The sequence below is a fragment of the Macaca nemestrina genome, chromosome 15, assembly GCF_043159975.1.
Source record: "Macaca nemestrina isolate mMacNem1 chromosome 15, mMacNem.hap1, whole genome shotgun sequence".
Taxonomy (NCBI): Eukaryota; Metazoa; Chordata; class Mammalia; order Primates; family Cercopithecidae; genus Macaca; species Macaca nemestrina.
Window position 1 is genome coordinate 41,098,762 of NC_092139.1, and position 144,179 is coordinate 41,242,940.

Below are 144,179 nucleotides of genomic sequence, written 5' to 3' on the forward strand. Positions count from 1 at the left end.
GGGGCTCCAGGATAGTAAGAGTGGACTGAAATTGCAAGAGTTGCAAGACACAGACTCTATTTAAGAGGTAGTTTCTAGGGAAACCCAAAGACAGCAAGAGAGACAAAAACAAGAATTCTAGAAGAAATGTAAGTTTCTGAACCTTCAGCTATAGCAAATATTAAACACAGTTTAACTCCTAGCCAGTAAAACATAAAAACCACACCAGGCCGGGCGCGGTGGCTCAAGCCTGTAATCCCAGCACTTTGGGAGGCCGAGACGGGCGGATCACGAGGTCAGGAGATCGAGACCATCCTGGCTAACACGGTGAAACCCCGTCTCTACTAAAAATACAAGAAAATTAGCCGGGCGAGGTGGTGGGCGCCTGTAGTCCCAGCTACTCGGGAGGCTGAGGCAGGAGAATGGCGTGAACCCGGGGAGGCGGAGCTTGCAGTGAGCCGAGATCGCGCCACTGCACTCCAGCCTGGGGCACAGAGCAAGACTCCGTCTCAAAAAAAAAAAAAAAAAAAAAAAAAAAACCACACCAAAATCCTGTTTACCTCAGTTCCTTTTCCCAAAGTATCATGTCTGAATTTTAATGGGAAAATTACAAGTCATGCTAAATAACAAGAAAGACATCACAATCTTATGAGACAAAGCAGGCAACATCAAAACCACACTCAGATATCAGACAAGATCTAAAAATAGCTGACGGATATGCTAAGGGATATGAAGGAAAAAGTGGACAACACGCAATAACAACTAGGTAATGTCAGCATGTAGGTTGAAACTCTAAGGAGGAATCAAAAGTAAATGCTACAAATGAAAACACGTTAATGGAAATAAAGAATATTTTTGAAATCCCAAGGATAGATCTTCAATAAAAGATGCTGGAAGAACTGGAAACCACAAGCCAAGGGGAAAAAAAACAGCGAGAAGAAGCCTCAACCTAAATCTTATAAATTATACAGATATTAACTCAAAATGGACCATAGATTTAATTGTAATGTGTCAACATGGCTGGGCTATGGTACTCAAATATGTAGTTAAACATTATTTTGGATGTTCTATGAGGGTACTTTGGATGAGAGTAACATCTAAATGAGTGGACTTTAAGTAGAGCATATTGCTGTACTTTATATATATACACATATATATGTATTGTATTATATGTATTTATAATATGTATACATACTGTATATACTATATATACTATATAATAGTATATATTATATATTTATTGTATATTTTATATTATATTTTATATATGATGTATATAATATGTGTATATATAATATAATAATATGTAACATATGTATATATGTGTATATATGTATATATAAAATGTATACTATATTTATTTTATATATATATGCCCTTATTCTACTCTATTGAATATATATATAGGGAGTGTAGAGGCTGTTGCTACAGGAACAGAAGACCCGTCAAATTTAGGAACTCACTGTCCCCAGCTTCCCTGATGTCTTCTTACACATCCCATTCCAATCTTTAGGATACCATTCTGTCTCAATCAATTCCCTCACTTGCACAGTAGACATCCTAAGAAGCAGGCAATGCAATCTGCATGGTCATTCAGCCACTAGCAGGCTGAGATTTTGGGTTTTGCCTTCAGCAATCTTAATCCTGCAGCTACAGGAGAAAAGGGTTTCTTCAAGGGCATAGAAGTTTTCAATGTATATATATATATACACACACACACATATACAAACACATACAACAATTTACTAAAATTATTTAGTAAATGAGTGTCTATTTTATTCTCTAGGATAGAACAAAAACATACATATATATTTTTATATGTGTATGCAAATTATAAAATTTCTATTATATAAATACATACATGTATATATGTTTATTCTACCTAGAGAATAAAATAGATGTTTATTTACTAAATAAATTTTGAATGAATACATATTCTCCTGTATGTTTAAAAAATCAAGGGCTAAATAATGCCCTCTAAGATTTTTAACCTGATGCTCTGATTTGAGGAATTAAGTATATACAATTTAATAGTGTCTTCTTCGATAAGAATAATTCAGAATTATTCTTCCTTTTGAAAGTTTGTTGCTTGATATCCAAATGGACAGTTTCTGCCCAAGTCAGTCTCTGGACACTCCTCCCATCTTCAAAGGAGTGTACTTATACTTTTTCCCTTTCATCAAGGCAAAACAATTTATTTAGCTAAGTAGGCACTGGGCAAATAATTTCACAATGTCTAAGTAGAATATCTAGGCATTCAACTCCTGTATTTTTATACATCTTTCTTTACCTACCAGCAATTTATGCCTAGTGATGATAATTTTGCTTATAAATCCAGGCTAAATGTTTTCATAGGAGACTAAAACTTGCTTCTTAGCCTCAGGTAATCTGTAGAGAAAACTAAAGTTTGCAAGGATAGAGGAGATTAAATCTAAAAAAATAAACAGATCCCTTTTGTGTGATTCAATTTGAATCTAGAGAATCTTTGTTCCAGTTCTCAACGGCGAGCCATTTATGTATGAAAATCAAATTGCTTCCCTTATGCTAATTAAATGCTTCTCAGGAATTCATACTGTGTTTGTTTGCTAGACTCTTAGAAATTCCAAATAATCCATCAATCATTTGTCCTCTCATTTTTTGCCTTCAAAGGTAACTTAAAAGAGATGACCTCTTGGGAAATATGTTGTCACTATCTGAAAATACTGCATATAAGTACATGGCTAGAATTCGTTCAGAAAAAGAGGTGGAAAAAGCTATTTGGGTGCAATTCTAAAAAGATCTTGCAAAATGTCTCCCTGTTTTGAAATTCCCAAAGGGATGATTCTCATCCCTGCCCTTTACCTTTTGGATATAGAACCCATAAAAGAAAAGGAAATGTCTTCATTTTCAAATGAGCACACCAGTGTTCTCCATATTTTTTGTCAAGATTTTGTTTCTGGCAGGAAATTTGAGAAAAACCTAAATTAACCCAGCTGCAGGTGTGCACAGATAATCCCTTCTTCTCTATGTTGAAGAGGAAGAAAAATGTGGTCGTTTTTACTCAGTTTAATGACCAGGCGCTGCTTTATCTCTCCTTGAAGGACTTGAGAAGAAGCTCTTCAGTGGCTGCCATGGAAAGGATTTGGTTTTGCTGATTTCATGGCTGGGAAGCTTGTATTAGGACTGATTGGAAAATCTGTTTTATTGTTTTGCCCTTTCATGTATCTCTGCATTAGTAGTAATATGTAACTAATAAAGTAAATGGAATAGAGCAGAATGAAGTTTAGAACAATCCTAAACCAAATTTGTAACTAATTCATCTAATTAAAAGTTGGCTTTTTTTTTTTTTTTTTTTTTTTTTTTTTTTGAGACGGAGTTTTGCTTTTGTTTCCCGGGCTGAGCGCAGTGGCGCAATCTTGGCTCACTGCAACCTCTGCCACTCGGTTCAAGAGATTCTCCTGTCTCAGCCTCCTGACTAGCTGGGATTACAGGCACACACCACCAGACCCAGCTAATTTTTTGTATTTTTGGTAGAGACGGGGTTTCATCAGGTTGGTCAGGCTGTTCTCAAACTCCTAACCTCAGGTGATCTGCCTGCCTCAGTCTCCCAAAGTGCTAGGATTACAGGTGTGAGCCACCGCTCCCGGATTTGTTGGCTTCATTTCTATCATATGTAAAATTGTTGACAATGAAAACAAATACATATGCTACTTACATGCCAAGCGGCTGTTGTTTTACGTTAGTTTTCTTTAACCAACTAAACTATACATTGTTTTGTTTTTTTTTTTTTTTTGGCATGGTATCTCTCTGTTGTGCAGGCTGGAATGCAGTGGCTCGATCTCGGCACACTACAAACTCCTCCTCTCAGGCTCCAGCAATTGTCCTGTCTCACCCTCCCGAATAGCTGGGACTACAGGCACATGTCACCGCGCAGATCTCATTTTTGTATTTTTATTAGAGATGAGGTTTCACCGTGTTGTTCAGGTTGGTCTCGAACTCTTGACTTCAGGTGATCAGTTTGCCTTGGCCTCCCCGAATGCTAGGATTACAGGCATGAGCCACCAGGTCCGGCTGAATTTTGTTGGTTTTTACTTTAAATTTTATTTTACTTTATTATTTTTCTTTTTGATAATTGACAGCATAAATTTGAGTTGTCAAGCTATAACTGTGTGAAGTCTAATAATGTACATTGTGGGTTATATAAACTCACAACTTTTTTTAACTTCTTTCTCTTCTGTTGTTTTGTTTCTTATCAATCCCTCTCAAAAAAAAAAAAAAAGAAAAAAGAAAGAAAAGAAAGAAAAACAGAGAATGAGGGAATATAAAAACAAATTAGTCAAATTCATTATGGTTTTGCCTTGATGAAAGTTTGGAGAAGATAAATAATGGGAGATTTATGCTTTATTATATTTTTGAATTATTTGTGCTATAATTTACTTTTTTACTTTCCTTCCTCATTTCTCTCTTATTCCATACCAGGTCCTTTCTATATGGGTTTTGCATTTTCAGCTTGGATAAAAAGAAAAAAGATACCTTCAGTATGGGTTCTTTATTTCTGTAATTTAAATAAAATACTCACAGTCATATATATGAGTATACTTTTTTTTTCTGGTTAAAAAGGTCTGTTAGAATTTTATTAGATTCATTTTTAGCTATGCCATTTTTATTATTACATAGAGTATTAAAAATGTGCTTAGATTTGCCTTTTATTTTGTACAAATTTATGAGGTACCTGTGCAATTTTGTTACATACATAGATTGTGTCGTGGTCAAATCAGGGCTTTTAGGGTATTCAACACTCAAATAATGTATACTGCACCCATTATGTAATTTCTCATAATCCTACCGCCTCCTGCTGGCTCATGCTTCCAAATTTTCATGGTCCGTCATTCCACTCTCTACACTGGTACACACAGAGTATTTTTTACATTATCCTGCTCCCATTTGAGGCCACTCAACTCAAATTCCTAGCTTGTTATAATAGTTTTCTCCATTTCCAATTAATTTCCTTGCATTACTTGAGTAGATAACTAAATCAGCTAGAAACAATAAAAATGTGTCCCTCTCTTTCCATTCAAAGCTCTACATATTATTTCTTGCCATATTACATTGGCTGAAACCTCCAGAGAAATTCTTGTTCATAGTAGAAAGAGAGGGTGTGTGGGGCTTTGGAATTTCTTATTTAGTACTCAAAACTCACATTTTGAATGGATCAATGACATGATTTTACAACGAAGGCATTACAATTGGCCTCAGCCAATTTTCACTTTTCTATTCTAAATGTCTGCTAGGATTACCATGTGAGGGTCCTAATATGAAGTTTGTAAGTTTTAGAAGTTTTTGATTTTCTGAAATAGAGAGCTTCTGCCCTCTATCATGCTTGTGTGTGCGTGTGTGTGTGTATGTGTGTGTGTATAAAAGAGAGAGAGAGAAAGAATATGACCAAAAAGAGAGAAAATATTACCTATCTCGAAGGTGTAACATATGATAAAAGAAATCTCTAAAAAAGAAGATAAAATAAAACATGGAGATTAACCAATAACTATCAAGGAAATTATTTATAAGTACTAACCTTTCTAGAGCTGAATGACTGAATGACATATATTTTAAGATTTAAGGTGCCTATAAACTGCTGAACAAAATATATATATTTTGAAATACTTTGTACGTAACTTGTGAATTTTCAGAACACCAAGAGCACAGAAGCTCTTAAAATTTCCGGAAAGAAAGTAGTGACCTCTTATAAAGAAACATAAATTGTTTTCACAAAATGAAACCATACTTCACTGGCAATTCTGGGTCTCAGAAATAATGTTTTCAGTAATGTTTTTACTGATCTTAGCAAAGAAAAAAAATTTTTTACCTAAATTCTAAAACCAGCCAAAATGTCAGGGACAAAATTAAAGGTGTTTTCTTATAATCAAAGCCTCAGAGTTACTCTCCATTCATGCTTTATTAGCTTGTGCATGTACTTGACAGCAAGAGAAACATAAGAGAGAGAAGACAAATATAAATTAAATATAAGGGAAATAGCTACCCTGAAATGCATTACTTTTTCTTACCATCTAACTCTGAGCTAACCTGACACTTTTAGATTTATTTTTTAAAAATCTCACATACTTTCCATGTGAATTCATGAACATGGGTGATTTTATTTATTTGACATGATAATTAATTCATAACATTAGGAAAGAAAGTTACTTTATAAAGGAAATCTTGGTTTACATAAGATTTGGTGGTGGAGCAGACAAGGAATGTTTAACTTATTATAATAAACTGTTATTCTCAAGCACTTTTAAAACCACATCAGCAGTTGCATCAGTAATCAACAGACTAGGAAGTAAGCATGTTCTGTTCATCGTAAGGGTCTCAGCAGGACCCTTGCTTAGGTAGACTGTTGTTGAAAGTGGATCCTCATTACTGCCCTCAGTTGAAAGTGAACATATGGTGCCTCTTTTAACATTTTCTTTGTTTCCAGATTCAGGCCAACCCTCCTTGCAATTATTTTGAATGGGTGGAATTGTGGTCCATTTGTTTCTTGAGCATTTTATTAATTTTTTTTCATTATGGAAAAGAATGTGACTCCACATATCCTAAGAGTAAAAAATACAAGGAAATAATCTCATCTAAGTAATTTGTGATGTCAAATCACACAATCCAGAAGTCACGCTACAGTAAACCATAAAAAGAATAAGCTTTATTAAAAGCCACTCTATGTTACAGGAAATTGCAATTAGGTGGGTGTATTACTAGACATTTCATAAGACATTTCCATGAGATGTAAAGGCAGATTTCCGGTCTTTCTATGACCCAAGTACACTTTGAATACACTATATCTTATTTAACAGATTTAAAGTTAAAATATGTTAATAACAAAGGTTATTAAAGTGTGTCCAGCCTGTTTTCACAGAAAATGATGAAACAAAGCAGAGAGAAACAAAATCCTGGATCTGTCTTGGCAAACGGTTGGAGGAAAAAGCGTAGTGCTACCTAAGAAAATTTAAAGCAACATCTGTCAATAAAATCTGTTAAAAGAGTCAGGGGTAAGTAAAAAAGCATTTCCCTAAATTAATGTATTTTATGAAAATTTAAAGTAATTTACAGTGAGAAGAGACAGCAGGGACACAACTCATTGTACATATGGTATAAATATAAGAGTGTTATATACACACAGAGATAAAGAAATCGAGTGTATGCATATCCATATGTGCACACATATATTGCATCCTCTCAGTAACTAAGCTGCACATATAGAAAATACAAATATATGATCCCCTATATAGATTGTATATCTGTTATCCAGAAAGAATTTAAGACAACTAAAGGTTTTCCATAGTTTCCAAGAGTTTATTTGTATGCTTTTATAACCCTGCCAATAAACATACAAATGCAGAGACCAATTTTGTCAACACTCCATACCTACCATCCGGACTTAACAGATGATGTTGACATTTGAGTATATTTGCTTTCACATCATCTTCTTCTCTCAAATAAATACAATGTGACAGATCTAGTTGGTGCCACCCTTTCTCTCAATTTCTTTTCAGAAGCTACTTCTAAACTGAAACTTGGGAATACCATTTCCATCCAAGGTTTTATGCTTTTGCAACCTACGTGTGTGTGTAAACAATCACATTTTCCATGTGTTTTTTATTTGACTATGTTAGCATCCTTATGTATTCTTGTACCACTTGTTTTATTCACTCAATGTATCATTACTTTATGACATTTTATTATATAAACAGACTACAATTTATTCCTCTATTGACTTACTGGTGGCATTGAGGTTGTTAGCAATTTGTGGAACTTTTAAATTATGTAATTCATACCTTTAAACATGCCTCAGTGAGCACATGTTCAAAAATTTTTCTGCAACACATAACTCAAAGTGAAATTGATGCATTATCTACTAGAAATATCTATTTATTAGAAATTGTCATATTGCTTTCCAAATGGTTATTCATGTTTACATTCCCATAAGAATGAAATATGAAAGTTTGTATTGTTCCATGCCTCACCAACACTTGGTATTAGTTTTCCCAGCATATATAGCACAAATACAGAAAGAATGTTATTTCTGTGTGTGTTTGTGTGTACACATACACATACAAACACATGAGCTTAAGGTTTTTTAGTCGAATGAGTGTAATATAAAATGTTTTAACAAGAGAAATGCACAGAATTTAATGAGTATCAAATATGAATGTCTTCTCACTTTATCAAATGTTATTTTCCATTTTATTTTGAAATAGTTTAAGTGCACCAATTTATTGGTAAATAAATAACATTTTAAGAAAATTAGAAGAGTTACCCAGGGCTGCAGAGCTTTTGTGAGCATTTTTGGGTCAGAGTGTTTGTTTTCAGAGCCTGTTTGTTTTCCTCTATCTCAGAATATATAGTATATGTGCCTCACATTTTATGAAACACATTTGAGCCTTGAATAACAGGTGTTTGAACTGAAACCCCTGAGGCAGCAAGGCCGACCCCTCCTCTCCTCTTCCGTCACCTCCTCAGCCTATTCAACACGAAGATCATGAGAATGAAGACCTTTATGATGATCCACTTTCACTTGATGAATTGTAAATATATTTTCTCCTCCTGAGGACTTTCTTAACAACATTTTACTTTCTCCAGTTTACTTCATTATAAGGGAATAGTGTGTAATACATATACAAAATATGTATTAATTGACTTTATGTTACAAATAAGGCTTCAGGTCAACAGTAGGCTATTAGTAGTTAAGTTCTGGTGGAGTCAAAAGTTATACACACATTTTCTACTGCACGAGGTCAGCACTTCTAACTCCTGAGTTGTTCAAGGGTCAACTGTACTTTCATATATTGTATTGACCTTGCAGGGAAGATGTTCTATTTAGACTTAAAACATGTTTCCAGTGTAAGGCCTACAATATTTTATTTTAATCAAATTTTATAAAATCCTAAATATATTAAGTATCCTTTCTAAAAAATCAGAAAACAAAACTCATATATGAATCACTGATTTAGGAAAACATAAGTGATAGATGTAAGATTTGAGCATAGTCCTGCTTCTGAGTCTATTTCTGTGGGCTTTTATTTATTGCTTTCATTTTGTTTCAACCAAGAAAACTAAGAGAGTCATCTGCAAGGACTTTGTCACAGGGAGCATTGCTTAAAGATGAGCTTAATTTTTAAAAGAGAGTGTATAAGGAATTTTTGGGCTTTCTAAGTCAATGGCCTAGAAAAGTTAAGACAGAGCTTCAGACTGAACAAAGACCTTGTAAGATACCCTGTATGTTTGTAGGGTTTGAGTAGGTAAATATACTTAATAGTATATTTCTGATGTTAAAAGAGAAAGCATTTGCTTAGATCCAGGCATGATAACAAGAATTGACCCAGATAAAAAGAAAACCACAAAGCACTATTTGTTCCTCATGAAAATTATTAGAAAACCATCCCAGTCGCCAGACATTATGATAAATCTCCATGTGGCAATTTGCAATTTATCCTTAACTCTGAGATACTAGAATTTGTCCCACAAGTAATTTGCCTTGTTGCTTAATATTTGGCTACTAAATGCAGAAGTCCCCAAGAATGTTTGTGTTTCTTCTCATTTTTCAATACATGAGAGAACATGACGTCTTCACTTCTTGACTAAATAATTATAAATACACATAAGCAGCAATATAGCAGAGTTTTTATAAATGCTGGTTCTGGAATACCAGTGCTGCATGCAATCATGACTCCAACACTCACAAGCCTACAGAACCTGGGATACTTATGCAAACTCTTCCAGCTTTGGTCTTCTCATTTGTAAAATGAAGGTTTTGGTGGTTAATATGTCATGAGGGTTAAACAAAATTAAGCATATAAAATAATTAGCAAAATGCCCAGCACCTGATAAGCACCTGTGTTAAACGTTATTATCATCATTTAGATCTACATGTATACATTGCATAGTTTTAAATAATAATCACACACACACACACACACACACAAATAGCCACTAGAGTGCATAAAATCACTAAAGAGAGTTGAGCATGCAGAACTGTAAACCACACCTTGACAAAATTCATATAGCAGGTTCTTGGAGAAAGATAGTGCGTGTGTCAAAAGCTTTCAATTTCAAAAGAATTAAAGAGTTTCCAGTAACAGGGAATTTATTTGGATCAAGATAATGAATTGTATCTCTTTACTCACTCCACTCTGTTGAAGTGATAGAAAATAAAATGTAAAAGGAAAAATAAATAAATAATAGGCATAGGGAAAAAAAAGGGGGTATGTTTATTAGGTTAGAAACTTTTCAGAAATTTCCAATAGATGGAAGATGGCATGCAAATAAGGAAACAATTAAACAGGGAAAATAAAACCCAAAATACAGGAAGCAGAAATGTCTAGAGGTGGTGAAAAGAGCATTTACTAACTAAGCCTTAGAAGAATCTCCCCAAATTCAACAGGATCCAGAGTGGCTGAGGGGTGATCATCAGGACAGTTCATTTAAGGCTGAGTTTGAAAGAGATGTTCCTTATCTATTTTAGTCCACTGACTTTAGAGGCAGAACTATTTTCTTTCAGCACAAAGTTATTTCTAAACAGGGATGAGAATTAGCCTAAGGTAGGTGTTTGTCATGAGTTTGGGGACTGAGATATTGAGCAGACCCTGAATCAACTACAGACTGCATTCTTCCTTCAGAATAAAGCTCTTACTACCAGCTTAACTGTGTTGGCCTCACCTAGAAGACCTACAAGGTGAGTATTTGACTAGAGAATAATGTACAGCCACAGGGAGAAATCAAGAGTGCCCACACCTAGAAAGTTTCCTGCCGTCCATATTCTACTGAAGGTCCTGCCTGTCCCCAACAAACCATACTAAAATAAGAAACTGAATCCACCAATGCACAAATAGGAATATTCTTTGGGTTAAGAAAGAACAACCCAGATACCTATTTAATTTTAATCCTGAAACAGTTCAATTATATATGTGTTCACAGATATGATTATATATCCCCAAATCACTGAATGTTAAAATAAAACAATTATTATCAAAGAAAGCCATCATCTGCAAATAAATTCTCTACAAATTAGTCTTCACAGTTCTTTAAAAACCTATTACATCCACTAAGAACAGATGAATTATGACAAAGAAACAAACTGTTAGCATTCTTAGAAATATATATGTATTTGTGTATATACATGCCTATATATGTATGTATGTACATACAAAATTATAGAATAATATGGAGACTGAGTTACAAAAATGATAATGGAATAGATCAAGAGGAATATCCTCTTTTTAAATTTCTCTTATTTCAATAGATTTTAGGGGTACAGATGGTTCTGGTTATATTTATAAATTCTTTAGTACTGATTGCTGAGATTTTAGTGCACCTGTCACATGAACCCAATATATAGTCGTTTATCTCTCACCCCCCTTAAAACCTTCCTCCATGAGTGCCCACCTTCCATTACATTATTCTTATACTTTTGCACCCTCATAACTTGGCTTTCACTTATAAGTGAGAACATACAATATTTGGTTTTCCATTCCTGAGTTACTTCACTTGGAACTATGACCTCCATCTCCACCCAAGTTGTTGCATAGGACATTATTTTATTCATTTTTATGGCTGAGTAGCATTCCATGGTGTATAGATACCACATTTTGTTTATCTATTCATTAGCTGATGGGCACTTAGGTTGGTTCCATATCTTTGCAACTGTGAATTGTTCTTCTATAAACACGCATGTACACGTATTTTTTCATGTAATTATTTATTTTCCTTTGGATAGATACCCAGTAGTGGGATTGCTGGACCAAATAGTAGTTCTACTTTCAGTTCTTTAAGAACTTTCCATACTGTTTTTTGTAGTGGTTGTACTAATTTACATTACCCACAGCAGTGTAAAACCATTCCCTTTCTGCCATGTCCATGACAACATCTATTGTTTTTTTACTTTTAATTATGGGCATTTTTGCAGCAGTAAGGTGGTATCTCATTGTGATTTTAATTTGCAGTTCCCTGATGGTTAGTGATATTGAGCATTTCTTCATATGTTTGTTGGCTGTTTATGCATCTTCTTTAGAGAAATGTATATTTGTGTCCCTTGTCTGCTTTTTGATGGGATTATTTGTTTTTTCTTTGCTGATTTTTTTGAGTTACTTGTAGATTCTGGATACTTGTCTGTTGCCCAATGCACAGATTGTGAATATTTGCTCCCTCTCTTTGGGTTGTCTGATTACTCTGCTGATTATTTCTTTTGCTGTGCAGAAGCTTTTTAGTTTAATTAGGTCCCACTTATTTATTTTTGTTGAATTTGCCTTTAGGGACCTAGTTATAAATTCTTTGCCTAAGCTGATGTCCAGAAAAGTTTTCCTGATGTTATCTTCTAGTTTTTGATCCATGTTGAGGTGATTTTTGTGTAAGGTGAGAGATAGGATCCAGTTTCATTCTTCTACATGTGGTTTGCCAGTTTCCCTAGCACCATTTATTGAATAGGGTGTATCTTCCCCAATTTATGTTTTTGGATGCCTCATCAAGGATCTGGCTATAAGTATTTGGCTTTATTTCTGGGTTCTCTATTCTGTTACATTGGTCTATGTGTGTATTTTTATACCACCACCATGCTGTTTTGGTAACTATAGCCTTGTAGAATAATTTAAAGTCAAGTAACATGATCCCTCCAGATTTGTTATTTTTGCTTAGTATAGCTTTGGCTATGTGGGCTCTTTTCTGGTTCCATATGAATTTTAGGATTGTTTTTTCTAGTTCTATGAAGAATGCTGATGGTATTTTGATGGGAATTCCATTGAATCTGTAGGTTGCTTTGGGCAGTATGATCATTTTCACAATATTTATTTTTCCCACCCATGAGCATGGCATGTGTTTCTACTTGTTTGTGTCATCCATGATTTCTTTCAGCTATGTTTTGTAGTTTTCCTTGTATATTTCTAAGTACTTTATTTTTCTGCAGTTATTGTAAAAGGCATTGAGTCCTTGATTTGATTCTCAGCTTAGTCATTGTTGGTGTATAGCAGTGGTAGTCATTAGTGTACACTGATTTTGTATCCTGAGACTTTACTGAATTTGTTTATCAGATCTACAGTTTATTTGGATTAGTCTTTAGGGTTATCTAGATATAGGAGCGTATCATTAGCAAACAGCGACAGTTTGACTTCGTCTTTTCCATGTGAATGCCCTTTATTTCTGTGTCTTGTCTGATTGTTCTAGCTAGGACTTCCAGTACTATGTTAAATAAAAGTGAAAGCGGGTACCCTTGTCTTTTTCCAGTTCTTGGGGGGATGCTTTCAACCATTCCGCATTCAGTAGAATGTTGGCTATGGGTTTGCCATATATGGCTTTTATTACTTTGAGATAAGTCCCTTCCATGCCTATTTTGTTGAGGGTTTTTATCATAAAATGATGCTGGATTTTATCAAATCTTTTTTTCTGCAACTTTCGAGATAATCATATGGTTTTGTTTTTAATTCTGTTCATGTGATGTCACATTTATTGACTTGCATATGTTAAACCATCCCTGCATCCCTGGGATAAAACCCACTTGATCATGAAATATTATCTTTTTGATGTGGCATTGGATTTGATTAGCTAGTATGTCAATGAGGGAGGTATATTCTTAAGGAATGAAAGATAAAATTTTTAAAGTGGAATTTATGAGGGAAAGCTAATATATGTGAAAAAATAACATCTTCTGACATCTGTGTAACAGGAGTTTCAAAATGAAAAAGTAAAATAGAGCAAGTTATGAATTTAATAGGGAATCATTACTAAGGATACATATTTTCATATTAAATCTTTAGATTATAAAAGCCTAGCAAAACCAAAACAACAAAATTGGGATGGGGTGACACTCTCATCTGAAACCATCCTACCTCAAAAAGCTTTGTTATGTGAGAAAAGTGAAACACTGGATTTGTTTGATCCTGTTTTTTGACATTGATTCCTGGTAGATTAATGGACAACCATAACTCATTTTATCATGTTTTACTTCATTGCTCTTTACAGATACTGTATTTTTGCAAATTGAAGGTTGTGGCAAGCCTGCATCAAGCAAGACTATTGGCACCATTTTTTTTCACATAGCCTATGCTCACGTCTGTTTCTGTGTCACATTTTGGTAATTCTTGCAATATCTCAAGCTTTTTCATTATTGTTATATCTGTTATGGTGATATGTGATCAGTGATCTTTGATGTTACTATCGTAATTGTTTTGGGAGGCCATGAACCATCCTCTATAAGATGGAGAACTTAATAGATAAATGTTGTGGTGTTTTGACTGCTCCACTAACAGGCAGTTTCCCCATCTCTCTCCTTTTCCTCAGTCCTCTCTATTCCCTGAGTCACAACAACATTGAAACTAGGTCAGGTAATAACCCTATTATAACCCCTAAGTATTCAAGCAAAATAAAGAATTGCATGTCTCTCACTTCAAATCAAAAGCTAGAAATTAGTAAGCTTAGTGAGGAAGGCATGTTGAAACCTGAGATAGGCTGAAAGCTAGGTGACTTATGCCAAACAGTTAACCTAGTTGAGAATAAAAAGGAAATGTTCTTAGAGGAAATTAAAAGTGCTACTCCAGTGAATACATGAATGATACAAAAGCAGAAGCTGCCTTATTACCAATATGGGGAAGTTTGAGTGGTCTGGGTAGAAGATCAAACCAGCCCCAACATTCCCTTAAGCCACAGCTTAATTCAGAAAAAAAGCATTAATTCTCTTCAATTCTGTGAAGGCTGAGAGAGGTGAGGAAGTTGCAGAAGAAAATTCAAAATCTAACAGAGGTTGGTTCATGAGGTTTAGTGAAAGAAGCCATAACCATAACATAAAAGTAAAAAGGGAAATCACAGTGCTAATGTAGAAGCTGCAGCAAGTTGTCCAGAAGATCTAACTAAGATAATTGATGAAGGTGGCTACAATAAATAACAAATTTTCAGTGCAGACAAAATAATTTTCTATTGGAAAAAGGTGCCATCTAGGACAGCTGGAGAGGAGAAGACGTTGCCTATCTTCAAAGGACAGGCTGACTCTCTTCTTAAGGGTTAATGCAGCTGATAAATTTAAGCCGAAGCAAATAACTCATTTACCATTCCAAAAATCACAGGACTCTTAAGAACTATACTAAGTCTACTTTCCTGTGCTCTATAAATAAAACAACAAAGCCTAGATGACAGCACATCTGTTTACAGCATATTTTACTGAATATTTTAAGCTCACTGTAGAGACTTACTGCTCAGAAAGAAAGAATCCTTTCAAAATACTACTGTTCATTGACAGTGCACCTGGGCACCCAAGAGCTCTGATGGAGATATACAAGAAAACTAATGTTTTCATGCCTGCTAACACAACATCCATTCTGTAACTCATGGATCAAGGAGTATTTAGATTTTCAAGTCCTGTTATTTAAGGGAAACATTTTGTAAGGATATAACTGACATGGATGGTGATTCCTCTGACAGATCTGGGCAAAGTAAATCGAAAACTTTCTGGAAAATATTCATCATTCTTGAAGCCATTAAGAACATTCTTGATTCATGGGAGGAGGTGAAAATACCAACATTCATAAGAGTTTGGAAGGAGTTGATTTTAATTCTCAGGCATGAGTTTGAGAGCTTCAAGACTAGTGGAGGAAGTGACTGCAGATGTAATAGAAATAACAAGAGAAATAAAATTAGAAGTGGAGCCCAAAAAGTGTAACTGAATTGTTGTAATCTACTGGTAACACTTGAACAGCTAAGGAGTTATAAACAAGTGAAGGATTGGAGAATATATCACACTACAATATGCCACTTTGGCATAATAATTATTTTGAGCTGAAGGCAGTTGAGAAGAAGCAGATACAGAAAAGCTCTCTACCTTCCTCTTATTTGCCTAAAGGCAGGACACACATTTACAAAGGTGTTCCTCCTCTACTCTTTACCAGGAAGGGAAAACATTGATCACAGAAGACAAATTTAGACTCTCATCAGCCCAAACAGATGGAAGCTCTATAATAAGCTTTACTAAGTAGTCTTTATCCACTATTAGTTCCCCAGTTGTTGCCTTCCTACAATTTGCCACTCCTAGAAGCTCAAGGACCTTTTCCTTTGTCTTGTCACTTTCAAAGAATTTTTTGTTCTTTGTTGAAGATACTATGTAAGCTAGAGTTCTAAGCCACTGCTCTAAGAGTTACTCACTCCCTGGGTGTCCCTGACATATACATGAAATACACATGCTAATAAATAGGATCAGAATCCTGAAAGACACAATTCTGACTGCCATAATCCCAAATATTGACATTTCTAAAGACCAAAATTCCCAAAGTCTAAAATCCCTAACATCTAAAATCCCCAAAATCACAACCACAGAATAGTTTTATCATGTTAAGTAGAACTACTAACTTGTTATTGCCTTTATTTGGAAATTAAGTATGGCTAAAGAGATGTGTATGGGTGCCAAGTTGACAAGAGGTGGAGTTAATTTTAGATGTCAGCTTAACTGGATTTAGGAATACTTGAAACTTGGTAAGGCATAAACTTGTCTGTGTGTCTGTAAGAGTGTTTCCAAAGAAGATTCATGTGTGAATCTGAGAGGATTAGGTAGGGAAGACCTGCCCTCAACATTGGTGGGCAACATCCAATTTGCCACAGAGTCCCAGAGAGAACAAATACCGAGCAAACTGGTATCTCTCTGAGAGCTGGGACAGACTTTTATTCTGTGTCCTGGACGTCAGAGCTCCAGGCTTGCCAACTTTTGAATTCTAGGACTTATACCAGGGGTCCCAGGGTCCTGAGGCTTTCAGCTTTGAACTGAGAGTAACACCATTGGTTTTCCTAGTTCTCAATGTGAAAACATTAAAACTTCTTCAATAGGTAAAGAGATGTTCTTATCATACATCTGCATTTTTGAAAGATAAAATTTCTCCAGGTCTCAGCGCTTTGGGTGACTGCATATGCATTGATTACCCTTTGAAGTTTTTGATCAATCTTGTCAAAAGACTTGTCTGTCCATCACAGCATTTCAGATAATCACAGGCATAAAGCTGAGTGCACAAAATTGCCAACCATACTGATAGGCATTTATATATTTTGCTTTTTCACTTATTTCTTTATGAACATGGTTCACTTGCTTGATACTCATGTGCCTGTCATTTGTGTACCCGAGTTTATGTTTGAAATAATATGTATGTTATATTGCTGTTTTTGTTGTGTAAATTATGTATGACATGCTCTGATGTGTTTTATATGTTTCTCAAATAAATTGCCTTTTAAAAATATAAATAAATGTCTTTTAACAAATTTTTTAATTATTTTTTCCAGAGTTATAGTTTTGGAAATTTGATCATGTGGGATTTCAACATTCAGGATCATGACATTCAGAATTGCACCTCTTGGGATTAAATAAGCTCCTTTAATGAACTTCTATTTGTTTTTCTCTTTCAATATGAAAGAAAGAGTAAAGTTGATGACAGTAAGAGATTTCAAAGTGAAAGTTTTTAAACAGGTTAAATATTATATAATTTCCGATACAAATGAAAGTAACTTTTTTGACACAAAATAGTACATATAATTCTAGACTAAAATTTTGATAATCGGTATAAATAATGACATATATAAAATTATGTTATTCAAATACACTCAAGGAGATATAAAAATATGAATACAACACAGAAGGAATTATAAAAGTTGCCAGAGATATAAGGAGATTTGTACAAGAATATTCATTACTGCTATGTGTGTAGTGTTAAAATATTGGTCCTCTAGAGGAGATTGGAGAAATAATATTTCAGTTCATTTAAACAATACCAACATGAATAGACAACAGATACATCTATATGATGAATATATGTCATTAAATGTATTTCATTAAAAATAGCGTAAGGTATACAACATGATGTCATTTGTATAAAATGTTATAATATGTAAAGCAACTGTACACACATATCTGTATATAGTTGTTGTTGTATAAAAATTCATAGAAATTATAACCCCCAATTTCTTTACTAGTGGATACTATTGCAAAATAGTGGATACTATTGCAACAGTGCTGGAATGCTATCGAATAGTGGACACTATTGTGAAAGTTTTGGAATTTAATTTGGATAATCATGGGAACTTCAACAGATTTTCTTTAAAAGAACCTGAAGCAAAAGGATAAAATGTTAACATTTTATGAAGTAGTTTAATAGACATTTTATTGTTATTTTCTATTAAATTTTGTATATTTAAAATACTTTAAATAAATATCTATCCAATAAGAATCAATATTAAATTATCAAAAGTATTAGCAAAGTGAATTAGCACAACATACACAGATATAAGCACAATATACACACAAAAAATAGCTTTTCTAATGGGCAGAAAAATGAATTAGAAAAATAACAAAAATCACAATAAACACTTGAGATACTAGTAACTGCTCAAACAGAAATGTATAACTAATATGAAAAAGTACACATTTTTATAAGAAATCTTTTATTTCAACATGGGAAAATGTATATTATAAAATTTCCATTTTTTTATTCAAATAAATGTATAAACAAACACAACTTTAAAGCATTTTTTGCTTTTTATGAAATACATAATCTTTTCTAAAGTAAATAAAGAAAAGCCATCAAAACTAGTATTTTCAAAAATATGCCCATAATATAATTGATAAACTCATTCTAAATTTGATCTTGAATAAAAATACAAAATTACAAAGACAATTTTGATCAACATACACAGTTTGCGACTTGGCTTATATATATGCATTTTGTAAAACAACAATAATTAAAATAATGTTGATGGATACATATGCACACAAATAGAATGTTGAGACAAAAGCAATATCCAAAAAAAAAAGGCCTTTGTACTTATTAGAAGATTGCTTTTATCCGTGGAAAAAATAAATATATCTTTTTGATACTATATTTAAACATAAATTCCAAAGGTAATAACTGTAGGAGTGAAATCTTTTGAGTAAATGATGGAAGATATATGATATAGAAGAAAACTGCAAGAGTTCAACTTGGGTTTGACAAGGCATTTTTCCATTGTAAGGAGAGGGAAGAACAAAATTCAAGAAGAATTTTGGATTTGGTGGCAGAAAAATGAAAAATCAATGGGATCCATTTCCTTAATCTCATATACTGTGTGGCCTCAAAGTTAGGAAACAATCAGACAAACTTCACAACATTTGTCTTCTTCTGTCATATGCCTGCACTGCTAGGAGTAAAGATGAGAAGCCAAGAATGTTATTGATCCACAAGTTCATTTGCATACTCTACAAGAACTAATAATTGACTGCCTATGAATCACAAGGTAATTCCTGAATTGTACCACCTTTCATTTTAAGACAAGTTTTCTGTTTATTTGTTTTCATTTTTTGTTGTTGCTGTTTCCTCAAGAGTGAGGTTTTTTTTTAGTTCGTGGACTTTGGCCCTGTAACAGGTTGGTTACATACTATAGCTAGCCTGAACATTTCTTCAAATACAATTATTCTAATTTTTTTAAAGGCTCAAATAAGTTCAGTTAAGCTTTCTTGTTTAATTGTATGTTTTGGCACGTAGTAGTTTTAGTGAGGCACAGAAGTAAAGCTATCCAAGTATGTGAAAAGAACCATTCTCTTGTTCTTTATGACTGATGGTGATTGGGCAGAATGAGAAACCTTGCAGGAGAGCACAATCTTTTGTCTTTTGCAGACCAGAGAGGTTTGGATAATGTTCAGAGGAAAACTTAAACCTTGTGTTGTTTATCTATATTCATGGGTTAACCTTCTAGATCCACTCATCTCAATAATTGCATGCATTCTACCAAATTTCCCTATGGGATTTCTATGAAATAAATTGTTCTTGGTAGCATTTCTGAAATAAATACTCTCTTTGGGAATAAATATTTAAGCAAAATCAAGGATGAGTGTTCCATGAAAGAGTTTTAAGAGAAGTTGTAAATATTTGAGAAAGAGACCACTAGCTTTTGAAACTGATAAAAAGTCGATTTACTAACATGATTATATCAATCACTGAAATCTAGCCATTTGCAAGCCTAATACTAGATTGCATATGGTCCATTTCAGGGGCTAATATATCTGTCTCTACTTTATGGAGATTGCCTTAAAGTGGTTTTGGCATATAGTAAGTTACTCAACCCAAGAGATGAGTGATAGGTTTTGATTTAGTAAGTTCTTTCCTTCCTTTTCATTTAGTGTTCTATAATTTTCGAAGAACCAAGAGACTGAGAGAAGTAAAAATGTCCATGATCAAGAACACGGAGTTTGAAAAAAAAAAAAGTCATTTGTTAAGACATTTTGAGGACAAAATTCTAGAGGTGCCAAATCCAACCAGTTAATTGTTGAGCTATCCAAGTAATCTATGATTTAAAAACTTAACTCTTCAGTTACCAACAAAAGAATTCAGCTGAAAAGTTTGTGTAATAGGTTAATGTTTTCTTTTTAATCAGTTTGAATTGAATTGAATGTGGTAAAATAATTCAGAAATTTTTGCATAATTGCTTTATAAATTCTTATTATTAAGAAACATTTAGTTCTTAGTTTCTTGAAAACAATTTAATTTGAACTTTATCTTTAAATAATTTTTTTCTGTTTTTTAACATCCTACCTATTTTTAAAGGCAGAGCTCATAATCTGTTTTTCACTGCATCCTCTGATTCCTCCCATCCACAGTAATTTATTTTGCCTTTGAATTCTTATAATGTTTCATATTTTACTCTGCAAAAAAAAAAATTCAAATATGATTATTCTGTTTAAAAAATGACTTCTTCTAAGGTTAGAATATGTCCCTCACAACATTAATGTGTTGGAGACTTTGTTCCCAGTGTAAGAGTGTTGGGAACTGGGACCTGTAGGAAGTTATTTGGTGATGGGGCCTACATGTTTATAAGCAGATTCGTTCTGTTATTGTGGGAGTGGGCTAATTATTCTGGAGTGGTTCGTTTTATAAAAATGACTGTCTTTCACACATATTCTCTTGCCCTGCTTCTCTTCTACCATGTTATAACACAGCAAGAAGACCCTCACCAGATGCAGCCCCTTGATTTTGGACCTCCCCCCCTCCAGAGTTGTAATCCAAATAAACTTCTATTGGTTATAATTTACTCAGTCTGTGGTATTTTGCTATAGCATTAGAAATTTACTAAAACAAAAAATTAGTACTGAGAGGTGGGATTGTTGCCACAATAAATACCTGAAAATGGGAAAGCAACTTTAGTCCTGGGTAATGGGTAGAGGCTGGAAGAATTTGGGGAAGCAGGCTAGAGAAAGCCTAGATTGCCATAAACAAAGCCTTGAGGACAATTCTGGTAAAAGTTCAGAAGAAGAACAGACTAGGGAGAGTCTGTAACTTTTTAGAGATTACTTAAGTGGTTGTGATAGGAACGCTGGTTGAAACATGATTAGAGGCCATTCCAATGAAGTCTCAGATGGAACTGAAAAACAAGATATTAGAAATTGGAGCAAGGACCATCCTTGTTATAAAGTAACAAATAACTTGTCTAAAATGTGCCCATGCCTGGGAGCTTAATGGAAGGCAGAATTTAAGACTGACAAACTAATATATCTGACAAAAGAAGTGTCTAAGCAGCAATGTACTCAGATTGCTGCAGAGTTACTTTTAATTGTTTATAGTAAGATACAAGAGAATACAGAGTGGTATAATTTGGAAAATTTGCAGCCTGGTCATGTAGAGTGAAAAAGACTATTTGAGTGTGGCCAAGGAACCATATTCTAAAGACATTATTATGGACAGAAAGGAGCCAGAGGGTATTCATCAAGACAATGGGAGAAAAGACTCCAAAGGCATTTCAAAAATCTTTAAAGCTGCCCCTCCCATCACACGCCAAGAGTTCTAAGAGGGCAGAACTGTTTCTGTACATGGGCCTTAGCAGCCCTCCACACACTCCCTGCCCAGAGCTGCCTTGAAACTCTGCTCCCTGTATTCCAATGCAGTGCTCGTCAGATTACCCAGCCATAGTTCAAGCAAGCTCCCTTGCTGTTCTGGCCACTGCTTCAGAAGGTACAAGCCATGAGCCTCAGTGGTGTCCACATGGTGTTGAGTCTGCAGGCATGCAGAATGCAAGAGCCATGGGAGCATGGCTTTGTCCACCTAGAAGTGAAAAGATGCTGTGGACCAGGAAGCCCAAGAACAAACTTGCCCAGGGTTTGGGGGATCTGCCACAGAAAATATCAATGAAAGCAATGGCTAATGGAGCCCTGGGAGCAGGGCCACTCCCAGGATTCTGAAACTGTAGGGCCACAAGCACGCAATTCCAACCTGTAAAAGCTATAGGCAAAAGACTCCAACCTCAGATGGCTGCTTGGGTTAACCCCAGCCAAGCTGTAGGAGTGAGGCTGCCTAAGCCTTTGGGGACCCAAAAGCTTCAGTGTGCACAGAATGTGGGACACTGAGTCACAGAAAATTATTCTCCAACTTTGAGACTTAATGTCATTACTCTATTGAATTTGAGCTTACTTGGAATCAGTTACCTATGTCTCTTTTTTAAAATGAGAATTTCCTTCCTGTGCCGGTCCCACCATTGTATTGTGGAAGCAGATAACTGTTTCAATTTCACAGGCTCACTGCTGAAGAGAATTCACTTCAGAATGAAGTGTTTAGTCTCACTAACATCTGACTCAGATGAGACTCTGGACTTTGGACTTTTGAGTTGATGCTAGAATGAGTCAAGACTTTTGGAGCTATTGGGATGGAATCAATGTATTTTGCATTGTGAGAACATAAATTTTAAGACGCAGGGACTTTATGCTATGGTTTGGATATGTCCTCCAAAAGTTCGTGTGTTGGAAACTTGGTCCCTGAATTAACAGTGGTTGGAGGTGGGGCCTATGAGAGGTGATTATATCCACCTTCATGAACGGATTAATGCCATTATTGTGGGAATGGCTTTGTTATCACAGGAGTCTCTGTTATAAAAGTGAGTTCTTTCATATATGCAGTCTCTTGCCCTTCCACCCTTTCACCATGTTATCAAACAACAAAAAAGCCCTTACCACATGCAGCACCTTGATCTTAGATTACCTAGCCTTCAGAACCATGAGTCAAATAAACTTCTGTTGTTCATAATGTACTAATCTGTGGCATTCTATTATAGAAACAGAAAACTTTCCAAAACAATTCTCTTCCAGAGGAATAATTCAGGAATAATTCTCTTGTTTTAACACACACACACACAAAAACACTCTCAGCAAAATCAATGAAAAACACATATTTCTTCATTAATTCCTTGCTAAATTTCAAAATTAGACTTTAGATTTTGAATTCAAAATAGGAAATGATCTTTTCCATTATCAAGTAGAATTGAGACAATGCCAAAAGACATCTCAGCAATACCACATCAATTCCTATATACAAAAAAATTAGATAAATTTCACATCCTGCCCTGTGATTAAGTTATCATCTGGCTTCTAGTAATTAGTCCCCAACTAAAAACAGCGTTGGTTCCAAATGTTCATATACAAATTCATTATTTGAGGATAAAACTCTTTTTTTTAACCCTCTGAAAAACTAATAGAAGATGCAATTTGATTTTCAGACCAGCCTTTAAAACTCTTCATTAGATTGTGTGTTTGTTGCATTTGTTTGCTCAGCATTTATCTCTTACTTCTGAGGACAATGACACCCTTCCTCATATCTCCCTTCCTCAGACCACTTCCTGATGTGGGAATCATTTGGTTACCTCTGGCCATAGTGATTGGTTCTTAAAGGGACACATGATTTATTTTGATTAATTAGCGAAAATGCCAGGAATTTTTTTGGAAATTGCTATAGTTTAGATATTTGTCCCCAAACCTCACGTTGAACTTTGATTTCCAGGGTTGGAGTTGAGATCTAATGCGAGGTGTTGGATCATGGGAGTGAGCCCATCGTGCACAGATTGATACCTTCTCCGTGGGAGGCAATGAGTGAGTTCTCACTCTATTAGTTTCTGGGAGAGTTGGTTGTTACAAAGAACCTGGCACCTCTCCTTCTCTCTTGCTTCCTCCTTCACAATATGATCTCTGACCACGCCAGCTCCACTTCACCTTCTGCTATAAGTAAAAGCAGCCTGAATCCTTCACCAGAAGCAGATGCTGGTACTATACTTATTGTAAAGCCTGTAGAAGCATGAGCCAAATAAACCTCTTTTTCTTTGTAAATTACTCATCCTCAAGTATTCCTTTATAGCCACACAAATGTACTGAGACAGAAACATTAGGAAAAAAAAAAACCCTTTCCTCTGAGGTTGCCAAATTGACAGGATGTGAGTTCATTTTTATCTTGCCAAGAAATTGGGAGGGTTTGCATGGAAATGAAACCAACACAGAAGAAAGAAAACTGAGAGAAGGAGATTGAGAGATACCATGTCCTGAAAGTACACAGTATTCTGGATCTATTATAGTAGTAGCTGAAATCCATGTGCAGGTTTTGCTGTTATATGAGCTAATATTGTGTCTTTTCTCCTTTAAGGCACATGGGGTTTGATTTCTATCACTTGCAATAGAAATTGTCCTAAGTCGTAGAGGTCATATCAATATGAAATACTGAAACATTTTATTTAAAGGTGTTATCCATACCATTGCTACAATGAAATGTAACTAAAAATATATAAAAACGTCAAACTTAAAGCTCTGGGTTGAAAGAGAAAATAGATATTTAGGCTTTGCTTCTTCAGACAAAGGTTGAAATGGACAGAATTTAAATACTTATGACATTTAATTAAATGAGAGCTAAAGCAAAATACTTCTATGTTCTGAAGTAACTCTTTGGAATCTACGAGCTCAAACTTACAAATTTGGTGAATTAGGTTTTCTTAAGCATTCTGTTATTTTTTGCAAACAATTAGATTGTACAATGCCTTTACATTTAAAATAATAATTCTCATATCAATTATTTATTTTAAGTTGAAATCATGAAGTTAACTTGCCAGGTACTCTAATATGTCAGGTCCTCTTAAAATTGTGAACCCTTTTATGAAAACACACAGGTCATTCCTAAATATAACAAGAAACTTCTTAATAGTAAGGGTCTGATTTATTTAATCATCTCATTATTTAACTGTAAGTCTTCCAGTTGATTGTAAAATGATGGATTCTAAATACTTAAGGAGCAATACCAGTCACTGTCTCATAGTCCCAATGTAACAAACTCAGAGGTAGTAAAACAATTCAGTAGTTATCCGCCAGGTGGAAGTTAATAAATTCATGCCCTTTTTCCATCTGATCTGCCTTTTGTCAGATGATTTTTCAGCACACCTCAGAGGGCAAAGGGAAAGACTTCCTCGGTCCCTGTACTGCCACGAACAGGGCCCCCATTATCTATGTGCTTTTGCTGGGATTATATTTTCTTCCCTCATCACTTGGACATTTCATTAATCAATGTATTTATTTATTAGTTCATTCATTTATTTATTTTCTAGACCAGGTATTGCTCTGTTTCCCAGGCTGGAGGGCAGTGGCATGATCATAGCTTACTTGATCTCTTGGGCTTATGTGATCCTCCCATCTCAGCCTCCTGAGTAGCTGGGACTACAGGGATAAGCCACTGCATATGAACCAACTTGGACATTTAAAATTATCCTTTCTAATTCAATGTTTTATCTCCCTGGTTGTGCTAATTACCTTTATTACTCTATCACATGCAACTACCACTTCATTGCCTAATTTGATTTTGCACTATGTTTCCCCTTGTCTTTTCTGGATCTTGCTGTAATTCTTTTGCCATTTTTTGAAACAAGGCTTTTTAAAAAGAGACTTGCATGTTGTAACACTTAGGGATTGCATTTAGATGCCTATAACAAACATCCAACTATCATGGTTAAATCAGGGGTTTTTTTTGTTTGTTTGTTTTTGTTTTTTAAGACAGAGGAAAAGACACTTCCAGCTTCTGTTGATCTCTAAGGGCATTTAATTCAAGACACTTATACCGTGCAGCCATATTTTGGAGTGAAGTCTCCTTCCCTCCTTCATTAGTTTGTCCTTTACAATAGATCAGAAGTACTTTGAGGAGAAAAACAGAAAATGATAATTAAAGCAGAAAAGGTCACTTTTTAATAATGAAAAGATTTTGGCTTTAGAGATGTTAGTTATGAAGGGGGAGATCTTCAGGAAGTTGGAAAGAGATTATTAGGACTTGGGAACACGAATTGTTCATAAGAGTAAATCTCTTCCCTATTTAATAAATGGTGCTGGGAAAATTGGCTAGCCATAAGTAGAAAGCTGAAACTGGATCCTTTCCTTACTCCTTATACGAAAATTAATTCAAGATGGATTAGAGGCTTAAATGTTAGACCTAATACCATAAAAATCCTAGAGGAAAACCTAGGTAGTACCATTCAGGACATAGGCATGGGCAAAGACTTCATGTCTAAAACACCAAAAGCAACAGCAGCAAAAGCCAAAATTGACAAATGGGATCTAATTAAACTAAAGAGCTTCTGCACAGCAAAAGACACTACCATCAGAGTGAACAAGCAACCTACAGAATGGGAGAACATTTTTGCAATCTACTCATCTGACAAAGGGGTAATATCCAGAACCTACAAAGAACTCAAACAAATTTACAAGAAAAAAACAAACAACCCCATCAAAAAGTGGGCAAAAGATATGAACAGACATTTCTCAAAAGAAGACATTCATACAGCCAACAGACACATGAAAAAATGCTCATCATCACTGGCCATCAGAGAAATGCAAATCAAAACCACAATGAGATACCATCTCACACCAGTTAGAATGGCGATCATTAAAAAGTCAGGAAACAACAGGTGCTGGAGAGGATGTGGAGAAATAGGAACACTTTTACACTGTTGGTGGGATTGTAAACTAGTTCAACCATTATGGAAAACAGTATGGTGATTCCTCAAGGATCTAGAACTAGATGTACCATATGACCCAGCCATCCCATTACTGGGTATATACCCAAAGGATTATAAACTATGCTGCTATAAAGACACATGCACACGTATGTTTATTGCAGCACTATTCACAATAGCAAAGACTTGGAATCAACCCAAATGTCCATCAGTGACAGATTGGATTAAGAAAATGTGGCACATATACACCATGGAATACTATGCAGCCATCAAAAAGGATGAGTTTGTGTCCTTTGTAGGGACATGGATGCAGCTGGAAACCATCATTCTTAGCAAACTATCGCAAGAACAGAAAACCAAACACCGCATGTTCTCACTCATAGGTGGGAACTGAACAATGAGATCACTTGGACTCAGGAAGGGGAACATCACACACCGGGGCCTATCATGGGGAGGGGGGAGGGGGGAGGGATTGCACTGGGAGTTATACCTGATGTAAATGATGAGTTGATGGGTGCAGCACACCAACATGGCACAAGTATACATATATAACAAACCTGCACGTTATGCACATGTACCCTACAACTTAAAGTATAATAATAATAAATTTAAAAATAAATAAATAAATAAATAAATAAAAAGAGTAAATCTCAACTCTTTTTTTTCTTCTCTTTTTTTAGTTATAGTAATACCCAGATGTAGGTTCCAAAGGTAACCAATTGAGGAAAAAGAAAAGAAAAGAAAAAGCAAGTGAAAATAACTACCAAAAGATGGGAGAAGGGGACGGTAAGGGGCAATGTGAGATTACAGTCTTTTATAGGAGAAAGACTACAGCTAAGTTTTATATTAGATAGGCCAAGTAAAGATAATATAGAAGTTACTTGACTGAGCTTCTTACTGGATTCACATCTCCTGACTCAGTTAACATAACTGTCATTTTCCAATGTTAACTGAATCCCTCCAGTTGAGCTGTTTTCTCAAACCTGATTATAGCAGTTGAACTGTGTACTGCAATTATGTAATTAAATTAAATCTTATCTATTCTGATAAATGAATAAAGGCAGAGGGTTTTTCCACAAAAAGGTGATTCTAAATGCTTTGGAAAAACTTGATAAATTTGAGTTCATTAAAATAATATTAATAGAGTAAAGATAGATGAAACAACTGGAAAATTAGGGAAAATGATTGAAGTACGGAAGGATTTGGTTGTTATATATTTGTGCAGGTATCTAAATTCTGTATCCACTTTTAAGAAAGAAAATCTGTATATTATAGAAGTTGTATTCTGGAATGACTGATGGAGAAAAAGCAAAGCAGAATTCCATTCTGCAGATGCATATTCCAAGAACAGACAAAGGGTGTAGTAATGTGTAGATGTCATCCTGGTAACTTACGAGAAATTCACACCTTAAGGGCGCTGAGAGGCTTGCTTTTAACGGACTCTGTAGAAAATCTATTTTAAATTGATATTTTTGACATGAATAATAACCTGATAATATGTTTATTGTACAGATGTGGATTTTGAATAGTAGGTTTTCTTACAGCAAAGGCCAGGGTACATTACTTCCTGTGTGGCATAAATGTCAATAGATCCTCCTTGTCTCCTAAAGGAGAATGTCCAAATCCCCTTGACAGGCATGGGGTGGGGGATTTTATGTACTTGACACTATTTGCATCACTTCATTCCCTACCCTGTACTCCAGTGAATCCAAACTGGTCACTTGTCAGGAGAAAATTTCCTCTTGCTTGCCTTGCTTTTGTTATATGTGCTGTTCATTTTTTCCAAAACATTTTTCTCCCCAACTCTCTGCTTAGTAAATTCTACTCTTGCTGCCGTATTCAATGTGAGTTTTTAATTACTTCTCTGATGTCATCCCAGCTCCTCCCCCTACCCACGTACATACCTCACACTTGTCACACACAGAATTAAGTGCTTCCTTCTTTCTGAATTCATAGAATGCCATAAATGCTTCTCTTTTATCATTAACCCTTGCTGGATAACTGGGATTTATTTGATCTTTCTTTCAACTAGACTCTGACATGGCAGAAGCCAAGGTTTGTACATTGTTCAGTCATTTAATCCCTGTCTCCCAGAGCAGTGCCTGGTCCATAAGAGTTCTGCTATTATTATTTTCATATTCAGCTGTTTTTGGAACATAATGCCAATATTATGTGATCACGTCAAACATTTCCAGTGCTTTTTAACCCTAGCATTTTACCTGGAAAAAAATTATATTATTTCACATGAGACTTTAGATAGTTTTGTTTATTTGTTAACTCATAATTGCTCAGAAATACCTGAAAAACCTAATAAAGCCAAGATGTATCCTGACTGAGAAAAACTATTATTGAGACTTCTTCACTCATCCAGAAATAAAATTAAAACCACAATGGGATACCACTACAAATCCATCACGATAGCCAAAATTAAAATAGAAAACTAAAAAAAATCATAATGCTTTTGGCTAGTATATAGAACAATCAGAAATTTCAAATTCAACTGCTAAGAGTGCAGATTGATACAACTACATTGAAAACCATTTGGCTGTTTCTAAAACTCAACAAGAGCATACCCCATGCCTCATAATTGCACTCTTAAGTGTGCATATGACATATATGTGTACATATATTTAGTAAAAGACATGTATTAGAAAGTTCATGGCTGCTATTCATCATAGCCACAAGCTGAATACTACCCCAAAATTCGACAATGGAATGGATAACTAAATTATAGGAAATCAAACATGGAATATTATACTAGAGAATGAGTCATCTACAATTACACACAATGGCGTGGATTAATCTCATAAACTTGATGTTGTCTGAAAGAAACCAGCCACAAAGAGTATACTATATTTTTACATTTTTATGCAGTACAAAAATGGGCAGAACTAATTTATGCTGCTAGAAGTTGAGGTAGTGATTACCCTTGGCCAAGAGTAGACTGTAAGGAGGCACAAAGGGAACGGCAGGGACACTGTGATGTTCTATTTCTCAATGCAGGTACTGATTCAGTTTGTAGGAATTCATCAAATGTGAATATATTCCTTATTGTATGTATGCTGTACTTCAATTAAAAAATTGTAGACTTTGAGAGGTGGCTTACGCCTGTAATCCCAGCACTTTGGGAGGCCAAGGTGGGCGGATCACGAGGGCAGGAGTTCGAGACCAGCCTGGCCAACATGGTGAAATCCCATCTCTACTAAAAATACAAAAATTAGCTGGATGTGCTGGCAGGCACTTGTAATCCCAGCCACTCGGGAGGCTGAGGCGGGAGAATCATTTGAACCCGGGAGGTGGAGGTTACAGTGAGCCGAGATCAGGCCATTGCACTCCAGCCTAGGTGACAGGGCAAGACTCCGCCTCAAAAAAAAAAAAAAAAGTAGTGCTATGGAATGATGTACACTCTGTAGGGTACATATGGGTCTATGGGTCCAGAGGTTGGTTTAATGTCATCTATGTCTGTGGTTCCCAATACTTTATACATACAACAACTTCTTTGTTTTTACTTTTTCAAACTCACAGTTTTCTTTTAATTTTTAATTTTTGTGGATACATATTCGGTGTATATATTTATGAGGTACATGAGATGATTTGGTATGGGCATGTAATTTGTAATAATCACATCATGGAGAATTGGGTATCTATCACATCAAGCACATCTCTTTTGTGTTATAAACAGTCCAATTATAATCTTATTAGTTATCTTTAAATGCACAATTACTATTGATTATAGTCACCCTATTGTGCTATCAAATCGTAGATCTTATTCATTCATTCTTTTATTTACACCTATTAATCATCCTCACCTCCCCCTTACACCTCCCACTACCTTTCCCAGTCTCTGGTAACTATCCTTTTACTCTCTATGCCCATGAGTTCCCTTGTTTTGACTTTTTGATCCCCCCAACACACACAAATGAGAACATGTGATGTGTGTCTTTCTGTACCCGGCTTATTTTACGTAATATAATGAACTCCAGTTCCATCCATGTTGTTGCAAATGACAGGATCTCATTCTTTTTAGTAGCTGAACAGTACTCCATTGTGTGTATGTATCACATTTTCTTCGTCCATTCATCTTGATTAACTCTTAGGTTGCTTTCAAGTCTTGGCTATTTTGAACAGTGCTGCAACAAATATGGGAGTGCAGATACCTCTTCAGTATACTGATTTCCTTTCTTTGGGGTTACCTGAGCAGTGGGATTGCTGGATCATATGGTAGCTCAATTTTTATTTTTGGGGTGAATATCCCAACTCATTTTTTTATAGGTTGTACTTTCCCACCAACAGTGTATGAGCTTTCCCTTTTCTCCACATCCTGGCTAGCATTTGTTTTTGCCTGTCTTTTGAATATAAGCTATATTAGGCTGTTCTTGCATTGCTATGAAGAAATACTTGAGACTGGACAAAATATCAAGAAAGGAGATTTAATTGGCTAATGGTTATGCAGGCTGTACAAGCAAGGCACCAACCAGCTTGAAGGGAGAACTCAGGGAGTTTTTACTCATGGCAGAAGACGAAGTGGGAGCAGACACATCACATGGCAAAAGCAGAAGCAAGAGAGCAAGGGGGAAGGTGTTACACACTTTTAAATGACCAGATCTCATGAGAACTCACTCACTATCTCAAGGACACTACCAAGTGGGATGGTACTAAACCATTCATAAAAAATGTGCCCCCGTAATTCAATTAGCTCCTACCAGGCTTCACCTCCAACCCTGGAGGTGGATTATGTTTTAATATGAGATTTTGGTGGAGACACATATCTAAACCATATCCTAAGCCATTTTAACTGGGGTGAGATGATATCTTGTTGTAGTTTTGATTTGCATTTCTCTGATGATCAGTAATGTTGAGGACCTTTTCTAATGCCTGTTTGCCATTTGTATGTCTTTTTAGAGAAATGTGTATTCAAATATTTGGTCATTTTTAAAAATTAGATTATTAGGCTTTTTCCCACAGAGTTGTTTAAGTTCTTTATATATTTTGGATATTAATCCCTTGTCAAATGGATAGTTTGCAAGTATTTTCTCCCATTCTGTGGACTGTCTCTTCACTTTGTTGATTGCTTCCTTTGTCATGCAGAAGCTTTTTAACTTGATATGATCCCACTTGTCCATATTTGCTTGGTTGCCTATGCTTTTGGAATATTATTTCAGAAATTGTTGCCCAGACCAATGTCCTGAAGATTTTTTCCAATGTTTTCGTTGCGTAGTTTTGTATTTTGATACCTTAGATTTGATTTGTGTATATGGTGTGTGTATATGGCATGCAATAGGAGCATAGTTTTATTCTTCTGCATATAGACATCTATTTTTCCCAGCACCATTTATTGAAAAGACTCTCTTTTTGCCAATATGTGTTCTTGGCACCTGTGTCAAAAATGAGTTCACTTTAGGTGTGTGGATTGTTTTTGAGCTCTGTTATGTTCTGTTGATTTATATATCTGTTTTTATGCCAGTACCATGCTGTTTTAGTTACTAGAGCTCTCTAGAATAATTTGAAGTCAGGTAATTTATTCCTCTGTTTTGTTCTTTTGCTTAAGATAGCTTTCATTACTCTAGGTCTTTTATGGTTCCACGTAAATTTTAAGATTGTTTTTTCTATTTCTGTGAAGAATATCATTGGGATTTTGATAGGAATTGCATTAAAGCTCTAGATTGCTTCAGGTAGTATGGACATTATAACAATGTTGATTCTTCCAATCCATGCACATGGAATATTTTTCAATGTTTTGTGGCCTTTTTAGTCTCTTGTATCAGTGTTTTATAGTTTTCATCATAGAGATCTTTCACTTCTTTAATTCATAGGTATTTGTTTGTGGCTATACTAAATGAAACTACTTTTTAATTTTTCAGATTGTTCACTGTTGACATATAGAAATGCTATTACTTTTTGCATGTTGATTTGTGTTCCACAACTTTACTTAATCTGTTTATTAGTTCTACTACTTTTTTGGTGAAGCCTTTAGGTTTTTTCAAATATAAGATTGTATCATTTGCAAACAAAGATAATTTGACTTCTTCCATTACAGTTTGGATGCCCTTTATTTTTTTCTTTTGTCTGATTGCTCTAGCTAGTACTTCAGTACTATGTTTAATAACACGGATGAAAATGGGCATCCTTGTCATGTTCTAGATCTTAGAAGAAAGGCTTTCAGTTTTCCCCATTCAGTATGATACTAGATGTGCATCTGTTGTATATAGCTTTTATTATGTTGAAGTATGTTCCTTTTATGCCTAATTTTTTAGGGTTTTTATTATGAAGGGATGTTGAATTTTATCAAATGCTTTTTCAGCGTCAATTGATATGATCATGATTTTTGTCCTTCATTCTGTTGACATGACGTCTCACATTGATTGATTTGCATATATTGAACCATACTTGCATCCCAGAGATAAATCCCTCTTGGTCACGAAGAATCATCTTTTTCATGTGTATTGTATACAGTTTGCTAGTATTTTATTGAGGAAATTTTCATCAACATTCATTAGATATATTAGCCTGTTGTTTTCTTTTTTTGATGTGTCTTCGGTTTTGGTATAAGGGTAATACTGGCCTCATAGAATGAGTTTGGAAGTATTACCTTTTCTTTTATTTTTTGGAATAGTTTGAGTAGGATTAGTATTAGTTCTTCTTTAAATACCTGGTAGAATTCAGTGATAAAGGCCTCGTGTCTCAGGCTTTTCTTTACTTGGAGACTTTTTATTATTGCTTTGATATCACTATGTGTTATTGGTCTGAACAGGTTTTGGATTTCTTCATGGTTCAATCTTGGCAGGTTATAGGTGTCTAGGAATGTGTTCAATTCTTCTAGATTTTTCAATTCATTGGCATATAGTTGCTCATAGTATCCACTAATGATTCTTTAAATTTCTGCTGTATCAATTGTAATGTCTTCTGTTTTCATTTCTGATTTTATTTATTTTATTTGAATCTTCTTTTTTCCTTAGTTAGTCTGACTAAAGGTTTGTCAATTTTAACTTTTTTTTTAAAAAAACTGACTTTTTGTTTCATTCATCTTTTATATTGTTTTATTCAATTTCTTTTATTTCTGCTTTGAATTTTATTATTTCTTTTCTTCTATTAATTTTGGGTTTGGTTTGCTCCTTCTTCGCAAGTTCTTTAAGATGAATCATTAGGTTGTTTATTTTAAGTTTTTCTTCTATTTTGATGTAAGCACTTTTTGCTATAAACTTCCATTTTGGTACTGCTTTTGCTGTATCCTGTTAAGTTTTGGTATGTTGCATTTCCATTATCATTTGTTTCAAGAAACTTTTCAATTTCCCTCTTTTTCTTCGTTGACCCACTGGTCATTCAGGGGTATATTGTTTAATTTCCATGTATTTGTATAGTTTCATTTTATTGTGTATAGTTTTATTCCACTGTGGTCAGAAGAGATGGTTGATACTAGTTCATTTTCTTTTGAATGTTTGAAGACTTGTTTTGTGACCTAAAATGTGGTCTACCCTTGAGAACAATCTATGTGCTGAGAAAAAGAATGTGTATTCTGCAGCCATTGGATGAAGTTCCACTTGGTCTATAGAGCAGATTAAGTCTGATGTGTCTTTGTTGATGTTTTGTCTGGAAGATCTATCCAATGATGAAAGTGGAGTGTTGAAGTCTCCAGCTATCATTGTATTGGAGTCTCTCTCTCTCTTTAGCTCTATATTTGTTCTATTTATCTGGGTACTCCAGTGTTGGGGGAATACATATTTAAAATTATATTCTGTTGCTGAATTGACACCTTCATCACTGTATTGTGACCTTCTTTATCACTTCTTATAGCTTTTGTCATGAAGTCTATTTTGTGTAACTACTCGTGCTCCATACTGGTTTCTGTTAGAAAGGAATACTTTTTCCCATCCCTTTATTTTCAGTCTATGTGTTTATTTATAGGTGATGTGTATTTCTAATAGATAATAGATCATTGGCTTTTGGATTTTTAATCCATCCAGCCACTCTGCATCTTTTGATTGGAGAGTTTAATCCATTTACATTCAATGTTTTTATTGATAAGTAAGCACTTACCCCTGTCATTTTGCTATTTGTTTTCTGTTTTTTTTTTCTTGTCTTCCTTTCCTTCTATTTTTTTCTTCCTGTCTTTCCTTCAGTGGAAGTGATTTTATCTGGTAATGTGATTTAGTTTCTTGCCTTTTTTTGTGTATCCCTTGTATGTTTTTTGGTTTGAGGTTACCATGAGGCTTGCAAATATTATCTTATAATCAATTATTTTAAGCAGATAACAACGTAACACTGTTTGCATAAACAAACAAGCAAAAAGAAAACTAATAAAAATTCTACTACTTAGCTTTGTTTAGTTTTTGATAGGTTCATTGTTTAATCTATTTAGGATAGAAGTAGTTTACACACCACAGTGACAGTGTTATAGTATTCTGCATTTTTCTGTGTACTCACTATTATTAGTGAGTTTTGTGCCTTCAGGTGAGTACTCATTGTTTATTAACATAGTCTTTTTTCCTACTCCTTGTAGCATTTCTTGTAGGACAGGAGTGGTATTGATGAAATCCCTCAGGTTTCATTTGTCTGAGAAAGTCTTTATTCCTCCTTTATATTTGAAGAATATTTTTCCAAGATATACTATTCTAGGGTAAAAGTTTTCTTTTCTTCAGTACTTCAAATATGTCACACTATTCTCATCTAGCCTGTAATGTTTTCATTGAAAAGTCTGCTGCCAGATGTATTGGAGTTCCATTTTATGTTACTTGTTTCTGTTCAGTTGCTGTGCTTAGGACCCCTTCTTGATCTTTGAAAGTTTGACTATTAAATGCCTTGAAGTAGTCTTGTTTGGGTTAAATCTGCTTTGTGTTCTATAACCTTCTTGTACTTGGCTACTGATATCTTTCTCTAGGCTTGGGACGTTCTCCGTTGCTATCCTTTTGAATAAACTTTCTACCCCTACCTCTTTCTCTACCTCCTCTTTAAGGCCAATAACTTATATTTGCCCCTTTGAGGCTATTTTCTATATCTTGTAAACATGCTTCACTGTTTTTAATTTTTTTCTTTTGTCTCCTCTTACTGTGTATTTTCAAATAGACTATTTTCAAGCTCACTATTTTTTTCTTCTACTTGATCAATTCTACCATTAAAATACTCTGATGCATTCTTCAGTATGCCAATTGCATTTGTCAGCTCCAGAATTTCTGCTTGATTCTGTTAAACTATTTCAATCTGACTGTAAAATTTATCTGATATAATTCTGAATACTTTCTATGTGTATCTTAAATTTTTTTGAGTTTCCTGAAAACAGCTGTTTTGAATTTTCTGTCTGAAAGGTCATATATCTCTGCTTTTCCAGGATTGGTCATTGGTACCTTATTTAGTTCATTTAGTGAGGTCATGTTTTTCTGGAGTGTTTTGATACTTGTAGATGTTCATCTGTGTCTCGGCAATGAAGTTATGTATGTATTGTAGTCGTCACAGTCTATGGTAGTTTGTACCTGTGGTCCTTGGAAAGACTTCCCAGATCTTAAAAATTTCTTGGGTTTTGTGATCTAAGTTATATCTGCTTTAGGGAGCACCCCAAGTGTAGTAACACTGTGGTTCTCGCAGACTTGTAGGGGCACTGCCTTAATGATCTTAGACAAGATCTGAAAGAATTCTCTGGATTAACAGGCAGAGATTCTTGTTCTCTTCCCTTACTTTCTTCCAAACAAATGGGGCTTCTCACTCTGTTCTGAGCCACTTGAATCTGGGGGTGGAGTGACACAAGGACCCTTTTGGCTACCACCATTCTGTTCTGGATCTGACTTGAGGCCAGTACAGTGCTGGGTCTCACCCAAAACCTGCTGTAACCACTCCCTGGCTACTGCCTATGCTTTCTCAAGGCCCTCAGGCTCTGCAATTATCAGGTGGTAAATTCAGCCAGGGCTGTGTCTTTCACTTCAAGGCTGTGAGTTCCCTAGGACCTGGGTGGGTATAGAGGTGCTGCCCAGAAGCCAGGGACTAGAGTCTAAAATCTTAGAATTCTATCTGGTGTTCTATTGTACTGAGGCTGGGCTGGCACTCAAGCCACAAGACACAGTCTTTCCCACTCTCCTCCTCACTTTCCAAAGGCTGAGGAGACTCACCCCATGGCCACTGCCACCACAGGCCACAAGGAGTACTGCCAGACTGCCACCTATGTTTCTTTAAGTCCCAAGGGCTTAACCTGTGGAAATAGCTGTGGCAAATGCTGCCTGGCCTGGGACTTACCCTTCAAGGCACTGGGCTCCCCTCTGGCAGAGGACAGGTCCAGAAATGCCATCGAAGAGTCAAGTGCTGGAATCAGGGGCCCCAAGAACCCACTTGGTCCTCTACCTCATTTTGGCTGAGTTGGTACATATGGTGAAAGACAGAGTCCCCTTTATTTTCCCTCTTCTTTTCTCAAACAGAGGGAGTCTTGCCCCATAGTCACCATAGATGGGAATGTGTTGAGTCTCACCTGAAGTCGTATGTCTCAGAGTTTCACCCAAGGCCCTCGACTAGTACCTAGGTATCACTGCTGGTTATTCAAGGCCCAAATACTCTTCAGTTAGCAGGTGATGAATGCCGCCAGGACTAGGTCATTCCCATCAAGGCAACAGGTTCTCTTGTGGCCCAGGTTGTATCTAGGAATATCATATGGGAGCTAGGGCCTGGAAAGGTGGCCTCACAACTCTGACTAGTGCCTTGTCCTGCTATGGCTGAGCTAGTATCAAGGATGCAAGATAAAGTCCTCCACACTCTTCCCTCTCCTCTCCTCAAGCAGTAGGGAGGGATCTTATTAGAAGCCATGAGCTGTGTAGCCTGGGGTTAGAGGAGGGGTGATGGCAACACCCCCTTAGCCCCACACTGACTGGTGTCTCAGGAGGTTGCATGTCCCTTCAGTGGTCTGGCTACGGGCCCAGTTCAGCACTAGGAGTCACCTGGAATTGCAGCCTAGAATGCCTTTCAAGTTTATTTAGAGCCCCAGAGCACTTTAGTCTGTAGTGGCAAGGCCTCTGGGTACTCAAGTTCTGACCGCGGGATCAGCAATTCCTCTCTCACTAGGGCTGGTTTAAATGCTCTCTCTGTGAGCTGGTGGCAACTGAGTTTGGTCCAGTTTTTCTTTCTGCTATAGTAGCACAGCACTGACTTCAATGCTTCACAATTGCTGTGCTCTCCCTCCTCCAGCATACAGAAATGTGCTCTTCCTTCTCCAATGCACGGAAACACTCTCCACAGCAAACTGCTGATTCTGGGAAACAGAAGAGGGGGTGGTGAAAGCAATTCAAGACTGTTTTTTTGTTCCTCTTTCAGTCAGTGATACAAAGTTAAAACCAAGTACTCTGACTGCCCACCTGATTTTTTGTTCTTGTAAAGGTGCTGTTTTTGTGTAGATAGTTGTTAAATTGGTGTTCTTTTGAGGGGGTAGGGGAATGATTAGTGGAGCCTACTGTTCCCTGATCTTTCTCCACATCAAGCTCACTTATTTAGCACTTAAATGAAAGACTTACTGTTTTGAAATCTTCTACTGGATAATAGCTGCAATGTATTGAGAGATTCCTCTACTTCAACCAGGTTAAGCTCAAAGATACAGAGCCAGCGAATGGCAGGCCTAGTATCTATATCCAGCTCTCACTTCAAAGCCTACACTCTATAAAACACCTTCTAACAGATAATCTAAATTTACTCACTAGAAAATAATTATTTTCCCATGTTTATTAATCAAGGGTATTTAATTTTCCATTAGGTGAATGCAGCTAATATTTCCGTAAGAGGTTGATAGAACTGCAGTACTAATGAAGAAAGCCTGACCCATTAGCTTTTACGTCTCCCTATAAACAACTACATTATTTTTCTTCTGCCTTTGATAAAATTTATATTGCTTTTCCTATCCCTTTATTTGCACATATCCCTAAGTATCTAGTTATTTGGATGGGAAGCCAGTATTTCTGGAGTTATGCTACAAACATCCCCAAAATCTCAGTGCCTCACAATAAACAAGTTTAATTCTCACTCATAGACCATATGAGTTGTGAGTCTATTTCATTTTCGTTTATCCTGAGGCAAGATAGGGTAATCAGTTTCTTTCTGGGTGTTGTTAAGCTTGTGGCCAAGAGAACATTCAGTAATAGCAGACTCATGAAATGGCTTCTCACCCCTCTGCTTGGAAGAGGCGTGCTCACTACTGCCAACATTTTATTGGCTGGAATAAGCCATGTCACCTCAAATAACTCTAGTGGAATGGGGAGCTTTAATCTCCCCACTAGAAAGGACACCACAAAATTATAGGGCGAAATCATCTATCAGCCACTAGGTAAGGGACATAGGACAGCAAACATTTGATAGTAGTGATACAGGATACTGGAAACATTTTAAGTACTATTTAGTTTCCACTGTATAAATGAAATAACTTATTTTGTCTATTAACCAATGGAGAGATAGCTATATTATTTTGCATTTTATTGTTACAAACAGTGCTTACAAATCTTTCCTTATAGGCATTCACAAGAGTTTCTCTAAGATAAACATTTAGAAATGCAGCTGTGGGTAGTAGTTTCATATGTATCTTCTACTTCAGTAGATCTTGCCAAAGTTTCTTCTAAAATGTTTAACTTTATCCTCTTACCTGCCATACACAGGAGTTTCAGATTCTCTACATAAAATGTTTCTATATGTGCTGTTACTAGGTTTCTTTTAGAAATAAATGTTATAGAATGTTAAATCTGGGTGACAGTGACTATGCATTCTATTTCTTTTCTGTATATTTAAAATTTCTCTTAAGTGCTAATCAACTTAATATTTAGTAAGAGTATTTTTAAATAAAAATAAAATAAAGAGCAGCCATAGAAGCAAATCGTTGTGAAGAATTCCTAGAAGTCTCTTTTCATTATCTTCTGAATCATTGAATGATAATAGATATTTTCTTCTAAATGTTCACACATGCCCTTCTATTATTTCCTCCTCTGTTTGCTAAGCATTTCTTCAAGTACAAATATCCAATAGAAACAAAAAAAGACTATTTCTTTGCTGTTTTACGCTACTTAAACTACTACTAGATAGAGAAGAAATTGACGCCCCTTTTTCCATGTTCCTTGGTCACCTGTGCTACTGGAGTGTGTGCACAATTCTGGGGCATATGTCAGTTTTTTTTTTTTTTTTCTTCTTTAAGCTTATGCATCTCTCTGCCTGAAGACTTCTTCTGACTTTAGGAGTATGCTCAACAAACAAGTGGCAGATTAGAAGTGCCAGGATGTCAATGTTCCCAAAAACCACCCTCAACCAATTGGCAACAGCTCTCCCAGATTCCTGAGACTCTGCAGGGAGAGTGTTCTAGAATCTCTCCAAGTGTTCTCTGAAGGATTGAGCCTCAGTGGTCCATGGTGGTGACCTGCCCATTTCTGTACCCTTTTTGGTCTTCCTTTGTCAAATTTGTCCTAACATGCATTAAAGTTTCTTCATGAAGACAAATATACCTGAGAACTGACTGCCTTTTAAAACGTTTATGACATTTAATTAAATGGGGACTAAAGCAAAATACTTAATTAAATAAGAGCTAATCATTATAGATATTTAATATACTAAAATTAATTTATAAGTGCAAATTATTGAATTTTCATAAAAATAATTTATTTTAAACAAACTTAGAAAGTTGAACTTCACATTCTAAAAAATACTGTGCCTTTAAATTTGCAGCCTTAGTGAATAGAATATCATTTATAACTCAAATTATTCAGAAGCTGTTTCCATAGAGTAGTCTTCCTATAGACTTAAAATAACTCACATTCATACTTTTCAGTGAAAATGCAGAGGTAGAATAGATTTTTTAGAACAGGATTAATGAGAAGTATTTTATGTTATTTCATTTTAATAGGGTAGAGGCAACATAGATTTGTTTAAAAAAGGAAAATGATATAGTTTAACTCTGTATCCTCACCCAAATCTCACCTTGAATTATAATGATCCCCAAGTGTCAAGGGCAGGACCAGGTGGAAGTAATTGAATCCTGGGCATAGCTTCCCCAATGTTGTTTTTGTGATAGTGAGTTCCCATGAGATCTGATGGTTTTATAAGGGGCTTCCCCCTTTGCTCAGCACTCATTCTCTCTACTGTTGCCCTGTGAAAAGGTGCCTTCCACCATGATTGTAAGTTTCGTGAGGCCTCCCTAGCCATGCGGAACTGTGAGTCAATTAAACCTCTTCTCCATAAATTACCCAGTCTTGGGTATTTCCTCAGAGCAGCGTGAGAATGGACTAACATAGAAAAGAAAAAGATGACAGAGAAACAGAGATTGAAGACACACACACATGCGCACACACACACACAGACACACACAGACTCTTTTCCCTATGTGATAAAAATATAAAATAAATATTTTTGAATGAACAGTCAGTCACTGTATCTGCATACAACTTTTGAGGAAGCATTGACCTAACTGTAATAGGAGATGACAACTTAAGTTAAACTATGAGTGGAAATTCTGATTATTTTATCTTTGTGACTGGAGCTTACCATACTGGATGCTGAAAAACTCTTAGTGAAATTGTTTTGATTATCTGAAATGTTGCATTACTCAGGTTGATCATTCTGAGAGTCATATTTTATATTCTTATATAATCTAGAGGTATGGAAGCAGTAAGACAGATGATTTAAAATACATTGATCAAGAAAGTAATTTAAAATAAAAGAAGAATCTCAATAACTTATTGGTACTTATGTCACATACACTAAGCACAAAGCAAAGCAAAATTTATTTCACTGATTTTTATTTACTAAAGGTATATTTTCTCCATGTGATATATCTGCTAAAAATAAAAGAAGATGTTAAATTAGATAGACCATATAATTGTCTGACATTATCTTCCCAGGTAGCAAGAGTGTATCTAAAAACATTTTTTTCCCCTTTTCTATACTTCCTTTTTTACCAACCCTCTCCCCTTCTCAGTCAGATGAAACCACACTACCTCAAGGAAAATTAGGTTTGTTAAAACAAAAGAACAAAGAGAAAGGCAGGTTTGTTTTTTAGTTTTTTTAGTTTTTTTTTTACCTCCAATACATGCTCCTGAGAATCCAAAGAGAAGGCCCTGGTGGAACTGAGTATGGAGCAAATAGAGAAAAAAGGGGAGAGGTTGAAAAACCTGCCCTAGCTGTCCCCCAAAACCCAATGCATGAGGCTTACCCAGGTTGAGAGAGCTCATGCACAACCTTAGGAAGGTGTTGCTCAAACACTAGCATGTGTTAAAATCACCTAGATGACTTGACAAGATGCAAGGTTTAGTCAACCTCTGAGTTTCTGAAGTAGATCTGGGGTGGGGCTCAATAATTTGCATTTCTAATTAGTTTCCAGCCAATGTTGATACCGTTAATCTACAGACCATGACTTGAGAACTAGTGATTTAGGAGAAGGAGGAATGGCCTAAAGTCAAGAAAAGGATTTAAAAAATCAACTTCCAGATGAAGACTTTATAATGGCTTGCTCTGGAACGCCATGTAAAAATGCAGCCAATGCATACAGAATATATCACAGCTGATCAAATAAGAATTTATATCATCTGGCAAGAGAAGATATTCTCTAGGTCCCTGGGAATTAGGGCTCATCAAAGTTGCCAACTGCTAGCATTTGGTTATTTTAGTAAAAGTACTTGGCCATATGCTGTAATTTGACTAAATCCCATGTAATCTCTTGGGAACTCACTGTTTTTAAGGATCTAAATTAGTTGAAAATACCTGAAAGCAAAAAAAAAAAAAAAAAAAAAAAAAAAATGAGGCTCTTGATAAACAGACATATCAATACCAAGGTGGAAAAGAAAGTCTCAGCACCATATTCGGATGCAATTAGATGTAGCAAATTACCTCTCATTACACTCCAAGGCTCCATTCATGCCTTACATACTCTGATTCTGTATCTTATTTGTAAATGTTCCAGTCTACCTCTTCTCCTTATTCACGATTTTCCTTAATCTTTTCTTATCTTTTTATAAAATCTACTCCTCTCTGGCATTAGCTAGAACCATCCGAATGTCCTGTAGTAAGAGGATATTTAGCAGTGATTAATTCCAATAGCCATCATTGTTTCCCATGAATGTATTTTGAAGTTTTTCTGTATCCTACTGCATCTTTTTCTTCAAAGTTCATATTAGCACAGAGAGGATGCTGTTAAATATTTTCAAGACTATGGTGTCTAACATAGTCTTTTGATTATTATCCAAACATCCTCACCAGTCTTGATCTTCAGGAAGACACAATCAACTCACTGCTGCTCCACAGATGTCAAACAACAAGTTATGCCAGGGAAGTATCCATGCTGGTCCATCTGGAACAAAATGTAAACACAAAATCTACGTTTCCTAACATCTCCTTCCAATCATATGACAACTTGGATCTGGATTTAACATGTGGACATCAGGCAGTGAATAAACCCTGATGGCCTATCTGGCAGTCATCGTCCTGGATAAAGACTGGGAGGAAAAACAGGCCATGAGGAAGCTGTACTATGTCAGAGCTTAGCCCACCCTTTAACCTGGGCCCATGCCATGCAACTTGCATCCAAAGGGAAAGCTTGGTCCTGCAAAGAACCTGGAATAAAGAGAATAAGCATATCTCGATTTGTACACATATTCATGACTTCTGCATGGGGTAGGTTATTATCAGTCTGATTAAGGACCAAGCCATGTTGAAGATGAGATACACTCTAAAATTTGTGGTCCTTATGCAGCTTTTTGGGACTACTGACATTGTAATTATAATATTGTCTGATCAGGCCATACAATTACCAATGGTCTGAGGTATGAGGCAATGTAAAATCTTTGAAGTAGTTCTCTTTTCTGCAAATACAAAATGTTGTGAGAAGAAAAGAAACTTTCCAGGTGATAAATGCCATCCATCTACTGGTAAACAAAGTTTGTATGTGTGTATATGTGTATTACTGCATAACTCATCACTCAATAAAACAATACGTATATTATTATGTTCATGGATTCTGCAATTCAAAAATTTCAAAAGAGCACAATGATGATTTTGTGTTTCTGCTTTGTGATGTCTCAGGTCTCAACTGGAATCTTCAAATACTGCAGGTGACTTGACCACTGGGGGCTTGAATCATCTGAAGACGTTTATTCATTTGTCTCGAGGCTAATACTGGTGGTTGGTTCTCTACTGGGTTATTGCTTGAGCACCTACATAGGTAAGCTCATGGGTCTGCTTAGGCTTTCTCACATCATGTTGGTTGTGTTCCAAGAACAGGTGCTCAAAAAGAATCAGACAGAAGATGCATCACCTTTTAGGAATTAGCATTGGCTTCAATTTGGTCAAACTCATACACCACCCACATAGAATCCCCCCTCTCGATGAGACGGGTGTCCAATCCACAGTCTAGGAGTGCGTGAGATGGGATAATTTTGCAGTGATCTTTGGAAAAAGATAACCTGTCAAGGGACCATCTCACTTCTCTGAGTCACACTTGCTTTTCACTATTTGGATGATTTTCTTCTCTTATTACAAAATGTTGGGACTGCCTTACTGTAGCACATCATGTTTCACTCTGAAAACAGAATCCTTACTTCTCAAGTTTAATTTGCTTTGATGGACACAATTAAGATTCCACAAGACACATGCTGGATGTTGGGAATGTATCTTAATGGGAGAAGACAAGAGGCCTTTTTAGTAAGCAAAAAGAAATGACTCACTTCTGTTGGTCAAACGTGAAAAATCTTTATGATTTATCTGGACCTGTGACCCATCCACTTTACCTTGGGCTAGGTGGAAAAACATACTTAAGATGCGGAAATTGGGTTAAAAATTGCTTTGTCTGACTGCTGCTAACAGTTGAAGAAAAAATATTTAATGAGCAAAGCAGTTTCTAAAACTAGAATCGAGTTAATTTGTGCCCAAATCTGCACCATTATTCGATAAGCCTGTATGTTTCATAGAAATTGAATACCTTGTCCATAAGAGGTTGCCTACTGCATCAGCTAACCCTGGTTCAATACAAGGCTATTTCCCGTATGGAAAGTTCTCTTGAAAACCCCAAAGGTCTCAAGATTCTGAACCTGGGGGTCCTAGGTAAAGGCTTTGGGCTTATTTGCATCTTTCTGTCTCTTTCCAAACTCTGCTAATGATTCTAAGGTCCCTCACCTTTCTGTGAACTTTACTAAAATGAGTGTGCCTGAGTGAGTTGGGCCCCTTTCCTGAGTTGCGCTCTCCTCTTTCAGCAGCCTAGGAGATGAGACAATGGGTTAATTGAGGTAGCTACCTGCATGCAGCTTCTGGACGAACCTATCTCTCTGTTGTTTTTGGATTATAGTCTAAGTAACTGCCTCAAAAATATTTTTTCTGAAGCTTTTGCCAATATTGCAATTTTCCGCCAAGGATTTTGAGGAAAATGAAACCATCAGAGAATTGTTCATGAAAAAGCAAAACTAATACACCAGTAACTTTAATTATATTTTATAATGTATTCATATATGTTATATATATATAGCACTTATATAGATAACATTTATAAATATATATAGTACTTATATATATAACATTTATAAATATATATTGTACATTTGCCCTTCTTCCATTATGGTACACTCTCTAACATGTACCTTGTAGAATCTTAATGATGTGCTCCAAAGTAATTCATCCTTTAGAATTAAGGGTCCTATCTTCACAGTGGGAAAGGTCATGCTAAAATAAGGGTGTCTCTCTCTCTCTCTCTTCCTTTCTCTCTACATATACATATCATAAGGTGAGAATAGCACCCTCCTCTATGATGGGATGACAGTTAGTTCAAGGACAGTCTCATCAGTTAGGAAAATTAACTTCTCCCCTGTCTTCTAAAACAACTATTTCAGGAAGATACATACATTAAACCACTGTTCAGGAGGATATGGTCGTTAGACCTCACGTCTTTGCCTTCTTTCACTTTTAATGAGGGTGAACATTTGGATAATAGTACTGAAGATATAAACATTTCTATGATTTACAATAGAGGTTCTCAAACTCAGGGTGCACCGGAATTATTTGAGAGTTCACTAAAATGCAGATTGCTTCTGGGCGCTCCACTTTCAGACCACTGCTCTACAGCCTTACTACCCTAAGTATGGTCTGTGGACCAGCAGCGTGGGCAGTCACCTAGGAGCTTGTGAGAAACAAAAGATCTCAGGCTCCAACCTAGACATGGAAAATCGGGATCTGCATTTTAGCAAGAACATCAGGTGATTGGAATGTCCGTTTAAGATTGAGAAGAAGAAGCGCTGTTCTAGAATCGTAGTTTGTAGCCATTTCCTGCTGTTCCTATTTACAATTGTATTATAATATGTGCCTATGGTCATACCTATTGTTACAGGCAATTTCCACTGTACCCCACTTAAAATAGCCAAAAAAGTATATTCTGTATCCAAGGATTTAATAACACTATTAAAGTCATAATTATTCCCTACAATTGTTTTAATATTAGTAACAAGTAGACCATAATATAGCCCACGATTTTTTTTTTTTTTTTTTTTTTTTTTGAGACAGAGTCTGGCTCTGTTGCCCAGGCTGGAGCGCAGTGGTGTGATCTTGGCTCACTACAACCTCCACCTCCCAGGTTCAAGCTATTATCCTGCCTCAGCCTCTCAAGTAACTGGGATTACAGGCATGCGCCACCATGCCCGGCTGATTTTTGTATTTTTAGTAAAGACGGAGTTTCACCTTGTTGGTCAGGCTGGTCTTGAACTCCTGACCTCATGATCCGCCTTCCTTGGCCTCCCAAAATGCTGAGATTACAGGCGTGAGCCACCACACCCAGCCCCACAATCATTATTAATACTATAGTTAAACCTACAAAAGGTCTGGGGCTCTCTTTTATTCCAGACAAGAGTTAAAAATAGTGGTGGACAGCACTGATTCATAAATGGAACTCAGAACAAGAACTTACAAAAGTAAAAAATAAAGAAGGAAATCACAGAAGTGTCTAGACAGAAAAGCACAAATTCCCAGGTAGACTAGATTAAATCATGACAAAAATGAGCATCATTATCTTCATTATCCTATTAGATGGAATGTCCAACAATATCTCATGGCTAACTTAGCTGGCTCTACAAAAAAGAGAAAGATTCAGTTTACTGAGATAATTTGGAAAATATAGTCAAAATTTAAAAGCCTTTTAATACAAAATTTTCCTTGCTAGCATATGTTTTTATTTTCAAAGGACAGCTTCAGTGTAAATTCAATACAGCAGATACTTTTACAAATTTATGTATGTATGTATATATGAGTTAACAGAGTAAAATGTGTAATCCTAAACATTTTGCTTTAGGAACTAAAAGAAACACTATTCTATTGAATCAACTTACTACTAAACTTTAAAATATACATATTTAGGCCCAGTGTGGTGGCTCACACCTGTAACCCCAGCACTTTGGGAGGCCAAGGCAGGCAGATCACTTGAGGTCAGGAGTTTGAGACCAGCTCGGCCAACATGGCAAAACCCTGTCTTTAATAAAAATAAAAAAATTAGGCAAACATAGTGGCACACGCCTGTAATCCCAGCTACTTGGGAAGGTGAAGCAAGAGAATCCCTTTAACATGGGAGGTGAAGTTTGCAGTGAGCGAAGATCATGCCACTGCACTCCAGCCTGGGCAACAGAGCAAGACTCCATCTCAAAACAACAACAACAACAAAAAAACCAAAACTCCCTTATATTTAGAAGATGCCAGATGGCTGCTGAGCTCCCATGCATAATATTTCTTTTTTCCCCATGCCTTAATATTATAGAAAATAAAACCTTGTAAGTTAAAAAAAACATGGGAAACAGAAACCCTGAAATATTTAAGAACTTAAGAACATTTTATAATCAGATTAAGAGCAAAATCTCATCAAGTTAACAAATCTGCAACCCCATAGACATTTTAAATGTGAGTTTCCCCAAAAACTCTTGTGGAAGGGGTGCAGGAGTAGATCTGAAGGAGTAAGGATTAGGAACAGAAGAGAAAGTGCTGTGGGACAATTGGACCGCCGTCCCCATACTGCAACTGAAAGTGTTTTTCTTCAAGAGAAAATTAAGACAATGGTTCTCTAAATCAAGTTTCTCTACATTGATTTCTTTTACAATTTTTATATCCATGTGAATCCTATGAACATCTTACTGAAAGACATTCTGATTCACGAGGTCTGAGTTGATGCCAGACACTGGACCTTTCTAACAATCTCCCAGGTAATACCAATGCTGCTGCAACATGGACTGCTCTTTGAATACCAGGGTCTACACCATCAATAACCAACTAGAAATCATAATGAGAGAACGCCATCCCATCCACAATAACGATATCCCAGAGTATCTGGAATAGATTGGAAGAAGAATTCACAAAATTCAAATAAAGAAATATTTTAAATTTTTTTTTTAAATTAAAGGAGGTAAAGAAAATTATCCATGTCAATGCAGTAATAAGATAAAGGCAAAATGGGCTGACTGAAGACTTCTGCCTCTACCTAGCTGTGTGACTTTGCAGACTTACTGTGAGTCTTCATTTCATCATCTGAAAAATGAAAGGGACCAAATTCATAACTTAAAGTCTCCAATAGTCAAATAACTGGGTTTTTAAATTTTTTAATTGAGAGTCCATGGAAAGTGGTCTGAAGACATGAACCAAAAAAATACATATTTATTTTTTTCTCAACTCTAATTGACATCTAACATGTCCTTCAATTAAAAGTGATAGCCCATAGTAGTAAAGGCAGAAACTGTTTTGTAGTTACCAATATAGATCACAGATATGTTCCTATTACGTTATACTTATTGCAAATGTCTCTTACTGTCCTTTCTACTCATCACTGTTTTAAAATTATGGTAGTAGATTGCTAGTTAATAAATGCATTTCACCACATAAACAGAATTAAAAACAAAAATCATGTGATCATCTCAGTAAGTGCAGAGAAAATTTTCAGTAAATCCCAACATCCCTTTACGATAAAAATTCTCATCAAAGGAACATACCACAAAATAATAAAAGCTGTCTATGACAATTATAAGCAAAAACTAGAATAAATGGAGAGCAAAATCATGTTCATGCATGGGATAAGAAATCATGGTAATTTTGTTGATAAGGTCTTTGGTGTCACAAACTCAATGACTTGAATTACTTATCTGAGTTGAAAAATGTTCTAAGTGGCTCTTTCTTTGGTGTTCATTATTGAAACAAACAAACAAAAAAAGAAATACAAAATCCTTAGGGGAAATGGTCACTGGGGAAATTTTAAGTAATAATTTCCACTACAATTTTTAATTATGATATAATTCTTCCTGGGCTATATGGATTATTTGACATGGTCATGTACTGCAAGACTCAGCCATTTTTGCCCAACAGGTAGCTTTCTTGATGGTATTTTATATAATATTATTCTTTAAAAACTAGTTTTAGTGGTGATTTTAAAAGTGATTATCAGCAATCAATTGATATCTCAGGAACACAGACCTGGAACTTGATAGTGTGGAGAAATATGTCAGTTGTAGTTCAAAGAATGAGTACTTGTGAGATTTTTCTAGGGACTCATTCCACTACTCAGGAACATGTGTACATCTGGCTTCGAAGACTAGAAAGTAGTAAAGTTTTCAAGTGCTCTTAATGAAAATATGGAAAGCTAAAAGCAAGAGAATAACTTGAGAAGTATGACTAGGGCCTGAGAAGGATTTCTGCAGGGTCCTGAAAAGACACTGGAGTTGAGCTCAGAGACAAAGCATTGCTTAGAATTTTGGTTTTGCTTCTTGTTAGTTGTGTAATATTGAGACATTTTTATTGTGCCTCCCTAAGCATATGAATTTTACATCTATAAAATGGGCTGATACATCTCCTTGACAGGATTGTTGTAAATACTATATCAGGTAATATGAAAGAAAGCCCTATAAAACTCTTTGGGAAACAGAAGGGGCTCACAAAATACTTACTGTTGTTCACACTGGTCCTCTTTCCTCTCCTTCCTCACTGAGGTGCCCATGAATTGAACTGCACATCAAGTTTAAGAATGTGACACTGAGATGAAAAGTAGCAATCAACATTTGTAACCCTCAAAACACATGTGGATCAGTGTATGTGTGATTCACTTTTCTTCACTCTTGATATAAATGTGGGTACTTCTCAGGTCATCAAAGACATTTGTCAAGATACAGTATTCCAAAGTCTGGTTAAGTTAAAGCTGTACCTACTTCCATAAAAATGCATGTTGATGGTCAGAAAAAAATGTTTACTAATGTGTCAATTCATGCCTCTACCTCAGATTCCTCAACGAGGGACACCAACAATACTACCTACTTCATAAGGATGTTTTGGTATTGACTAGGCACTTACTAGAGTTCACAACTTGTAAAAGGTGCAAGTAAGCAATCTCAATTATTGTACAGCAGACAGACCAGACTCAGCAGACTGTCACAGGTGGAACAGGTCAGCTGGAACTTTCAGACTCACAATGAGTGAACAAGAAAAAAGCATTGAGTGTAACAAAACTTGCAAGTAAAAAAGTCACTCTCAACTCTAGAAAAAAACAGGTCAGGAGGAGACATTTTTAGAAATACAAATAACAGTGAGTTTATCTGCCACTTAATTTCCATGGGGACCTATATGTCCTTTAGCATACCTTTAACTATGAAGCATACTATTATACAAATCCAGGCTTTCAAATGCTAACCCAGAATCTGTGACTTATTAAGCTCATTCATGCCTGAAGGCTTTCCATTCACAGTCTTGTTGTTTCCACAGAAATGTCAGGAATATATCCTTCAAAGTATATTTCCAGTTTCTGCTAATAATTTTATGGCATCTGGACTATATCCTCTGAAAGAATATAAAACACCTTTAGCTTAATATCAGCCATCACGCAAATGTTCTCCTCATGTCCCAATGACCCACTGTTTTACCTTTTCCCATCAGAAAATAGACAGCTATTGTAGTAATAAATGTGTGGGTTCCTAACAGGAAGCTGAGAACAAGGACATGAGGTGTTGTGTAATAACAGTAGGTAGACAAGGCACCTTAAGGATGTATCATTGAAGCAAATTATTTTAGGAATATTTAAAATTAAGATGTATTGCATCATGCCATCTTTATGCATCTTGTTTCCATCACCAAACTTTACTATGGTGATGAAGCTAAGCAGGAAGATGTTGGAAGCACTCTCATCCAATATTTGCATCATAATCCAAAATAGTAGATCATTTATATGAAGAAGTAGCTATAACAAGAAAAGTATTTTCTCTTTGATTTGATGACCACTTATATCAAATTGTTAAAACAGCTTTTTCTACTTATGTATAATTAAGACAAAGTTTAAAATAAGACAGCTGGTCTAAGTTGAAAAGTTTTTAAGCTTAATGAGTGTATTTGTAGAATATGCATATTGGAACAATCCTTGGTGGGAAGGAGGCCTGCTCAAAAAGTAAAGAACAATGCAATTTTGGAATCTGTCCCCTCACTGCTCTGAACCAAGGATAGGAAACAGCAAAACCAAGGACACATGGAGTGTAGGACACACAGAGCATTTTTCGTAGTTCTGGGACTACACAAGTAGCCTTCCTTTATTGTGAGTGAGCTATCTGATTTGAGAACCAGCAGGTATTTGCTTTCTATTTGCCTTTTTAGCATTTAAATGACTTGAATGTCAGCCTCCCACTGATTTTATCTTATTGTTATTAATCTGACTTGTAGAAGAAAATATCTTTTGGGAAAATCCATCTGATATAGACCCACTTTACCAATAACAACAACAACAAAATGCTCTACTTAGGGTTAGGCATTTTATAAAGTTTTCAATACTTGTGAAAATAACATTTTAGAATTAAGAGACAATATAAAGGGGACCTGTATTAGTCTGTTTTCACACTGCTGATAAAGACATACCAGACACTGGGAAGAAAAAAAGGTTTTAATGGACTTACAGTTCCATGTGGCTGGGGAGGCCTCACAGTCATGGCAGAAGGCACATCTTATGTGGATGGCAGCAGGCAGAAAGAAAGAAAGCTTGTCCAGGGAAACTCTCATTTTTAAATCCATCAGATCTCATGAGACTTATTCACTATCATGAAAACAGCGCGGGAAAGACCCATCCCCATTATTCAATTACCTTTCACAGGGTTCCTCCTACAACACATGGGAATTGTGGGAGTTACAATTCAAGATGAGATTTGAGTGGGGACACAGACAAACCATATCAGGATGTAAATGATGAGTTAATGGGTGCAGCACACCAACATGGCACACGTAGACGTATGCAACAAACCTGCACGTTGTGCACATGTACCCTAGAAGTTAAAGTATAATAAAAAAAAAAAAATCTGAGCTGAATGTTTGACAAAATGGCACACATGCCACATCTCTGTAAATGAGGCTTTATCCATACATCAAAAAGGCTCGTCATAGGTGCTAGAAATTAGGCCAGAGAATGTGGCTACAAGAAAATATCAGTGGATTTGTGACACTAAGCTCCTTATTGAAGGATAAAAGACATTAAAATAAAACCGGGAAAATGCATATCCTGCTGCTCTTAAGTCAGTGGTAATATTTATATATGACAAACCACCACAGTTAAACTCAGCAGTAATCATGAAATCTAATAGGTCTCTAAAATTAAAATATTAAGTTATCTTTTTGGATGTTTTAATAGGAACTAACATTTCTGATTTTAAGCTGAACACAAATGAATGTTTAGACTATTTATTACAGTTTCACCACTGAGACAGAGCTGGGACCCCCCTCTTAGGGTCATGTGCACCTCCCCACCAAGTATGGAAATAAAGATAAATCTTGAGTTCCTTCAAGGGAAATTTCAGGCACCTAGCTAGCCTCCAGAAGTAAATAAAAGACTTGATAAGCCAGAACGTAATAGTAGCTTAAAATAATAGCCAATGAACTTGGAATCATGAGACATTTTGTTCCCTATGGAAACTAAAGATAACAACGTAAGTGTCTGAGTTGTTTCTCCAAAGCCTAGATCCCTACCAAATGCATCCATTGGCATATAGACGTCAAATAAGGGGAAACTAAGGTCTGAACTTTGACCATCATTCTTTGTTTTAAATTTCTTTCTGAGATGCCTGGAGAAAGTCATGTGACCACCTTGGCAAAATTATAATAGTGAGAGACATATAATATAGTTGAGCCCATCTTGCTTCTAACCTCACAAGCTGTTCTTGCCCAGTCCTGCACATAGGCCAGGCTAGCTATGGGAGGAGTTTAGTTTATAGTTTCACTTTAAAACAAGGATGATCATAGTCCCTTCCCAAAACTAACTCCTCCTTGTTGGGACCCAAAACCATCTTTATAAACCTAATGAAAGGCTACGAGGTTAGAATTATGGGAGGGCCCTGAATTCTGCTAAGACCTAGGCATAGTTAAATATAACTGGTTATTGTTTTCTAGTTTGCCTTTTGTAATTGCTTTCTACTCAGGAGTCACTAGCCAGTGGTCATAAGATTTATAACTTTCCCGTTTGCCCCTCTAGATAACATTGTTATTGTAAAACCTAAGATGTGTTTGAGATATTTTTCAAACTTTGCATTCTTGTGGACTAACTGATGCCACTTAGACTGGTGACAAATCCCTCCCCCTAGGACTGACAGCACACTAGGACAATTTTGGCACCCCTGTGATTTCTTCCCTGATCCAACCAATCAGTAGTACCCATTCCCTACTCCCCTGCCCTCCAAGCAATCCTTAAAAACCCTAGTTTCTAAATTCTTGGGGAGGCAAATTTAAAAAATACTTCCTGTCCTCCTTGCTTGGTCATCCTGAGATTATTAGACTCTTTCTCTGATATAACACCTACTGTTTTCAGTGCATTGGCTTTTTTCAGTACTTGGAATCTAGAAGTGACCAAGAAGACTTAATTCCTCATAGATTTTAAAATATAATCCAACTTAGATACCATCTTCTACTTAATTCTCATTTTGGAGAAGGAAAACTGGTTTTCAAAGAGCTTAATGATTATCTTTTTTTAAAAAAATATTTATTATTTATTATTAAGTGCTTTTATTTGGGTGCCACTAACAAATAATTATTTAAAAAAGATAACAGAAATCACATCCAGCCAAAACCATTTTTTTTTCTGAGCAGTAAGCAAGAAGATATGTCACATGGTCAAAGATATGAGTGAAACCAGAACCTATTTTTTTTTTCTGAGCAGCAAGCAAGAAGAACCCAGTGGTGACAATAGTCACGCCCATGAGCCATAGCTAACATTCTTTTCTGTTATGCTACAATTTTTTTAATGAAGTTTATCTTCCTTAACCAATTGTAAATCAGAAAATCTTTGAATCTGCCTATGACCTTTAAGCTCCTACTTCAAGATATTCTACCCTGTTAAGCCAAAACCAATACATTACCTTCATTCGTTGATTTACAATTTTGTGTATAACTTCTGCTTTCCTAAAATTTACCCTTGTCTTTAAAAACCTTCGCTTGTATGCCGTCAGGGAGGTCAAATCTTAAGCATTAGAAACCTGATCCTCCTTACTTGGATCCCTGCAAATAAACACCCTTCTTTCTTCACTACAAATCTTTGTGTGGTTATCTGGTCTTACTCCATAGGGCGAATGGATCCTAGTTTGGTTTCATAACACCAACTTGGTTATAGATATCAAATTTCTTTAGATTTCTGTATTTTTCTAAAGTACTGGCACAGAGAAAATAATTTTATCAACTTACAAATTTATCGATATTTATATGAATTAAACCATGCTCATGTTTTCATCATGGCTATAAGAGTTTGGGAGAGGAAAGGTTAAGTAGCTACAGAACAAATCAAAGCCTGAAGAAGACATTTCCAATGTAACTTGTTCTAGCTACACTTGAAATGGAAGTTGAGAAAAATCAACTGTGAACAAACAAGTTAGTCCATTGGGGAGTCATTAAGATTTTTCTCCTTCCATGAGTCAAATGTTCTAGGGAGCCATTATCATTTTTTCTCTCATCTCATCAAACTACACAAAGAGAAACACAAGGTAATTCCCTTACAGACTCCTCAGAGAAAGCCCAGTGGCTCCACCTTAAATGTCATTACTGTAAACCTCCTGAGACATTGTCAGTCAGTCTTCCAGGGAGAGAATTAATCTCTGCTGGAGATCTGTGCTGGACTTTATTCTAGATTGTTTACCCTGGTTTTATTGTTTGGAAAAGTCAGTAAATCTCAGGTCTTATCATAGGACTCAGATTCGCAAATTTCTCTATCATTTTGGCTACACAACTGCGAGTCGAAGGGAGGCATCACTTCATCTTTGGGGTTATTCTCTTTTCTGTTGCTTCAGGGATTTTTTATGCATGTACCATCAGTCAAAGAGTGCCACTGTTTTAAAATTATCAGGAACAACGAAACATAGAGTTGGAAAGAATCAATCACTTCAGTTCAGCTTATTTAAATAATTATTGTGTACAATCTACATGCCAGAAAAATATTCCAGGTGCTTGAAATCTAGAATTGACCAAGAGGACTTCATTCCTCATGGATTTTAAAATGTATTCAAACTTAGACACTATATTTGACATCATTCTCATTTTGCAGAAGGCAAACTGACATTCAAAGAGCTTAATGACTATCGTTTTTAAAAAATTATTTACTATTAAGTGCTTTTATTTGGGTGCCACTAAAAAATAATTATCTCAATTAGGAAAGATAACAGATATCAAATCAAGCCAGATATTTATTATATATGTCATATGGTAAAATGTGAGTGAAACCAGAACCTATTTCCATCTCCACCACTAGCTGTGACATTTATCTTTTATAGCTTCACTTTTCCTTCTAGAAAACTGATATAATAAACCTTGATCTCTCTGTACTTTTCACAATGTTGTCAAATGAATTACATCATGATTGATAAAAAAAAAAATTAGGCTTTAGATTAAGGATAATTTGAATAATTTTGATGGATAAATGTTAGCCACCATTTTACCAAATTTATCAAGCACAGGATTGAATGATTTTCAGTAAAAAGATTTAGTACACAGGATACAGTTTGTAACTTCCCATGCTCTCCAAAGTGTAAACAAGCAATTATTTAAATGTCATTGAAAGATTTCCTGGGTAAAATAAATAAAGTGCTCTGCAACTATTCAGTATTTTTATGCTTCATGGGAATGACATGTTGTAATTAATTATTGCAGTGTACTTTCTAAAAATAGGTTTTGGGGATTTGTTTGAGGAAAACATGGTAAGGGAAAAAAGAGGAAGATAGTACAATTTATAGTAACTTTTAGAGGAGACTTGATTGTCTTAATGTCTGATGATAATCTAGTAGCTATGCACAGAGGTAGGTCTCTTTGATGCCTTGACATACAGTCCATGTGGATTTAGACCTAACAGTAACTAAGACCTAATGATGCCCAATGCCTCAGCCAACCGCCTACCACTAGCATTTCCTTAAATGTGGGAGAAAGATAGTTATGCATGCACAATTTCTTTGTAAGTTTATTGTTCTGTCAAAGGTTGATTTTTACCAAGACTGAGGTCATTAATTCAGCTTTGGGACTTGACTGTATCCTTTTTTTTTTTTTTTTAACTTGAAATTGCTGGTAACAGAAAAGGAAGCAGGTATTTACCTTTTATTTTAGGCCAGATCAATTCTATTCTCTGCCAATTTTCTTCCTCATCTCCCATAGAGTATTAAGGGACTCTCTTTTTACTATTACTGGTAATAGATATTTGCTGGTAATAGCATAATAATCCAAACATTCTTTATTGTAATAAACTTGCGAGCAGTTAAAGACAATTGAGTACTCTTTTTATAGATGTGAAAACTAAAAGTCAGAGAGATTTCCTGACATCTTCAAGGTTGCTTCATCAGTTTGCAGTTAGACTGATTTAGAACACATGACTGTCTACTTATCTTAATGCTCATTCCACTCAACCAATGGTTCTCAATGTGTGATACACAGATCAGTAACATTAGCATCACCTGGAAGCTTGCTGTGTCCCAACCTATGTGATATGGTTAGGCTTTGTGTCCCCACCCAAATCTCATCTTTAATTGTAATCCATATAATCCCCACATGTCAAGGGAAAGACCAGGTGGAGCTAATTGAATCATGAGGGTGGTTTCCCCTATGCTGTTCTTGTAATAGTGAGTTCCCACAAGGTCTGATGGTTAGAGAAAGAGCTCTTCCCCCATCATTCTGCACTTCTCCTTCCTGCCGCCTTGTGAAGAAGGTGGCTTGATTCCCCTTCGCCTTCTACCATGACTAAGTTTCCTGAGGCCTTCCCAGCCATGCTGAACTGTCAGTCAATTAAACCTCTTTCCTTTGTAAATTATCCGGTTTCAGGCAGTTCTTTTTTTGACAGAGTCTTGCTATGTTGCCCACGCTGGAGTGCAGTGGTGTGATCTCGCCTCACTGCAACCTCTGCCTCTTGGGTTCAAGCAATTCTCCCGCTTCAGCTTCCCAAGTAGCTGGCATTACAGATGCGTGCCACCACACCCAGCTAAATTTTTGTATTTTTAGTACAAATACAGCATTTACAAATACAACATGTACAAGTACAACACAGCAAGACAGGGTTTTGCCATGTTGGCCAGGCTGGTCTTGGACTCCTGATCTCAGGTGATCCACCTGCCTGAGCCTCCAAAGTGATGGGATTACAGTTGTGAGCCACCACGCCTGGCCAGGCAGTTCTTTACAGCAGTGTGAAAACAGACTAATACACTAGGTCAGACAGAGTAAGAGCTTGGCAAAGATGTCCACATCTTAATTCCCTGAACCTGTGAATACTTTGCCTGGCAAAGGGACTTTGTGGGTATGTTAAGAATCTTGAGATGGAAAGATTATCCTGGGTTATTTGGATAGACTCGGTGTAATTGCAAGAGTCCTAATAAGAGAAAAGCAGAAGGATCACAGTGGGAAAAGAGACATGTTGATAGAAGTAGAGCTCAGAGTGATGCAGGAAAGGCAGGTGACTTCTGGAAGGCAGAAAAGGCAAGGAAACAGATTCTGCTCTGCGGTCTCCAGAAGGAATGTGGCCCAGTTGACCTACCTTGGATGTCTTACCTCTGTAACAGTAACATAATACATTGCGTTGTTTTAAGACATTAAAGTTGTGGCAATTTCTTATAGCTTAGTAGAAAACCTAAGAGACATGAAAATTGTCTAGTATTTTAGCAAGCCCTCTAGGTAATTTTGGTGGATGGCAAAATGGGAGAATCTGCTCTAAATTATTCAGTAGAAATGTTAATAGGTCAACAAAGTTGTGTTATGAAGAGTTTGCTAATGAAATAAATACATGGGAAAAAAAAAAAAACTTAAAGAGAACTCTGCAGAGGCCCAAGGGCATCAAGAAGAGATTAGATGCCCACCTAGGCAAGCAAATAGAGAAAGAACTCCACGGAGGCAGGAGGTAAAGAAAATTGTCCATGACAATGCAGTGATGAGATGCAGGCAAAATGGGCCAACTGAGGACTTCTGTCTCCCCTAGCTGTGTGACTCTGCAGACTTAACTGTGGGTCTTTATTTCATCATCTAAAAAAAAAAAAAAAATGAAAGAGACCAAATTTATAACTTAAAGTCTCCAATAGTTAAATAGATTGTTTTTTAAATTTTTAATTGGGAGTCCACAGAAAGTGATCTGAAGACAAAAAACAAATCTTTATTTTTCACTCAACTCTAATTGAAATATAACGTGACCTTCAATTAGCAGTAAAGGCAGAAACTGTTTTGTAGTTACCAATAGAAATCACAGGTAGGTTCTTATTACATTATAATTATTGAAGATGTCTCTTAATTTCCTTTGTACTAATCACTGTTTTAAAATTATTGTAGTACATTGCTGATCAATAAATGTATTTCACCACATAAAAAGAATTAAAAACAAAAATTATGTGATCATGTTAATAGGTGCAGAGAAAGTTTCCAATAAATCCCAACATCCCTTCATGATAAAACCCTTCAATAAACTAGGGATCAAAGGAACATATCACAAAATAATAAAAGCCATCTACGACAGACTCACAGCCAACATCTTACTGAACATGAAAAAGTTGGAAGCATTATCCTAAGAAAAACAAGGCAAGGATGTCCACTCTCACCACTCCTATTCAACACAGTACTGGAAGTCCGGCTGGGTGTGGTGGCTCACGCCTATAATCCCAGCACTCTGGTAGGCCGAGGCAGGCAGACTGTTTGAGCCCAGGAGCTCAAGACCAGCTTGAGAAATAAGGTGAAACCCCACTATGTTTTACGTATTTCTCTACAAACAATACATAAAAATTAGCTGGTCATAGTGGCACACACTTGTGGTTCCAGCTACTTGGGATGGGGGGATCAGTTGAGGCAGGAGGATCACTTGACCCCAGGAAGAAGAGGTTGCAGTGAGCCGAGATCTTCAGCCTGAGTAACAGAACCAGACCCTGTCTTAAAAAAAAAGAAAAAAAAGAAAGAAAGAAAACAAAGTTCTAGCCAGAGCAGCCAGGCAAAAGAAAGAAAAGGCATATAAATAGGAAAACAGGAAGTCAAATTATCTTTCTTCTCTGATGATATAATTCTATAGATAGAAAATGCTAAAGACTCTGCCACAAGGATCCCAGACCTGATAAATGACTTCGGTAAAGTTTCAAGACACCAAAACAGCTTATAAAATCAGTAGCATTTTAGACATGAAGACTTTGCCCATGCCTATGTCCTGAATGGTACTACCTAGGTTTTCCTCTAGGGTTTTTATGGTATTAGGTCTAACATTTAAGTCGCTAATCCATCTTGAATTAATTTTCGTATAAGGAGTAAGGAAAGGATCCAGTTTCAGCTTTCTACTTATGGCTAGCCAATTTTCCCAGCACCATTTATTAAATAGGGAATCCTTTCCCCATTTCTTGTTTCTCTCAGGTTTGTCAAAGATCAGATGGCTGTAGATGTGTGGTATTATTTCTGAGGACTCAGTTCTGTTCCATTGGTCTATATCTCTGTTTTGGTACCAGTACCATGCTGTTTTGGTTACTGTAGCCTTGTAGTATAGTTTGAAGTCAGGTAGCGTGATGCCTCCAGCTTTGTTCTTTTGACTTAGGATTGTCTTGGAGATGCAGGCTCTTTTTTGGTTCCATATGAACTTTAAAGCAGTTTTTTCCAATTCTGTGAAGAAACTCATTGGTAGCTTGATGGGGATGGCATTGAATCTATAAATAACCTTGGGCAGTATGGCCATTTTCACAATATTGATTCTTCCTATCCATGAGCATGGTATGTTCTTCCATTTGTTTGTGTCCTCTTTTATTTCACTGAGCAGTGGTTTGTAGTTCTCCTTGAAGAGGTCCTTTACATCCCTTGTAAGTTGGATTCCTAGATACTTTATTCTCTTTGAAGCGATTGTGAATGGAAGTTCATTCATGATTTGGCTCTCTGTTTGTCTGTTACTGGTGTATAAGAATGCTTGTGATTTTTGCACATTAATTTTGTATCCTGAGACTTTGCTGAAGTTGCTTATCAGCTTAAGGAGATTTTGGGCTGCAGCACACCAACATGGCACAAGTATACATATGTAACAAACCTGCACATTATGCACATGTACCCTAGAACTTAAAGTATAAAAAAAAAAAGAATATAATTGAATTGCTTGTAATACAAATAATAAATTCTTAAGGGGAAGAATAAAAATAAATAAATAAAAATCAGTAGCATTTCTATGCATCAATAACACTTAAGCTGAGGGCAATAAAAATGCAATCCCATTTAGAATAGCCACACACAAAAAAATAAAACACATAGGAGTATATCTAACCAAGGAAGTGAAAGATCTCTGCAAGAAGAACTACAAAACACTTCTGAAACAAATCATAGACAACAGAAACAAATGGTAATACATTCCACGCTTATGGATTGGAAGAATCAATATTGTTAAAATGTTCACACTGCCCAAGGCAATCTACAGATTCAACACTGTTCTTATCAAATTACCAATGTCATTTTTGACAGAATTAGAAAAAAAGATATTCTAAAATATGTAGGGAACCAAAAAGAGCACAGATGGCTAAAGCAATCCTAAGCAAAAAGAACAAAGCTGAAGGCAGGCACCACATTACTTGACTTCAAACTATACTATAAAGCTACAGTAACCAAAACAGCATGGTACTGGTTAAAAAAAACACAACAGACATAGATTAACAAACAGAATAGAGAACCTAGAAATAAAGCCAGACACCTACAACCTACTGATCTTCAACAAAGTTCACAAAAATAAGCAGTGGAGAGAGGATTCAATAGTTGGTGCTAGAAAACCTGGCTAACTATACACAGAAGAATGAAACTGGACCCCTGCTTATCACTGTATACAAAACTTAAGAGGGATCAAATATTTAAATGTAAAACCTCAAACTATCAAAATCCTAGAGGAAAGCCTAGGAAATACCTTCTGGACAGCAACCTAGGTGAAGAATTTGTAACTAAGTCCCTGAAAGCAATTGCAACAAAAACAAAAAATTGACAAATGGGACCTAATTAAACTAAAGAGCTTCTAAATGGCAAAAGAAACTATCAACAGAGTAAACACACAACATACAGAATGGGAGAAAATATTTGCAAACTATGCATCTGACGAAGCATTAATATTCAGAACTTAAAAGAAACATAAACAAATCCACAAGGAAAAAAATTAAAAAGTGGCCAAAGGTCATAAACACACACTTCTCAAAAGAAGACATAAAACAGCCAAGAAACATGTTAAAAAATGTTCCACATAACTAATCATCAGAAAAACATAAGTCAAAACCACAAGGAGATACCATCTCACACTAGTCAGAATGGATTATAAAATGTCAAAAAGTAATATGTTGGGAAGACTATGGTGAAAAGGGAACATTTATACACTGTTCATGGGAATACAAATTGGTCCAGTCACTGCAGAAAGTAGTATGAAAATTTCTCAAAGAACTAAAAATAGGATTACCATTCAGTCCCATCAACCCCATTACTGGATATATACCCAAAGGAAAATAAATTATTCCACCAAAAAGATAGAATAAGTCTAGGTATCCAACAACCCACTGGACTGGATAAAGAAAATGTGGTATACATATACCATGGAATACTATACAGCCACAAAAAATAACAAAATCATTTCCTTCGTAGCAACATGCATGCAGCTAGAGGCCATTATCCTAAGTGAATTAAGACAGAACAGAAAACCAAATATCACATGTTCTTACTTATAAGTAGTGGCTAAATCTCGGGTAACATAAGCATAAAGCTGTGAACAGTAGACACTGGGAACTGGAAGAGAGAGAAGGAAGAGTGGTGATAAAGGGATGAAAAGCTTCCTATTGGGTACTATGTTCACTATCTGGGTGACATGATCAATAGAAGCCCAATCTTAGTATGACACAGTAGACTCTTGTAACAAACTGTAAGAAACCTGCATATGTACTCCCTCAATCTAAAATTAAAATTAAACAATAAAATAAAATAAAATAGTGATAGTAGATGCATCACTAGATCCTTATTATACAATGCACTGATATAATAACACATGTATTTCTTTATTACAAATTTATCTTTTTACATTTAGATAACTATCTGTGTAAAAGCTTGGTTTTTTTAAAGCTATCTATGTATGCATATATATGTGTATGTGTATTGATATTTTAAAAATCCTACTCTGAGAAACATTTCATAGACTCCGTACAGGCTGCCCATGGGATTCATTATAAGAAAACTAAGGAATAACCTCTGATATCATGTGTGCCTCAAAATATGATGTAAAAGAAACAAGAAAGATATCCTTATAATGCATTTACAAATAAAGAAACAGAAAAAGGAAGGCAAAACCTTGTTTAAAGTCACTTAAATAAAACTAGATAAGCCAAGGGCTTGGATTCTTTTCCATGTTCTCTCATATGTCCACCTGAGCATCTCCGACACTTCCAGAAGCCAAACTGGTATGTCCAAGTCTGGACAACATGCAGAAACCCCACCTCTACAAAAATACCGAAATTAGCTGGGTGAATGCCTGTACTTTCAACTACTCGGGAAGCTGAGGTGGGAGAATCACTTGAGCCCAGGAGGAGGAGGTTGCAGTGAGCCAAGATCACGCCCTGCACTCTGGCCTGGGTGACAGAGCCAGACACTGTCTCAAAAACAAGTAAACAAACAAACAAACAAACTTGAGGAAGATGCTCTAAATGCTTTGAGAAGAAGGCTATGCCAAGTTTCTAATCTCCTTTAGTTGTACTGGCTTCAAAGTCAGTCAGTGGTTTAGAGATACTTCCCACAGAATGAGCTCAACTCTCAGCTAGGGACCAGAAAAATAACAAACTCTGATATAGGCAATACAACAGTTGAAAAGATGACTTTGAAATCGGATACAATCCACTGAGCAGCTTTCCACAGCGTGTTTTGCTCCTACCATACTGTATTGCTTGAAGGAACTTTGAAGTCCACGTTCAAATCTGCAACTGTTTGAGTGTGATGCAATAAGATATCCTAGGAAATTATGGTGGATAGAGGAATTAGCCTCCTGGATACCCAATAATAGATGAATCATGCACTCTTGGGAATTCATAATTAGTTCAGATGATCCTCCAAAATGTTATCTGTTCATCCAGAGCTTACCTAAATCATCTGAATTTCATCACCATCCAAATTTCAGCTGACACGCGTGTGAGGATTTCCTTTCCCATGTGATTTCTCTTTCCACTCTCAGCCAGAAATAGTCCACCCACTTTCTCAAGGTCAGACAGCCGACAGGTCTCAAGAGGGCTGGAAAGCAAAAACAAGCAAAAAAGTAAATAGCAATACATTCAATGTAAAATCCAGTTGTAGAGAATTAACTTCTCAAGTGAATACTGCAGACCTTTATATATTGTGGTGTGAAAATATCTGTAAAGGATGCCATAATCGTGGCCATTTTAATGTACTTGTAGTGGAAAATAATAACACTTCATTTATTCTTGCTGCATTATCCAAAATCTAGGTTATACCACGAAATAGCAAAATAGAAGAGTTGGGAAGTTTAGAAAAAATAGCCACAGAGATGAGTAAGACCTGGTGATTTAAATCTACAAGGAAACATTCAAAGAAACAGGACTATTCATCACGGAGAAGAAAAAACTGAGGGCAGCCGAGAAGCATACTACCTAAGACTAAATAAAATAAAACCAAAAGGAAAAAAATATCTTAGACAAGATTAGAGAGCGACTGTGGTTCACTTATCCTGAGATCAAAACCAAAGGACAACATTATAAAGTGCTCTGAGATATTGTCTGATCTTCAACTTGTTCACTTTCAGGGTGATTATTATGGGAAAGCATATAATCTCCTCTCTGAAAATCTCTATTGAAATATTATTTTCTGTCTGACATCATTTAAATATGCCTTATCTTGATTTAAGAAAATGGGCAAGATTTTCCAAGTTCCCTTATTATTAATGAATTCCTATATTCTGTATGTTATCCTATGATAAGAACAATTGCAATCACCAAGGAACCTTGCCTATATAAATTGCCATGTTTAAAGAGGTATCCTTTTAAGAAATAATGATATAAAATGGAGATCCCAGCTAGTGAAGGGTAAAAAAGTCTGCACTGAGAAAGAAGCATAGTGTGCCCCCCAATCATTTCTCAGACTCACCTTCTAATTTGCTGAAGTTGTTGCATAACATTTGGTTTTAATATAGAATGTGATGATTCACACAGACAGAGTTATCTGTCTTATGATACCCAGTGAAATTAAGTGAGAAACATTAAAATAACATTGGGTATGAAAGTAATATTAACTGCTCAATTTTCCCAGAAAAGTCCATGAGCTTCTTCACATTTCATAGCCTACTTGCTTTTCTGTGGGGTCATGTCACTAGTTTTGCCAATAACCTGTGAACAGAAGTGCCATGTCTCTTTTCCAGGTCAAAATATACAAAATATACACGTCATCCTGTATTATTTCTTCACATGTTTCTTCCATGAGGCTGTGATCCACATAGGAACTATGTGCTAAGAAGGCAGCATTGGAAGGCAGATACTGATTGAGTTGTTGCAGTCTTGGTGTGAGTAATAAATAGAATTTGAAGAGTTAAACATCGCCCACCTATGCTGACTCATAGTTGCAATAATTCTTGAGTAATAGTTGAGATAAAAGCATTTCCACTCTACTCTCAATTTTCCCAATAGCCACTCCTGTAAAGAAGCAGCATCACTAATTTTTGACTAAGGGTGAGGAGATGCTTTTTTACCCACTGACTGATGAAAATTTGAAACTAGCAATCAGTCACAGCCCTACATACTGATTATGATTAACACAGAGATTTCCTTAACACTATGAACATCACATGATCTATTTAAACAATTATAAAAAGTGAGCTCATATGAAAACACCCCCCCACGTATATATAAATAGAATCTTACATTTACCTAATATTAAGGATATATTGATGTTATTGGTGTATTTTTAGCATTTTTTCCATTTACATATTGTAAGAACCCATTTAAGGCAAAGAATCATTTTGTATACATTCACACACAAACATTAGTTAGGCATTTTATTATTTTATATTACAGACATTTCTATAAAGCATACTATAGAATTAAGAAAATGTGTATTTTGCTATAGCAGAAAAATTATTTAAGCACTTTTAGGCTCAGGTTTTGGAGTAAATAATATCCACAGAATTGTGAAGCACTAAGATTCTGGTTGAAGAAAAGTAACAAACATAGGATTTTATAGAGTAAACAATGTACTTACCACCACCATCGTCGTTTTTCTCTCTTTAATTCTCATGATTCTTTGAGATAAGGATTTTTATCCCCACTCTACAACAAAAAAATCTTGTTTAACAAGAAAAGAAATAGAATTAGGGTTTCAATCTAGATCTAGATCTCTTATTTACACCATACATCAACCATGCACTAAGAATGTTTCCTTACTGTGTCACCAGGGTCCTGGCAGAAACTCAAATAGGGAAAAGCAAATGGGATTTAATAAATGAACAATTCAAAGATATAAAAATGTGGATAAGGGAAATCATAGGGAAGATGAAACACCTGACAGGCTGAAATAGCAGGGAAGCCTTGAGAACCTTAGACATGAAGGCACACACTTGAGGCCCTTGATAAGGAAATGACCACCATCAACCTGTGCTCTCTCTCCCCAACAATTGAGGGTTTCTTACCTGTGGCTTCCACTGCTCAAATACAACTGAGATACAGGGCAAAGGAGCCTGGTTTATGCTGCCCACTTAGGTCAGCCTCCTGTGGCACAGAGTAGGGCATACAAGGTGGGGGTGAATCTGGAAGGACAAAGAGAGATTACCCAGCCTACATATCAATCACTTTCATATATAGATAAACTACTTGGACACATCCATATTGGAAAGAAATGCATCTTCATGAAAGGCAAGCTGAAAATATAATTAAGAATGAAATTGAGTCAGGTATGAACCATTTCCTAGGCAAAGGTTTTTTCACATATTAGTCAGAGAACACAGCTGGTTGTGAAAGAGAAGAGCCTTCTGAATTTGAGCAGGTGTATGATTCTGGTGAAAATAAGGATATGAGTCAAGAAAAACAGATGAAAGAAAGAAAACTGTTGAATGAGGAGGGGTAAGGAATTGAGGAAGAGTTTGGTTGTATGACTTGGGAAAGGCAGACGGAAGGCTGGCATGATCATGAGGGAATGACAGCTGGAGTTAAGACCTTGTTGATAACAAATACACATACATGTTTTATTTTAGTTATTATACATAGTCTTGTGGAAAAATAAGTCTGTATTTATTCACCATAATGGGACATGCGGGCTTTTAAAATAATGAGTTGTGAGTGAATTAACTTGATAAAGATAAGATGAGGGCAAGTAAAAATTCTACAATGCCTGCATTCTCTTTTTTCTCCCATCTCTCTTTAATACAGCCCAATTATATTTCCATGAGGATATCATAAGATGAGAGATTTTATTTAAGAAGGGGGAGTGGGGGGGGGGAGAGAGAGAGAGAGAGAGAGAGAGAGAGAGAGAGAGAGAGAGATCCTTTAGCAAAAATCCAGGGATTATAAAGATGAATTAAACCTTTGACTCAGTTTCATAGTATCTGAAACCCAGACAGAGTTTTCATCTATTCTTCTGAGGACAGTTCCAGAGATTAGCCATGAGGCATTATCTGTATAATAAGACAACTTTTCTTCACAATGAAGTTCTGCCCTTCATCTTCCCATCACCTCTGTCAGAGCACTGAAGAACTTCGTTCCAGCCCATTTATTTTAGTCTCATTAATCTACCCTTAAAATCATTTCACCCTCCATCTCCTCTTCTCTTATTAAGTTGGATATATAAGCATCTGGACCTCACTGGGTTATTGGGTAATCATACTCATGTGATTTTTTTCCCCTCATGCATATTAATAAATTTTGTAAATGGTTTTCTCCTATTAATCCACCTTTTATCAGCTCATTTTCAGTGAACCATCAGTAAGCAGTGAGGACACTTTCCCTCTACCTCTATAGATCGGTAGGAGGTGTTGAAATCAAATCCCATTTCTCATTTTCATTGATGGTTCACTGTATGAGTGAGTAGTATCTGCATAGAAGAGTTCATGACCCAGGAGTAAGATTCAATCTTTAGAAACCCTTGCTTATCTCAAAGAATGTTTGAAAAGAATTGCACTAGTCAATTCCTCTAAACACTAGGTGGCTTAACACTAAATCGTCATCTCATTTTTAGCTTTTCCAGATATGTTGGCAGATTTGGCAACAGCAGGTTTGCATTCCTAACATAGCAACTCCATGGAGGGTGCAAGTAATGCATGCACATGTTCTCATCTAGAACTAACTACTAACAAGCTATATATCTTAGTATAACTTTAATCCTTCTATACTAACAGTCTTACTCTGCTCAAATTCAGTTCTATTTTCTGCCAGATCTCTCCTGACATTTGATGTTGTCAACAATAATTCACACTATTGTGATATATGATGTATTATAATTATGGGCTTATATTATGGACAAAATCATACTCTCAGGGAACCCACAAATGGTTCCAGTACAGAATTTTTTAAGGTTCCATTAAGACCAAAGTAAATTATTGCAGTGCTGGCCAACAATCTAGATGACCTACTTAGGAAAAGGCATAGTTGCCCAAACTGTTGTTGTTTTTTTACAATTTTTATTTTTTACTAACACTTGGTTCTTCCAATATACCACTGAAATCATCTGAGCATGGAGTTCTATTTAAAATTAATAAATGATCCAAAGGCAGATGAATTTATGTGAGAAGCAGACCAGTTTTACCATGTAAACAGTATTACCAAATATTGTTTTCTGTTCCCAAATAAATGTTGCCGAATTAAGCATCAAAGTGACAATAGACATTTGGCTGTTATTTGCTTTCCAGAATCATCTAGCCCCATCTGTTCATTGTATCTGGGTGTTCCTGTCATCTGAACATTCGGGCCAGTCCTGAAGTTGCACAACTCAAGTTGAGGAAGCAAAAGAACCACTACTTAAATTGGTCCATGCAGATTTCTCCTGACCATTATGGTTATTTGTTAGGATTCTCCATGGCCTGGGGTCTTTTTGCTTTGACTTTACTGTGGGCCAGAGTTGTATGGCTGCCCCATGAAATAAATTTAGTTTCTGTATCAATAGCCACATTAGAGACTACCAAGAGTTCTTAAACATTTGTGGTGCTATGGACCCACGCCGTCAGGTAAAGCCCATGGATCTCACTCAAAATCATGTTTCTAAATGCATAAAATAAAGTACCTGGGATTACAAACAAGTAATTACACTGAAATATAGTCATCAAGATATTAAAACATGATATACTCAAAAGTATTTTATATGTTATATGCTGATTTATTGCTAAATTAAATATAAATATTTTAAAGTATTATAATAATTGTCATAATTTCAAAGTCTGAATGTACTTAATGATATTCTGAGATATTTACCACAACCATTCTATGAGATGACAAAATCAGGGGTCCTTTTAATGTGTGGTTTGCTGCCTATATTAACAATTGAAAGAAATGCTAAATTTCATTTACAGTATGGTAAAAATAAAGATTTTTTTTTCCATTCATGTGCATAAAATGTTTGAATTTTATTCACAGACCCTTTGGAGGTTTATGAATCTTAGGTCGGGAAGGATCTATTCAAATCTAGATTACTGCTATAAAAATCAAACACTTGGGCGGGCGCAGTGGCTCACGCTTGTAATCCCAGAACTTTAGGAGGCCGAGGCGGGTGGATCACGAGGTCAGGAGATCAAGACCATCCTGGCTAACATGGTGAAACCCCGTCTCTACTAAAAATACAAAAAATTAGCCAGGTGTAGTGGCAGGCACCTGTAGTCCCAGCTACTAGGGAGGCCGAGGCAGGAGAATGGCATGAACCCAGAAGGCGGAGCTTGCAGTGAGCAGAGATCGCGCCACTGCACTCCAGCCTGGGTGACAGAGCAAGACTCCATCTCAAAAAAAAAAGAAAAATCAAACACTTCTGCTGAACCAAGTCACTTTAGTGGAAAGAGAAGACTGATGTGGAGTGAGTTTGGAAACACCTCAATCTATTGAGCCATTCTGAGACTAAAATATATATTAATAAAGATTTTTAATAATAATATCAAGCATCCCCTCTTCTATTAGGTGAAGACAAAAAACTACTACTTAAATACTACTTAAACTTATTGTTTCCAAGTTAGCTGGTTGATCTACCACCCACTGAACTTGCTGGTTAGTGACCTGTTCTCATGTAAAGGGTTAGAAGCCAGCTTTCTAAATACGGCTCACTAGTAGGTTTAAGGAGTGAACATAGAACTAAACACAACACATAGTTCCATCAGTCTAGCAAGCAGGCTTCATGTATTGTAATCCTAGCACTTTGGGAGGCCTAGGCAGGCGAAATCCTGAGCTCAGGAGTTTGAAACCACCCTGGGCAACATGGTAAAAGCCCGTCTACTAAAATAACAAAATGTTAGCCGGGCACGCTCACACGTGCCTGGAATCTCAGCTACTGGGCAGGCTGAGGCAGGAGAATCGCTTGAGCCTGGGAGGTGGAGGTTGCAGTGAGCCACGATTGTGCCACTGCACTCCAGCTTGGATGACAGAGTGGGACTCCATCTCCAAAAAAAAAAAAAAAAAAAAAAAAGACAACCTTCAGCCAGCTTTTCCTTTGTAAAAACATTTTGTGGTAATGTTGACATGTATTAGTTCTCTTTGCCTGATTTGAGAGAAAAGCAATTTCAAACAGAAATTTTAGTTAGTCATTCTTTCCAGCCTTGTTTCCCCTCCACAAAGTGGCAATGTCTTGAACTTCTCATTTCTGAGTTCCTGCCAGACTCTAATCATGACAGACTGGAGGTTAAGAGGAAGAGTCAGGGACTGGCCTTGCAGGAGACCAGTACTTCATATTTTGTAGCATACGAATTCATTGTGCACTCCTAAGAGCCAGTGAAAGAGTTAAAAACTCACCCTCTATGGAAAAGCAAAAAACCTAAATAGATATTTTTTAATAAGCTCCTCTCGGACCAAACATTTTTAGAACAGTTACTCACCATATCACAGCACTCAATAAATGTTTATTATTATTTTCCTCAATAATAACAACAATGTGTTAAAATGCTTTCCAACCAATCTGAAAGCTAAGCTGAGGAGGAAGGGGACGCTTGTCATTGCCTCCTCTCCTTTCAAGCCACCACAAATATTATGCTCTTGCTATTTTGTTTAACTTGGGCCGAATACACTTCATAGAGTAACGGGCAGGGAGAGTTGGGTGCATTAAGAATAAACTTCAAAAACCCTCTGGCTTTGGGGCTTTCTTGTGTTATTCCACCTCAAACCCAGAGGATATGAAAGATGGGAAGATTAGTGAGGGTTTTGCCCTGGCTGTTCTTTTACTGAATGGCTTCACAAATGCCAATTGAAATAATTATCAAGCCATTAGGATGATTTGCATTAAAAATGGTAACTTTAGCAAGCAGTCCCTGTGTGTGTAGAAGGGCAGTTGGGGGGTAGCATGTAATATTATAAAAGGCCTATTGAAGCCATACCAGTTTCCTGGCTTCCCGAGGATTACCACACAGTAGTTCACAAAAAGGTTATTCTTCCAGCTCTATTTATACTCACAGTACTTACAGTGCACGCTCCCAGCACACCCATTCCTGGTATTGATTTGTGCCTATGCCCAAATTATCATCTGGCACGGACAAGGCAGCAGCTTCTGGAGATGGTGATGCAATGCTTGGATCCTGGTAGAACAAAGAAACGGCCTCTTCTTATCAAAACTTCCTCTTGCTGCTAAGATAAAAATACCAGAAGCCCTGGTACCATTTCCTATTTAATTTTTTTTTTTCTTTTTCACCCAACTGTCTCATTAAAGCCAGTGGTTTATCCTCCATCCCCCTTTGAGTGTCTACTTAAAAGAACAAGGCAAGATATTATGGGGATCAAATTTTCATTTAATTTACCACTTTTCTTAGTGAGGGAGGCAGTTACCTTATACATGGTATTATAAATATTTGTAAATGATGGTTTGTCAACATCTCACACTCTACTGGGTGACGGGGCTGGTGCAGTGAATGAGAGTGTAGTGTCTGACAACTGCTAACATCATAGATGGCAGTTCTTAAAAGGTGCAGGGGGAGGAACACAGGCAAGATGAGGGACCATGTGGCCCAGGAAGCTATTACACGGGCCATGCTTTAAGTATTTGCTGAAGGTGACCAAACATGTGTTGTGGAACAGTTCGACCAAATAGGCACCACTGAATTCTCAAACTTGAGTATGCCCCCGAATTGCCCAAGGAAAGTCTTAATTATTGGGGTGGATAGCCTCCACCCCAGAGAATCTGATTCAGCATATCTGTTGTAGACCCAGGAAGCTGTATTTTCAATAAACACCAAGGTGAGTTCAATGCAGTCGGAAGAATAAAGACTGCTCTTAAGGGTAAGCCGGGTACCATAAGTTTTTGAACATTTCATGAGAAACCTATTAAAAGACAAAATTACAACAATTTAGTCTAAAATATAACTTGCTTTTATTTGCAATTCTAGAATTTGTCAATATCACATTCTACAAAATAGAACGAGTGTTCCAATGAGCTCAGTAGAGAAGGTTGACCTTATAGACAGAAAAGGGCTGAAGAAAGTAGAAACAGAGAATGAAAAGCAGATTGGTGGTTTCAAAGTTACTTTCCTTATAGGATTAAAACAGAGGAAACCTTCATATTATGCTGACCGAGGTTGACAGGAATCTCCCAGTTTTTTTTAAAACTGGCTCATTTCAAAGTTAAGTTTGATTACATGGCATTAGCACAAACGACTTCATTCTGGTTGGGTCTGGTCTGCTGGAGCCCAGTGCAGGAGGCTGGTCCAAAACAATGGCCTCCTATAAACTTTAATAATCCTAAACAAAAATGACAAATTGTAGGTGTACAGCTTAAGAGATCCTCAAAAGAGCAGATATTTCTGCTATTCAGCAACTGCCTTAAAAAGAAAGTAGAGGATGTTTTGAGGACTTTAAAAGCCTAACTTAACGCTCATTTCAAGTAATTGATGCCACCAAGAGAAGCCTAACTTCTAATGCCATAAACACTTTTAAACTGTTTCTGAACTTTACAGAAATAAAACTCTAAAGGATGTACTTTTAATATTTTCTTTTACTCAGTATTCTATTTGTCAGGCTCACCCATAATATTGGCTATAGGTATATTCATCACTTCCTTTCTTAAAAAAATGTATCTTCTTAGCATTCACTTTGAGATAGTTGGGTCATTCAATTATTATTTTTAGCTTTTTGAAATTGTTATCTTTTCCTCTAGTAATGAGTCAGCTAGCTGATTCCAGGTGTCCACCTTGAGACATGCCAAAATTAATTTTTAGCCATATGTTGTTTGTTTAATTAAATCTATGGAAACAAACAAAAATCGTAGCAGGACGAGCTGCAGACAAAACTCCTCAGACACCGAGAACCATTTTCCAAGCATGGCCCCAGGATCAAATCCCTGACACACTTGCACGGGCACATGTGCCAGTTTTGTCGTATCTCTAACTATGTCTTCAACTACTTGCTCTTGATCATCTATTTGTAGACAGCAATTAGTAAGGTTAAATTTCCCACAGACTCCTCCTTCAGCTGCTAGCAAGTAGTTGAGAGCCAATCTATTTTGATAGATACCATTTCTCATCTGAGTTTCTTGCTGGCCCCGAATAGTCAAGGCTCTGCCGGTTTTATTAGTGATTATTTCTAAGACAGCTTGTAACCGCATGATTCGGTTGATCATGTAAATGGGGGTCCGGTATCCCCACAAGCCGTCTTGTGCCCAAATAGCAGGCCCATAATATTGTATGATTCTCTCAGGGGGCCATTCATCATCTTTCCAATTTTCTATAGCTATACTTCTCTTTTCACGGGAAGCAAAGACAAGGAAACCCAGGAGTTTGCCTGTTTTTATGGGCAGTAAGAAGAAAGATGGTTTAATAGTGCCAGTAACACAACTACCTGCCCACTGGTCAGGTAATCTGGCATAAGCTCTATGCCCACATATCCAATATAATCCAGTGGGGGTCCCGGTGGGACTCTGGGTGAGTCTACACGGTTTGCAACTTTGGGAATTTGCTAAATGGATTCCTCTCTGTTTGATTTGAACTCCACCAAGTGACTGTTTTTGTGGTACCATTATACAGTTTCTGTCCCAGACAACTAAGTCGTCCTACAGGGTGAGTGAATTCTTTTCCTTCTCTAGCTATGCAATATTGTCCAATAATTGGGGCTTTTAGGACCCAGAAATTATCAGGGTGGTTCTTTTGAGCTGGAAATTCATCTGGAACTGGGTCTGTAGGCACTCTTTCTTGGACTTCCCATGGCCATTGATCTCCCATTACAGTTCCTCCACATACATAACATGAAGCGACATTGAGAGACTGGGCTACATGCTCGGCTAATTGCAAAAACAAATTTCTTGTTTTTCCTGGAATTTCTAGTACTGGTACATTTAGTTCATCATAGAAAGTTCGAAACACTGGCTCAGGAGAGCGTTTGTAAACTTCTCCTTGAACCAAGATACTTACTCGAGGATCTAGTCCAGTCCCGTCGATTCCTAAGGTCGCACGCTCCCCTTTTTTCCAGCGAGGATCAAGGGGATTGGTTATGACTAGCTCTAAGGGGTTACATTGTCCCTTAGTGCAGGAAGGGCCATTTTTTCCTTTCTGAAGGTGGACTGGATCCTTTTCATTTTTTATCCAAGTGGCCCAAATGACACAAGACCAGTATCCACATTCATTTCCACACAGTTCTAATTCATGACAAATGTACTTATTTTCCATCATATAGCCTTTTTCCCAACTAAAAGAGCCACATCCCCTTCCTAACTTACTGCTATTAATGACGGCACAGGCATCAAATTTCAAGATTATGCGTTTGGGCACCCCTTTTTCTTCTGTTCTGGCTAATACTTTACTTGTATCATTTATGAGTCCTCACCAGTCTTCAGTCCTTAATCTTATTTCAAAAACTGTGGACATGGGAGGCTCAGAGGGGTCATAACACACATCTGGTCGGTCTTTCCTGGGCCACATTGTGTCATTATATAATGTACTGAGTGTCATTATATAAACATGTTCCTTTTAAAGTTCCTAGGCATTCATAGTAACTATAGAACAGAAGGATTGTTTTCACTTGTTGCCCTACCTGGGTGACCTGATGTATACACTGAGAGCAGTCTTCCATGCAGGGAAAATCAGTGGAAGTTTTTACTACATGAGTCCAAATTATAAGGAAAATGAGTCTCCTGATGATTCTCATGCTTCGGCCATGCGAGAACAGTCAGCTTCCGGGTGTGACTGCAGCAGGGCTTGTCATCCTCCTCAGAGTCACTTTGCAGGGGTTTTCCGAGCTTGGTTTTGCCTCCCAGGTTTCGTCGGCTGCAGGTTTCACACGGCTGTGGTGGATCCAGGCTGTGGTGGATCCAGGCTGGGATTCCTTCTACCTTTACGGCCGTGGGGGTGGTCAGGATGACGGTCTGAGGTCCTTTCCACCGTGGCCGCAATGGGGCTACATTCCAGTTCTTGATCCACACATGATCACCTGGAGAGAAAGGGTGAACTGGGGAGAATAAGTTGATGGGACACCTCTCATTTACCCAAGTTGAGATTGTTTGTGTAATTTTTCCTAAAGCCTGTAGCTGTCGCTGTAATTCAATTTCACCTAACTCTTGGGGAGTGCCTGGAAGCTCCCGTAGTATAGGAGGAGGCCTATGATACCGTATTTCATAAGGGGAGTATCCTGTTTTCTTAGAAGGAGTGCATCTAATTTTAAACAATACCATAGGAAGGGCCTGTATCCACTTTACTTCTGTTTCCTGACATACTTTCCCTAACTACTTCTGACAGTCCAATTCATTAGCTCCACCTTTCCAGAACTCTGAGGTTGGTAGGCGGCATGTAGCTTCCAAGTGATTCCTAATGCCTTTGCTGTCTTCTATACCAAGTCAGCCAGAAACGCCGGCCCATTATCTGAGTCGATTCGTAAGGGCAGTCCAAACCTAGGAATAAGATCTCAGAGAAGCACATGGGTTACCTCGTAGGCCTTTTCAGTTTCATGTTGGATAAGCCTCCACCCACCCAGAGTAAGCACACACAAGAACCGGCAAATACTTGTTACCTCCACATTGCGGCATTTCTGTGAAATCCACCCGAAGATCCTCAAAAGGAGCCGCTCCATAAGCTTGTATGCCGGGTGGAACATTGGGGCCTTGCCTCACATTGTGCTGTTGGCAAGTAATGCACCGTTGTGCTACTGCTTTGGCAAGGGCTGGCAAGTGTGAGACATAGAAGTACCAGCCTAACAATTTTTCAAGTGACTCTTGACCTGGATGAGTGGTTTTGTGCATGGCCAATACGATTGTGGCTTCCAGCAACTGCGGCACAGCTACCCTCCCATCTGGCAGTCTGATCATCCTTCTTTTATTACTTGCCCCGCTTCTGCGTGGAAGAAGTCTTTTTCTTCCTCAGAATAGGTAGGTACCGGGTCAGGTGTTTGAGAGAGTAGGGGGGCTACTACCAATGCCGGGTAAGGGGTAGATCCTGCTTTTCGAGCTTCTGTATCAGCTCGAGAGTTTCCTACAGCCACTGAGGTGGAGGCTCGCTGGTGTCCCCTGCAGTGCATGACTGCCACCCTCTGAGGTTTCCACACTGCCTCTAATAATTGTAGAATTTCTTGTTGATATTTTATGTCCTTTCCCCCAGAGTTTAACAGACCCTTTTCCTTATACAATGCTCCATGCATTTGGAGGGTTAGAAAGGCATATCGAGAGTCAGTGTAGATGTTTACAGTCTTACCTTCCCTGAGTTCTAGAGCCCGAGTTAAAGCAATGAGCTCAGCCTTCTGGGCTGAAGTGTCCTGTGGCAACGGTTTGGCTTCAATTACAGCATCCAAAGTTACCACCGCATATCCTGCACATCTTTCTCCTTGTGGGTTAAAGAAGCTGCTCCCGTCCACGTATAACTCCCAGTCTACTGATGGCCATGGCTGTCCTGAAGGTCAGGTCTGCTAGATTAGACTGAGTCCAACACCTCTACACAGTTATGCTCGACCGGGCTCTCTGATACTGGGAGCAGGGTGGCGGGATTTAGGGTGTTACAGACTTCAATAGTTATTCTGGGATTTTCACATAGCAAGCTTTGGTACTTGGTTAATCTAGCATTTGTTAGCCAATGATGTCCTTTGGTATTCATCAAAGTTACCACAGCATGGGGGGCCTTTATATTCAGGTTTTGCCCAAGGGTTAGTTTATCTGCTTCCTTGTGCTAACAGGGCTGTTGCTGCCAGGGCCCTTAGACATGGTGGCCAGCCTTTGGAAACCCCATCTAGTTGTTTTGAGAGATAGGCCAGTGCCCCACAGTCTGGCTTAAAACTCCAACTGCCATTTTTTTCTCTTTCTGACACATAGAGTGTAAAGGGCTTTGTCAAATCTGGTAGTCCTAGGACTGCGGCCAATATAAGTTTTTCCTTTAACTTACAAAAGGCTTGCTGCTGTAGAGACCCCCATTCAAAAGGCTCCCAGTCAGGCCCCTTTGTAACCCTGTACAAAGGTTTGGCTAGTACTGCAAAGTTTGGAATCCATAATCTGCAAAAACCCCACAGCTCCTAGGAAATCCCTTACTTGCCTTCTGGTTTTAGGTGCCGGTAGGCTGCAGATGACCTGCTTTCTTTCTGACCCCAGGCTGTGCTCCTCTTTCCGAATAGTGAATCCCAGGTAGCGTACCTGCTGTCTGCAGATCTGAGCTTTCTTCTCGGACACCTTATACACACAGTCCTCCAGGTGCTGAAGCAGGGCATCCATTCATTTTGCACACCCGACTGCCGTGGAGTGTCCCAGCAGAAGGTCGTCCACGTACAGGAGCAAGATGCAGCCTAGGTCTTTAGCAGGAAACCTTTGCAGGTCTCGAGCCAGGGTCTCCCCGAAGATAGTAGGGGAGTTCTTGAACCCTTGGGGAAGCCAGGTCCAAGTGTAACGAGTAGTGACACCTGACTCCGTATCTTCCCACTGAAAGGCAAACAGCTTCTGGCTTTCAGGAGTTATTCTGATGCTAAAGAACGCATCTTTTAAGTCCAGACAAGTAAACCAGCTGTCCTCAGCTAGTAGCAGCTCTAACAATGTGTAAGAGTTAGGAACTGTTGGGTGCAGAGTCACTGTAGCTTGGTGGACCAAGGGCAAGTCCTGTACTCGTCAGTAGTCCTTGGTCCCTGGCTTAGGGACAGGCAGGAGGGGGGTATTCCATGGAGACTGGCAAGAACCATAATTCTATAGGCTTTCAAGTGCCTGAGATGAACCTGGATTCCTTTGAGAGCTTCTCCAGGAACTGGATGCTGATTTTGTCTAATTAGTTAGGCCCCTGGCTTAACTTCTGTGAGTATGGGGGCTTGGCTGACCACCAGTCCCAGAGGATTATCCTCTGCCCATACTTGGGGCCATCACTTAGCTAGAGCTGGTTTTAGCTCTTGGCCTGGCTCGGTTAGAAAAAGTCTCCATTCTTCTTCCTGGGGGAGCGTAAGGGCCATGATAACTCCTGTTCCTGGTAACTTTAGCTGTAAAGAGCCCTGTTTAGTAAAGGAGATAGTGGCTCTCAGCTTGCTAACCAAGTCTCTTCCCAGCAAGGGCAAGGGACAGCCAGGCATGTACAAGAAAGAACTGGTGAACTATCTCATGTCCCCCCCACCGAGCAGGTCCGTGGTAGACAGAAACGCTGCTTAGTGGAAACTCCTGTTGCTCCGATTATATCAATGGTTTCCTTTTTTTTTTTTTTTTTAATTTATTTATTATTATTATACTTTAAGTTGTAGGGTACATGTGCATAACGTGCAGGTTTGTTACATATGTATACTTGTGCCATGTTGGTGTGCTGCACCCATCAACTCGTCATTTACATCAGGTATAACTCCCAAAGCAATCCCTCCCCCCTCCCCCCTCCCCCCTCCCCATGATAGGCCCCGGTGTGTGATGTTCCCCTTCCTGAGTCCAAGTGATCTCATTGTTCAGTTCCCACCTATGAGTGAGAACATGCGGTGTTTGGTTTTCTGTTCTTGTGATAGTTTGCTAAGAATGATGGTTTCCAGCTGCATCCATGTCCCTACAAAGGACACAAACTCATCCTTTTTGATGGCTGCATAGTATTCCATGGTGTATATGTGCCACATTTTCTTAATCCAATCTATCACTGATGGACATTTGGGTTGATTCCAAGTCTTTGCTATTGTGAATAGTGCTGCAATAAACATACGTGTGCATGTGTCTTTATAGCAGCATAATTTATAATCCTTTGGGTATATACCCAGTAATGGGATGGCTGGGTCATATGGTACATCTAGTTCTAGATCCTTGAGGAATCGCCATACTGTTTTCCATAATGGTTGAACTAGTTTACAATCCCACCAACAGTGTAAAAGTGTTCCTATTTCTCCACATCCTCTCCAGCACCTGTTGTTTCCTGACTTTTTAATGATCGCCATTCTAACTGGTGTGAGATGGTATCTCATTGTGGTTTTGATTTGCATTTCTCTGATGGCCAGGGATGATGAGCATTTTTTCATGTGTCTGTTGGCTGTATGAATGTCTTCTTTTGAGAAATGTGTGTTCATATCCTTTGCCCACTTTTTGATGGGGTTGTTTGTTTTTTTCTTGTAAATTTGTTTGAGTTCTTTGTAGGTTCTGGATATTAGCCCTTTGTCAGATGAGTAGATTGCAAAAATGTTCTCCCATTCTGTAGGTTCCCTGTTCACTCTGATGGTAGTTTCTTTTGCTGTGCAGAAGCTCTTTAGTTTAATGAGATCCCATTTGTCAATTTTGGCTTTTGCTGCCGTTGCTTTTGGTGTTTTAGACATGAAGTCTTTGCCCATGCCTATGTCCTGAATGGTACTACCTAGGTTTTCCTCTAGGATTTTTGTGGTATTACGTCTAACATTTAAGTCTCTAATCCATCTTGAATTAATTTTCGTATAAGGAGTAAGGAAAGGATCCAGTTTCAGCTTTCTACTTATGGCTAGCCAATTTTCCCAGCACCATTTATTAAATAGGGAATCCTTTCCCCATTTCTTGTTTCTCTCAGGTTTGTCAAAGATCAAATGGCTGCAGATGTGTGGTATTATTTCTGAGGACTCTGTTCTGTTCCATTGGTCTATATCTCTGTTTTGGTACCAGTACCATGCTGTTTTGGTTACTGTAGCCTTGTAGTATAGTTTGAAGTCAGGTAGCGTGATGCCTCCAGCTTTGTTCTTTTGACTTAGGATTGTCTTGGAGATGCAGGCTCTTTTTTGGTTCCATATGAACTTTAAAGCAGTTTTTTCCAATTCTGTGAAGAAACTCATTGGTAGCTTGATGGGGATGGCATTGAATCTATAAATAACCTTGGGCAGTATGGCCATTTTCACGATATTGATTCTTCCTATCCATGAGCATGCTATGTTCTTCCATTTGTTTGTGTCCTCTTTTATTTCACTGAGCAGTGGTTTGTAGTTCTCCTTGAAGAGGTCCTTTACATCCCTTGTAAGTTGGATTCCTAGGTATTTTATTCTCTTTGAAGCAATTGTGAATGGAAGTTCATTCCTGATTTGGCTCTCTGTTTGTCTGTTACTGGTGTATAAGAATGCTTGTGATTTTTGCACATTAATTTTGTATCCTGAGACTTTGCTGAAGTTGCTTATCAGCTTAAGGAGATTTTGGGCTGAGACAATGGGGTTTTCTAAATATACAATCATGTCATCTGCAAACAGGGACAATTTGACTTCTTCTTTTCCTAACTGAATACCCTTGATTTCTTTCTCTTGCCTAATTGCCCTAGCCAGAACTTCCAACACTATGTTGAATAGGAGTGGTGAGGAGGGCATCCCTGTCTTGTGCCAGTTTTCAAAGGGAATTTTTCCAGTTTTTGCCCATTCTGTATGATATTGGCTGTGGGTTTGTCATAAATAGCTCTTATTATTTTGAGGTACGTTCCATCAATACCGAATTTATTGAGCGTTTTTAGCATGAAGGGCTGTTGAATTTTGTCAAAAGCCTTTTCTGCATCTATTGAGATAATCATGTGGTTCTTGTCTTTGGTTCTGTTTATATGCTGGATTATGTTTATTGATTTGCGAATGTTGAACCAGCCTTGCATCCCAGGGATGAAGCCCACTTGATCATGGTGGATAAGCTTTTTGATGTGTTGCTGAATCCGGTTTGCCAGTATTTTATTGAGGATTTTTCATCGATGTTCATCAGGGATATTGGTCTAAAATTCTCTTTTTTAGTTGTGTCTCTGCCAGGCTTTGGTAACAGGATGATGTTGGCCTCATAAAATGAGTTAGGGAGGATTCCGTCTTTTTCTATTGATTGGAATAGTTTCAGAAGGAATGGTACCAACTCCTCCTTGTACCTCTGGTAGAATTCAGCTGTGAATCCATCTGGTCCTGGACTTTTTTTGGTTGGTAGGCTATTAATTATTTCCTCAATTTCAGAGCCTGCTATTGGTCTATTCAGGGATTCAACTTCTTCCTGGTTTAGTCTTGGAAGAGTGTAAGTGTCCAGGAAATTATCCATTTCTTCTAGATTTTCCAGTTTATTTGCGTAGAGGTGTTTATAGTATTCTCTGATGGTAGTTTGTATTTCTGTGGGGTCGGTGGTGATATCCCCTTTATCATTTTTAATTGCGTCGATTTGATTCTTCTCCCTTTTCTTCTTTATTAGTCTTGCTAGTGGTCTGTCAATTTTGTTGATCTTTTCAAAAAACCAACTCCTGGATTCATTGATTTTTTGGAGAGTTTTTTGTGTCTCTATCTCCTTCAGTTCTGCTCTGATCTTAGTTATTTCTTGCCTTCTGCTAGCTTTCGAATGTGTTTGCTCTTGCTTCTCTAGTTCTTTTAATTGTGATGTTAGAGTGTCAATTTTAGATCTTTCCTGCTTTCTCTTGTGGGCATTTAGTGCTATAAATTTCCCTCTACACACTGCTTTAAATGTGTCCCAGAGATTCTGGTATGTTGTATCTTTGTTCTCATTGGTTTCAAAGAACATCTTTATTTCTGCCTTCATTTCGTTATGTACCCAGTAGTCATTCAGGAGCAGGTTGTTCAGTTTCCATGTAGTTGAGCGGTTTTGATTGAGTTTCTTAGTCCTGAGTTCTAGTTTGATTGCACTGTGGTCTGAGAGACAGTTTGTTATAATTTCTGTTCTTGTACATTTGCTGAGGAGTGCTTTACTTCCAATTACGTGGTCAATTTTGGAGTAAGTACGATGTGGTGCTGAGAAGAATGTATATTCTGTTGATTTGGGGTGGAGAGTTCTATAGATGTCTATTAGGTCTGCTTGCTGCAGAGATGAGTTCAATTCCTGGATATCCTTGTTAACTTTCTGTCTCGTTGATCTGTCTAATGTTGACAGTGGAGTGTTGAAGTCTCCCATTATTATTGTATTGGAGTCTAAGTCTCTTTGTAAGTCTCTAAGGACTTGCTTTACAAATCTGGGTGCTCCTGTATTGGGTGCATATATATTTAGGATAGTTAGCTCTTCCTGTTGAATTGATCCCTTTACCATTATGTAATGGCCTTCTTTGTCTCTTTTGATCTTTGATGGTTTAAAATCTGTTTTATCAGAGACTAGTATTGCAACCCCCGCTTTTTTTTGTTCTCCATTTGCTTGGTAAATCTTCCTCCATCCCTTTATTTTGAGCCTATGTATGTCTCTGCGTGTGAGATGGGTCTCCTGAATACAGCAGACTGATGGGTCTTGACTCTTTATCCAGTTTGCCAGTCTGTGTCTTTTAATTGGAGCATTTAGTCCATTTACATTTAAGGTTAAGATTGTTACGTGTGAACTTGATCCTGCCATTATGATATTAATCGCAGATACTCTTTCTTCCAGTTGATCGAGTCGGTTACTGAAGCTTGTGCATTTGTCACGTATTTCTCGTGTCATGGTTTTCATCTCTTTCATTTCGTTTAGGACCTTCTCTGCATTAATTACTCTAGCCATCAATTCTTCCACTTTTTTTTCAAGATTTTTAGTTTCTTTGCGCTGGGTACGTAATTCCTCCTTTAGCTCTGAGAAATTTGATGGACTGAAGACTTATTCTCTCATCTCGTCAAAGTCATTCTCCATCCAGCTTTGATCCATTGCTGGCGATGAGCTGCGCTCCTTTGCCGGGGGAGATGCGCTCTTATTTTTTGAATTTCCAGCTTTTCTGCCCTGCTTTTTCCCCATCTTTGTGGTTTTATCTGCCTCTGGTCTTTGATGATGGTGATGTACTGATGGGGTTTTGGTGTAGGTGTCCTTCCTGTTTGATAGTTTTCCTTCTAACAGTCAGGACCCTCAGCTGTAGGTCTGTTGGAGATTGCTTGAGGTCCACTCCAGACCCTGTTTGCCTGGGTATCAGCAGCAGACGCTGCAGAAGATAGAATATTTCTGAATACCAAGTGTACCTGTCTGATTCTTGCTTTGGAAGCTTCCTCTCTGGGGTGTACTCCACCCTGTGAGGTGTGGGGTGTCAGACTGCCCCTAGTGGGGGATGTCTCCCAGTTAGGCTACTCTGGGGTCAGGGACCCACTTGAGCAGGGAGTCTGTCCCTTCTCAGATCTCAATCTCCGTGTTGGGAGATCCACTGCTCTCTTCAAAGCTGTCAGACAGAGTCTTTTGCGTCTGCTGAGGTTTCGGCTGTGTTTGTTATTGTTTACTGTGCCCTGTCCTCAGAGGTGGAGTCTACAGAGACAGGCAGGTTTCCTTGAGCTGCTGTGAACTCCACCCAGTTCGAGCTTCCCAGCAGCTTTGTTTACCTACTTAAGCCTCAGCAATGGCGGGCGCCCCTCCCCCAGCCTCGCTGCTGCCTTGCTGGTAGATCACAGACTGCTGCCCTAGCAATGAGGGAGGCTCCGTGGGTGTGGGACCCTCCTGGTCAGGTGTGGGATATGATCTCCTGGTGTGCCTGTTTGCTTAAAGCGCAGTATTGGGGTGGGAGTTACCCGATTTTCCAGGTGTTGTGTGTCTCAGTTCCCCTGGCTAGGAAAAGGGATTCCCTTCCCCCTTGCGCTTCCCAGGTGAGGCAATGCCTCGCCCTGCTTCAGCTCTCGCTGGTCGGGCTGCAGCAGCTGACCAGCACCGATCGTCCGGCACTCCCCAGTGAGATGAACCCAGTACCTCAGTTGAAAATGCAGAAATCACTGGTCTTCTGTGTCGCTCGCGCTGGGAGTTGGAGACTGGAGCTGTTCCTATTCGGCCATCTTGCTCCGCCCCCCCATCAATGGTTTTCTTGGATAAGGGAGCAACCAGGGTGGTCACTGCTGAATGTTCAGCACTAGTATTGACCAAAAACTTAATGTCCTTGCCCTCAATTGTAATCCTGACCATGGGTTCCTTGGGGGCACTTGAGCCCAGTCCCCTTCAGTCCAATAGCCCTTCAGCCAGATTGAACAAAGCTCCCTCATCTTTATCTGAGGTCTTTTGTTCTGAACCACCTGGCTTTTCCTTCAGTTGGGGACACTTATCTTTCCAATGTCCTATTTCCTTACAATAGGCGCATTGGTTATGTTGCAAGCTTGGGTGATTAGACTGGGTATTCTTCCCGAACCCCCCTTCCCTCTCCTTTCGGGGAAATTCCCTTAATGGCCGCGGCCAGTAAGTCGGCGTTTTGCCTAGCCTGGCGTTCGCCTTCCTTACGGCTTTCTCTGTGGCTTGTTGCATCTCTATTCACAAACACTTGATTGGCTATTTTCAGTAACTGTGAGGTATTCATACCAGCAAACCCAGCCTATTTCTGCAGTTTTCTCCTGATATCTTCCACGCTTTGACTAACTAACACCATGTTAATCATGTGCTGATTTTCAGGGCTATCTGGATCAAAAGGAGTGTACATACGGTAAGCCTCACACAGTCTTTCATAGAATTGCGCTGGACTCTCCTCTTTTCCTTGGATGACCTCAGAAACCTTATTTCCATTTGTAGCCTTTTGAGCCCTTTTCTTTAGACTTTCTATTAAAGCCTCACGGTACCGTCTTAGCCTCTCCATGTCTGGGCCCTCATTCGGGTCCCAGTGGGGGTCTGTTCCTGGCAGTTGAATTCTTATATATTCTTGGGGGTTTTGGTAGTCAGCTGGGACGTGCTCCTCTAGCCACTTAGTTGCTGCCTGGAGCACCCTTCACCTTTTATCTGTATTAAAGAGGTACATGAGCAGCTGGTGGCAATCAGCCTAAGTAGGATTACGAGTCTGTATAATAGTTTAGAGCAAGTCACTTAAAGCTTGAGGCTTTTCAGTGTAAGATGGAGTATTATTTTTCCAATTGAGAAGGTCAGCAGAGGTGAAAGGTTGATACACAAAGGCATGCCTTTCCGCCATGTGTCTGTCCTCATCTACCCCAGCATATCGCTGCTCTCTCAGGGGCATTTGGACTCCAGTCTTGGGCCGTCAGCGAGCTGCCAAGGGAGGAGTTTCTCCTGCGGCTTCACTTCCTGTCTTGTCTACTCTGGGTGGTCTAGGGGTGTGGTTATCTGGTGGAGGTGTAGGTGCTGTGGGCTCAGGGGTGGGGAGCCCTTCCTCCCGATAAGGAGGGGATATTGCTGGTACCAGTTCCTGCCATGATTCTTCTGGTGTTGGGTTGGACGGGACTTTTGGTGTCGACTTCCCTCGGTGGGTGGAGCGAGGACCATCCTCAACTAATTGTCCCTTTGCTACTAGTACTGCTGCTGCCTGTCCTCTTAACCACTGTGGGGGGTCCAAAGCTAGCTGTAACTGAGAATCTATATATGGTAACTGATCTGAGTACCCTCACTTACAGGTTACCCTGTGCCATACCTTTGAGACAAGGGACCTGTCCAGGCTTCCTTCTGATGGCCAACCCACCTCTAATGCTGGCCAGTCTATCTCACACAAGTTCTAGTTTTCCTGGTGTCATGGTGACTCCACAGTCTCCCTTAAATCCCTTTCTCAAGTTTTTCAACATAGTTCTTAGTGGGGTGGGCTTACTTTGTGCCTGACCTATGTTTCCTCAAGACAAAACACCACGCTCACACCACACACACACCACAAAACAAAGAATGGGTAAAAAGGGGACACACACACTTTTACAGCTTATGCCAAACCAGAATCAAAACCAAAATCAGAGTATCAAGAAATCTAAGTCAGGTCAAAATCAAACCAAAGTATCAAGCAATCCAAGTCAAGTCAAAAGCAAAATCCAAAGTGCCAGTACAGGCACACCGTGGCTGATCAGGCCACACTTCCACTCAAATGGAGTAGGCAAGTTCCCAAGACCAGTCCCATCAAGCAATTTAAACCAAGTCAAAACCAAAACCAAAACCAAAGTGCCGATAAAGTCACGCCGTGGGTGATCAGGCCATGCTTCCACTCAAATGGAGTGGGCAAGTTCTGAAGACTAGTCTTACCAAGTTTCAGATGTCCAGACTCCAAGTACCAGTTCCTTCCCAGTGTTCAGCCACTATGCTGATCCTCCACGGGGGCCTGCCACACACTGCTCTGGCGAGGCGTCCCACTGGGGCAAATGTCTGTCCGAGAGCATTCTCAGGATCCAAGTCACTCGGGCTGGTCGGAGTCCCCGCAGGGATGTTCCACAGGGCAGGCTTAAGAGGCTGAAGGAGCTGCCTTGACCATCTGCCAATCACCCCGCTTCCCGGTCAGGGAACCAAGAAATGTAGCAGGACAAGCCGCAGACAAAACTCCTCAGACACCGAGTTAAAGAAGGAAGGGGTTTATTCATCTAGAGGCATCGGCAAGACTCTGGTCTCAAGAGCTGAGCCCCACAAGTGAGCAATTCCTGTCCCTTTTAAGGGCTCACAACTCTAAGGGGGTGCGTGTGAGAGAGTTGTGATTGATTGAGCAAGCAGGGGTACATGACTGGGGGCTGCATGCACCAGTAATTAGATTGGAACAAAACAGGATAGGGATTTTCACAGTGCATTTCTATACAATGTCTGTAATCCACAGATAACATAACCGATTAGGTCAGGGATTGATCTTTAACTACCAGGTCCTGGGTGCGGCACAGGGCTGGCTGTCTACCTGTGGATTTCATTTCTACCTTTTAGTTTTTACTTCTTCTTTCTTTGGAGGCAGAAATTGGGCATAAGACAATATGAGGGGTGGTCTCCTCCCTTAAAATGATGGATTGGGAAGACAAAGTAGAATAGAATAGACTTAAGGAAATAGATGAACTTTAAGGAAATGTCTGTGCCTATAATTTTTGTTTTTAAGTTCTCACCTGAGTTGCTCCATGCAAAGAGCAGTTTTGTGGTTTTTGGTTTTAGAGACTAACTTTCAAGTAGCTTTGAATAACAGTTCTCAAAAGAAAGGGTCCTGCTTCCAGGGTTCAGAGTGTAGTGTCCGTGTTCCACCACAAGGCCTCAGCTCACAAGCTTCATTCCCTGGAAACAGATGATCCAGGGATGATCGTTTTTCAGCATCCCCAGGATGCCTGATGTTTAACAAATGTAGTGGGTAAGGTTTAAACTACCAGGTGGTATATTGGAGTTGGAGGGTAAAATGGTTTTCTTAGTCATCAACCAGGTATCTGATCCTAAAAGATCTGTAAATTGATTGATTCTTGTTGAAATTTTAAATCTTGGTGGTAGGAAGATGTTAGTGAAGCTTCAGTGATCCTTGTCCAAAAGCACTGTCAGTACATCTGCAAGTGGCTGATATAGAAAGTGCAGCTTCCAACTCCCTAAGTACTGTTAAGAGGTGGTTCCACTCTCTGAAGATTCAATGGGAAAATACAGTGATTTTTATTATTCCGCACTGGGACAAGTCTCCATGGTTTGAGGGGAAAAAAGAGATGCTTTTCTGGTGTGTGAGCCACTCTCTAGAAGACAACAAACTCCAGCACCAAGTTATTACGACCCATGTTTGAATGCAGGTGAACCAAAGGAAAGTAATTTGTTCTACCAAAAAGCCACCTACACTCCTATGTTTATTGCAGCACTGTTCACAATAGTGAAGATGGAATCAACCTAGATGTCCATCAATGGTGGATTAGGTAAAGAAAATGTGGTACATTCACACCATGGAATATTATGCAGCAACAAAAAGACAGAAATCATGTCCTTTGCAGTGACATGGATGCAGCTGGAGACCGTTGTCATTAACAACACAGAAACAAAATTCTAAAAAAAAAAAATTGTAAAATTCTGTAACAAAAAAGCAAATTCTGCATGTTCTCACTTATAAGTCGGAGCTAAATATTGGGTACTCGTGGACACAAAGATAGGGACAATAGGCACTAGAGACTAAGATAGGGGAGGCAGGGAGGAGAGTAAGCATTGAAAAACTACCTATCGGGTACTATGCTGACTATCTGCATACTATCTGCATAGTACCCAACACTATGTGTATTAGGCCATTCCTGCATCGCCATAAAGAAGTACCTGAGGCTGGGCAATTTATAAAGAAAAGAGGTTTAACTGACTTTTGGTTCTGCAGGCTGTACAAGCATGGTGCCAGCATTTGTTCAGCTTCTGTGGAGGCCTCATGGAGCTTTTACTCACAGCAGAAGGCAAAGCAGGAGCAGACATGTCATATGGCAAGAGATGGAGCAGGGTTGGGGAGTGAAAGTATCACACACATTTTACAATCAGATTTCATGAGAACTCACTTACTATCATAAGGACGAGAACTAGAACTGAGCCATGAGAGATCTACCCCATGTCTCAAACACCTCCAACTGGGCTCCACTTCTAACAATGAGGATTACAATTCAACATGAGATTTACAGGTGACGACATCCAAACTACATTTCTGAGTGATGGGTTCAATCACACCCCAAACCTCAGCATCACCTAATACACCCTTGTAACAAACCTGTACATGTACCCTCTGAATCTAAAATAAATGTTGAAAAAAAAAAAAAAGCAAGGGACTTCTTAGAATCATGATGTCAAGTGGACCTACCAGGACCTCCGTAGGGAGCAGCATTCCTTCCTTCAATGTTTCAATTTAGTGTAAGCTTTTTTATGGAGAGAATATTTTTCTCTAAAAACAATATGATAAAAAGCCCTTCAGATACCCTTTCCCTGACAAAGTTCTTCTAGAAATCTTTCTCCTGTTTGAGACCTCTACTGGTTTGATCTCTTAAATAATTTTGTTTCCCCTGCCTTTATGACAAATGTTATTTTGAAACACTTTATTTCACTGTTAATGTTGTAATGTATATTTTTGGGAATTTTTCTTTTGCTTATGACAATTGCTCTAGGTTGGACAAACAGAATGGGGGACTGCCACTTTCTTTTTTAAAAATTTAATAATATCAAATTCCCTTTGATAAAAACTTGACCAATTTATAGTAACACCACATATGACATTTCCTATTTCCCCAGAAAATTGCCAACAATATGCAAAATGTATTACTGAATATTAGTGTAGTTGTATAACTTTTAATATACTTATTAGCATTGTCTATTCATTCTTCTGGAGATTTCTTGAATATATTTTGCCCATTTTGTTATTTAGTATTTATTAGAACTCGTCTATAAAACCAATAAAGATTGGTACCTGTATTAGGAAATCATGCTTAACAATATTTTTATTCTGCTTATGATTATTACTGTGTTTTCTATGTCTTTCAACAACAGCTTTGCTTTTATATTTTTCTAGAACAATCATTGAACACCTATTTGATGTTAATCAGCTGACTGGAATCCTGGATACCAGTACTCTAAGTCAATAAACTATGATAAAATTCTAACTGTCAGAATGTGCTACTCTTTGGGTACAGAATTGGCTTAACCCAAATTGGTAAAAATTTTAAAGTCTGTTTTATTCTTTCTGGGTTCCTAGGTTGTTTATCCTTCGAAAAGAAACACACACACACACACACACACACACACACAATATCAAAACAAAGAACAATTTCCTGTTTCTAAGAAAAGTGTCTTTAAAAGACATCTTGAACATCAAATAGTTCTTACAAAACATTTTGATGAGCTAAGTGTAAACGATTCTGAAACATATGGATTAAATTTTCCTAGGCATCACTTGGGCTTAAAAATTAAGGAAAAAACACACAATCAAACTAGGTTTAGTGTTTTCCAACTCCAAGGCATTTGGTAAATAGTTCAAGACAAATAACAAATCCCAAATATGTCCAAATTGGCCCTTCTTTAATAAAATGATGTATGTAAGCCCCTTTACAAGCTTCACTCTGTTTTATCTCTCCCGTAATAGACACAAGAATGCAAAACTTCCCTAACTCTGGACTTCTTTGCTGGAATTAAATCTGGCTCTGATGACATTATTAGTGACAATAAATATTAAGTAAGCATAACTTATAATAAGATTTTTTGTTTTTCTTTAGGGAACAGTGTTCAAAGTCATCTCTTTTTGATCAAGGGGTTCACCACTGTATTTCTTGAGTATAATTAAATATTTCTGGCTCAAATTTTACTAATTCCAGTGAATGCACTGCACATCCCTTAATGTTTTGGGACGGTTCAAAGTTGGTTTAAAGTCATTTTTTCCCCCACTTGTTTCTAAATTTATGTCTGGTTACATGAGTATTTGTCATTCATCTGGGAAGTTTTCATTACATTTAAAGAGGAAAGTGAAAAGATAAACCAGATCTCCCAGTGCTACTCTCAGAGTAAACAATGTCTCTTCTATATGCATAGACTTTCAGATCAAGATACGAGTAGAGCCCAAGACTCAAAATATATACATGACTTAATGTGTTCAGAATATTTTTGTAATGTAATGTAGTACAAGAGAAGGGACTATATGTGATAGGACAATGTGGATCTTTTTAAAAAGTGGATCTTTAAAAAAATTTGTTTAGGGTATGAGTATGGAACTCTTGTAACCATACAAATGCAGATGTCCATAGAGTTAGTCTTTGGAGATTCCCTAAGCAGACAAACTAGATGGTGGTTATTTGTATTAAATGAGCCTTTGTTTTAGAAATGGAATCAACCAATATGAGAGTTTTCTTCAAAATATATCTTATAAATAATGCTTTTCATATATATTTAAGAGAAACTACTAGTCGGTTTATTCTCCAGTGGCTTAGATGTCAATCATGTTCTCTTTCTTTGAATTTGTGTACTCTCCCTCCTCCAGCCCATAGTAGGTCACCCCATTACCTTTTCTTAATTTGTCCTGCATACCACCTCAAGATATAGATGTATCTTACTCTCTTACCCTCAAAAAAAAAAACAAGTACATGAGGTGATAGTCATATTAATTAGTTTATTAATTCTACAATGCAATAAACACATAAAAACCTCATGTTGTGCTTCAAAAATATATGTAATTTATATTTTTTTAAATAAAATTTTAAAAATATATAGATGCACCTTTCTCAGTCATAACCTTAAAGGAAGAGCATATCTACTTATAAACATTTTTGACTCTCTGTGATTTCAAATTATTTAGCCTGATAATCTTGACCAGAGATGTAAGCTATATATCGTCATGTGTATACACACACATAAACTTATTTGTAAAACAAGAATAAAGGTTCTTAAATGTTCTCCTAAGATTAAAATAACAGAAACTTAAAGCAATGACAACTGTTTGAACTCTAAAAATCTTTACCAATTATCAAAACAACCAATATTTATGAAGCAACTATATGTGCCAGGTACTATTCTAAATTCTGGGGATAAATTAGTAAGCATTGCTTCCACAGAGCTTATAGTGTAAAATATTGCAAGGTATTAATGCAATAGCCATATACCTAAATGAAAATTACAACTAAGATAAGTAACCATACATAAAAGATCTTCACAGGGAAGTTTGATGCAGCCAGGAGAATCAGACAAATTTCAGAACAAGTAATAGCTAAGATGAGGTATACAAAAATAGCAGAAGCTAAATGATGCATTGGGTTTGGGAATAGGTGGTTGGAAAAAGTATCCCAGACCATAGAGAAAAGCAGGCACAAAGGCCCTGTGGTAGGCTGGGAGGTCTGAGGGACCTTAAGAAGTTGAATATAGATGGATCACAATGAGTGAGGTGATCTGTGGCATAAACAAGACTAGAGATTAAATTTGAGGTGATATAAATGAAAACTCAGTTATAGATATTCTGGCTAGTTTAAAGAGAAAAGCTACATGAGCTGTAATTACTTGCCAAAATTTTTGGAAGTCAAGAAGCCAAGCTTGAATGCCACACAATTAATAGGGACCTGGCCCAGGGAAATTTCAGAACAACTCCATCACCCAGCCAGAAGGCGAATACCAGAGCCTCTACTACAGCTGTTTCTGAGAAGCAAAGATATCCACCACCCTGGTTAGCGGAAGAACTGCACAACCTTGCAATATCCCCACAGACCTTCGCATGCTGTGAGAAAAGATATACTTGGTGGGAGCCAGCCACACACATCCATACATCAGCAGCATGGGGGCATGGAGCATGTAGGTTGGGAATTCTACCTGGGAAAGGCAGGATTGACAAAACACAGAATAATTATAATGGGGAGAGGAGGAGGTATACAAAAGCTTGAGGACATTGAAAAATGACAGATGTCATACAGAGATGGAGTCTGGCTGGAGCTGCATATTTGTGAATCACTGACATTGTAATTAAAGCTGAGGACATGGATGAGAACACATATGAGATCATAAGTGGGAGATGGTAGAATATTCTTTCTGTACTCAATTTGTTTGACAGGCTCTGCATGAAGTGCTATGTGCAAATAGTTCATAATCAAAGGTGAGAAACCGCTTCCAAGCAGATAACTGCAATGTAATATAGCAATGCTACAATAAGGATTTGTATAGAGTATTGCAGAAGAATGATAGTGTTGCTGAGGCAGGGAGCACTCATGTAGCAAAGGAAACCCAAGGGAACCCAAATCTGTATCTCTTTTGATTCATTTATCCAACTGCCAACCAGTGATGAGCTCTGGGGTATTTCATCAACACTTCACTTTCAACGTGCCCAAAATTATACTTGTTATGTATTCTCCCCTTTCCTTTCACCAAGTTCTTCCTCTTTCTACAATTATCATCATGATCAACTACCAGATTCATTGCCCAAGTTGAAAATCTGGAAATCCCACTTAGCCCCCTTCTTTACTCTCCAATATCCAGTTAGTCCACATAGATTTTAAATTTCATCATGGAAGTATCTCCTGAATCTGTCACCTCCCCTGGAACCCTACACTAGAGCCATGGGTCATCTACTCAATTCCCCATGTCCACGGATATCGCAGAAGATTTCTGGTAGGTATCTCAACAAATAAACCTCTCCTAACTCTAATGCTGGGGTCCACAAGCTTTGTTTCTGTAAAGAGCCAAATAGTAAACAGTTTTGGCTTTGCAGGCTGTAAGTTCTGCGCTGTAAGAAGTCGGGTCTGTTCTTGCAATGAGAGAGCAGGCATAATAATCTGTAAGTGCATGGGTGTGGCTGCATGCCAGTAAGGCTTTCAAAGTGTGCTAACTCCTGCTTGACTCCAGAAAACCATTGGAATCATCACCCTGAAAACAGATCAACTTCTATGCCTTTGCTATTCCCCAGTTTCGGTGGAAGAAAGCCCAAATACCTTTGCCCTTTGAAAAGATCCTTTATGGTTTATTCCTAAACTATTCTACTGATTTCATCTTTTGCCTCCTCCGTGTTGTGTCCAGTTTTGTGGCTTGTTTTTAGGATTCCGCACCTTTGCACATGTGATTTTTGCCTTCCTCTTCTTCATTCCTTGGAAAAATTATCATCTTTCTGTGCCCTTCTTAAATTTGAGTGCTCTCTGTCTTTGCATTATTTTCATTTTTCTTTTCTAGATTTCTATACTAAGTTCTATAGCAGCTTGGTAAGATTATGTCATGATTATCTGCTTGGAAGCTGTTTCTTACACTTGACAAATCCAGCACTTAATACAGGGCCCGTTAAATGTCTACTGAAAGAATAAACAATAAATACAAAATGTGAAAATAAAAGAGGGAGTGAGAGACTGGCCAGAGAGGGGAGAAAAAGAGTGCAGACAATTCTTTTGAAAATTCTGGTAGTTAAAAAATAGGGGGGAAGGTAGATACTTTATTCTCACAACCATAAGACTAGCCATAATGAGCTGTTTTTAATGTCATAGCTAAGTTTTTAACTTGAAGTAATATAATAAAATAAGCACACAGATAAAATATGGAAATTTTCCCCAGCTTCAGGAATTGTGAGTAGTGCCCAAGTCCACAGAACCCTACAATATTTATTTCACTCTGCCCACCTTGGAGCTCAGTTATAATTCCACCCATGACATATCTATTTTAAAAGAGTACTGTTGAGGTAACAAAGCCTTAACTCATGGGAAAAAGATGAAAATTCTAGCACAGTGGATAAGACATTTGGCCCCAATGAGTCTATGTCACAGTTCCTTTGAAATTACATCAAGCAATTAATTCTGCTGTAGCTACACTTGGTGCCGTCTTTCTGAAAGATTTTGTGAAGGTATAATTTCATACTCTCCTCAAGGTACACAATTAGCTCTCATCTGGTTTTACATGAAAAAGTACTGCCAATTTTTAAAAGTACATGTTACAAGGCAGAACAACTTACCATTCAGCAACAGTGAAAGGATTTGTTGGTGTGTGAGCCATCAGACTCATTGTCTTGAGCCTTAGGGCAACCCCCATCTATGTCTCCTAGACCATTTCACAGTTGTCAGTACTGGGGAGATACTCGGAAAGAGGTGACATATCTGTGCAGTTCCAATCAAATGCCTCTGGACTTAGCCAATGAAGGCGAAGTTTCTTTCAACAGATCTGTCTTTGGACTATCTTTTTCTCTCACACTGTTAGTCGTTGGAGTGGACACTACTGATGCCTTGCCCACGTCCTCCTTAGAATTTCTGTACCCTTCTTCCACATGCTATCTGTGTTAGCTACTAAAGATTCATAGCTCTTCTCTGGAGAATTGCCCTTGGCTGAGCAGGAAGCACTATCAAGGAGAGATGTGTGCCTGCCCTGCTCCCTTGCCTCAAGTCAGGACTGAGGTTACCCTCCAGAGCCTGCTGTGGGATCAGGCTAAAGTCAGAACGCACATCATACCACTTCTTTGTTCAGTTCCCCTCCCTGGCCTGGCCAAATTTGCCATTCCTGCTGCCTGAGGACCCACCTTTAATAAATCACATGTGCCTGAAGCTTCATCCCCAGCCTCTTCCCCTCCTAGATCTCTCTACCTAGGACAGTTGTGGGTAAAGTGAGGAATCCTATGAGAGAACCCAGAAAAACAGAAATCGGAAAGGCAATCTAGTCAACAGTGAAATGCATGACAAAATGGAGGGATCATATCAAGAAATAAAATGACATCTGAAAAGTCTCACCAATAAACATAAACATCATTAAATGTACATTAATCTTTGGATGTTGAAATCCACATTGAATTTCCAAAATTAATTCAAATAATTGTATCAAACACACATGCACACATGTGCATACACACACTAATCATAAGAATTTAAAATATTCTGAAATTCTTTCATCTTTCCTTTTTTTTCTTTCTTATTTTAAAAAAAAACAATGGCCAGAATACTGGCTTCTGTAAGATTAGTTCCTGCTCTGGCAAACCAAAAGAGGCAGCATCTTCTCAGCACAATTTTACCCTCCAAACATTTTAAAAGTACCCAATTATCTGGCTTTGTATTAGTTACAAAATCTTGTAGTTATGAAGAAAGGTTTTTTTTTTCTAAAAAGAAAATTCAGTTTATCTCCCTAAATTAAAAGTGTCCCTATAAATAAGAAGAGAAGTTGTTCCTGTCAAAACTTTGGGTCTACTTAGGACTAATGGAGTTTCTTTGTTTCGTAGGAAAACCTTTTGCCCTCAGACCAGCTGCTAAAGTTGAACACCACAGATGATTCTTTCAAAGCGATTCTGAAAAACCATATGCTGGAATCTAAATTTCTTAAACTTTACACACAAGATCAGAACGCCACATCTTAATAGCCATATAACTCTATAAAGAATTATCCCTGATTTCTCTGGTAGATCATCACTGCAGAAAGAACGAAAAAAGGCTTCATAAAAGCATTCCACCTGTATTGCTGGCAGATGACTTATAAATGTCGCACAGACACGGGCTGACTACTGGCTCATAGAAGCAGCATTAAATGAACGATGAGACATCTGCTGGTAAATACACAGCAAACAAAAAATGCAACCCAGAGCCAAACATGTGCACAGTGTGGGCCCCATCTCTGCTCATAAACCAAGCAATGTGTTCTGCTAATCATTAGCAGAGTTATTGATTTTAGATGTGTATCACACAGCTATAATTTTGTCAGAGAGTAGACCACATAAGTTGTTCTTTTTCTGGTTGTTTCATTTTGTCTTATTCCAAGAGTCCGTAAATTGACGACCGGGACAAAAATTATAATTGACATCATCTGTGGGAAATATTTCATAAAACAACAGGCCCAGATGTAGGATTAAAGCCATGTGGTAGTAAAATACCCCACTGAAAAGGGGCCAGGTTCCATGATTTCTTAAGAAAGCAGATGTGCTCTTTCTCCCTCTGCTTGTTTTTCATTTTTTTTCTCCAAATAATTCCCCCCCAACCACCACCGTTTTTTCCTCTCTGTCTCTTCACGATTGCACTGGAGAGAGTTCATAAATGGATTACAGATGTAGGCTTGTACTTCAAAATACTAACTGTCACAATCTCTGGAATAAAATAAATGAAACATTTGGAAAAATTACATTGAACTATTGTAAAGGTAATGATGATTATGCAAACATGTCTGCTTGACATGTATCTAGCATCTTTGGGCATAAGCATATGATCTCCCAGATACCTCAAGCTGGAGTTCAGCGAGTAGGAAGTAATTTAGAGTTTGTCCAAAATGCAAAAACACGGGTGACTCCTTCTGAAAGCTCCCTGTTCTGAAGGGGAAGCTTTTACCTTTGAAGTTTCCACAAGTTGGTAAAAGGGTTCTCATGTACTTTCTTTCTTCTTGAGGTGAGATTTCTGGATAAAACAGGGCATAGGAAAATAAGAACCCAATATATCTCAGCCTCTACTCATTCAAGTTCCTTTTATCTACATTATTGCTCTACAATTTCCCCTTTGGAAATGTTGTGAACCGCAAGAAAGGGATCCTAGGGCACAAACACAGGCTATATTGTTTAACAACTAATCTACAAGTGCTGTGAAGAACTGCACACAACCGGGTTTTTTGCCAAAGACTTCAGTGTCATATGGAATCTATTGCAGTATCACTGATTACAATTAATTAATTCAGCATTTATGCTATATCTCAGCATCCACCTCCAGTAATATGCCAAGATGGCTTAGTGTTGGGAGAAAATAATAAAGTGTAAAAGAAACTAAATTTCCATCATGTGTCACTGTTAAGATTTCAACAGACTATCTATACTCTCCAACTCTCCCTTTTCAGCCCCTCAAAAACTGAAGCAAACAGTACATAAATTTGTTTAGAAACCAGAGGAGCCTGACTCCAATTTCCTTGCATTGTTTCTTTAGTCTGTCTTCTTGGGGTAAAATAAGAAATAGGATTCAAAGTACCAGTGAGACTCCAGGAGACCTGGGCTGAGTAGTAACTCACAAAGATCATTTTGATACTCCTATTTCAGCATCCTTCTTTCTCCAGTTCCTCAGATGCCCAGCTCAAGGCTGAACACCTTTGTGCTCCATGAGTCTGAAAGAGATTATACTAAGTAAAATAAACCAGATATTATATTATTCCACTGTTATAAAATACTTACACATAGGCAAACTCATAGAGACGGGAAAGTATATTAGAGGTTACCACGGGTTGGAAAGAGTGAGAAATGGGGAATTGCCACTTTTTGGGTATAGAGTGATATTGCTCATGAGAACTTAGGAAAGAAGAAAATAATAGAATGGTGTGAGAGTGAGGAGCAAGACAAAAGAGGAACTATGATTCTTCCCCAGGCACCAAAGACAAATCAGAACAATGTGTATGAGTCTTTATGACTTTTAAATTTTATTGTTACAGAGATGAAAGCTACAAATAAATGATTGATCTATCCCAAAGTAAGTTTGTGTTCAGAGGGCATATAATAATTTTTAAATGTTATTGTGGCAAAAGATGTATAATGGAAAATATGCCATTATAACCATCTTTCAGTGTACAATTCAGTGGCTTTAGTTGCATTCACAGTATAGTGCAATCAGCACCACTATCTATTTTTAAACTTTTTTCATCATCCATACAGAAATTCTATACCCAATAAGTGGCAATCCCCATTTCTCAGTCTTTCCAGCCCCTAGTAACCTCCAATATACTTTCTATCTCTATAAATTTGCCTATGTGTAGGCATTTTATGAAAGTGGGATAATATAATATCTGGTTTACTTTATGTAGCATAATCTCTTTCAGATTCACCTATATTGCCACAGGTATCATATATTTCATTCCTTCTTATGGCTGAATAATATTACATTGTATGTATCTACCCCACTTGATTATCCATTCATCCATCAATGAATACTGGGTTGTTACCACCTTTGGGCTGTTGTGCATAATGCTGATGTGAAAACTAGTGTACAAGTATCTGTTTTTACCTTTATTCTCAATTATTTTACTTACCTTGGAGTGGAATTGCTAGTTTATATGGTAATTCTGTATTTAACATTTTTAGGAACTGCTTTCTAAAGCAGCTGGACAATTTTACCTTCCCATCACTGCCAGCAGTTGTTATTATTACTATTGCCATGCTTTTTGGCCATTGTATTTTTTCTTTGGAGAAATGCCTTTTAAAATAATTTGCCCATTTTTCAACTGGATTGTTTGTCTTTTTGTTGTTGAGTTGTGGGGATGATTTATATATTCTGGTTATTAACCTTGTTCAGCTATATGATTTGCAAATATTTTCTCCTGATCCTTAGGTTGTCTTTTCACTTTCTTAATCATATCCTTTGATGGATGGAAAATTTTAATGTATTGAAGGTCAACTTACCATTTTTTTTCTTTTGTTGTTCATGCTTTTGGGATCATACTTCAGAATTTATTGCCAAATCCAAAGACATGAGGATGTTCCCTTATGTTTCCTTTGAAGAGTTTTATGGTTTTAGCTCTTATATATAGGTTGCTAATTCACTTTAGTTTATTTTTCTTAATAGTGTAGGAGTCCAAGCTGATTCCTTTACATGTGAATATCCAGTTGTCCTGACATCATTTCTTGATGAAAGTACATTTTGATTCAGATTCCAAAGCAGGATGTGAGGACCAAAGTTAGGGGACCAAGGATTAAACTTTTTTTTCCTCTATGGAATTCTTTATTTACCATGTGGGCTGTACTGACAGACTCATATTTGATGTAATATCTATTTAATTCAATTACTATTCTATTAGAACACCCAGTTTTATTTATTTTCTCCACTAAAACCCACTAGAGGACTTTGAAGTTATAGAACCACGGCAACACATTGTGCTCCTATGGTCACAAATGCTTGACTATTAGAGGGTTAAGATGGGGGAAAACATCTATAGGGAGGAGAGAAACTGACCTGTTATTGATCACATGAGGACTTGGCCACCTACTTGGTGTCACTGGCTGGGATCTCAGTAGCAGAGCAGGAGAGAAAGGGGAGAAATGGTCTCCAGTTCTGAGCTTACAATAAGAGCAGGTAAAATTGGGCTTGGCTTGAACTGGTGAGAGGTTGATCTGATCAGTAGAGTACAATGGTGGAGGTGAGTAGATAGGTGAGCAACAAGCCACTGTGTTGCCAGTAATCCACCAGTGTTGGAGGGGCATTACAGCCTTGAGTGGGAAGATGAAGAGAGGAGTCTGATCTTACCTGAGAGGGAGCTAAAGAGAAAGGTCACATCTCAGAGAAATCATTCACACCATTTCCAGTTTAGAACTGAGGAAACAGATAAAGAAACTGAGACAGAAACCAACACACAGATTGAAAAAAATGATCTTCAGGGATCATTCCAGGGACAACATGAGGGCTATTAGATCTTGAACAGCAAGACTCAGCTCATATCCAGTGGTGGGGAATTAGACTTCTTTACAATTACGTCAGAGTCACAGGCACTCGAGCCTGAACATGAAGAATGCTAGGTCTTGTAGCCATGCTGGGCTGGCACATCAAGAGCAAGCAAAGGAAAGTAAACCCTGTGGGAACAAAGGCAAGAAAAACCTGACTTCCTGTACCATTAGCAACTCCTCAGCCTTGACCTCCATAGAAGGGGCAATCAAGCTAAAAGATTTTATTTATGAAGCCTGCTTGAGATAGTATTTTAAAATTTTGTTTTCCTAAAGTTAGAGATTTCAAAAATCATGTAAGTGCAGCATAAAAAACAAAGCTGAAAATTGAACCACTATAGAATTTGATGGCATTTTGTTTCAAGAGATAGTGCCATAGAAAGGACAATTGCAAACTCTATCAGTGGTCTCATGGTCATCCTACAGAGTCATCTGCTTATGTCACCCCTTACAGTAAGGAATAGTTGGAAGCAACAAGGAAAGTCAAGAAATCCCATAATGTGACTCTCTCAGACAAAGTAGAGGAGTCTAAGGCCCTAGGATATGGTCATTCAATCCACCCTGTGTCTGAGCCAGTCAACAATAAGAAATGTTAGAAACGCAAATAAGAGTTGTTGAAAAATAGAAAGATTTTCATTATAAGAAGTGGCTAGGCTTTGGATCAAATGCTAATGTTTCATTCCCGGTATTTACTTAGATGGTACCCTCTTTGATGTTTCCTTGTCAGCTTCAGATTTTCACCAACTCCTTGCAGTGCTTGGGGATCCACACTGGGTCAGGCAATCTGATGAACTGCATAGACACTTCATCTCACAGTCCCTGGAACAGATGTCTTAAATACCCTTAGTGTGTTAGTTGGGCTACATTTCTCCAAAAAATACAGACCCTCATTTAATAACAAATGGACGAAAAAAAGGAACATGTGAAACAGGCAGGACTTCTTTGATGTTCTCTATTTCAAAATGTGATGGTAAGTAACTTCAGAGGAAATATTTTTATTTTCTCTTCACCAAGGGCTAAAACAATGAATAGGGTTGAGAGAATATTTGGGCCTTGAATCATTGCTTCCATGCATCAGGCTTCCTTGTTCATATACTTAGTAGAATAAGGCAACTTTATTTTCTTGAAATGCTGTTTTCACTTCATTATTTCCCAATTCAAACCCTTTAATTACTTCTCTACGGGTTACTGAAAAATGGCATTGAATAATATATTTTCAGTTCTATAAGAAATCCTAATATACATCTCATCCAATTCCCTTCTCTTTGACAACAGGGGAAACTAATGCTCAGACAGACTAAAGGAAAATGTAAGTCTCACAATTCGTCAGTAAGGAATCCAGGCCTAGAACTGCTTCTGTCTTCCAACGTCATGCTCTTTATGTAACTGGATCGCTGCAGACTATGTAGAGACCCACGCCATGCCTCTGTGCTCCTTTTCAGCTTCATCTTCAGTGCTCTCTCTCCCAAATTGCCCTCCTTGCAATTCTTCAAGAGCTCCACAAGCCTGAAATATCCTCTCTCATCTTCTTTCTATGTGCAAATATCTTCCATGTAAAGACAAGCCTACATTTCCCAAGAATTCTTTTCTAAGCAACACCAGTCCCAGGAAGAATTAATATTAGTTACACTCATTTGTCACATTTCTCTATCTACTTTTGCCGCTACTCAGGAGGCTGAGGCAGGAGAATGGCGTAAACCCAGGAGGCGGAGCTTGCAATGAGCCGAGATCGCGCCACTGCACTCCAGCCTGGGCGACAGAGCGAGACTCCGTCTCAAAAAACAAACAAACAAAAAAAAAAAACAAAAAAAAAAAACAAAAAAAAAAAACTTATGATAAACATAAGACTGTAAGAATTCAGAAGTGTTAGTTGTTTTCCCTAGATAACTTTTTATTTACTAATCACTCCATCACATTACGGAAAAATTTAGAATACGCTTATACTTGCCAAATCACACAAATAAATGGATACCACTGTGGATTCCTTCTGAGGTATATATATAAGAAATATCAAAATTTCACAAAATGAAAATAAAAAATATCATTTCATCTTTTGAGATATATTAACATTATTATAGATTAGCCATTGAAAATATTTTTCATAAAAAGTTAAAATTGATATAAATTAGGAGTGCCTTTAAGAGAAAGGATCTGAGATTGAAAGGTGAAGAGACTCCGCTAATTTGACATGTAGAATAACTGAAATAGCTCTTGGGTCTTTTGGCTCTATTTTCCCCAGCCTTCCAAACTTACATTCATAAGCTCTTTCTTCACAGAATTAGGATCACGGTATTCTTTTGAAACTCAATGGATACGTGGCAACCCCAGGTCACCCTCATTACATGTTCTGCTAATGCCTCTACATTGTCCTCTAGTTGAACTGTGGTTTTGCACACAGACAGATTCCAAATGGATGGGGATTTCACCAGTTTTACTGATTTGGCCAAAGTTCTTAGCACCAGTCTTGCACTTTAATATGGCACTATGGTTCAGTTCCCATAGTAACGAAAGATGAAAATCCCATTATTACCTAAGATGAAAATCAGCTGTACACATAGTCCATATTTTCAGCAGACCATTTTTATGAACTAGAGCCAATGTACACATTCAAATCTCCTTACAAGTCGCCCATCACCTTATTCAGCAAAGTGGCTTCACTGCTGGGAAAAAAAGAGAATAGATTTTGCAGAAGAATAGGAAATGTTAGTGACCAAATGTATTCTACAGAAAAGAGAACTAGAGAAGTGACAAGTCTATGAAATGATTTTCTAAATGAGTCTGATCAAAGATAGCAATGACCGAGCATTTTTTCTTTACATCAGGAAAATGAAAGGATAAAGGACAGTATTAGAATATCTTCAGAAGTTAAACAGAGGCAAAAATCAGCTCTTTAATCAATGATAAATATATCTACATCCTCTGCATCTATATTTATGTTGATAACTGTATATTTATTTGTCTAACTACACAAATTAGAGCTACTTCAACAACAAGGCTAATTTGAGCAAGGATTCCCCGAAGTTTAACTGGGAAGGGTTTAATAATATTTCTCCCATGATCCATGTGATCACATGATTAACTTAGTCAGTGATCACATGGGAATCAGCTGAACCTTAGAGAAAAAGGTCTAGGCATGTTATACAGTGACAGATTTGTTGGAGGATATTAACTAATACGCCTTTCCTCACTTCCTGCTTGCATTTGACCAACATCAATTAGAGCTGCTGGAGGTTGCCTTCAATTGCTCCAAAAAGAGGCGGAGGAAAAAAAAAATCAGTTTCTTGGTAAGTCATTCAGTTTCCCAGAAGATAACAAATATTTCTGGAGAGTTTTATGAAATAACAAATTTAAAAGGTCTGGGTATGGTTGAAGAAACCAACAAGCAATGGGAACGCACCAAGAACAGTCAGGAGAAAGCTTTATGAACACTAGCCTTGTCACTCCACTAAGCAAGAGTAGTGAGTGGAGTGACTGATACCGAGAATGTGCTGTGGCCATGGGCAGGCAATGGAGTCACTGCTAGAACCATGGCCTGCCAGGGAGGGAGCAAGGCAAATAATCACCCTAACATTTTTGTCCTGTGAATTCCAAGTCTTTTGCAGGTGTATTCTGCAGCTAAACTCAGTGGGAAGCCAGAGGTCATGGAAGCACAGGAGTTGCAATTTGTAGAGGACAAATTTCTGTGGCAAAGATTAAACACAGATTATTTTTCAAGAGGGGCAAATGGAACATAAAAAAAACCTGACTTTTAAGTTCTGCAACTTCTTTTAAAAATGGAATTCAGACTTCAGATTCTGGGGAAAGAAAGTAGACATACTTTTCCCTATTCCTAAGTATGATTTTAAAGCCTGAATGTGATAGACAGATGATATAATAGATAAATAGATATACAGGCAGATGATAGCTATATGTTAGATAGATAGATAGATAGATAGATAGATAGATAGACAGACAGACAGGCATAAGACTCTGAAAGGTGGAAAGAAGAATGTAAATGATCTAAGGAACTCAGGACAAAAAGGAAACATGATATAATTTTCTAGTTTGGGGGTATATTTTTTCCTTGTACAAAATTTGGAGGTGATAAAGCTGGAAACAAATTAATGAAAATATGTGCAGACAGAAAAAAGCCATAACAAAACTCTGTTCTCTCTAGCCGAAGTAAAAGGCAGCCTAATGAGACCAAAAATAAAATAAAATAAAATATTTTAGAGAATATCTAGTCTATTTCAGCTAAACACCACAGAAAAGTTATGCCCACCCCTCATCCCCATGCCAGCAAAGGCTGAGTGATTAACTGAAGGATCCAATCTCACCAGGCTATAACAAGGCACCTCAGAACACCTGCTGGATGATCAGAGAAGACTAACTAGGGAACCAAAATGTTCATTCCTGCTGAGTGATTACAAGTTTCCTCTTTTCCTACCATGCCAGTGAAGACCAAATAGGGAGCCAGCACTTCCATTCTTACCTGGAAGTAACAAGGTGTCCCTCTGTCTTCCTACTGGGTGGTATGAGAGGAGGCCCATGGAGAATCAAGAATTTCATCTCTGCTCATCACCAATAAGGTCATCCCTCCACCATGGAGGTAGTGGAGGATGTGGAGAGCAGTAATAATGCACACCTACTCTCCCTAGCAAGGGAGCAGTGACTTCATCCCTCTGCCCACGACCACAGCACCTCTAGGTATCAGTAACTCCACTCACTACTATTGCTTAGGGGAGTAACAAGCCTAGTGCCCCTAAGACCTCCTGATAGCTGTTCCTGCTGCCTTGACATCATTTGTTAGTTTCCTAAACCATAGCTGGACCTCTGTAATGATGGCCTTCCCCTCAGTTATCAGTGGAAATTTAGGGAGAATCCTGGACTTCTACCTCCACTTAGCAGTAATGAAGTGGTACCTCACCCTCCCCTGCAAAAGCGTTATCAAAAGAAGCCAGTTAAAACAAAAGCCTTCAATAATATCCCAGTCTCATAACATAATGTCTTGATCCCTTCTTCATTCTCAAAGGATATTTTCACTGGAAATAAGATTTTGAGTTGACAATTCTTTTCTTTCAGTACTCAAAAATGGCCATCCTACATCTAGACTCTTCTGTTTTTGTTGAGGGGAGCTGATAATAGTCCCAGAAGACACAATCCCTGAACACCAGAATCCTGAATGTTGAAATCCCAAAAGAAAATAAAATTCTGGGAAAAATAATTTTAAAATACTTTAAAAACATTTCTTTACATTGCTAAAAGAGAATTTATGTGAGAAACATACAAAAACCACAGAACATTTTATAGGCTACTTTATGTCATAAAACAGGCAATAATAGCATACATATTTTTGCAAGCATAAACACTCAGATATACTAATTACAGTTGCACAGGCAAAGCAGAAGGAGACAAACTACATATACAAATAAATTGCTTATTTAGTTGCAGTCATCTGAAATACCACAATGGACGACCTAAGTCTTTTGATGAAATCAATCAAAAACTGGGATGGGTCACCACAGCATATGCATTCACCCAAAGAGATGAGATCTTGAGAAATTTTATGTTTCACAAATGTAGATGTATAAAAAGGATACCTCTTCATTTATTAAAGAAGTTTCAACATTTTTACGTATGCACACAATGCTTTCACACAAACTCAGCTTCACAATAATACAACTTTGTGTAGTCAAATTTGCAAAACAAATACATAAAACAAAATAGAACTCTCTAAAAGTTTTTATACAATTTATATATCCAGTATTGGAAATGATGTAAAGATGAAATACACAGCATAGAGTGTTACAAAAAATAATGATGACAATTTGAAATAGTGAAAAAATAAAGCAAAAAATAAAATAAAATTTGATGTACGAAAAAGTGTATTTCAGGGATAGATTATGGGCAATCACACAAAGGTAATCTATAAGGGCTGGCTGACTTTCACGATGATCAAGTATATTTTAAAGTCTTGCATCATGATAAATGGTGGCTTTTTTTCCCTTAAGTCATGGCTCTACTTTGAGAATATATTCACATTCATTTTCTACATGGAGCTACCGTTTTTGAAATTATTCTATGTTGTAAAAATACATAAATTTTTGCCATGATTTTATGTTATTTTGGGTTCACAGAAATTCATTTTGCATGGACTCATATACAGACTACAAATTTGGTGGAAACAATACTGGTGATAGAATAGCAACACTGATGCCCAAATGTCTTTTAATCCCACCATGCACATTATTGTTTTCAAACCATCAGTTACTTTGCTGGCTTCTCAGGCCCTGGAATGTCATTAGCTGGAAGAAATGACAATGCTGGTGAACTAAAGCTTTTGTCATTGTCATATCATGGTCAATGCACTGATCTGAATTTTCCACCAAATTCATTGCCAAATGGAAAGGAAAAAAACACAAACTTTACTGGTAACACTTTGAAATTCACTTTTAAAAGGCTTGAAAGCATTTAATTCTAAATCTGTCATTATGGTTTGGGGATTAAATTGAAATCCATTTTCACATACAAAGTCTACCCAAGTCTACTGATATTTACTCCTTGGTTCTCTTTATCCTCACTGTATTTCCCAGCATCCTAGCCTCCATGCATCCTGAATCTCCATGTTCCAAACCTACTCTTTGAAAGCCATAGCCAAAGAAGCAGCAGCCATGGTATGTCCTCTTTATTTCTAACCAGCCAGCCCTGCTAGATCCACCAGCCCTCTTTTGGCCAAACTGCACACAACTTTAAGTGGCACAATAAACTAAAGGGGGCTTCTCCACTTTCCTGCCCCCTTGTGTCTCAGGTTTTCTCTCTGTCTAGATTTCTCCTGGCATTATCTTTGCCATGCTCTAGTTAGCCCATGTCAGCATGGACCACTCTTCAAAGCCTTCTTCACCACACGTTGTATAGGAAGACAGGGAGCAAGAAATACTTATATTGGCTCAGAACATCTCTAGCTCCACATGAACAGTTTCTACTCTGGGAGAGATATGATGTGAAGCCCCTTTTGCAAGCACACTTTCTCAAACTTCTCTTCCAAATCTGATGCTCTCCCCTCTTCCCAGGAAGGACTTTTCTCTCCTATTTTAATGGTGGTAAAGGATTATTCCAAAGATATAGCTAATAAAGTGTCTCTGAAATTAATACCATTACAATACATACTCTTATATGTATCATTGCTGCAATGGGATTTAGGATCCACTAAGTCAAATCTCAATCTTCAGTATTTACTTCCCTTTGCACTTTTGCTATTTTGATCTTAATTTTCACCATTACAATGCATAGCCCAGACTAAATTACATGACAGACAAGAAGTATAAGAGGAGGAAAGAACATGAATTAATATTCTAAGATACTATTTTGCTACATACTTATAAGAATTGCATATTCTTTCAAATCCATGAAAAGACCAAAACTATGACTCATTTACATACCTTGCAGAGGAGACAGAATAAGCAACTTGGAAAATATATTTGAGGATATAGTACATGAAAATTTTCCTAATCTTTCTAGACAGATTAACATGCAAATTCAAGAAATACAGAGAAATCTAGCTAGACACTAAACAAAACAACCACCTCCAGGGCACATAGCCATCAGATTCACCAAGGTCAATGCAAAATAAATAATCTTAAAAGTGGCTGGAGGCTGGGCGCAGTGGTTCACGCCTGTAATCCCAGCAATTTGAGAGGTTGAGGCAGGTGGATTACCTGAGGTCAGGAGTTAGAGACCTGCCTGGCCAACACGGTGAAACCCCATCTCTATTAAAAGTACAAAAATTAGCCGGGTGAGGTGACACATGCCTGTAATCCCAGTTACTCGGGAGGCTGAGGCAAGAGATTTGCTTGAGCTGGAGAGGCGGAGGTTGCAGTGAGCCAAGATCATGCCACTGCACTCCAGCCTGGCTGACAGAGCAAGCCTCTGTCCTAAGAAAAAAAAAAAAAAAAGTGGGTGGAGATAAAGGTCAAGTCACAAACAAAGGCAACCCCATCAGGCTAGCAGCAGATCTCTCAGAAGAAACTTTACAAACCAGAAGAGATTAAAAGCCCATTATCAGTGTCCTTAAATAAAAGAAATCCGCCCTCCCCGCAAAAAAAAAAAATTCATATTCTCCCAAACTAAGCTTTATAAGTGGAGGAGAAATACAGTCTCTCTCAGGCAAGCAAATGCTGAGGGAATTTATTTCAACTAGACCAGCCTTAAAAGAGGCTCCTAAGAGTGTGTTAAACATGGAATTGAAAGAATGATACCTGCTACCACAAAACCACACTTAAGAACATAGCCCACATGCATTATAAAGAAACTACACAATCAAATCTGCATAACAACTAGCTAACAACATGATCCCAGGATCAAAATCTCACATATCAGTACTAACACTGAATGTAAATGGACTAAATTCCCCACATAAAAGACATAGACAAAAAGATAACACCCAACCATCTGTGTCTTCAAGAGACCCATCTCACATGTAGTAACACTTACAAGCTCAAAAATCATACAAGGGTAGGGGAGGACAAGGAGTCATTATTCTTGTATCAGATACTACAGACTTTAGACAAAAATAAATCAATAAATAAGAAAGACAATGAAGGGAATTACATAATGACAAAGGGTACAATCCAACAAGAAGAATTAACTCTTCCAAATATATACACACCCAACATTGGAGCACCTAGATAAAAAAAAAAAAAAAAAAGTTTTTGACCTATCACAAAACTCAGACAACTACACAATAATAACGGGAGACATCAACACCCCAGTGGCAGAATTAAACAGATCATCAAGGCAGTAAACTAATGAAGAAACTATGGACTTAAACTAGACCTATGGACCAACTAACCTAATAGACATCTGCAGAACAGTCCACCCAGCAATCACAGAATATACATTCTTCTCATCTGCATGTGGAACATATTCTAAGATTGACCACATGCTCAGACAGAAGGGGTATCAATAAACTGAAAAAAAAAAATTGAAATCCTACTACACACACTCTTGGATCACAGTGTAATAAAAATAGAAATCAATATCAAAAAGATGTCTCAAAACTATACAAATATATGGAAATTAAGCAACTTACTCCTGAATAACTTCGGAGTGAACATCAAAATTAAGGCAGAAGTAAAAAAGTTGTTGAAATTCATGAAAATAGTAACAGAACTTACCAAAATCTCTGGGATGTAGCTAAAGCAGTGTTAAGAGGAAAGTTTACAGCCCTAAACAACTTCTTCAAGAAGTTAGAAAGATTTCAAATTAACAACCTAACTTTGCACCTAAAGGAACCAGGAAAAAAAATAACCAACCAACCCGTAAGCTAGCAGAAGAAAAGAAATAAGTAAATTAGAGAAGAACAGACTGAAATTAAGATGCAAAAATGTATACAAAAGATCAATAAAGCCAAGTTCTTAAAAAAACTAATAAATAGAGATTGAAAGACCACTAGATAGATTAACAAAGAGTGAAAAAGAGACGATCAAAATAAATGCGATCAGAGATGAAAAAGATGCAGAACAACTGCCCCCTCAGAAATACAAAAGATCCACAGAGACTATTATGAGCACCTCTATGCAGGCAAATTAGAAAATCTAGAGGAAATAAATACATTCCTGGAAACACACAATCGCACAAGATTGAATCAGAAAGATTGAAACCCTGAATAGACCAATATCAAGCTCTGAAATTAAATCAGTGATAAAAGTCCTACCAAGAAAAGAAAAATTCCCTGGACCAGAGAGATTCACAGCGGAATTCTACCAGATGTATAAAGAATTTGAACAAATTTTTTATACTCCATTTGAAACCTGTCACAGCCAACTATCTACTAATCTGTATTTAATTTGATCACTGAACTTATTTTCATTAAGGTTAAAAGAAGAAAGTTGGTGAATATATTTGAAATTAAAACATTAATCAATAAGTAAAATGGATATTTTTTTTGATGAATGTTTAAAGTAATGTAGAAAACAGTTACCTATTTTCCTTTAGCCATTGTAATCCCAAAGAAACAAGTCAATACTGTTAGAGAAGACACCATTATACTCAAGATCTTAATGCAGTTAAAAGGTTCCCCAACCCTAGCTAATGTCCAAATTTTAATCAGCAGTAAGTATAGCATAATTTTAGGGATACAGAATCTGAGCATTTTACTAACATTAGTTTTCTTTAGGCAGCAATTTCTCCAGTAACAAGATCATCCCAAATTGCTAAGAAATTCCAATTTTTTAATCTAAGCTCTTTTACAATAGGCTTTATCTATCAGCAATCAATGAAGAAGGTAAATTTACATAAGAATCTCATGTAACTGGCTTACTGTTAAGTCCAAATTTATTGAGGCATAAGTATATACCCAGTATTTTTTCTCCCAAGTTCTGCACAGTAACAATGTAACATCTTTAACACAACACATGCCTTTCTGTTTAAGATATATAATTGATAATTCAGTCTAATCTAATTCAAAATTCCTGTCTTATGTCTTATGTCTCTCCTTTCAACAAATCCAGGGTGCTAGAGCTTGTGGAGACAGAGTGGATAGGTACTGTTGTCTATGCTTTTACTTCTCTAAATCTAGGACTTTGGAGTAGAGAAAGGAGTAGTCTCACTTTGCACTTTTCTTCCTTCTCTCCCATCTTGAATCAATTCCACCAGTCTTCAGGAAAGGAAGGGGAGATAGAAGGCCATATATACATACAGAAAGATAATCATTTATCTCTCTTTAGTCTCTGCAAATGATCAACACCACTTTCCACCTCTAGAGATCAGATTGCACAACTTCTAGCTTGGTTGGTAGCTTCCTTGGTAGTCCTACGGATCCTGCCTTGCCCCTAACCCTACATATTTCATACAGAACTACAAGAGCTATAGAAATCCTTTTCCATACCGTCTGAAGGCCAAAGGGATATGGTATGTGAGTTGGAGTTGCAGAGGGAAGGGCTCCTCTTCTTCCCAGGCACAACAAACATGGTCATTCCCCATACCTCTGCTTTTCGCTAACCACACAAGGTTTCAGCCTTTACAGAGCTAAAAATGAGACAAAGGAATACATCTCTACATTTACGTACCTCTAAAAATTGCCAGGGCATACATGCCAATCTCTCCATAGAATTTTCTCACCATAACTCATTCTAATGACAATACTAGAGTAGACTAGAGATCAATCTGGGAAAAAGGGATGCAGTTTATGCAGACATGCTCTATTTATAAGGTGATTTCTTTGAAGTCCTGTCTTACTTGATTTGATGGAAAGCAGCAAGGAAATGCTATTCCTGCATAAACATTGAACTCTTTATGAGTATAACACCATCCTTTTCCTTTCCTTCATCCAATAAATCGATTAGAGAGAAAGGAGAAGGAAACTGGAAAATAAGGATTAAAGACAAGAGGTGCTGGGATAAAAGTTGGGATAGCAAAGAAGATCCAGTTGCCTCTTACTAAAAGTCAAATAACATATCCAGCACCAATTATTAGTAGTTCTCTTTAAAATGTTGAAATATTTAATGTATTTAATGTCTCCCTGATTTCAGCTTGGGGATTGAGTCACCACAGATTCTAACTACAGGGAAAGTCTCATTTAATCTTTCAATAGTGGATAGATTCAAGTTTTAAAGCAGAAAAAAATATTTATATATTTACATTCTGTTACTCCTCCCTCCAATTCATTACCTCTTTCCAGTGCAAAAGAACCTCCACCCTATTCCTCTATAATCTTACCCTATGCTCTTGAATTGCCTTTGTTTGGAGCTGTTTTGTCATACATCACTTAAAGATCAAGTTATTTGTGACATTTATGAATTATGTCAGATGACATTACAAGGAATTTAATTTAAATGTATGCTTCTCTGATGGAGTGAGTAGGAATCATCTCATTCTTAAATAAAGGTCTTACACGGAATGGAAAGAGAAGAATCTGTAAACTATTGTGTTTCTTTTTTTATTATTATTATTTTTTCTTTTTTGGACCATTTTCTATTCAAAATGTCCTCTGTCAAATTTTCTCCCTCTTCTCTTTCTGGGACAATAATTATATATGGTAGTCCCTCCTTATTTGCAGTTTTACTTTCCATAGTTTCAGCTACCTATGGCGAACCATGGTTCAAAAATATTAAGTAGAAAATCCCAGAAATAAGCAAGTTTCAAGTTGTGTGTCCTTCTGAGGAGTGAGATAAAAATCTCACACTCTCCTTCTCAGTCTTGTCCACGACATGAATCATCACTTTGTCCAGCATATCCATACCATATGTGCTACCTTAGTATGTGGAGGATGAATAATCCTTATCTGAAATGATTTGGGCCAGAGGTGGATTCGGGTCTATATTCCTTTGAATTTTGGAATATCTCCATTATACTTGTTAGTTGAGCGTCCCTAATCTAAATATCCAAAATCCAAAATGCTCCAATGAGTATATCCTTTGAACATCATGTCAGTATTCAAAAGGTTAAGGATTTTGAAGCATTTCAGATTTCAGATTTTCAGATTAGACATACACAATTTATAGAAGGTTTGATACTATCCATGGTTTCTGTCATCCACAGGGGCTCTTGGAACATATGTACCCCAATAAGGGGGACTACTATGGTCAGAGCTGGAGGAGAAGAGAAAGAAATAATTATTTACTGTATCTCACAAGTCTTACATCTTTTTTTATGTATTCTCCACTTTGTGCTCTCTTGAATATATTAATTTTGTTATTTTAAAATCTTTGTCAGCTACTGTTTGTTTCTGGATCACCTCTGGGTTTGTTTCTAGTGTTTATTTTTTATTTTTTGGTTTCTGTTCATAAATTATGATTCATATATTTTAAATACAGAAGAAAAGGTGAATAACATGAAAAGTAAGAGGAGAGTTTTTAGAAGAGTATTAAAATCTATGAAAATCAAATTGGAATTATCAAATTGAATTATACAATATTTAGTCAAAAAATCAATATGAGTGTAATAATAAATCAGACACTACTAACCACCAAAAAAACTCCACTTGGTGTCTGGAAATTAAACAATATCCTTCTAAATAACCTGCAGATCAAAGAAAAAACATATTTTAAATATTTATTCTGAAAAAAATGAGGCTGGATATGTCAAACTCTTAAGAATAGAGCAAAGCCTGAGATGCATATATTAGAAGAAAACTTCAGTTTTGAGAAATCTGAATATCAAACTTCTGAAAACATAATTCCAGGAAATAAAATTCAAATGAAATAAAAGAAAGGAATGAGTAAAGTCATAGTGGAAATCCATAAAATATATAATAAAACTAAATATTCATTAGAAAAGTCAAAAAATCAAAAATTGTTTCTCTGTAAAGAGTAATGAAGTTGATAAACTCTGAATCAGACTGTTTATGACAGAGATAGAGAGAATACAAATTGCTAATATTATAACTGAAAAGAGGGACAACACTACAGTTCTTACTGGCAATAAAAACATAATTATAGGTATTAGAAACAATTATGCCAATAATTTTGACAATTAAGATGAAGTATATAAATTACTTGAAGAAGACAAATTAACAAAGCTGATACCATAAAAAATGCAAAGCAACTTTTAATGTGCTTGTAGCCACTTTAAAAATAATATTTGTTATCCAAACCTTATACAAAGAAATTTCAGGACCAGGGGGATCAAAATGAACAGATTACCTTTGCCAGACATTTAAGGAAGATATAATATCAATCTTTTAAAAGTACTTTCAAAGGAAAGAAAAAAAGAAAAATACATCTCAGCTTTTTATAAGAGGCAGCATAATTTTAATAATAAAACCTCATAAAGACATTTTAAGAATGGAAAATTACAGATTAATCTCTCTCACCAACATTGCTGGATAACACCTGCATAGATACATTATTAGTTCACCAAATGCAATTGTATGTGTGTAATCATTATCACATGGTAGTTAACATTCAAAATCAAATGTAAATTTTAAGAGTCAGAAATCAATGTTATTGTTACATTTTGAGAAAAAAAGATGGAAATACTTTTATTATTTCTATGGGTGCAGAAAAAGCATTTGGAGAATTCAATCACTCATTTAAAAATTCAAGTAATTACTTAAAACCCAGGAATAGAAGAGAATGCCCTCAACGTGATCAGAGATATTCACAGAAAGCCCACAATAAACACAAATGAAATACTTAAAGTATTTTCTCTAAGTTAGAAGAAAAACAAAGATTGCCACTGTCATCAAGATTTTCAACTCTGTATTATGAAGACCAGCCAATGAAATAAGACATTTGATAGATGGATTTATAAAGGAAATGGTGGCACATATACAAAATAAGAATCTAGCATAAGCTATTACATTAATAAACAAATTTAGAAGGATCACCAAATATAAGACCAATATAAAAAATTAATTGGATACCAGCAACAACAAATAAAAAGTAAATTAAAAAACATGTTTTACAATAATACCAAAAATGTAAATTTCTGGTAATAAACGTAATGAATGGTGAGCATGACATTTATACTAAAAGCTGTTAAACGCTGAGACAAATTAAATAACATTGAAATACATGAAGAAATATAGTCATAAATTGTGTGATGTAATATCATAAAGATGTCAGTTCTCTTCAAATTTTGTATAATGCCAATAAAATCTAGATTTTTGGTGGAAATTAAAAAGATGATTATAAAACTTATATGGAAAAACACAGTGGTTCCACAGAAATAACAAATGAACTAGCATATTCAAGACAATATTGAAGAAGAACAAAGGGTGGATTTATACCATCAGATACCTGTACTTACTATAAAGCTATAGTAATTAAGACAGTGTGGTTATTCCAACAAAAAGAAAAAAAATTGTGGAAGAAACAAAAGAATCTGGAAATAGACCCACATGTATATAGTCACTCAATCGTGTCAAAGACAGCACTGCAGTGCATTTGGTAAGGAAGGACTTTTCAGTACATTGTGCTGAGTAAATAATCTGTACAATATGAGAAACATGAGACTTGACTCCTACCTCACATCATGCACAAAAATTTATCCAGATTGATCATAGAACTAAACATGAAAATAATATACTTTTAGAAGAAAACACAGGATAAGAAGCCTGTAATTTTGGTGTAAGAAACATTTAAAGGACAATAAAGCACTAACCATAATGGAGATTGTTGATGAATTGGAGTCTATCAAAAGGAAGACTGATTTACTGAAACAGAATTGGCAGACTAAAAAATATAAGCTAGATACAAGGAGAATACATGTCAATGAACATGCTTTATAAAAGGTTTAGATCCAGAATCTGTTAAATACTTCTACAACTCAAGAAACAAGCAGACGACACATTAAAAAACGAGGGCAAGCATCAATCAATGAGTGGAAAAAGAAACTCATATACACGCACACAGTACACACACATACACACACATACATATATACGATGGAATACTACTCATCCATAAAAAGGAATGAATTAACAGCATTTCAATGACCTGGACGAGGTTAGAGACTATTATTCTAAGTGAAGTAACTCAAGAATGGAAAACCAGATATCGTATGTTCTCACTAATATGTGGGAGCTAAGCTATGAGGACACAAAGGCATAAGAATGACAGAATGGACTTTGGGGACTTGCAGGGAAAAGTGGGAGGGGGTGAGGGATAGAAGACTACAAATATGGTGCAGTGTATACTGCTTGGGTGATGGACGTGCCAAATCCTCACAAATCTCCACTAAAGAACCTTACTCATCTAACCAAACACCAATTGTATACCAACCCAATAACTTATGGAAAAATACAATTAAAAAAGTGGGCAAAAATATTTAATATATACTTTATAAAACGAATCATCCAAATGGCCAATAAACATAATAAAAGGTGTCCAATATCATTAGTCATTAGATAAATTAAATCAACCACGCACCTACTAGCAAAGTAAAATGAAAAAAGCAGAAAATACTAAAGTGTAGGAACAGGGCAACTGGACTTTCATATACTACATAGATATAAATTGTACAGGCACCTTAGAAAACTACTTGGCAGTATTTAATTATATCTGAATCTAAGTATACCCAAATTGCACTTCGAGGATTGTACCCAAAAAGAATGTACACATATAATCACTAAAATACAGTCAAATTATTCTTGTATGCAAATAAAATGAATTTATATTTGTAAAAACCTAAAGACTCCACCAATAAACTCTTAGAACTGATAAACAAATTCAGTAAAGTTGCAAAATACAAATTCAAAATACAAAAATCAGTAGCGTGTCTACATGCCAAGAGTGAACAATCTAAAAAAGAAATTAAAAATTAACCCCATTTATTATGCTGGTACAAAAGTAATTGTGGTTTTAATCATTGAAAGTAATGGCAAAAACATTGCAATTACTTTTGCATCAACCTAATACAACAGCCACAAATAAAATACCTAGGAATTAACCAAAGAAGTAAAAAATCTCTACAATAGAACCTATAAAACATGGATGCAAAAAATTAAAGACGACTCAAATAATCAAAAGATATATACCAACATGAGTAGAGAAGATAGAAAATTAAAACAATCAAATGTTAGGTACCACAGCAAAATACTATACAGAAATTGAATGAATAAATATCCCAACATAATGTTTTTAAACACACACACACATACACACGAACCTGTACTTCTGATTTCATTTATATGATTACAAAATCAACTTATTCTTGTCAGTAAAATGAGGATAGTGACTATCTTTAGAAAGAAGAGTGAGTATAGTGAACAAAAGAGAATACCAGGTGGACTCACAGGATTCTGGTTTCTTTATTCATGTGATGATTACACAAGGGTGTGTCTAACATTTTATCAATCTGTACATTTCTGATTTGTTTACTCTTCTGGATCTATAAATGTTAATTTTACAAATCCAATTTCACTCTGCAAACATTCATTTATACATTCGCATTTATCTGTTTATGTTACTTGCTGCAATTAAGTGAGTGCATGAAACAGTCTTTAAATAATAAGGGAAAATTTAAATTAAGAGAAATAAAATTAAAATTTTGAATTTTATTTCAAAAATTAATATGTAAAAATTTAAGTTTTAAAATTTAAATTTAAAACCCAGGCTGGGGATGGTGGCTTATACCTATAATCCCGATATTTTGGTAAGCCGGGGCAGGAGGAGTGCTGGAGGCCAGGTGTGCAAGATCAGCTTGGGCAACATAGTGAGATCCCATCTCTACAAAATATTTAAAAATTAGCCAAGTGTGGTGGTACATGCCTGCAGTCCTAGCTATTCATGAATTTCCATGATTTTCTGGAGCCCAGGAGTTTAAGGCTGCAGTGAGCTATGATGATGCCACTGTGCTCCAGGCTGGGTGACAGAGCGAGAACTTGTCTCTTAAAAAAATAATAAGGAAAAAAGTATAACTGGAATAAATATTAGGAAGTTAAGATTCATGATGTTGTAAGTTTATCAAAGAATTGCTCTAAGCAAGTGATACAGTGCAATTTGACAAATGAAGGTGTGGTGGTAGGTTGAAGAGGCAGGACAGCATCCTAGACCCAGCAACCATCATCCTTAAATATTCAATAAGGGTAAAAGGGTGTGGAAGGGAAAAGTGGTGTATTGTGTGATTGAAGAGATAGGTAGGAGCCAGATTGTAGTTTGCTTAAAAATTTTGGTCTTAACCCTGAGAGCAATTGGGAGCATGTGAAGATACTGTAGAAGAAAGTGTTATATAATCTGATTTGTACTTTGAATAAATTCCCCTATGACTCAGAATGAGAGATGGCCAAGAGCAGATGAGATAAGCCCTCATAGGAGGCTATTGCTGTAGTATGGTATTCTTATATCATGGGTTAAATAGGTAATGGAGAAGAAAATATATAAATGTCTTTGTTACCACTCAACTGTACACATAAAAATTGTAAAGATAGTAAACTTTATATACATTTATTTTTACCTGAATTTGTAAATGTATAGACAATTTTCAATTTAAAAATATAGGGTGGTAGTAGGAGAAATAGAGAAAAATGAAAGGATTTGAGATCTCTTTGGGAGGTAACATTGGCAGGATTTGCTGATACGTTGCATGTAGGGGGTGAGCTTGATGGAGGTGTCAAAAATAAGTCCCATATTTCTACTAGTGGATATAGAAGTCTGGGGATTTAGTTCACTAAGAGAGGTAACATTAAAATATGACCTAGCCTTGAGGAAGCAAACATTAATTTTCTTGGGAATGTGTTCGGTTTCCTTTGGGATATGTTCAGTTCAACCTTTCAGGCATAAATTAAAGATGTCCAGGGGTCAGTTGTGTTTAGGAATTTGCAGCTCAGATAAACCTTCCAACATAATAAAATTTAATATAATTTAGTGCTTTTTACTTGTCATGCATTGTGCTTTACCTATCATAACTCATATATTCTGTAGAACTCTATGTTGTTGATATTACTGTTATTATTATTCTCATTTTCCAGACTAATGAAAAGAAGTGCAGAGGTTACCTACCGTGCACAAAGCTAGTATCTGGAGATGTTCAAATGCACGTTGTCTAGCTCCAGAAGATGTGCTCTGCAACACTAATATACTATGTGTCTGAATCACTCAAAAATATAAAAAGAAAATTATTGGCATTATAGTAAACCTTAACCAAATGTAACATCATAAAAATTATCTCAGGATTCAATACATGGAACACTGTCCCTCAAACTATTTCTTCCTTTGCACCTTCAAGTTTGTGCATCTTGTCTCTCAGTTCTGGCATAAAGAATGATTTCACCTCCATGGGCTGTGCTTGTTTTTATAACCCTTGTTCTTAGCATATCCATCATTCTGGTCCTGTCTGCATCATCAAAAGAGAATGCAACCATATCTTGAGTTTTCTGCCAGTCCTTTCTCCTGGTTTTCTTTGAAACGGGAAGGCATTTGTTTGTTTGTTTGTTCACAATGCTATGGATTTTTTCCACTTTGAACACTTATAATCTGCAATTTTAATGGGATTTGGAGATGTTAACAAGTTTTCTGCAGCTTGAACCATCTGAATGCATTAAGATGCCTTGGACCAAATGCAGTGGCTCACGCCTATACTTCCAGCACTTTGGGAGGCCAAGGCAGGTGGATAGCTTGAGCTCAGGAGCTTGAGATGAGCCCAGACAACATGGTGAAACCTCATCTCTACCAAAAATACAAAAAATTAGCTAGCTGTGCTGGCAGGTGCCTCTGGTCCCAGTTACTCAGGAAGCTGAGGTGGGAAGGTCTCTTGAGCCTGGGAGGTAGAGGTTGCAGTGAGCCAATATGTGCTACTGTACACTCTAGCCTTGGTGATAGAATGAGACCCTATCTCAAAAAACAAAACAAAACACAAGATTCCTTGATGGACAATTTATAAATTGTGCCCCCAAACCATGATTCTGTGTGACTCTAAGTCCCAAAATTTGTAATTATAGAATCAATATGATGAAATTAATTTGAACACTTCCATTCTTATTGAGGAAGGAAAGATTAATTTCCAAAAATCATACCTAACTAAAAGAGGTCATTTTCTTATGATCCCTGTTTCCATCCCATTTTAGATTGACACTCATCATCTTTTCCCCCATGCTCATTCCCACTTGGAGTCACAGAAGAAGGAAATTTTTAAAAATACTTTAGGTCACCAATGTAGCAGATTCCTCATAATACAGTATGTATCCATTTAATTTCTCAACATTTTAATTCCTGGAAGAAATGGAGCAAGCTGAATAGAACTTTCCAGTGATCATCTTTCCTTCAGGAATATTAAATTGAACAACTAACCACACAATAAAACACCTTCATAATAACAAAGACTCAGATGAGCAATCACAGTAACTGGATTACACATTATATCACAGCAAGAGGCACTGAAGAGAGTAGGACAGTCTTGAATCTCCTATACCAGCCCTCCCCGCCACCAGCAGTGGCACATCACATGGAGAGAGAATCTGTGTGCTTGGGGGAGGGAGAGCAAGGTGATTGTGGGACTTTGCACTGGAACTCAGCACTGTCCTGTCTCAGTGGAAAGCAACACAAGGCAGAATTCAACCAGCACTCAAGTAGAAAGCATTTATACCAGCCCTAGCCAGAGTGAGATTGTCCATTCTAGTAGTTGGAACCTGAGTTCTGGCTAGCCCCACCACCAGGGGCTAAACTGCTCTGGGGTTTTAAATAAACTGGAAAAGCAACCTAGGCTGCAGGGACTCCAATTTCTGGTTTTGCGCTTGGCTTGAGGCCAGTGGACTTGGGATGCATGTGAGCCAGTGAGACACCAGCCCCAGTGACAAAAGGAATGCATGCGTTATTCCGCCTCCAACTCTTAAGCACTGAAGGTCACAGCTCTGGGAGAAAAGGGAAGAGTAAAGATGACTTTCTCTTGCAACTAGGATACTAGCTCAGACAGTAAAATAATGCATCAACCAGAGTCTCAAAGACCCCATTCCAGGCCATAGCTCATGGACAATATTTCAAGACCCACCTGGGCCAGAAGGGAACCCATAGTCCTGAAGGGAAGAACCAATTCCTGGCAGAATATACCATCTGCTGACTAAAGAGCCATTGGGTTTTGAATAAACATCAGTAATAGCCAATCAGCAACTGCCATCTCAGCTGCAGTGGCCATGGGGAGAGATTCATTCTGCTTGAGGAAAATAGAAGGAAAAGTAAAGAGGACTTCGTTTTGAAATCTGGATACCAGCACAGCCCCAGGAAAATAAAGCACCAAGCAGATTCCTAAAACATCTGATCCCAGGTCCTAGCTTCTGGATGGCATTTGTAGACCCACCCTGGGCCAGAAGGAAACCTGCTGCAGTGAAGGGAAAGAGCCAGTCCTGACAGGACTTATCATCTGCTGACTACAGAGCCCTTGCGACATAAATAAACATCAGCAGTAGCCAGGGAATAGTCACTACAGGCCTTGGACAAGCCCCAGTGCTGTGCTGATGTCAGGTGTGACCCAATAGTCTCAGCAGCGGTGGCCACGGAAGTGTTTTTGTTACCCCTTCACCAACTCCAGGCAGCTTCTTACAGAGAGAGAGAGAGAGACATGATTTGTTTGGAGGAAAGTAAGGAAAAAGAATAAGAGATTTTGCCTGATAATCCAGGAAATTATCTAGGATCTTACCCAATATCATCAAGGCAGTACCTCTACAAGTCTTTAAAAATTATGGTGTTACTGAGCCTGGAGTGCTCCTTAATACACATACAGCTGCTATGACCAAGGACTCAGGTGACAACACTCAATTCCTTTTGAATATTTGGAAAGCCTTCCCAAGAAGGATAAGTGCAAAACAGCCCAGACCATGAAGATAACAATAAATATCTAACTCTTCAATGCCCAGGTATCAAGAAACATCCACAAGCATCAAGACCATCCAGGAAAACATGACCTCACCAAATGAACTAAATAAGGTACCAGTAACCAATCCCACAGTGACAGAGACATGTCACCTTTCAGACAGAGAATTCAAAATAGCTGTTTTGAGGAAGCATAATGAAATCCAAGATAATGCAGAGAAGGAATTCAGAATTCAATCAGATAAATATTAAAAGGAGGTTAAAATAATTAAAAAGAACCAAGTAGAAATTCTGGAGCTGAAAAAATGCAATTGACACGGTGAAGAATATATGAGAGTTTCTAAACAGCAGAATTGTTCAAGAGTAGCAAATAATGAATGAGCTTCAAGACAGACTATTTGAAAATAAAGTCAGAGAAGTCAAAAGAAAAAGGAATAAAAAATGACAAACCATGTCTACAGGATCTAGAAAATAGCCTCAAAGGGCAAATCTAAAAGTTATTGGCCTCAAAGAGGAGGTAGAGAGAGAGATTAGGGTAGACAGTTTATTTAAATGGATAATAAAAAAGATATTTTCAAACCTGGAGAAAGATACCAATATTCAAGTAAAAGAAGGTTATAGAACACTAAGCAGATTTAACCCAGATGAAACTACCTCAAAGATTTGATAATTAAATTCCCAAAAGTCAAGGATCCTAACAGCAGCAAAAAAAAAAAAAAAAAAAAAAAAAAAAAAAAAAAAAAAAACAACCCTCTATAAAGGAACTCCAATACATCTGGCAGCAGATTTCTCAGTGGAAGCCTTACAGGCCTGGTGAGAGTGGTATGAAATATTTAAAGTGCTCAAAAAATATTATTTTATAATATTGTATCCAGTGATTATATCCTTCAAACATGAATAATAAAGACTTTCCCAGACAAACAAAAGCTGAGGAATTTCATCAACACCAGATCTGTCCTACAAGAAATGCTAAAGTGAATTATTCAAACTGAATTAAAAGGACATTAATGAGCAATAAGAAATCATCTAAGGGAGCAGGGCACAGTGTCTCACACCTGTCATCCCAGCACTTTGGGAGGCTAGGGTGAGTGGATCACCTGCGGTCAGGAGTTCAAGACCAGCCTGGCCAAAATGGTGAAACCCCGTCTCTACTAAAAACACAAAACTTAGCCAGGCATGGTGGCGGGCACCTGTAATCCCAGCTAATCAGGAGGCTGAGGCAGGAAAATCCCTTAAACTCGGGAGGTGGAGGTTGCACTGAGCCAACATCGCACCACTGCACTCCAGCCTGGGCAACAGAGCAAGTCTCCATCTCGAAAAAAAAAAAGGATATCATGTAAGGGTACAAAACTCACTGGTAACAGTAAGTGCACAGATAAATACAGAAGATTATAACAATAAAATTGTGGTGTGTAAACTACTCAGATATTGAAAAAGAAGACTAAAAAACTATAAAAATAAAAACTATAACTTTTAAAAATATAGACAGTATAACAAGACATAAATTCAAGTAACAAAAAGTTAAAAGGCAAGGGGGTGAAGTGTAGCTTTTGTTAGTTTTCTCTTTGCTTGTTTGTTATTTGTTTTTGTAGAGTTAAGTTGTCATCAGTTTAAAATAACGGGTTGTAAGATGTTATTTGAAAACTTCAATAACCTTAATTTTAAAAACCTACAAAAGATACAGCAAACATATAAAGCAAGAACTTAAAACACCACCAGAGAAAATCACTTTCACAAAAAGGAAAATAGAAGAGAAGGAAGAAAGAAAATACCATGAAACAAGCAGAAAATAAATAACAAAATGGCAGTAGTTAAGTCTCTACTTATAAATGGACTAAACTCTACATTCAAAAGACAGAGTAGCTGAATGCATAGAAAAATAAGACTCAGAATCTGTTGCTTATAAGGAACACACTTCACCTATAAAGATGCATATAGACTGAAAATAAAGTGATGGAAAAAGATACTCCATGCAAATTGAAATGAAAAAAGAGCAGAAGTATCTACATTTATATTACATAAAATAGATTTCAAGACAAAACTATAAAAAGAGACAAGGTAATTCTATAATGATAAAGGGATTAACTGAGCAAGAGGATATAAAAACTTAAACATATATGCACACAACACTGTAGTAACCAGACATATAAAGCAAATCTTAGAGCTAAAGAGAGATAGAACCCAATACAATAAAAGTTGTAGACTTCAACACCCTACTTTCAGCATTGGACAGCTCATTCAAACAGAAAATTAACAAACAAATATTGAATTTAATGTTCACTACAGACCAAATGAATACACTAAAAGAGGACACATTCATCTCCTCAATATGTGGATTATTCTCAAGAACAGATCACATGTTAGGCCACAAAACAAATCTTAAATAATTCAACAAATTAAAAATTATATCAAGTATCTTATCTGACTATGAAATAAATCCAGACATTCATAACAAGAGCAAATTTGGAAACCATATAAACACATGGATATTAAATAATATGATCCTGAATGACCAGTGGGTCAATAAAGAAATTAAAATTGAAATTTAGAAATTTCTGGAAACAAAGTGGAAATGCAACATACAGCAGTGCTAAGAATAAAGTTTAAAACAATAAGTGTTTACATTTTTAAAAAGTAGAAAAAAATTCAAATAAACAAACAACCAAATAATGAATCTTAAAGAACTAGAAAAGCAAGGGCAAAGCAAACTTAAAATCAGTAGAAGAAATGAAATAATGAAGATCAGAGTAGAAATAAATAAAATTGAAAAATGTTATGAAAGATTAGTGAAATGAAAAGTTGGTTTTGTGAAAAAATAAACAAAATCAACAAACCTTTAGCCAGAGTAACTAAGACAAAAAAAAAAAAAAGAGAATGGCCAAATAAATAAAATCACAGATGAAAATGGAGACACTAGAACTGATACCACAGAAATTCAAAGGATCATTAGAGAGTACTATGAGTAACTACATGCCAATAAATTGGAAAACCTAGAAGAAATAGATAAATTCCTAGACACATACACCCTACCAAGATTGAACCATGAAGAAATCCAAAACCTGAGTAGACCAAAAACATGTAACGAGAACAAAGCCATAAAAAAAAAAAAAAAAAAAAAAGTCTCTTTGCAAAGAAAAGCCTGAGACTTTTCTTTGGTAGAATACATTGCTGAATTCTACCAAACATTTAAAGAATAACTACTACAAACTCTATGAAAAATATTCTGAAAAAATAGAGAAGAAAATACTTCTAAGCTCATTCTATGCAGTCAGTATTATCCTGATACCACAACCAGACAAAGAGACATAAAAAATACTATATATAGGCTGATACCTCTGATGAACATGATGCACAAATTCTCAACAAAATAATAGCAAATTAAATTCAACAACACATTCAAATGATTATTCATCACAACCAAGTGAAATTCATCCCAAGGAATCAAGGCTGGTTCAATATACACAAAATAATCAACATGATATATCACGTCAGCAGAATGAAGATAAAACCATTCAATCATTTTAACTGATGATGAAAAAATATTTTATAAAATTCAACATTCCTTCACAATAAATGCTAAAAATATTGGATATAGAAGAAACAAACTTCAATGCAATAAAAGCCATACATAATAGACCCACACTAGTATCATACTGAATGAGGACAAATGAAAATTTTCCTCTAAGATCTGGAACAAGACAAGGATGCCTGCTTTTACCACTGTTATTCAACACAGTACTGGAAATACTAGCTAGAGCAACCAGACAAGAGAAGGAACTAAAAGGCATCCAAATTTGAAATTAAAAAAAAGGCAAATTTTTCTTGTATGCAAATAAAATGAATTTATATTTGTAAAAACCTAAAGACTCCACCAATAAACTCTTAGAACTGATAAATAAATTCAGTAAAGGTGCAAAATACAGATTCAAAATACAAAAATCAGTAGTATGTCTATATGCCAAGAGTGAACAATCTAAAAAAGAAATTAAAAATTAACCCCATTTATTATGTTGGTACAAAAGTAATTGTGGTTTTTATCATTGAAAGTAATGGCAAAAAAATTGCAATTAATTTTGCATCAACCTAATACAATAGCCACGAATAAATTAAATACCTAGGAATTAACCAAAGAAGTAAAAGATCTCTACAACAGATCCTATAAAACATTGATGCAAAAAATTAAAGAACACACAAATAATCAAAAGATATTCCATGTTCTTGGATTGAAAGAATCAATATTGTTAAATGTACATATTACTCAAAACAATCTATAAATCTATAAATTCAATGCAATACCTATCAAAATACCAATAATATCCTTCACAGAAATAGAAAAAGCAATCTTATAATTTATGTAGAACCACAAAAAGCCCAGAATATCTAAAGCCATCCTTAGCAAAAACAACAAAACTGGAGGAATCACATTACCTGACTTCAAACTATATTACAGAGTTTTAGTAACCAAAACTGCATGGTACTGACATAAAAATGGAAACATAGACCAATAGAACAAAAGAGACATCTCAGAAATAAATTTATACATCTTCAGTGAAGACATTTTTGACAAAGTTGCCAAGAATACATATTGGGGAAAAAACAGTCTCTTCAATAAATGGTGCTGGGAAAACTAGACATCCATATGCAGAACAATGAATCTAGAACCCTATCTCTTGCCGTATACAAAAATGAAATCAATATGGCTTAAAGACTTAAATGCAAGACCTCAAACTATAAAACTACTAAAAAAATTGAGAAAACTCTCCAGGTCATTGGTCTAGTCAAAGATTTCTTCAGTAATATCCCAAAAGCACAGGCAATCAAAGCAAAAATGGACAAATGGGATCATATCAAGTTTAAAAGCTTCTGCACAACAAAGAAAACTATCAACAAAACGAACAGGCAACTCATAGCATGGAAGAAAATACTTGCAACCTAATTAGCTGACAAGAGGTTAATAACCAGAATATATAAAAAGCTCAAACAACTGACTAGGAAAAAAAGGTAATAATCAAATTTAAAATGGGCAAACATCTGAATAGAAATTTCTCAAAAAATACATACAAATGACAAGTGTATGAAAAAGTGCTCAACGTCACTGATCATGAGAGAAATGCAAATCAAAACTACAATGAGAATTAATTTCATCACAGTTAAAATGACTTTTATCCCAAAATCAGGCAATAATGAGTGCTGGTTACAGATGTGGAGCTCCATAATGGCTCTACTAAATTACATTTCCAATAACAGTATACAAAAATTACAACAGTTTACCTTGTACACTGTTGGTGGAAATGTAAGTTAGTAGAGCCATTATGGAGAACAGTATGGAGCTTCCTCAAAAAAAAAAAAAAAAAAATAGAACTGCCACATGATCTGGGAATTTCACCTTCTAGAGGTATACCCAAGGGAAAGAAAATTAGTATTTTGAAGTGATATCTACACTCTCAGATTTATTGCAACACTATTCATAATAGTTAAGGTTCAGAGTCAACCTAAGTGTCCATCAACAGATGAATGGATAAAGAAAATGAGAGACATATACACAATGGAGCTATAAAGAGAATGAGATGCTGTCATTCTCAACAACATGGATAGAACTGCAGGACATTATGTTAAGAGAATTAAGCCAGGCACAGGAAGATAAACTTGTCATGTTCTCACTCATTTGAGGGAGCTAAAAATTAAAACAATCGAATGCATGGAGATAGATAGTAGAATGATGGTTAACAGAGGATAGAAAGGGTAGTGATGGGGGGGAATATGGGGAGGGTTAATGGGTACAAAAACATGTGATAGCTAGATACAATGCATAAGATCTCATATTTGATCTTATTCATAACAAGGTTGCAAAAGGTGATCAGAGTCAGAAATTATTTTTGTACATTTTAGAATAACTGTGGAAGTACAATTGGAATGTTTATAATACAAATAACTGATGAATGTTTGAGGTGACGGACACCCCATTTACCCTGATGTGATTATTACACATTGTATGCCTGTATCAAAATATCTCATGTGCCACATAAATGTATATATATAATCTACTATGTACCCATAAAATTATAAAATAAAAAAACTTTTCAATTCCACATGATATCTGAGATGATCATTTTTTCTGTTAGTCTTAATGCTTTCTCTGTGAAGTGGTGAGCTGGGACTTGTCAAAGTCTTCATTTGGATGAAGGAAGATACATGATATGTTTATATTACCAAGAGACCCAAATAGACTCCAACCAGCAGGGAGGATAAAAGCAGGATCCAGAGCCTCATGATTTTTTCATGGTCATTGCATTTCCAGCTCATAATTTAGATCTTAATCTCCTGGGCTAGTCTGGAAAGGAAAACTTGCTCAAAGCTTTCACAACTTACATTAATTTGGATTTCCCAAGAAACAGACCTTCAGAAAAACATTTGTATTCAAGCCATTTAATATTAAGATCTAAGGAAACATGAATAGTAGAGCAGGGAAGTGACTCAAGGAATAGAAGGTAGTGAATAAAAGATATTCTATTAATCCATTTATCATAGTGGTAACTAGAGCTTCACCCACAGAGAAACTCTCTCTCCCCTTTCACCAAGATGTGAAGGAGATGGGGTGATGGGGTGTTTATGTGTGCACTTTTAGTCATCAATTCTTTACTGCTTCTCGGGATACTAATCCCAGAGCACTTTTGATCTGCCACTCATACAGGCAAAACAGACTTCACAGTTCCTGAAGGGGGAAAAAATATCACACAAAGAGATGCAGATACCAGCAGCTGGAAATCAGTTGAAGCACACTAACAGATCTAAAGAATATGAACTAGTCACTGACAACAATAACAATGTCTCTAAAGTTACTAAGAGTTCTTTTGTAAATTCAAGTCTTGTTTGGAGAATTAAAGACACATCCCAAGTCCTGACACCAAGTACTACTATAATCTATTTGACCTTTCCCAAGACTCTTGCTAACTCCTAGAACCTAATACACTGCTTAAGGTCTATCCTGCAAAAGCAAGTATGTATTGAAAAATACGCTAAAACACTTACTGAAGAGAAGTGTGTCTTAAGTACCGTGTAAGAGCTGTCTCCATTCACAAAGCATATCCTAGTGATCTACTGCGAATTGATTTGATTTATTATTTCAACAAATTGACAATTAAGATAAATCAGCAAGCACAAGTATAAACAAATTATGAAAGGAAGTACAGGAAATAATATAAAATAAACTTTTCTGGTTTTATTTTTAAAATATCAAGTTGAGGCACTAACTTGAACATGGGACCTATATTTCCTAGCTTTACCTGCGGTACAATGAATGAATTTTATGAAATTTACTGAGGTACAATGAATGAATTTTATGAAATTTTAAGAATTAGCTTTCTTCTCTCTGCTATCTTTTCTCCCGTTTAATTAGTCCCTTCTCCTATTGGAGTATTTTCCATAATCTAACAAGAATGTTAATCTGGAAATTTTCCAGTGTTCATTTACAGGTCACATTTGCAGATTTTGGATTGATTTATATTAGGAAAATAACACAGTCACTCAACATACTCATTTCTAACACCAGATCCTCCAGCAGCTGCCAACCGGGTGTTCTACAGTGAGGTCAATTCTGCCACCATCTACTTGGAGACGAGCAGATCTCTGGTTAAGAGCTCAATTCCTCAAACTGCTCCCTACTTCAAGGCCAAACACAAGCCCCACGTTGTGGCCTGCATTTCTGACTGACTATTAATCAAGAGTTTTCACAATCCCCTACTCAAGTTTAGTTAATTTGCTAGAACAGCTTACAGAACTCAGGGAAATACAATGCTTGTGTTTATCCATTTACTACAAAAAATATTGTAAAAGATACAGATGAACAACCAGATGAAAAAGATACATAGTGCAAGGTATGCGGATGAGTATGCTGCTGTGCACAGAATGGAGCTTCCATGTCTTTACCCCAAATCCTGATTTTGAGTTTCTATGAAAGCTTCATTATGTAGGCATCACTGATTAAATCATTAACCATTTTTGATCAACTCAATTTTCATCCCCTCTCCCCTTCCCAGATATTGTAGATTAATACCGTTATTGCATGAAAGTGCTAATCATTGCGGAAGTGGGTTCCTAATAAAAGAATAAATTTGGCCCCCTTTCCTCTCTTGTTCGCTAGTCGTGTGATGCCTTTCCCCATGTTCTGACGCAGCAAGAAGGCCCTCGCTAAATGCAACCCCTTCACCTTGGACTTTTCAGTCTCCAGAACCAGGAGCCAAATACATTTCTATTGCTTATAAGTTACCCAGCTGTGGTATTCCGATAGAGCAGTACAAAACAGACTAAGACATCAGATACACAGTTTGCAAATAATTTCTTCCATTCCATAGGTTGCCTGTTCACCCTATTGATTGCTTGCTTTGCTGTGAGAAAGTTTTTAGTTTGATGCAGCCTGATTTTTTTTTTCTAGTCTATACTTTTTGTGTTATAGCCACGAAATCATTGCCAAGACTAACATTATGAAACTTTCCCCGTATGTTGTCTGCTCAGTATCACTAATCTTCAGGGATATTCAAATCAAAATCACAATGACATATCAACTCTCACCTGTTGAGATGGCCATCATTAAAGAAAACAAACAACAACAACAAAAATCTACAACTAGTCTTGGCAAGGATGTAGAGAAACTGGAACCCTTATACACAGTTGGTGGACATGCAAAATGCTATAGCTGCTATGAAAAATAATATGCAGGTTTTCTCTAAAAATATTAAACTAGAACTACCATGTGATCCAGGGATTCCACTTCTGGATGTTTATCCAAAAAAATTAAAATCAGGATCTCAAAAAGATATTAACACTTCCATGTTTACTGCAGTACTATTTACAATGGTCAATATGTGGGAACAACCTAAGTGTTAATTGACAGATGAATGTATAAAAAAAAGTTGTGGTATATGCATATAAGGAAATATTAGATAGCCTTAATAAAGAAGGAAATCCTGAAATATTCAACAGCATCAATCTTCAGGACGTTATGCTAAGTGAAAGAGTCCAATCACAGAGGACAAATATTGCATGATTCCATTTATCTGAAGTTATCTAAAATAGTCAATCTCATAAAAGAAAATAGTAGACTAGTGGTCACCAGTGGCCAGGAAGGTGGTATGTAGAGTTGCTAATCAATGGGTATAAAATTTTAGTTATACAAGATAAATACGTTCCAGAGATTTTCTGTAGAATGTTGTTCCTATAGATAATACTATATTGTATCTTTAAAATCTGCTAATTGGGTACATACCACGTAAAGTGTTCTTACCACAATTAAAAAGAAAATATCTCCTTGATTTGCTGCAATATTCACTGTGAAGATCCCTCAGAAACCCAAAGTGTATACAATTATTAACAAAAATGTTATCTGGGGGGAAAAAAAAACTCTTGCTTTTACATGGAACAATAAATTGTCCTCGTTCGCAACTAACTGCTTCTAGGCATCCCTGGACTTCGATGAGATCTCTAAGGTAACCTCTTTAGAAGATAACAGCTGCTTTTTGTCTCTTTTGGAATTTGTTACATAATGGCTGCCATTTTGGAGTAGATCCCAGAGGCATTGTTTTGGTTACCAAAGATGTGCCTCCTTCAGGAAAAGGAAACAGTCTAATTTAACTATGTATCTTGCATTAAAGATAGCTGAAGCAGAACTTCTTTCTGAATACAAAATGAAGTCCATTAGTTACTCTCATTTCAAGCTGACTTGAGTCTTTGAAATTTCTATTTTAATGTGAAACACATTTCTGAACATTATTGATATTCTATTTATGTTCTGAATTCTATGTAAGTTTCTAAAAGCACAAAACTGCTGTGAAGTATCGCTTTTTCTTAGGTACATATTTGAAAGGCATGCAGGGGTCAGAGGAATAAATTTCCTGGGTCCTTCTCTGAAAGATTTCAAGGGAAATTCTTCTCTCAAATATCTGAACTGTTGGAGGATGTCTTAGCCAGAATGTAATCAATGAACATGACACAAAATGATAGTCAAATTTTCTATAATATCCTGAAGAGAATAATATGATATAGCACTATATTGTAATTCTTTAAAGAAATCAGATTACAAAAGGCTGTGTTGTATATCTGGTATTACGAAAAATAACAGAATTTTAAATAGAATTTTTAAAGGCCTATGCAATATTTTATCCGAATGTTCCACTGGCATTGCAAGTTCAAGTTGGAAGTAAAATTAACCATCTTCACTGTGAACATATTATTTATTACTTCTAAAAATAAATAAAGCAATATGTCTGTGCATCTATATGTTTACTGAAGATGTCAACATCACAGTTACCCAGACTGAGAAAGTTGGCATTATGTTTTATTTTTTTCTCTTTCTTGGCCCCCAAGCCAAATCAGCTTCATTATCCCACAATTCTAGTCTGCATTAATTTGTACAATCTTTTTCTCTTATTTATTTCATTGCTACTGCTATAATTGAGGTATTCCTTATTTCAAAAAAAAATAAAACAGTATTTTTATTGTGATTCATTATTTTAAAAAGTGTATACTTCTGAGAACATTTGTACAACATAGAAAAGAAGGAAATAAAATAATTCGTTTTTCACAACCAAGAATTAAGAGACAGGTATTATGACGGTTAATTTTCTTTCGGCCCTGCGTGTGCCTATACATTATTTTTCATGGTAGTATAATATTACATACTGTGTGTCAACATTTATCTAACCATTTCCCTATTACACGACCATCACCCTTTATAGTCTATGTTGTTAAAATGGACAATATTATACATACAGAATATCCACATCTCTATTTTATGTCCCATATCTGTATTCCTAGAAGTAGAATAAATTGATAAGAACACAAACAATTTTATTATTCTTTTATTTTTAATTTCTACTTTCTTTCAATTGTTTCTTTTGTTTTTTTTGAAGAAAATAGTTATACGTCTAGAATTTACTTTGTTGTATAATTTGAGGCTTTTTTTAAACAGTGAAATTCTGCTATTTTTCCAGTAATTATTTGTCCTTTTTGACATTTTGTGTATTATGCATGTATTTATTAACGGTGCTATTTTATGAGTGTCTTAGTCCATTTGGTGCTAATAGAATACCTGAGAATTCCTTATAAGGAACAGAAATCTATTTCTTACAGTTCCACAGGCTGGTAAGTCAAAGGTAAAAAATCAGTTATCTGGTGAGAGTCGTCTTACTGTAGCCCCACATGGCAGAAGACGGAAGGCGTAATACCTACTCCTGCAGGCCCTTTTTATAGTGGCATTAATCCATTCGTTAAGGCAGTGTTCTCGTGACCTAAGCATCTCTAATCAGACCCCACTTCCAAACACTGCTGTAGTAGGGATTACGTTTCTAAAGCGTGAATTTTGTAGAACGTTTTAGACCACAAAGCATACAGACCTTGAGTAGACATTTGAGTTAGTTGATCTGCCTGTCCAATATTAAAAACATATTGCGGCCAGGCACAATGGCTCACGCCTGTAATCCCAACACTTTGGGAGGCCTAGGGGGGTGGATCACGAGGTCAGGAGATTGAGACCATCCTGGCTAACACGGTGAAACCCCGTCTCTCCTAAAAATACAAAAAATTAGCCGGACGTGGTGGCGGGCACCTGTAGTCCCAACGACTCGGGAGGTGAGGCAGGAGAATGGCGAGAACCTGGGAGGTGGAGCTTGCAGCAAACTGAGATAGCACCACTGCACTCCAGCCTGGGAGGCAGAGCAAGACTCTGTCTCAAAAAAAAAAAAAAAAAAAAAAAAAAAAATTACATCATTTTGTTGATATTTACTAAAAATATGTTTTAGTATTTGGTAGGAAAATTATCTTACTAATTTGTTTTTTACTATTTAAAACATTTTGTCATTTATTTACTTTTCCAGATTATTTGGGAATCATTCTCTCAAATATAAGGATAAGAAAAAAGTTATATTAAGAATTTTTTTGAAAGTAGGTTTTAGTTTTTGGAGCAGTTTTAGGTTCACAGAAAAACTGAGCAGAAAACACAGAGTTCTGATACACCAACTGTACCCATACGTGTACACCTTCCCTCACCATCAATATCCTGCACCAAAGTGAAACACTTGTTAAAATCCATTAAACCTACAGTCACACATCATTACCCAAAGTCCATACTTTACATTAGAGTTCATTCGGAGTGTGGTACATTCTACGGGTTTTGATCAGTGGATAATGACATCTATCCACCATTATGGTGTAATACAGAATAGTTTCATGAATCTAAAATCTTCTGTTCTCTGCCTTTTCATTCCTGCAACCTCTCTGACCCCTTGGCAACCACTCATCTTTTCACTATGTCCGTAGTTTTGCCTTTTCCAAAAAGTTATATAGTTCTAATCATGCAAAATGCAGCCTTTTCAGATTGCCTTTTCTCACATGGTAATTTGTATTTAAGATTATTCCATGTATTTTCGTGGACTGATAGCTCATTTCTTTTTAGCACTGAAAAGTATTCCATCGTCTAGTTGTGTCAGTTTATTTATCTATTCATCTACTGAAGAAAATCACGATTGCTTCCAAGTTTTGGTAATTCTGAATAAAGTTGCTATAAACATTCTTTTAACCTGCAAACTTTCTGAGTTAATTTATTATTTCTAACAATTTTTAATAGACCACATAGTTACATAAAAGACCATGTCACATATTTTTCCTCCTCTCTATTGCATTTATTTCTGCTATAATCTTTATTATTTCCTTCTTTCTGCTTGCTTGGGGTTTAGTTTGCTCTTTTTTCTAGTTTCTTTCTTTTTTTTTTTTTTTTTTTAGACTGAACCATATTGTATTCACCAACAATAAATGAGAGCTCCGTGTTGCCACACGCCCTTGCCAGCATTTAGTATATCAGTTTTCTGGACTTAAGTCATTCTAATGGGTGTGTAGTGGTATCTCATTGTTTTATTCTTTTGTAATTTTTGTTTTATTTCCATAGGTTATTAGGCAACAGGTGGCATTGGTTACATAAGTTCTTTAATGGTGATTTGTGAGATTTTGGTGCACCCATCACCTGAGCAGTATACATTGCACCCTATTTGTGTGTAGTCTTTTAATTCCTCACCCCCTTTCATCCTTTCCCTCTGAGTCCCGAAAGTCCATTGTGTCATTCTTATGCCTTTGCATCCTAACGGCTTAACTCGCACTTATGAGTGAGAACATATGATGTTTGGTTTTTCATTCCTGAGTTACTTCACTTAGAATAATAGTCTCCAATTTCACCTAGGTCACTGCAAATGCCATTAATTCATCCCTTCTTATAGCTGAGTAGTATTCCGTTGTATACATATATACCACAGTTTCCTTATCTACTCATTGATTGGTGGGCATTTGGGTTGGTTCCAAGTTTTTGCAATTGCAAATTGTGCTGCTATAAACATGCATGGGCAAGTATATTTTTCATATAATGACTTATTTTCCTCTGGGTAGATACCCAGTAGTGGGATTGCTGGATCAAATGGTATTTCTACTTTCAGTTCTTTAAGGAATCTCCACATTGTTTTTCATAGTAGTTATACTAGTTTACATTCCCACCAGAAGTGTAGAAGTGTTCCCTGTTCACTGCATCCATGTCAGCATCCACTATTTTTTTTATTTTTTGATTTGGCCATTCTTGCAGGAGTAAGCTGGTATCACACTGTGATTTTGACTTGCATTTGCCTGATCATTAGTGATGTTGAGCATTTTTTCATATGTTTATTGGTCATTTGTGTATCTTCTTTTGAGAATTGTCTATTCATGTCCTCAGCCCACTTTTTGATGGGATTGTTTGTTTTTTCTTGATTTGTTTGAGTTTATTGTAGACACTGGATATTAGTCATGTGTCAGATGTATAGATTGTGAAGAAGTTTTCCCACTCTGTGGGTTATCTCTTTACTCTGCTGACTATTCCTTTTGCCATGCAAAAGCTCTTTAGTTTACTTAAGTCCCATCAATTTATCTTTGCTTTTATTGCATTTGCTTTTGGGTTCTTGGTCATAAAATCTTGCCAAAGCCAACGTCTAGAAGGGATTTTTCCAATGTTATCTTATAGAATTTTTATAGTTTCAGGTATTAGATTTAAGTCCTTAATCCATTTTGAGTTGATTTTTAAGGTGAGAGATGAGGATCCAATTTCATTCTTCTACATGTGGCTAGTCAATTATCCCAGAACCATTTGTTTAAAAGGATGTCCTTTCTCCACTTTGTGTTTTCATTGCTTTGTTCAAGATCAGTTCACTGTAAGTATTTGAGTTTATTTCTGGGTTCTCTATTCTCTTCCTTTGGTCTATCTGCCTTTTTTTATACCAGTAACATGCTGTTTTGGTGATGATGGCCTTATAAGTATAGTTTGAAATCAAGTAGTTGATGCCTCCAGATCTGTTCTTTTTGCTTAGTCTTGCTTTGGCTATGCAGCCTCTTTTTTGGCTCCATATACATTTTGGAATTGTTTTTTCTAATTCTGTGAAGAATGATGGTGGCATTTCGATGGGAATTGCACTGAATTTGTAGATTGCTTTTGGCAGTATGATCATTTTCACAATACATTCTACCCATCCATGAGCATGGGATGTGTTTCCATTTGTTTATGTCATCTGTGATTTCTTTCAATGGTGTTTTGTAGTTTTCCGTGTAGAGGTCTTTTACTTCCTTGGTTAGGTATATTCCTAATTATTATTTTTTTGCAGCTATTGTAAACAGGGTTGAGTTCTTGATTTGATTCTCAGCTTGGTCGCTGTTGGTGTATAGAGGAGCTACTAATTTGTGTACATTAATTTTGTATCAGGAAACTTTGCTGATTTTTAAAAAATCAGTTCTAGGAACTTTCTGGAGGAGTCTTTAGAGTTTTCCAAGTAACAATCATATCATCAGCAAACAGTGGCACTTTGACTTCCTCTTTACTGATTTGGATGCCCTTTATATCTTTCTCTTGTCTTATTGCTCTGGCTAGGACTTTCAGCACTATGTTAAAGAGGAGTGGTGAGAGTGGGCATCCTTGTCTTGTCCTAGTTCTCAGAGGGAACTCTTTCAATTTTTACTCATTCAGTATTATGTTGGCTGTGTGTCTGTCATAGATGGCTTTTATTATATTGAAATGTCTCTTGTTTGCTAATTTTGCTGAGAGTTTTAATCATAAAGGGACACTGTATTTTGCTGAATGCTTTTTCTGCATTTATTGAGATAATCATGTGATTTTTGTTTTTAAATCTGTTTATGTGGTGTATCACATTTATTGACCTGTGTATGTTAAACCATCCCTGCATCCCTGGTATGAAACCCACTTGATCATGGCAATAATGGCAGATTATCTTTTTGATATGTTGTTGGATTCGGCTAGCTAGTATTTTGTTAAGGATTTTAGCATCTATGTTCATCAGGGATATTGGTCTATAATTTTCTTTTTTGGTTATGTCCTTTCTTGGTTTTGGTATTAGGGTGATACTGGTTTCATAGAATGATTTAGGGAGCATTCCTTCTTTCTCTATCTTGTGGAATAGTGTCAATAGGATTGGTGACAATTCTTTGAATGGTAGAATTCTGCTGTGAATCTTTCTGGTCCTGGACTTTTTTTGTTGGTAATTTTTAATTACCATTTCAATCTCGCTGCTTGTTATTGGTCTATTCATGGTATCTGATTCTTCCTGATTTAAGCTAGGAGGGTGGTATCTTGTGAGGAATTCATCCATCTCTTCTAGGTTTTCTAGTTTATGCATATAAAGGTGTTCGTAGTAGCCTTGAATGATCTTTTGTATTTCTGTGGTGTCAGCTGTAATATCTCCTGTTTCATTTCTTATTGAGCTTATTTGGATTTTCTCTCTTCTTTTCTTGGTTAATCTTACTAATGGTCTATCAATTTTATTTATCTTTTCAATGAACCAGCTTTTTATTTCATTTATATTTTGTAGCTTTTTTGTTTCAGTTTCATTTAATACTGCTCTGATCTTGCTTATTTCTTTTCTTCTGCAGGTTTTGGGTTAGGTTTTTTATTATTTCTCTACTTCCTTGTGGTGTGACCTTAGATGGTCTGTTTGTGCTCTTTCAGAATTTTTGATGTAGGAGTTTAGGGCTATGAACTTTCCTCTTAGCACCACATTTGCTGTGTTCCAGAGGTTTTGATGATAGGCTGTGTCACTATTGTCTTTCAGTTCAAAGAATTTTTAAATTTCCATCTTGATTTCATTTTTGACCTGATGATCATTCAGGATCAGGTTACTTAATGTCCATGTTTTTGTATGGTGTTGAAGGTTCCTTTTGAAGTTGATTTCCAGTTTTATTCCACAAGGGTCTGAGAGAGGGCTTGACATCATTTCAATTTTCTTAAAATTTTTGAGGCTTGTTTTGTGACCTATCATATGGTCTATCTTGGGGAACATTCCATGTGCTGCTGAATAGAATGTATATTCTGTGGTTGTTGTATGGAATGCTCTGTATATATCTGTTAAGTCCATGTGTTCCAAGGTATAGTTTAAATTCATTGTTTCTTTGTTGACTTTCTGTCCTGATGACCCGTCTAGTGCTGACAGTGGAGTATTGAAGTCCCCTACTATTATTGTGTTGCTGTCTATCTCATTTCTTAGTTTTATCAGTAATTGTTTTATAAATTTGTGATCTCCAGTGTTAGGTGCATATATGTTTAAGACTGTGATATTTTCCTGTTAAACAAGGACTTTTATCATTATATAATGTCCTTCTTTGTCTTTTTTAATTGCTGTTGCTATAAAGTTTGTTTTGTCTGATATAAGAATAGTTATTCCTGCTTACTTTTGGTGTTCATATGCACAAAGTGTCTTTTTCTACTCCTTTACCTTAAGTATGTGCAAGTTCTTATGTATTAGGTGAGTTTCTTGAAGGCAGCAGATAGTTGGTTGGTGAATTCCTGTACATTCTGCAATTCTGTGTCTTTTAGTTGGAGCATTTAGGCCATTTTCATTTAATGTTAGTATAGAGATGAGAAGTGCCATTCCATTCATTGTGCCTATTTGTTGCCTCTACACCTTGGTTTTTTGTTTTTGTTTTTTAAATTGTATTTTTGTTTTATAGGTCCTGTGAGATTTATGCTTTAAAGAGGTTCTGTTTTGATGTGTTTCCAAGATTTGTTTCAAGAGTTAGAGCTCCTTTTAGCAGTTCTTGTAGTGGTGGCTTCGTAGTGGTGAATTCTTTCAGCATTTGTTTGTCTGAAAAAGACTGTATCTTTCCTGCATATATGAAGCTTAGTTTCACTGGATACAAAATCTTAAGCTGATAATTTTTTGTTTGACAAGGCTGAAGATAGGGCTCCTATCCCTTCTAGCTTGTAGGGTTTCTACTGAGAAATTTGCTGTTAATCTCATAGGTTTTCCTTTATAGGTTACCTGGCACTTTTCTCTCAAGCCATTAAGATTCTTTCCTTTGTTTTAACTTTAGGTAACCTGATGACAATGTGCCTAGGCAATAATCTTTTTGTGATGAATTTCCCAGGTGTTCTCTGTGCTGCTTGTATTTGGATGTCTAGGTCTCTAGCAAGGCTGGGGAAATTTTCCTTTATTATCCCCCCAAACATGTTTTCCAAACTTTTAGATTTCTCTTCTTCCTCAGGAACACCAATTATTCTTAGGTTTGGTCATTTAACATAATCCCAGACTTCTTGGAGGCTTTTTTCATAATTACTTATTATTTTTCCTTTGTCTTTGTTGAATTGGGTGAATTAAAATACCTTGTCTTAGAGCTCTGACCTTCTTTCTTCTACTTGTTCGATTCTATTGCTGAGACTTTCCAGAGCATTTCACATTTCTAAAATTGTGTCAATTTTTTCCTGAAATGTTGATTGCTTTTTGTTTATGTTATCTATTTCCTTGAATATTTCTTTCTTCACTTCTTGCACCATTTTTTAAAATTTCCTCTCATTAGGGTTTGCCTTTCTCTGGTTCTTCCCTGATTAGCTTAGTAATTGACCTCCTGAATTCTTTCTCAGGTAAATCAGGGATTTCTTCTTGGTTTGGCTCCATTACTGGTGAGCTAGTATGATTTTTGGGGGGTTGTTAAAAACCTTGTTTTGTCATATTACCAGAGTTGGTTTTCTGGTTCCTTCTCATTTGGGTAGGCTCCATCAGAGGGAAGGTCTAGGGCTGAAGGCTGTTGTTCAGATTGTTTTGTCCCATGCGGTGTTCCCTTGATGTATACTCTCCCTTTTTTCCTATGGATGTGGCTTCCTGAGAGCCGAGCTGTAGTAATTGTTATCTCTCTTTTGGATCTAGTTACTCAGCAAGTCTACCAGGCACTGGGCTGGTACTGGGGGTTGTCTGCAAAGAGTCCTGTGATGTAAACCTTTTGTGGGTCTCTCAGTCATGGATACCAGAACAATTTTGTGGTGTCTCCTGGGTCCTGCAGGAGAAATCTGCTTCATTCATGGGGTCTGTAGGTCCTCTCAGATTTCCTGACATTCCTGCAGTCATTCTGGAGCAAAAATTCATGATGTGAGCCTCCATATACTCCTCTGTTCATCTGAGTTGGAGCTGCAGTCTAGTCCTGCCTTCTATCCACCATAATCCCCTAGCTTTGTAAACTTTCTAGTTTCTTAAGGTGAAAATTGAGGCTACTCATTTGGTATTATTCTTCCTTTTTTTATTCTTCCTTTTTTTATTCTTTTTTTATCCTTCCTTTTTATTATTCTTCTTTTTTCCTACTAGATAGAGAAACAAAAACCTCACTTCTGAAAACAACAATACGGAAAGAATTATATCTATCAATTATGTGTTTCTGATGTACATCTTAATCCTCAGAATAAGGTGTTTGATTACTTTATCTTGATTTACTTATACTTCTCATTATGAGGCAAGAGTCAGCTAAATTAAAAACACAAAGTTAAGTACAGGAAACCTCAAGGAATGAACTAAATTACCAAAATACTCCAAATCTTTGAAGCTTAATATTCCACAAGTTAGGCCAGTTTCTTTACTTACTTGATATTCCATCAAATTCCATCAAATTCCATTCCAATTTGAGAGAAATGTAGACCTATATCTAATACAATTATATATTCCTCATCTAATTATAAGGTATTCATCTAAATATAAGGCACCTAACATTAATGTTCAAATTCAATGCTCTTGTTGTTTTGTTAAACTGAAAACATATAAATTGTTCTGGAAAAGAGAGGTGTTTTAAAAATGTAAGCCCAAATTTGCATAACCAATTGAGGATTGAAGGAAACTCTGTATTCCAAGTAAAACATGCACACAGCAAGATACTACTCTTATCCTTGAAAAACATCTAGTCCAGGAAAAGACAGACATATTAAGCAATAATGCAATATGGCAAAGCTAAGTACAAAGCTAAACTCAAAGTTTAAGGGGAACATAGAGAAGAGAGTAGTCAGCTCTACCTTGGAAGTGATGGGTAAGTGGAGCAGGAGCTGCATTTTATGAAGTGGGGAGGAGAAAAAAAGAAAACATTCCAGGTAAGGAAACTACCTAGACAAAGGCAAGGAGTTGTGAGTGTGTAAAACGTTTTAGAGCAAATCCAAGATGTTAGATTCACCTAGAACTTGAATTGTGTGAAGCCATGGGAATAGAGATGAGTTTATGAATGTAGGTTTGGAGAAGATTATAGGACACTGTTGGACAGGCTAAGGAGTTTAAGTTATGTCCTGTACTTAACTATAGCTGGGAGGAGCCAAAATAACATTTCCTTAGCATAAAATGGCATAATCTGATTGGGGGTCTGAAAGCATAATTCTAGCACCATTAAGGAGGCAGAGGCCAGTACCAGGAGTATATGTGAGTGAATAGCATACTGCACTCTTTTGTCAATTCCAATGACTCTCAAAATTCCCTAGGTTGCAATTTCACACTCCCTTTCCTCTCCTCTAATTCTAATACTGATCTTTACTCCTAGGTGATAATTTTTCTTATGATAGAACAAAGAAAATAAGAGTATTCTGAATATAACTTTCGTTACCTTCTACAGGACCTCTACCTTCTCTTTAATTGCTATGGAAAAACTATCCGTATTCCTAACAAAGGCCATGGCTTCTGCTTGTGCTCTGGATTCCATCCCCTCAGCACTACCCTGATGCTTCTTCCTTCTTTAAGCATAATCACATTTCCTCTCTACTTGATGCTTCCCATCAGCACACAATGTGATCCTTTCTCTAATTTTAAAATACAAACATCCTTTTGCCTCACTTCTTTCTTATATCTGTCTTTTCCCTTACAAAAAGTTCTCAGAGGAAGTCTATACTCACTGTCTCCAATTTTTCTCCTCTCTCGTGGATCTAGTTAATCAGGTTTTCTACTATTTCACTTAAATCTCTCTTAGCTATGCCGTTTCTTACCATCACCCTGCTGTGTTTAATTTCCAATTATCTGTCCTCATTCTATTTAGCAGCATTGCAATAGTTGATCATTCACTGAAACTTCAGTCACTTCCTCAGCTTCAATTCCAGGATTACACTCTTTCTTAATTTTATTTCTCAATCAGTGGCAGCTTCTTCCCAGTCTCATTATTTGTTTTTCTTCACCTTGCTGATCTTTGAAATTTGGAGCTCTCTGTGTTTCAGTTCTTGTTTATTTTCTCTTTTCTATTTACATCCACTGCTCTGGTATTATCAGTCAGTGGCATGGCAACAAATCCCATCTGTATGTTGATGACGCCAAAGTTCATATCTTTCCAGAACAACAGAACCATATATCCAACAACCTATTAAATAGCTCTGCCTAGACACCTAACAGAAATCTCAAACTTAACAGGTACAAAATTAAAACTGTTGATTTTCCTTCTAGTACCTCCTCTAGTCATATTTTCCCCATCTCTTATAAGCACAGCTCCATCCAATTTCTCAGACCCAAATTAAATAAAAACCATTGATAACCTAAACTTCTCTCTTAGTTCCATACCTCACATTCAATTCGCAAACAAATGTATTGATATTATATTCAACATACACATTTAATCTGATCTCCATCTCTACTGCTAACACATTGCTTCTATTCACCACCAGTTGGTCTGATCCTTCCTTATCTTGGCTGGAATAACTGCAATGGTCTAACTGGGCTTCTTGTTTCTAATCTTTATTCCCTCAAAGCTATTTTCAAAAAACCAGAGTTTTATAGTTAAAATGTAGTCAGATAATTTCTCTCCTCTGCTCAAAAAACGCCAACACTTTTTGTCTCATTCCAAGTAAACACCAAAGTCCTTATGGTGGCCGACAAAACCCTACATTATTAACTTTCCAATTCACACTTGCTGACCCTTCTTAGTCCCTTTCCTGCTTTAATTATGTTAATAACTCTTACCACTACCAAATATTCTATGTGTATTACTTCTTTTATAGCAATTATTGTTTGTCTACCCAGCCTCCCTGTAACTGCAATGTAAACTCCACAAAGGCAGTATTTTGTCTGTTGCTACCATTGCTTTGTTCCTATTTCTTGAATGGTTTTAGACATATAGTAGGAATCTAATAAACGAATCAAAAAGCTATTGCAGAAGAATGTAAGCAAATGCAGATGACACCCTGGGAAACAGAGTATGATGTTGTGCAGAAGAGATTAATCTCACTAATATGAAAAAGGTCTTACAAATAACTACAGTAAATACATAAATAGAAAAATAGATACATGGAGCCTGAAAATAGAAAAAAAAAGTCAAATGACCAGTAATCAAAACATGCAAAGTAAAACAACAATTATACACAAGATTTACATTGATAATGATTTAAAAGAAATGCATAACTAAAGTGCATGAAACTAAAAATGAAAAATCTGTTTGATTGCAAAGAGAAAATATAAATCATTTGAAGTGAGGAAACATTGGAATTATGGATAAGAAGTATTAAGAATAGGTATACACTTCAATGTATGAAAACACTTCTTGAAATTTATCACTGATATGCATAATATGTAGGCAGAATGGAGACATAAACAGAAACTCAGTCCTTTTTCCCTCTGAATCTCAGGGTCAGGCAATGTTAATGAACTGTTAGAAAACTAATGAGGGTTTATAGCTGGAAAATTATTAGAAAAGAGAGATGCATTGATACAGGGTGTTACAGGAGCCTGTAATTGGGATTTGATCCACTTTGGATGAAAGAGAATGCTTTCACGAAGAAATTATTTTAAACCTGAAATATTAATACAAACATCTTTAGAAGTTAAGGCAAAAGACTGTGGTGATTAAATCTACTTTTGTGAACATCTATTAAGTGTCAGGCAGTGTGCCAAGAACTAGGCCTAAAATGATGAATGAGGCAGTCATGGAGTTGACCATGATCATTTCCGCATCTAGTGGGGGATTATTTTGGCTTGGGGGGCAGGTGGCTACCGAGATAAATTTAGACATATTTTGGAACATTATACAATGGCCTTGTCAATTAATTTGACTCGCTGAAACAAGAAAAGACAGGAATACTAGACAACTTTTATAATTTCAGCTCGCCACCTAGGTGAACGCGTACCATTTACTGGGATGTGAGGACAGTTGTTATTCACAAAATAAATATGAAAGGTTCTATTTTAGACACGTCAATTTTGTACTATCTCTGATAAATTTAACAGAAGTTGACAAATAGTCATTTGTCTAAGAGCAAAAGGAGGTTTAAAAAAAAAAAGATAAGAAAAGAACAACAGATTGTCTGTATAAATCTAGAAGATGCAAGCATAGTGTTTCATACCATAACAGGGACTAACTAAAGCTAAAGACAACATAAAAATAGGAAAGTGGAGGAAAAATTAAAGTAAAGAGAACATGAGAAACAGTGAGTGGAGGAAAACAGAGGGGTAGAAAAGGGAAAGAGGAGAAAATTAAAGAGAAAGAGAATTAACAAAGCCCAGGAGTAATTAATATACTTGGAGTTTGGCCAGCAGAGATGAAGTCAGTAAAGGAGCAAGAGAAAATGTGTCAAATGAATCAAAAAGAGAGAGGGCAATGGGCTCCAAAGACCAGTTGCCAGAACTGACCTTACATGGAGAAGTTGAAGAAGGTGAGACATCAGCTTCTCTATTTTCACAGAAGTAAGAAGATAGGCCAGGTAGGGGTGTGTGTGTGTATAAGTTTTTGCCTGGCGGAGACTTGCAAATAACTTTGGGTGCATTCTCTTCTGATGGCTCCTGTACTCTCTATGAAATATGAGGATCAGTCATCTGCTGAGAGCATAGAAAGAGGTAGGGAGAAATTTAGAAGTTTAAGGAGGTTAGAGATTTTAAATAATCAATGAGTAGAATGGGGAAATATGGCCAAACAGAAAAATTTGAGAGTCTATGTGAGATAATCACAAGTATTGAGTGAATCTAATTTTCTCTGTCATGTGCTATTTTACTAACAGACATTATTTACAACGAAGAAGGGGTAGAAGTAAGATAATAAATTAAATAATGTTGGATTTCTGTCATTTTAGTGATGAATACTATGTAGGAAAAAATAGTGATTTAATTTATTGACAAGAGTTATATTAATTTATAAACTATATGCATAGAGAATTATATAATCTGTTTTGCTTATAAAACGAACAATTAAAATCTGTAGAAATATTCATCAACGAAAGAATTACATATACTTAGATACACAATACAAACGATTGTTACACAATTACTTAAAATGCTGATCTTTTTATTTATTGACATGGAAAGATGCCCAAGATGTATTGTTATCTATGAAATGCAGGCTTCCGAAGTGCATGTGGAATATTATTTACTTTACTTTGATTTAAAAACAATGATTTTGTATCAAGTGTTGGAAGTATGTAGAGCATCTGCAAGTCTCATACATTGCCAATGAAAGTGTGAATTATTACAGTTATTTTGGAAAACTCTTTGACAGTGTGTATTAAAAACTTACCACATGTACACCCCTAGAAACCAAATTTTAATCCCAAGTATATGCCCAATAGAAACATGTCCATAAGTTCCACCATAAGGCGTGCGCTAGAATTTCATAGCGACAATATATCGAATAGCCCCAAACTTGAAGCAACCAAATAACAA

General features: G+C 36.8%; 1 long non-coding RNA gene across 5 annotated transcripts; it reads right to left on the minus strand.

Moving 5' to 3' along the window:
- Nucleotides 1-37,598: 37,598 nt before the first annotated feature.
- LOC105481540 (uncharacterized) lies at nucleotides 37,599-101,486 on the minus strand. Of its 5 annotated transcripts, none has more exons than XR_011614342.1 (7): nucleotides 101,279-101,486; nucleotides 95,949-96,014; nucleotides 70,734-70,846; nucleotides 65,783-65,899; nucleotides 65,356-65,423; nucleotides 63,232-63,378; nucleotides 37,599-37,954 (listed from the first exon to the last, which is right to left on the minus strand). It is a non-coding gene; the product is annotated as an uncharacterized lncRNA (long non-coding RNA). The 5 variants fall into 5 exon arrangements; XR_011614341.1 differs by lacking the exon at nucleotides 37,599-37,954 and adding an exon at nucleotides 42,505-43,012; XR_011614343.1 differs by lacking the exon at nucleotides 37,599-37,954 and adding an exon at nucleotides 42,505-43,012 and having other exon boundaries at nucleotides 65,356-65,438.
- Nucleotides 101,487-144,179: the final 42,693 nt, after the last annotated feature.